This window comes from Orcinus orca, chromosome 7 (genome assembly GCF_937001465.1).
Source record: "Orcinus orca chromosome 7, mOrcOrc1.1, whole genome shotgun sequence".
In the NCBI taxonomy this organism is placed as follows: Eukaryota; Metazoa; Chordata; class Mammalia; order Artiodactyla; family Delphinidae; genus Orcinus; species Orcinus orca.
In genome coordinates, this window is record NC_064565.1 from 45,364,972 (window position 1) to 45,509,150 (window position 144,179).

Here is a 144,179-nt window from a genome sequence, read left to right on the forward strand (position 1 = left end):
CCTCTCTTGCTAGTTGTTTGGCAAAGGATGTCCAGCACTGTAGCTTGCTGGTCGTTGAGTGAAGCTGGGTGCTGGTGTTGAGATGGAGATCTCTGGGAGATTTTCGCCATTTGATATTATGTGGAGCTGGGAGATCTGTTATGGACCAGTGTCCTGAAGTTGGCTCTCCCACCTCAGAGGCACAGCACTGACTCCTGGCTGCAGCACCAAGAGCCCTTTGTCCACACGGCTCAGAATAAAAGGGAGAAAAAGTAGAAAGAAAGAATTAGTAGAAGTAGAAAGAAAGAAAGAAAGAAGGGAGGGAGGGAGGGAGGAAGGAAGGAAGGAGGGAAGGAAGGAAAAAAGAAAGAAAGAAGATAAAGTAAAATAAAGTAAGATAAAATATAATAAAGTTATTAAAATAAAAAAATAATTATTAAGAGAAAAAAAGAAAAAAAAAACCAAAAACGGATGGATAGAACCCTAAGACAAATGGTGGAAGCAAAGCTATATAGACAAAATCTCACACAGAAGCATACACATACACACTCACAAAAAGAGGAAAAGGGGAAAAAATCATAAATCTTGCTCTCAAGCTCCACTTCCTTAATTTGGGATGATTCATTGTCTATTCATGTATTCCACAGATGCAGGGTACATCAAGTTGATTGTGGAGCTTTAATCCACTGCTTCCGAGGCTGCTGGGAGAGATTTCCCTTTCTCTTCTTTGTTCTCACAGCTCCCAGGGGCTCAGCTTTGGATCTGGCCCCACCTCTGCGTGTAGGTCGCCGGAGGGCGTCTGTTCTTTGCTCAGACAGTGCGGGGTTAAAGGAGCCGCTGATACAGGGCCTCTGGCTCACTCAGGCTGGGAGGAGGGAGGGGCACGGAGTGCGGGGCGGGCCTGCGGCGGCAGACGCAGGCGTGACGTTGCACCAGCCTGAGGCGCGCCGTGCGTTCTCCCGGGGAAGTTGTTCCTGGATCCCGGGACCCTGGCAGTGGCGGGCTGCACAGGCTCCCCGGAAGGGGTGTGTGGAGAGTGACCTGTGCCCGCACAGAGGCTTCTTGGTGGCGGCAGCAGCAGCCTTAGCGTCTCATGCCCGTCTCTGGGGTCCGCGTTTTTAGCCGCAGCTGCGCCCGTCTCTGGAGCTCCTTTAAGCAGCGCTCTTAATCCCCTCTCCTCGCGCACCAGGAAACAAAGAGGTAAGAAAAAGTCTCTTGCCTCTTTGGCAGGTCCAGACTTTTCCTGGACTCCCTCCCGGCTAGCTGTGGCACACTAGCCCCCGTCAGGCTGTGTTCACGCCGCTAACCCCAGTCCTCTCCCTGCCTCCGACCGAAGCCCAAGCCTCAGCTCCCAGCCCCGCCCGCCACGGCGGGTGAGCAGACAAGCCTCTCAGGCAGGTGAGTGCCGGTCGGCACCGATCCTCTGTGCGGGAATCTCTCTGCTTTGCCCTCCGCACCCCTGTGGCTGTGCTCTCCTCCGCGGCTCCGAAGCTTCCCCCTCCGCCACCCGCAGCCTCCGCCCGCGAAGGGGCTCCTAGTGTGTGAAAACCTTTCCTCCTTCACAGCTCCCTCCCACTGGTGCAGGTCCCGTCCCTATCCTTTTATCTCTCTTCATTCTTTTGCTCTACCCACGTACGTGGGGGGTTTCTTGCCTTTTGGGAGGTCTGAGGTCTTCTGCCAGCGTTCAGTAGGTGTTCTGTAGGAGTTGTTCCACGTGTAGATGTATTTCTGGTGTATCTGTGGGGAGGAAGGTGATCTCTGCGTCTTACTCTTCCGCCATCTTCCCAGAAGCCTCCGCAAATATTTTTGACTATAAAGTTTACACATTCATAATCAAACACTTCCCTAAGAGTGCTTAAATAGGCAACTTTTATCTAGAGTTTACTCATATCTTGTCACCCATACCTCAGTTTTCTGGATAACTTACAAAGGCTTACATTTTAGTTTCAAATGACTGTTTACCTCTCCCTCCACTTTTTAAATAGAATATAGAACACAGGCTTATCCCATAATATAAAGTGTAACTCTAAGGCTATTGATGTTTCACAGCCAGAAAGAGTTAACCATTAATTACACTTATATAATATAGTATAAAAAAGGTTGGCTAAACTCTAATTTATCCAACTCCCCTATTACATGTACTCATAAAGAGCTCGTGCTTTCATACACACTTTGCAACTTTTCTCTTTTGCCTGTAGTTTTCATGGTCTTTCTCTGCTTCTAGTTCCCCATTCTTAAAAATTAATTAATTTGTATCTAATTAACATATGTATAATTTCAGTATTAGAAATGGTAGCTTCAAGGCATCAGAAGGAATGTCATGATAAGTACCTCTCAAAGTCCTCTCCCATAAGAGCAATGAGAACACTGGCAGAAATCAGCTTTTACCAAACTCTGGAAATTAAGCAGACTTACAACAACCCAAGGTGTATTTGCTTTAGAAAAATGGCAGGATCACAGTAAGAAAGTATCATCAATTTTCAAATCATGTGCCTTCCAAGTCCCTGACTGTATAGCCAAACCATTGGCCACAGCCCAGAAAGAAGGACATAGCTAAAACTCCATTGATTGCCTGACCTCTGAAACTCCATTGATTGTCTGACCTCTGTAAGCCCCAACTCTGAATGGAGGCTCACAGTGATGTTTTGGTTTTCCAGGAATTAGTGTCATTTCAGAGCAGTGTTTGATAGTCTCTTAAAGTTCTGATTATTTCCCTTCCGCAGTGTACAGTCACCCTGGCATAAGGTAGGTGTTCTCTTTGGGAAAGTCTGGGAGAAAGGTTAACCGCATAAATTTTCGATACTATACTGGGGTCCTTCATCAAGGGAAGGCCTCCCCTTCACCCGAAGAGTTCTGTAAACTGGCTGAAGTCTGAGAATTGAAGAAGGACCATGGCTTTGTTTTTATGATTCAGGTTAGAATACAAAGCTATATTAATACTAGCATGAGGATCAATTTATAGATCAATGGAACTGAAATGAGAGTCCAGAAAGAAACCCACTATACTGGTTAATCTATTTTCAACAAGGATAACAAGATAATTCAATGGAGAAAGAATAATATTTTCTTTATGATATTCATAAAAGAAAGAATGAAGTCAGACAAAGATCTCACACCATATACAAAAATTAACTCAAAATGTGTCAAAGATCTCAATGTAGGAGCTAAAATATAAAACTTTTTTTGGTTTCACTTTTTAAAAAATGTATTTGATTGAAATATAGTTTTATAAATGTTAGATTACAAATAGTAACTAATTACAAATAGATTTACGATGTGTTAATAAATGCTGTACAGCAAAGTGATTCAATTATACATACATATATGTGTGTATATATATATATTCTTTTTCATATTATTTTCCATTATGGTTTATTACAGGATATTGAATATAGTTCCTTGTGCTATACAGTAGGACCTTGCTATCCATTCTATATATACTAGTTTGTATCTGCTAATCTCAAACGTCCAATCCATCCCTCCCCCATGCCTCCCTCCCCCTTGCCAACCACAAAGTCTGTTCTCTGTGTCTGGGAGTTTGTTTCTGTTTCATAGATAAGTTAATTTGTGTCATATTTTAGATTCCACATATAAGTGATATCATATGGCATTTGCCGTTCTCTTTTTGACTTCAGAAAATAAATGATTTAATTTGCACTTTTAATGTAGAAATACTTTTAACAAACAATAATGGTGAGAGGAGTAAAAAAAGTAGGATCAATGTGTGCTAAGTCACAGAGGAGAGAAAGTACAAGATACAGAAGTTAGACCAAGTAAACAGAAGTAGAGGATGCCATAAAGTAATTAGAGATTAAGTCTGGGGAGAGAGATTTGAGTTATACTGTAGAGCATCTTATTTATTTTTTAAAAACTTTCTTAATAAATTTATTTATTTATTTATGCTGCGCTGGTCTTCACTGCTGTGCACAGGCTTTAGCGGCGGCGAGTGGGGGCTGCTTTCCGTTGCAGTGCGCAGGCTTCTCATTGCAGTGGCTACTCTCTTCGAGAAGCATGGGCTCTAGGCACGTGAGCTTCAGTAGTTGTGGCACACAGGCTCAGTAGCTGTGGCTTGCATGCTTAGTTGCTCCGCAGCACGTGGGATCTTCCTGGACTAGGGCTCGAACCGGTGTCCCTTGCATGGGCAGGCGGATTCTTAACTACTGCGCCACCAAGGAAGTCCAGGAGCTCAGTTATTAAGCTAAGCTCTTTGGTATTATTATTATTAGCAATGAAGAGCTACTGCCAGCTTTGATCAGCGGACTAAACAGTTTGTTGAGAATATTAATGCATTATTATGTGTAGAAATATTTGATAGAGGAAATATTAGAGGGAGGGATACTAATGAGGGGCCTATTCTAACAGGCCAGGTGAAAGATGATAAGGCCCTAGTAATTAGTAAGAAGGGATCATTACTTAGGTAAAGTTAACAAATCATGACAATGTATTTTAAATAGTAGGTGTGAGAGTGAGGGAAGATTCAACGATAATGCTTATATTACTCTGAGAAGATAACTATTATTCAGAACAAGGAGGTCGGCGTGTGTACCTTCTGACTTGTGCTGGACTACAACACTCTAATGAGTGTTTGTTGTGCTAGGAGTATATATATATATATATATATATATATATATATATATATATATATATACAGGTAGACATGAAATCTAGCACTTAGCTGATGACCTGGACAATCCTATGACTTTGGTAACACATATATACACACATATAAATTGCAGCCTATGCACCAGTCATATTCCTCATTTCCCTCATCACCAACTGCCTGCCTGAGTTCCTTTTCCTCAGTTTTCTGCTCTCTGCTTTCCAAAATCTCAAAAGCCATTGGCCAAATAGCCAGTGGCAGTAACTGATAATATAATACTTGCCCTACCCCACTAAAAACGGTTGCTTTTCAACAAAGGATTTCTGCATACACTGTTGTTGTGCCCTAAAACACTGATGCCTCAGGGTTGAATTTAGATAACTAGAAATGGTCAACAAGGAAAGTATTGTGGAGGCAAGGATATTACAGCTGTCTCTCAATGCCCCGTTGTCCTATGTAAGGTAAGCAACTGCTTGATCTACCTAGGTGTGATCCTTGCCATTGTAAGGTTGCCTATAAGCAACACACCAAAGGAAACATATTTTACAGACTGTTTTTGTCAAAAGCCTGATGAATGTTTTTGTAATAAATTAACTTATTCTTATTTATTTCAGAATTTTAAAAGAATGTCACTGATTCCTGTTTTTATACGAATCAGTTCATTACTTAAGTCCTAGTCTTAAGTGTGTAAAGGAATAATTTTAAAAATTATGTATAAAACATTAATTCAATTTTTAAAACATATATGCATGTATATTTGAAAAGACATCCAAAGAAATATTAAAAGTGGTTGCCTCAGAGTGGTGAGATTAAATGCGATTTCAAATTTATTCTTTATCCTTTGCTGTATTGTTCAGATTACCCATAAAGATCATATATTACTTTTATAATCTGAAAAAAATAAATTTAGAGAAAGTAAAAGGGTTATTCATCACACAATACATTTGTGGAGTAGAATTAACTTGGCCTTAAAGGCATAAAAAATTCCTACCCCAAAGACAGCCTTGAAGGAGATGTTTCAGTGCCAACACAGCAACCCCTAGACTTCTGTGTAGATTGGTGCCATTGTGAGGTAACATTACCCTCACAACGACCTGCTCAGTCTCTCGTGGCAACTATTGAATTCTGACTGAGGCCACTCCTGTTCATTCTTTTGCCTACTAGCGTAAGTCACTTGGTCGGGCACAGCTTAATTCTTGACTGTGGATTTTGTGAACTCTTCTTATAAAATAGTACAATTACTGCAGGTCATGAACATCAAATGCCACTAACACTTCCAGCTGTGACCACGGAATAGCCTCCCAACGGAAGTATTGCAACATGGTAATAATAACATCCCAGCTGTAGCCACAATCACCGAAATCACTGACAGTGTCAATAATGTATAAAACCCCTTGGAAACTCAACTGTACTTGCCAAAAGGCATTCATCAATTTCACTGCCTTTTATCTACCATTTAAAATGGTCTGGTTTTAGTGTTAGGGTTTTAAAATAAATGACTAGGGTAAATAGGGCCTGGCTGAATTGCTCACTATCTGCTTTGAATTGCTTCTCTAAATGTTGGGACGTGAAGTTCAGCCTTAACCACTCAAGTACAATCTGTAACCACTACATGTTAGGTGATGGGATGTGAGCAAAGAGAGTTGAGTGTCTAGAGAGGTGAAATTTACTAAGCCCCTTTACAGCTTAAGTCCATTTAAAACATTGCAAAGGACATCGTGAGAATACAGGAGACGGAGCAGCTTTGACTTCTCAGAAGCCATTCAGCTTTTAGGAAGATCGAAGGGAGTGAAAATGCAGGAAGGCCAAAGAGAAAAGGTCTATTTTAATAAATGTTAGGAATAATAAACTGTAACTATCACTACACCTCACTATAGTGTTTTCCTGCATTTGCTCGAATACATTATAGAGGAGATAGAACAATTGCTTGGAATGTTTGAGCAAACTTAAATTACTGCTACTGAAGATAGAAAAAACTAAAAAATCAAAGAAATGATGGCTTGTTATATAAAAAAAAAACTATTGAGTATCATACACTTTCAACATACTGGTCATTACTATTACTGTAACTTTAATTTGTATAATTATTTAACTTATCATAGCTCTTTCAAATATGTTAGCTCAATTGATTCTTCACCATAATTCTGTCATATTAGAGACAGACAATTCTGTCTCTAATATGATAGAATTATCCCCACATATTACATGTAATAATATAGATTTCAGAGAGGCTGGAATGATATGCCCAATATTACACAGCTAGTTAGAAAGCAAACTGAGCACAAGAACATTGATACTCAGTCACACCAGCCACTTGCACCTATGAAATCCTATCTCTCCTTGACTATGTGCTTCTTGTTGTAGATAAATACCTATCAAGCTTCAGAAAACCTGTGCTTTGTAATCCAAGAGTTTAGAATATGGGAGCCTTCAAATTGTTTTCTCTGTTCTGGGTAGAACAGTGAACTTTTGCCTACCAGGTCAAATCTCCCAAGTAAAGAGCCAGGAAAAGGAACTTACAGAGTAGTAGCAAACAAGAAATAAAGAATATGTAGAAAGAAACAATAGTGAATCTATAGATGTTTGAACAACCTTTTTTGTACATTCATTATTTATTAATTCTTTCAGTAAAAATTTACTGAGCAGCTTAAATGACAAGGATTTTATCGATGCTAAGGATTGAAACAGGAATAATATTTTTGTCCCTGCCCTAGGTTTATTATTTGGAAGGGGTGATAGAAATAAAAATAAAGAGACATGTATGTACATTAAGAAATTTCAAAATTTGACAAGTGCTTTGAAGGCAACTGAGCTTGGCAATAAAGAATAAAAAAGGTAAAGAGCATAGTTTTGATAGGATAGTCCAAGAATGCATTTATAGGAAGGTGCATTTAAGCCAAAAAGAAAGATATTTACCCGAGTAATAACATACTGTTTACAATTGAGAAAATGAATTTTCAACGCAGTTGTAAATGATTTTCAAAAATTGAAAATCATCTAGATATGATACAGAGTTTTGAGAAGTCTACTGTGGAAGCTAAAATCACTTGATCAAAATGATCAACTAGGACCTTAAGAATGAAACTGTGAATTCTGTTAAATGTAAAGTTGCCTAAATGTGAGGAAGTGGAAAACAAAATTCATGGGTGTTGGTAGCCCTCCAAAAACTAAGTCTTCACTGCCAATGAATGGGATTAAAACTGTGTTTGAATTGAAAGCTTTAGATGTTACTTTCCTTCTGGAGGTATCATTTCACATGCCCCAGCACAGCTTTTCAAATGTGGTGCTTCTGGTGGATCGTGTCTTATAAACTGTCAAGTTGATTATGCAATGTATTCCAATAGGAAAGAGAATTATGACTCCCTCCCTCATTGAGTGTGATACTTGTCCCTGCATTGTTAAATTTCAAAGACACAAAATTATTATTATTTTTTAAACATCTTTATTGGAGTATAATTGCTTTACAATATTGTGTTAGTTTTGGCTGTATAACAAAGTGAATCAGCTATATGTATAAATATATACCCATATCCACTCCTTCTTGCGTCTTCCTCCCACCCTCCCTGTCCCACCCCTCTAGGTGGTCACAAAGCACTGAGCTGATCTCCCTGTGCTATGCGGCTGCATCCCACTAGCTATCTATTTTACATTTGGTAGTATACATAACTCCATGCCACTCTTTCACTTTGTCCCAGCTTACCCTTCCCCCTCCCTGTGTCCTAAATCCATTCTCTACATCTGCATTTTTATTCCTCTCCTGCCCGTAGGTTCATCAGAACCATTTTTTGTTTTGTTTTGTTTTGTTTTAGATTCCACATATATGTGTTAGCATATGGCATTTGTTTTTCTCTTTCTGACTTACTTCACTCTGTATGACAGACTCTAGGTCCATCCACCTCACTACAAATAACTCAATTTCGTTTCTTTTTATGCCTCAGTAATACTCCATTTTGTATATGTGCCACTTCTTCTTTGTCCATTAATCTGCCAATGGACACTTAGGTTGCTTCCATATCCTGGCTGTTGTAAATAGTGCTGCAATGAACATTGTGGTACATGACTGTTTTTGAATTATGGTTTTCTCAGGGTATATGCCCAATAGTGGGATTGCTGGGTTGTATGGTAGTTCTATTTTTAGATTTTAAGGAGCCTCCATACTGTTCTCCACAGTGGCTGTATCAATTAACATTCCACCAACAGTGCAACGGGGTTTCCTTTTCTCCACACCCTCTCCAACATTCAGTGTTTCTAGATATTTTGATGATGGCCATTCTGACTGGTGTGAGATGATACCTCATTGTAGTTTTGATTTATATTTTTCTAATGATTAGTGATGTTGAGCATTCTTTCATATGTTTGTTGGCAACCTGTATATCTTCTTTGGAGAAATGTCTATTTAGGTCTTCTGCCCTTTTTGGGATTGGTTGTTTGTTTTTTTGATATTGAGCTGCACGAGCTGCTTGTATATTTCGGAGATTAATCCTTTGTCAGTTGCTTCGTTTGCAAATATTTTCTCCAATTCTGAGAGTTGTCTTTTCATCTTGCTTATGGTTTCCTTTGCTGTGCAAAACCTTTTAAGTTTCATTAGGTCCCATTTGTTTACTTTTGTTTTCATTTCCATTTCTCTAGGAGGTGGGTCAAAAAGGATCTTGCTGTGATTTATGTCATAGAGTGTTCTGCCTATGTTTTCCTCTAAGACTTTTATAGTGTCTGGCCTTACGGTTAAGTCTTTAATTCATTTTGGGTTTATTTTTGTGTATGGTGTTAGGGAGTGTTCCAATTTCATTCTTTTACATGTAGCTGTCCAGTTTTCCCAACACCACTTATTGAAGAGGCTGTCTTTTCTCCACTGTATATTCTTGCCTCCTTTATCAAAAATAAGGTAACCACATGTGCGTGGGTTTATCTCTGGGCTTCTATCCAGTTCCATTGATCTATATGTCTGTTCTTGGGCCAGTACCATACTGTCTTCGTTACTGTAGCTTTGTAGTATTGTCTGAAGTCTGGGAGCCTGATTCCTCCAGCTCTGTTTTTCTTTCTTGAGATTGCTTTGGTTATTCAGGGTCTTTTGTGTGTCCATACAAATTGTGAAATTTTTTGTTCTAGTTCTGTGAAAAATGCCATTGGTAGTTTGGTAGGGATTGCATTGAATCTGTACATTGCTTTGGGTAGTATAGTCATTTTCACAATGTTGATTCTTCCGATGTAAGCACAAGGTATATCTCTCCATCTTTTGTATCATCTTCAATTTCTTTCATCAGTGTCTTATAGTTTTCTGCATATAGGTCTTTTGTGTCCTTAAGTAGGTTTATTCCTAGGTATTTCATTCTTTTTGTTGCAGTGGTAAATGGGAGTGTTTCCTTAATTTCTCTTTCAGATTTTTCATCATTAGTGTATAGGAATGCAAGAGATTTCTGTGTATCAATTTTGTATCCTGCTACTTTACCAAATTCATTGATTAGTAGTTTTCTGGTAGCATCTTTAGGATTCTCTATAGTATAGTATCATGTCATCTGCAAACAGTGACAGCTTTACATCTTCTTTTCTGATTTGGATTCCTTTTATTTCTTTTTCTTCTCTGATTGCTGTGGTTAAAACTTCCAAAAATATGTTGAATAATAGTGGTGAGAGTGGGCAACCTTGACTTGTTTCTGATCTTAGAGGAAATGGTTTCAGTTTTCACCATTGAGAATGATGTTTGCTGTGGGTTTGTCATATATGGCCTTTATTATGTTGAGGTAAGTTCCCTCTATGCTTACCTTCTGGAGGGTTTTTATCATAAATGGGTGTTGAATTTTGTCAAAAGCTTTCTCTGCATCTATTGAGATGATCATATGGTTTTTCTCCTTCAATTTGTTAATATGGTTTATCACATTGATAGATTTGTGTATATTGAAGAATCCTTGCATTCCTGGAATAAACCCCACTTGATCATGGTGTATGATCCTTTTAATGTGCTGTTGGACTCTGTTTGCTAGTATTTTGTTGAGGATTTTTGCATCTATGTTCATCAGTGATATTGGCCTGTGGTTTCCTTTTTTTGTGACATCTTTGTCTGGTTTTGGTATCAGTGTGATGGTAGCCTCGTAGAATGAGTTTGGGAGTGTTCCTCCCTCTGCTATATTTTGGAAGAGTTTGAGAAGGATAGGTGTTAGCTCTTCTCTAAATGTTTGATAGAATTCGCCTGTGAAGCCATCTGCTCCTAGGCTTTTTTTGTTGTAAAATTTTAAATCACAGTTTCAATTTCAGTGCTTGTGATTGGTCTGTTTATATTTTCTATTTTTTCCTGATTCAGTCTCGGAAGGTTGTGCTTTTCTAAGAACTTGTCCATTTCTTCTAGGTTGTCCATTTTATTGGCATATAGTTGCTTGTAGTAATCTCTCATGATCATTTTTATTTCTGCAGTGTCAGTTGTTACTTCTCCTTCATATCTAATTCTATTGATTTGAGTCTTCTCCCTTTTTTTCTTGATGAGTCTGGCTAACGGTTTATCAGTTTTGTTTATCTTCTCAAAGAACCAGCTTTTGGTTTTATTGATTTTTGGTCTTGTTTCCTTCATTTCATTTTCATTTATTTCTGATCTGATATTTATGATTTCTTTCCTGCTGCTAAATTTGGGATTTTTTTGTTCTTCTTTCTCTAATTGCTTTAGGTGTAAGTTTAGGTTGTTTATTTGAGATGTTTCTTGTTTCTTGAGGTAGGATTGTATTGCTATAAACCTCCCTCTTAGAACTGTTTTTGCTGCATCCCTTAGGTTTTGGGTCATCATGTTTTCATTGTCATTTGTTTCTAGGTATTTTTTCATTCCCTCTTTGATTTCTTCAGTGATCTCTTGGTTATTTAGTACTGTATTGTTTAGCCTCCATGTGCTTGTATTTTTACAGTTTTTTTTTTTTTTCCTCTAATTGATATCGTGTCTCATAGCATTGTGGTCGGAAAAGATACTTGATATGAGTTCAGTTTTCTTAAATTTACCAAAGCTTGATTTGTGACCCAAGATATGATCTATCCTGGAGAATGTTCCATGAGCACTTGAGAAGAAAGTGAATTCTGTTGTTTTTGGATGGAATGTCCTATAAATATCAATCAAGTCCATCTTGTTTAATGTGTTATTTAAAGCTTGTGTTTCCTTATTTATTTTCGTTTTGGATGATCTGTCCATTGGTGAAAGTGGGGTGTTAAAGTCCCCTACTATGATTGTGTTACTGTCAATTTCCCCTTTTATGGCTGTTAGCATTTGCCTTATGTATTGAGGTGCTTTATGTTGGGTGCATATTTACAATTGTTATATCTTCTTCTTGGATTGATCCCTTGATCATTATACAGTGTCCTTCTTTGTCTCTTGTGATACTCTTTATTTTAAAGTCTATTTTGTCTGATATGAGAATGGCTACTACAGCTTTCTTTTGATTTCCATTTGCATGGAATATCTTTTTCCATCCCCTCCCTTTCAGCCTGTATGTGTCCCTAGGTCTGAAGTGGGTCTCTTGTAGACAGCACATATACGGGTCTTGTTTTTGTATCCATTCAGTCAATCTGTGCCTTTTGGTGGGAGCATTTAATCCATTTACATTTAAGGTAATTATCAATATGTATGTTCCTATTCCCATTTTCTTAATTGTTTTGGGTTTGTTTTGTAGGTCTTTTCCTTCTCTTGTGTTTCCTGCCTAGAGAAGTTCCTTTAGCATTTGTTGTAAAGCTGGTTTGGTGTTGTGGAATTCTCTTAGCATTTGCTTGTCTGTAAAGGTTTTAATTTCTCTGTCAAATCTGAATGAGATCCTTGCTGGGTAGAGTAATCTTGGTTGTAGGTTTTTCCCTTTCATCACTTTAAATATGTCCTGCCATTCCCTTCTGGATTGCAGAGTTTCTGCTGAAAGATCAGCTGTTACCCTTATGGGAATTCCCTTGTATGTTATTTGTTGTTTTTCCCTTGCTGCTTTTAGTATTTTTTCTTTGTATTTAATTTTTGATAGTTTGATTAATATGTGTCTTGGCGTGTTCCTCCTTGGATTTACCCTGTATGGCACTCTCTGTGCTTCCTGGACTTGATTAACTATTTCCTTTCCCATATTAGGAAGTTTTCAACTATAATCTCTTCAAATATTTTCTCAGTCCCTTTCTTTTTCTCTTCTTCTTCTGGGACCCCTATAATTTGAATGTTGGTGCATTTAATTTTGTCTCTGAGGTCTCTTGAGACCTTCCTCAATTCTTTTCATTCTTTTTTTTTATTCTGCTCTGTGTAGTTATTTCCACTATTTTATCTTCCAGGTCACTTATCCTTTCTTCTGCTTCAGTTATTCTGCTATTGATTCCTTCTTGAGAATTTTTAATTTCATTTATTGTGTTGTTCATCATTGTTTGCTCTGTAGTTCTTCTAGGTCCTTGTTAAACATTTTTTGTATTTTCTCCATTCTATTTGCAAGATTTTGGATCATCTTTACTATCATCATTCTAATTCTTTTTCAGGTAGACTGCCTATTTCCTCTTCATTTGTTTGCTCTAGTGGGATTTTGCCTTACTCCTTCATCTGCTGTGTGTTTCTCTGTCTTCTCATTTTGCTTAACTTACTGTGTTTGGGGTTTCCTTTTTGCAGGCTGCAGATTTGTAGTTCCTTGTTTTTGGTGTCTACCCCAGGTGGGTAAGGTTGGTTCAGTGGGTTGTGTAGGATTCCTGGTGGAGGGGGCTGGTGCCTGTGTTCTGGTGGATGAGGCTGTATCTTGTCTTTCTGGTGGGCAGGACCACATCCAGTGGTGTGTTTTGAGGGTTTCTGTGAACTTATTATGACTTTAGGCAGCCTCTTTGCTAATGGGTGGTGTTGTGTTCCTCTCTTGCTAGTTGTTTGGCATAGGGTGTCCAGCACTGGAGCTTGCTGGTCGTTGAGTGGAGCTGGGTCTTAGCGTTGAGATGGACATCTCTGAGAGAGCACTCACCGATTGATATTATATGCGGGCCTGAGGTCTCTGCTGGTCCGATGTCCTGAACTCTTGTCTCCTACCTCAGAGGCTCAGGCCTGACCCCTGGACAGAGCACCAAGACCCTGTCAGCCACACGGCTCAGAAGAAAAGAGAGGAAAAAAAAGAAAAAAATAAAATTATTATAATAAAAAATAAAAATATGTTATTAAAATAAAAAAGTAATTTAAAAAAATAAGAAAGCAACCAAACCAATAAACAAATTCACCAATGAAAACTATACTAAGTAAAATATAAAAATTAGAAACTAGTCAGTCGCGTACAGTAAACCCGAAGTCTACAGTTGCTCCCAAAGTCCACAGCCTCAGTTTTTGGATGATTCATTGTCTCTGTTCAGGTGGACCCTGGCAGTGGCAGGCTGCACAGGCTCTGGGAGGGCAGGTGTGTATAGTGATGTGTGCTTGCACACAGGCTTCCTGGTGGCTGCAGCAGTAGCCTTAGCATTTCATGCCCATCTCTGGTGTCCGCGCTGATAGCCGTGGCTCGTGCCCATCTCTGGAGCTTGTTTAGGCCATGCTCTGAATCCCCTCTCCTCATGCACCCTGAAACAACAGTCTTTTGCCTCTTAGGCAGGTCCAGACATTTTCCTGGACTCCCTCCCAGCTAGCTCTGGCGCACTAGCCCCCTTCAGGCTGTGTTTACGCAGCCAACCCCAGTCCTCTCCCTGGGATCTGACCTCCGAAGCCTGAGCCTCAGCTCCCAGCCCCCGCCCCTGCCCCAGTGGGTGAGCAGACAAGCCTCTCAGGCCGGTGAGTGCTGGTTGGCACTGATCCTCTGTGCGGGGATCTCTCCGCTTCGCCCTCTGCACCCCTGTTGCTGTGCTCTCCTTCGCGGCTCCGAAGCTTCCCCCCTCCATCACCCACAGTCTCTGCCCGCGAAGGGGCTTCCTAGTGTGTGGAAACCTTTCCTCCTTCACAGCTCCCTCCCAGAGTTGCAGGTCCCGTCCCTATTCTTTTGTCTCTGTTTTTTCTTTTTTCTTTTGCCCTACCCAGGTACGTGGAGAGTTTCTTGTCCTGTGGGAAGTTTGAGGTCTTCTGCCAGCATTCAGTAGGTGTTCTGTAGGAGTTGTTCCACATGTAGATGTACTTGTGATGTATTTGTAGGGAGGAAGGTGATCTCCACGTCTTACTCCTCTGCTATCGTGAAGGTCCAAAGACATAAAATTCTTATTGAGTTCATTATTCTAGACCTCAACAATGTTTACAGTGTACATGAATAATCTAATATTTGATATGATTTAATTATACAACTTCTATTATAGTTTTAAACATAGCATGTTCTAAAACTGCCCCAAATATAAAGCTGAAATGAGCTAAGCTAATTTTCCCCACCTTCCATAATATTTTCATGCTATTTGGTTTCAAACAAGTTTTAGTTGTTTCAAATTTGCAGCAGATTTCATGATACTACACAACGTTGAGCTCTGGCAACTTTCTAAACCAATATGGCAAGTTCCAAGAGCTGAAATAAGTTAGCAAATTGTTTATTGGAGTTTTGTGAAAATGAAAATTTATCGTGCAAATTTGTTAAATTTTGGGTTTATTTATTTATTTACCTGGATGCTTTCAGGTACAATGGAATGCTCATCTATTAGAGAATGAAAGTTATATTCTCCATGCTCTGTAGTTCTTTCTATAGTTCTATGACATGAGTCTATTTGAAATTATGATACCAGTTGAATAGACAAAAAATGAACCATTCAGAGAAATATATTTGAACCACTTTGAGCACCATGTCGGTATAAGTTATTATCTACAAAATTCAATCAAGTGAAAAATCTGATATAATTATTTTAATAATATGGTCATATTTTAATTAATACAGAAAACAATAATAGACCATTACTTATTTGTAATACCTGGTATAAGCATTTCTTTCTGAGATAAGGTATGCCTGCAGTCAGGAGCAAAGAAGCATGGTATTCTGGAAAGCAAAAAGGCTGGCAGTAGGAAGCTTAGTTTTATTTTTAGTTCTACCACTGCTTAATTCTTCGATATTGTGCACTTCCTTAACTTCTCTGGGCCTCTTTTTTTTGTACCTAGACAGGAGTTGGAGGATATCTGAATTTCTTCCAGCAATATGATTCTCAGAGAGGGCATAGATTTTTAATGATAAGCAAGGAAAGAATTGATGTGTATATGTCACTTTCTCTTTGATTTGATTTCTCTGCTTATAATTGGTAATAATTCTATTTGTCAGTATGGTATGTTAGTTAATGATATGGGTTATGGAAACAGATCACCTGTGTTTGAATTTTTGCTCTCTCTCTCTAAATGATTACTAAGTGTAATCTTGTGTAAATTTCTTAATTTCTCTGCACCTCAGTCTTTTGATCTGTACAGTGGTGATTATGCTGGTACTGAATGCATAGATTATCATAGGGACTAAGTGAGTTTGCACATGTAAAAGCGTTTAAATGGTTTCTGACACATAGTAAACATCATTCAATAAATGTTCACTGTTTGTGTCTTTTTCAATCTTTTATTCTTTTTACTTTTTATCTCATTTGGGAATAAAGATGATATAAAAATGGAGCCATGGCTCTATGAAAAACACTGTGCTATGTAAGTGTGACTGGGCATAAGAGATGATGATTCATATAAAGGAACTTTTAGGCTACTGTTCAAACTAAGTATTTCTAGAGGAAGAATTTTTAAAAGTTGTCTGTGCTTCACTTTGTAATTAATTTTATATAAATATTAAAATTTCAGCTTTTTTTCTTTGCTCCATATAATTGACTTTCGTAATTTTGAAAATATACCCAGAAATGAACTTACGCATTTTATGCAAAGTACATATAAAATGTATCATAAAAATATTGCCTAGTAATGTTTCCACTACATATTTATCTAAATTCAAATCACTTATTATTTCAGGCTTTATACTCTCTAATGAAAAAGAAGCTTTTTCCCAAACCCACAACAACTTTAAATTGTTGTCTCTGGTCACATGCCATATTTTCCACAAACATGATTAAATCCTTTAAATAACTCAGCACTTTTGTGGGTACCTAAAATAGATGCTTAAAAGTGACAACTTTGTCCAAACACTTTAAATCCGTCTTCTTTTATTCTTACTTTCTTTTGTGACCTGGATCTGGCTGCCAGTGCACATGAAAGAAATTACAAAAGCTTCTCAGTCACTGGAACTCTGGTTCCTTTTGTACTACAGCATTTGTCATTGCCAAAACAGCAGAGTTTAATTAAGTGTTGTGAGCAGCCTAGTGAGAAACACACTTTAAATTAAACCTCTGTACATGCTGCTATTGGTTCTTTACCTCCTGAACAATCAGCAGGGTGTTAGGCATAAATTCCGTCTCTCAAGGGAAACGCAGCTCCATGCACCTCTAGCAATTCATAAATGATCCTGCTTTCTCAAAACCATATCTTATTAAAGCACATTTAATTATTTCTAAGTTTTAAACACCGATAGATGAAGGCAATAATTAATGTGCCTACCACTAAACATTTTATTTACTCTTGATATATTAATGGTATTATCAAGAAAATATGCTACAGTTTCAGGTTTAACAAAATTACATGGCAAATTATCTTTTGATGCATCAACCAATTGTTAATATAATGGAATAAATTATTTTAACACCTCAGTAGTAATGGATGGGTAAAAGAATATAAGCATTTTAATTTTCAGAATGTTTTTGCAATTACACATTTCAGGTGACACTTAAATCAATGATGCAAGTGTTTGGAATTTTAGAAACTGAAACAAAAGAACAATTTAGAAGTATGACTTGTGGGTTTCTTAAATGCAAAGGATATAAGCAGTGTACCTTGTCTTCTCCTAACATCAAAGTTCTGGCACAATGTTTGTGTGAAAAGCAAAATAATTGCTTCTTAAAATTAAATTTATATGTGCTCAGTCCCACTTAAAATTTCACATTTAGATTTTTGCTTAAAATGAAAAGAAGAGTGACATGTAAGTTTTAAATCTATTTGGTTAAATACAGTCTCATATAAAATAATGGTGATGATTTTTCTCAACTGAGCAGAGTTTATCAGAGCACATGAAGAGTCAGGATAGATGACCATATCCATAAAATATCCTTGACTTGTTCCACAGCACCATGGGGTAATTTCACACTCTGGAGGCCATTCTCAAGATAGACCTGCTCTACAAAGATGCAGAAAAGATGATCTATTATTCAGCAGAATTAGGCACAAGTATTTACCTGTTCTCCATTAGTCTGGGTCTTATATCTTATCTTTCATATTTGGCAAATTTCAATAACGTCGATGCTGCTAAAAGTTTTCCATTGATTAGGAAGTTCTTGCCTGGAACTTTAGAAGACAAGGAAAGAATGGATCATTGTCTGTCATAAAATCATTTAACTATAGTTTAACGAGAAGATGCCTCTCTAAAATATCTATTGACGCTGATTTAGTCTTTCCATTCCACGCTTATTACAAGTAGGTGAAGTAGATTTCAGTGATTATACTGAAATATGCAAAAGGAGGTACACATGCAGCAACACCCACTTGAAATTAGGCAGGACTCTAAAATATTTCAGGATTAAAGTATTGGTTTATCTTGTAGTGATATTGATTGGCCTAATTTGATATAATTTATCAGAGTCATAAACATTCCATGGCGAAACCCTGCCCTGCCCCTGCTGGTTCAGCAACTCCACATTCTGTCTCAATTCTTTCATTTGTTATCTTTCCCTTAGTCTTAGCTACATCTCTTACCTCAACCTCGGGTTAGCCTTTTTATGATATGTACCTTAAGGGGTTTCTCTTTCAACCATTAGACACTGACAGTAGGGTTTAGAAAACTGCAGGGAGAGCGGAGAGACTAGCTAGGTTCAGAATTGAAAAACATTAGGTTAGAAAAATTCTGGGCTTGAAATAAACATTTTCAAGGCCCAAGAACTATATCAGCTCTGTATCTCCAAGATCACATGAAAATAGAACCAAATGGATAAATGTGAGTCAAGCATAGGATCCAATCCAAGCTTTGAAAAAAGTACAATGGTTCAAAACAACTAGTTTGCTAGTGAAGTTTTCGTATACAATCTATTTATTTCTCAGAAGTGCTTGAATTTAAAGGACAAGACCCCAAATAACAACTTTGGAAAAATCCATTTAACAGTATATATAATATACAACAAAAAAGAACAGCAATAAACTAGGGAAATAAGACGATGAGGAAATCAACTAGTAAGCCTTTACAAGTTGCCATTTTTTAAAAAGTCAGTCTAATAAATCAGATACTATACTGTAACATTTTATTATATGTCATAATTCTTCTATAGTTTCAACTCTAGTCAATCATTATAGGAGATCTTCTAACAAAAGCCACTCCAAGATATAATTTTTATTCCTTCCCCCCCAATATATTACTTATTATTCTTATTTTTAACTAAAAAGATATTTAACACCACTGAAATAAGTTAACTAACATAGAAGTTTAAGAAAGGAAAGTAAATAATAATGACCATGACTCTATATTACTATGTGATCCCCATTCCCTGAAGTATACAATGATAAGAGATCAATGAAATCTATTCACACACAGCACTATGGTTATAAAACCTGTGTAAACAAAAATACATATTTAAAATATTTTAACAAAAATTATGCTTTGATATATTTTTACTCTGCAACTTGCTTTATAAAGTTAATATGTCATAGGCATTACTCCAGATCAGTGCATATAGCTTTATTTAAGTTGTATGGCTATAACAAAGTATATTCAAATACTTTCCTTTTTGAAAAACATTCCAGATGATTCCAGCTTGGGCCTGCAAAAAAAAAAAAAAAAAAATCTTTTATTTTCTGTAGGAGAGATGTCATAAAGGGATTTTTTTAAATGGGCATTTGCAGCTAGGATAGATACTGTCACATTTTCTAAATGTGATCTAAAATTTTCTAAAAGTTTGCAGCAATTCATACTCCCACCGTAATATGGAGAGTTCCTAATTGTGCACACCCTTCTAAAGGCTGGCTTTGAACAAGTGGTCAAGGCACTTTATTAAGTGATAGTGATCTAAATATATCTAAAGAAATATCAGGCAATCCTATTGAATTCCATAGCCAAAGCAATCCCTGACTTTGCTTGAAATTATGAACACATTTCTGAAGTATTTCCATTTATCTAATTCTGAAGAGAATTAGAGAACAAAAGAGAACAAAAACACTCATCTATGGAAGCTTCTGGAATGGGGTGACTAGTGAGACAAAAAGGAATCAGGGCAAAAGGTGAGGTATTCTAATATTTTTTCATAGTGTGTGCCCTTTTAATAACTCAAACCACATGCAACATTAACTTAAATTCCTTCAACAGTGACTTACTTTATTCTGTTAATTCACTTTTAAATTAAAATGAAATGTTGAAATTTATATCTATTATTTATACCATCCAAGTGTCTTATTGTATAAAACAAAGCTGAGAAAATGTTCTAGAATACAACTACCCACTACTATTTTTTGATCGCTGAGGGACAAAATGGTAAGAATAGTTTATGTTCTATATACTCTGATCATCAAAACTAAAATTTTATTTCTGTAAAATGGGAATGTTAACATTGACTTACACTTTTTATGCATATAATGAACTAATTAATGATCACTGAAAGCACAAAGTGTCATATGTAGACTAATTAATTATAATAAAGGATTGCAACTAATAAAAATGCAATGAAAATATATAAACAAATTATGTTTTTCAGTAGTATTAACCTTAGAGAACACAAATTTATAACTGTAGTGTTCTATTAAAACAAACAAAAAATTATATCCATCTCTTTAGGTGGTATGAACTTTTGCCATATGTTACTTAATTGCTATGATGCAGTACACTTAATGCTTATGTTAATAATTGCTTTATAAAAATGCTTTCTTTCACTCTTCAGATATTGAAGAATTTTTTGTAAAATATAAAATTACATTTTAACAAATTAGAAAAACATTCACATATTTTAAAAAGATATATATGTATATGTTTTTATTAACCATACATTTATAATATATAACATATGTTTGATTACATTAATGTATATTCATTTTCATTAAATTATGATTTGTTATTCAATAAATACCTATTGAGAATCAGTAAGTATGTCACAAAGTAGAGAGCTGAATAAGACATGGCCCTTATGTTAAAGAACACAATAAGAATCATGTAAAAAAATAATTTTAATAAAATATGAAAATACTCTAAAAAGCTATGACAATACCATATGGCTTATTGATGGACAGGTAAATAGTTTCTTTATGCAGGAGTTGGAGGTGGACTCTAGATTTATCGAAAAGGAAAAATCACAGAATTTTGGATTATTACTCAACCATGTGATAATAATGACAAATGTTTAAGCATGAGAGAAACATGGCCAGATTTTTATTTTTAAAAACATCAAGTTTTTATTGGATGAAATACAATTTAAAGTAAGTGAGGCCAGAGTCAGGGGAATCTGCTTAAATATTTTCTTTCAAAAATCACTGCTATCCTTTCTTGTTAGGACAAGAGCTTGAAACTGTGAAGTAGAATAAAGTTACCTGAAAACAACCCAAGGCTCCAAATGTATTGACTTCCTTCCATATGAGATAAATTCTTAAGAGCTTAATGTAAAGCACCTCTTCTTCGTCTTAGCGCCAAAATTCACTCTCAGAGTTTCTTTTTAGTAGTTTGGTACGTTTATCCCACAATACCAAAAAATGTCTAAGAAAACATTACAATTTTTAAAAATATATATTTTCCATACCATGTCAGATTTTCTTTCCCATGTATTAGGATTCAACCACTAGGCTCAATTTTTAAAAAGACTATAGTCTAGGTGTTCTCAGGACCACTGGAGAATGCACCAAAGGAAAAGGTACCAAAGGAGCACTGCCAGAATATAAAAATTCTGTCTGTACACATTTGTAGAAAGAACAGAGGGAGCAACCGAGCTGCGCAGTTTGCCTATGCTTTTTTTTTTTTTTTTTTTTTTTGCGGTACGCGGGCTTCTCACTGTTGTGGCCTCTCCCGTTGCGGAGCACAGGCTCCGGACGCGCAGGCTCAGCGGCCATGGCTCACGGGCCCAGCCGCTCTGCGGCACGTGGGATCCTCCCGTACCGGGACACGAACCCGTGTCCCCTGAATCGGCAGGCGGACTCTCAACCACTGGGCCACCAGGGAAGCCCTGCCTATACTTTTTTAAAGGGAGTTTTACTTCTTGTATTAATATTGGCTTTCTAGTAGGTCAGTTGTTCTCAATAGGGTGAAATTGTAGAGAAAACTTGTAATTTGTCTTATTGAAGGAAAGGCAGTGTTGTCATTTGTGGGTGAGGACCAGGGATGCTGAATATGCTATAATATTCTGTGTAGCTCAGGGGTGTCACAATCTCCACAGACATTACGCAGGTGAAAAATACTTATAATATTTGTAATGGGAAGAATTGTACATTAGCACTGTATTGCAGTTGATAAAATTGTTTCCCACAGTGGTATGGGTTAACAATTATAATACTTCACATATACTGGTTTCTTGTTTTGTCATTTGCAGTACCTAGAAGCAATGATACCTCAGTGTCACAGCTAGTGCACTAATCTTGGTTTCTAATACCATCCTCTACATAAAAGGAACCAGGGCTCCTTGGAGAAGTGGCTGAGTCTAGGACTGGGCAGGACATCTACAAGATGAGCCTGGCGCACTTTGTAGTGCCAGAAACAAGGAAGTGATAGTTTGAATGTACAACAAAAATAATCAAATTTGGTGTGGTAATTATAATACAGTGTGGGTTGGCATCTACTGTGTTCCTCTGAGAACAATCATTTACATCATGACAACTTGGAGACAGTTTTTAAAGGACTTTATTATTGGGAGGAACTCTGCTGTGAGGTCATTAGTGCAGTGTTTCTCGAACTTGAATGTGCATATGCATCCTCTGGGGATCACGTTAAATGCAGAATCAGATTAAACAAATCTGGGATGGAGCCCATTAATCTGCATTTCTAAGCTACTGGGTGATTGCAGTGCTGCTGAAGCTGCAGGTCTGTTATCACACTTTGAATGGCAAGTTCTTTAGTGTGTAGGACATGAGGAGCAGTCAGCAGTCAATGAAGAGACTTCACTGGATCACCCTCAATCCTGGGAAAGAACCAGCACTGCTCTAGCATCCAGCAGAGTTAACATTTTCACCAATAATTTTATGTGACAGAAGAAAGAGCCCAACAATGACAGCCGTTTACAGAGCAAGGACCCAGAACCTTTAAGAACAGGGCTGGAATTCAAACTATCATTTACCAATAGGAGTAACAAGTAGAAAGTGAACAAAGAGAGATCAGTGAGGGAATTTCTACAATAATGTGTCTGAAGGGGAAAGACAAAATGCACAAATTGAGGTGGAAAATTTCAGATTGGCAGAATGAGATCTCAGGATGTCCGAAGTGCACTGTGAAAAAGCAGTCAAGCCAGTAGGGTGCTTTGCATTGATATCTGGATGAAACGACTTAACTGTCCTTACCACTGGCCTCCTGGGCCCCCGAGGGTAGGCCATTGACAGTGAAGAGCTAAGTTTTGAAGTTCATGACTCCAGAAGCAGGTGGAACACGAGGGAGTGATTGAGAAGAGAATACTACGTGGAATAAGACTGACTGAAGCGAGGCTGCAGAAGAAAAATGCCAATATATTGAATTAAAATACAAATGGAAATTTGCTTGAAAGCAACCAGGAAAATTTAACATGCGTGCAATTATGTTGGCTTTACCTGCCTGCCCTCCTCCTTATTCCTGGACACTTCCTCGAAGTTCTCCCTTCACAGCCTCTGTCTGGAATGCCACTTTTCCTGATATTTGTTTGCCTCATTTATTCATTTCATTCAGGTCTGTGGGAAAATATCATACTCTCAGAGAGATCTTCTCAGACTGTGCTATCGAAAATAATGCCCCTTTTCACTCATTCTTTTTTTTAATCATAATTATTCATTTGTGCCTCTTTTTACATGTGTGTGAGCGTGTATACGCCCAGACTTATTTAGGTATTTTTTTAGGTATTCAGTATGACTGTTCCCCCTTTTGAATGCAAGCTCCAGGAGAGCAGGAGAACATTGTTTTGTTTACTACTCTCTCCTTAGCTTAGAAGAGAGTCTGTCACATAGTAGTTGCTCCATAAACTTGTTGACCAAGTAAATAAGTGAATGTATCTATGTTTTAATATCAACCAGATGATACTACAAATGAATCAAAATATATGAGTTACAGAAAAAATATGTGAAAGGGTCATGTGATCTACTACCAGTGTATCCATAGTAGGAGGATAAAATTTTAGTGAAAATAAATAATTGTTTAGATGTCTTAAAATAATTATGTCATTCATATTATTTTCTTTTATTGTCTAGAGCAGAAACTTAGGTCTCAGCAAATCTGGGTGTGGGAAGAGCCCTCAAGGTTATATATGATAATATTCTCTGAGAGGTCAAATTTCAGACACCACACAAATATATTACAAGCCCTTTTCTGAATACGTGTTTCATATTTGAACAATTCTTAGCAGCCCCTAGGCTCAAAAGCTTGATTCTAAATGTACTACTGAACTTGAGCTTCCTGCTGGGAACACAGCAAGTGTCTTCTGAGCATAAGGAGGCTGAGAATTGCATACCAACAGGAACAAGTGCCTTGAAGTTAAAAGGTGTTTGGAAATTGATCTGGTAGGTAATAATCTTCTATATCTAACTTGTGATTTACTCTAATTTTAAATTTTTTAACACATACTCTCTGAAACACAGGTGACTTCTGCATTTGTGTAATACTGGCAACCAAAGACTTTCTAGTTTTCTCCCTCAGAAATTGATATAGTATTTTGTATGTTAACCATGCAAAGTCCTATGGCATGTTTTGTATTTAATATTTACTAAGTATTAAAGATACATAACTTATAAATTCTCCAATTACATCAATAAATCCAGATATAATAGTTATGCTGCAATTATAATTTTAGGTAAATCTGGGCTATTGCAAATATCATTAATGATAAATAAATATTTTTTAAATGAAAGATGGAATCTAAAAAATCCAAATAAAGATGGAGTCTAAAAAATTCAAATAAAAGAAAATAACTGTTGAAAAATGGCTAACTCTCTATGCTTAGTGCTCTTCCAGAAATCTGTTTTGTTTACTTGTTAAAATCAGTTGGAAGATAGCCACAAGTTTTCAAGATAATTTATTGTTGTGTTTTGGTATTGTTTACCTGCTTGTTTTCTAAACCTGCCTTTTTGCTTATTTTGTGAGAAATGGCTTTACATCAAGTATTGTCCATCAAGCTATGGGTTCCAAAATATGAACTTGGCTTCTCACACAAGAATGTAGGGCTCTTGGGCAGAATGTTGCTAACATTTCCCACTGGAATAAAGTTCTGGCAATGACTCCAGCTTAGATTCTGAAAGGAGGACCTCCCCATTTATTGTTCCGCCTTCAGAAGAAGTGATGGCTGAAGGAAGGAAACAAACTCATAAATGTCCCATGTGTCTGTCTCAAAAGAAAGACAGAAATGTCTTATATTTTTAGACTATAACCTACTCCTACTGCTCAGAAATGCAACCAGGCTTGAATAGATGAAATATATCTATAAAAATCACTGTCAAAATCTATATATTTAGCACCAAATGGCATGTTCTAGCAAATAATTCATTAACTAGCTTCAGGGTCAGTCAAACCATGTCACTCAAATAGTTTTTAAATAAGAGTAAATATTTAAAATGCTATCTTTTCCTTAAGGGCTGGCTCTGACTAGCTCTAACATATCCAAGAAATATGGACTTGGTAGGAACTATCATCAAGGTGAGACAATGAACGACCCTATTTTAAGAGAAGGATGAATTTTCTTTCTCCAAGTAACCAAACATAGTCAAAGTATTAAAAAAGTCAATTCATATAAGAAAAAAGCAAATTTATTTTCATTTAGACAAGACAAAAACAAGTTTTTTTTTCCAATACAGTCAATGGAATAAAATTTTCACTATTCAGATCACTTATTTTATAACAAGGGGCAAATATTTGGAAATCTGTGTCTTCAGCCACAAATATGTATATGCTGTGCTTCGGTTGTTGCATTTAGAATGAGAGTTGTTGAAATACAAGTTAATATCTTGAGATAGAAACTGCTATTATCATTATTATTATGGTGCGATTTATACAAAAATATTTCTCAAAGAAATCATCAGAATAAGCACCATCTGTTTCAGTTATCTATTATTTTGTAACAAACCACACCAAACATTAATGGATTAAAATAATAATCATTTATTTATTCATGACTGCCTTTTGGGCTGGCTCACTCAGATGGACAGTTTTCCTGCCCTTGCTTGGTGTCACTTATACAGAAACAGTCACCTGGAGATTTGAACAGATATCGATATTTCAAGATGGCCTCACTCATGAGTCTGGTGGTTAACTTGGTCAGTCAGGTATAATGCCTGGAATCTTCGCCATATAGCCTCTCTAGCAGGATAGCCCGGGTTCCATACAAAATGGCAACGGTGTTCCAAGAGATCAATCATGGAAATTCAAGGCTTTTTGAGGCTTGGGCTCAAAAGTCACATAAAGTCACTTCTGCCTCATACCATTGATCAAAGCTATTTCAAACACCAGTCTAGATTCAAGGGGTTGAAAAACAAATTCATTTCCTGAAGGGAGGAATGAAAAATAATTTGTGGCCACGTTAAATCTTCCTCATTTCCATTTGTCTTAATACAGAATGTTCAAATATTTTTATTTTGGAAATTTTAAACTCATACCATTAAAAATGGGGACAGAAAATATATCATTCGCATATTGTCCAGCCACTCTTGTGCTTTACAGTCCTTCTAGAATAAGCAAAGATAGTATTTGAAGAGTTTATTATTGAGAAAACATAAGGTCATAACTTCATAAAGACATCAATTGGCTTGTGATTAATTAGGTGTGAGTTGATCATTTTGGGGTGACCTTAATGACAAAATATAATTTTTCAGAAATGATCATCAAAGAAAACTCAATTTTATTCGATCTATAAATATTTTTCACAAGTTCATAATATTTTAAAATATATAAGGGATATGATTTTCATGTGTATAAGGGGGACCTTGATAAACAAGGTAGCTTATTAAGCTTAAATGTTTGCAACTTTGTATCAGAAGACTAATGCAGTTGGTACCTGGACTATACTTTGAGGAACAGTGATTTTAACAAATATGCTTATCAGAAGACAACCCCCAGAAAATATAAGTAATAAAAGTAGGAGTTAAAACAAACATATTTTAAATGGTAGATAGTATATTATTTAAAATATTTCTCAGATAGTTGAACCCATCACTATTACTATAGAAAGAATCAGTCGTAAGTTTAAATGTGATTCATGCTTCTTGTAAGAGTTTGAGCTAAAAGACATTTGACTTTAAGAATATGAGATTTGGGGAAATGACTAAAAGAATTTTCTCTTTTTCAAAATATATTACTAACATTTAAATATTCCTGATCAAGTGATGTTTGAAGATAAACTCTAAATACATATTAGTAAAATCTAGTTACTTAGAATCTTAAATTAGCTCAGGTTGTGAAAACTCAGTTTCCTATTATGTGGGCCACTTAAAGAAAACTAGGACTTTATTTTATTTTTTATTTATGTCATTTGCTGATAAACCAGTTATTATTTACGGAAGCTAAGTAGACAAAATGGTGAGTTTGAAGGTATAAATTACTAGATACGAAAAAACTCTCCAAGTTAAGATGTTATATCCATAAATCCTCTCAGCCAGCATGGGAATCAAAGCATTCCTACTTCAAGCCATATTTGTGACATGCTGTATGGGCTGTGACAACCAAGTCCAGAAACACAAGTTAGGGAACAACAACAAAAAATAAATAAAAGCTTTAAGTTGGAAATCCTATAACTTTATTTGTTTTCACCCTCACTGGGCTTCATGAATATTATTTTAACATGTTAGTTATCCTAATTGTTGTGTCTATGCTTAAATGGCAAATAATGGTTTTCTTCCCACTTTTTAATTTCATTATAATTAATAATCACCCAAAATGCCTAAACTGCCATTCTGATTATTTTTGGAAAATAACATGAAATGCCATCATTACTCAAAAGTTGTCAATAATTATCTTTTCTAGTATTGCTTTATTTATACACTGGACATGTAAGTTGTTTTTCAAAAAGGATTTATTTTCCATGAAACAGAAATGCTCATCTCTGTAACCGAAAGCACTAAGACAGGGCTTTCATACACACCAGCATATTTAAATGCAGCCTTAATAGGTCATCATCTCCAGATCTTGCATTGCAGTGTGAGACATCGAACGTTGCCGTCAAGCTCTTAGCCGACTTGGGGTTAAAAAATACACATAGTCGTTTACATGAACCTTAAACAAACTTGCAGCAGCATTTCTCTTTCAGTCGACTGACATTTTTCTTTATGTTTCGTCAGTTATATCTGAGTGATCAGACAGCCACTACACTTGGTACACCCACCAGGATTATTATCTAGACCAAAGGCCCAAAGCTCATTGTAGTAGGCATGTAATTCTTTACAATGTATGCCACGTTAACTGTGTTGGGTTATCTATTCAACAGCTGACTGAGCTGGGCTCTCAAGCTCTTCTCAACAACCATGTAAGAAGCGATGACAATTGTACTACTTCATAACAGCTGCATGGAACTCTGACACACACTTCACAGCAACCAGTCATCTATATAAACCAATTTCAAGAGCAAAATTGCATGGTGCCTCCACTCTGTTATAAACACAATGATATCCACTCAAAGCTGATAAATGCACTACATTTCTCTGGAGCTTAAAAGAATAAGTTCTTTGCATCTGAGATTTCTTTCCTACAAATTAAGCTTCTTTTTGTCCTAGCAGTTAATTTAGAACTTTACAAAGAACCAGACAATTTAGATTTTGAATATCTGTAAAATAAAGAAACTTCGGTATTAATATTTTGGTTCTTCAACTAAATGCTCTTTTACTATTTTTTTAAGTGTATGTGCCAGACTTTCCTACCTGATGATCTGAAGCAGAATGCAAAAGGAAGAAGTAATTAAGGTTTAAAATACTTACCAATGCTGTAGCAATTTGCCAGTTAATTACAGTATCTTTTCATAGGATTAAACAATACAATCCTTATTATTGAATAAAACATCTACAAGCAACTTGGAGACCACTGTTAAAAGGCTTAAATGTTAACTACTCTATGTTTGGTGAATAATGAAGCTTTGGTGAATCCGTTAATAATTGCAAGAGATTCAAGTAACATAAAGGGTTTGCTAATATTTTTAAATACGTACTTGTATTACCAACATATTTTTAAATGAAGCTTGAAAGGACATGGGTAAACATTATGCATGGTTCCAGAAAATAGACAGAAACTAATTTTTTTCATGTTTATATCAGTGACAAATATATACATATAAATGTGTATATATGTACAATATTTTAATATTTCAGAGCTTAGAAAATATATACACATGTATTTTCATTTTCTTCAACCCAACAATTCTAAAGGGAGTCAGAAGAATGGAATATGTAGACTAAGAGAAGAGTGAACATACTTCATTTCATAAGAAACATAATTCACTAAATCATAATTTATTAATATATTGGAACTTTATTACAGAGAAGAATTCAGTTTATGCTTCATGGAGTTTACTGCTCAAAGAATTAGAGATAGCATATTATTGTACTATTTGAAACAAAACCATCTTATGGAATAATAGTAGCATTGCCAATTTGTTAATGTATACTACAGGCTGACATAATTTCTGGCATCATTTAATAACACTTATAAGTTATGTCACTATCCTATAATGATAAATATTAATTTTAGAAATGGGGTCCTATACCAAGTTTCATCTAAAGGGCTTCTCTGCCCTGAAAAAAAGAAAAGTGAGCACAAATTATCCAACGCATAGGACAAATGAGGGTAAATGATTTTCTACAACCATGTGCCAAAATTCTGACTATCAATTATTTTCATTTATTTATTTTTATTATTGAATTTCTTTGACTACTTTGGTAATCTCCAATGGGAGGAAATTAAGACTCTCTGAGGTTAACTGTCTTTCCTAAAATGAAACAGATTAACAAGGAAAAAGAATCTGGTTACTGGCCGTTAATTCAGGGTTCTATCCACTGCACCACAGTTTTTAAAGGGGTTGTTGATGAAAAACGGAGACCTAAAGACACAAGGAAACTTGAATAATACGATTCAAGTACAAATATTAGGACAAACAGTTATTTTGCCTCCCAAGTAGCCAGTGTGTTTTTCCCTATGGCAAGTACTTTTCCCACAAGAACTAAAAATAATTACCTGTAAGGAATATAATACTTTCTCGTGGAATCCAGGCACTGGCAAGATAACTGGACCTCTCAAGGAGTTCAACCCAAGAGCTATAAAATCAGGAATGGAGATTGCTCTCGCTGCCTTCTCTCTTTCTCTGGGGATGGGTGTTTTTGTGTTAGTGGACTAGTCCAGGTCAGCTAGGTTGGGAGAAAGAGTACAAGTGGGGAAAGAGATGGTACAGCTTGATGACTTGAAGCTCAAAAGAAGAAGGTGGGCTTTACACATGGGACAAAGCAATGGTCTAGATGTCTCCCTCCACAAAAGGAGCAATGAGGAAGATGAAACAGATATTTTGTGTCAAATGGCTACCCGGTTGTACAATTGCACTTCCCTCCAGGTGGTACCTATGCAAGAAGAGCAGCATCTGCATAGGTAGGCTGCTGAGGAAGTGCAGTACTTAAAAAAGAGTAGGGTTCCTATTAAGTTTATGGATGTGGAGGGAATGCTTCTTGAAAAGATTGAGGATGAAAGGGAGTTTTTATATACATAGACTGAGACAAGAGGAATTCAGATGAAAGGGTTGGGAGAAATGTAGACAGTGGGTAGAAGTAAGGAAGAAACAATGCAGAGAAGTATAGGAAAGATTATTACTGATTAGAAGGGTCAGAAGTTTTGGGCAGTGGCCACAGATGACAGGGATATGAGGTATGTTTGAATTTATTGTCCTTGAGATTATGGCCCCATGTAGGCTGAAGCCTAGCAGTTGTCAAAGACTTGATGAAGTAAGCAGACTGTCAAGCATTCAAACAGGACTTTGTTCAGATGATGTTCTGCTTGTTACTGAATATAACACCCCATATTCTTTCCCACCATAATTTTGCAAAGACGAGAGAATTGTGGAACAGCTTGGGGGAAATGGTGTTTTGCAGATGATTTTTGCTGTATCTCTTTGGCTGACAGTTATGCTTCAATTATTCCTTTCACTCATTGCATTTGTTTTGTGGTTGCTGTTTTCAATTGTTTTTTGTTTGTTTTTGAATAAGTATTATGTGAGCATATATATTGTGATACCAACACAAAATTGAAAAGATACAGAAGGACTTGGAATGAAAAGAAAATCTCCCTCTCCCTACTATCTGCCAGTGTAGTAGTTGTGATGTGTTGGATCTCACCCTCCACCGCCTTCCCTTTGCTGGAACTAAGACATTCATGCTCAAAGCTTCTGGGAATGTTGGCAGCTGAAAGCTCTCTCCACTGAGTTTTTCTCATGGGCTTGTCCTCAGCTAAAGAGAGCCACCCAGCTCAAAGTCACATCTCCCAAAGGCAGACTGCATCTTATCACTGGTTGAGGCCAGGGCTATACAGACCCAGCCCAGCCCCTATGTGTCGAGTTGAGACAATCTGAAGAGCCATCTTAGTTCCAGAGCTTCCTGTACAATTAGGTAAAGCCTCTGTAATTTCTGTGACTAGACTGCAATTCCTGCCTCTGCCCGATTCTGTTTTCTTTACTCCCTTCCTGATATTCACCCCCAAGAACACTTCTTGCTCTTTCTGTCTCAGTGTCTGTTTCTTGGAGAACTCGATTACAGCTACTCGGTATGACACTTTCCTTTCACAAACCACCATTACTAGTCAGTTTTTGAGAATAATATGAAAAAGAGGAGAACAAAGTTCCTTTCAAGGGATCTTTCCTGAGCAGCTACAAACAACATTGCATGAATCTCAAAGGAGGAGATTGCTTTATAAACGTGTAACTATAACGTTAGGGTAAGTTCCTACTAGTAGAATTACTTGGGCAAAGGGTGTGTCCATTTTAAATTTGAAATACAGTACTCTTTAAAGAACTGTAACTTCTCACAGCAGAACTCTGAGTTGGCCAAACTGTATGTGAAGAATGGTTCTCACAATTTTATATTTATTTTTCTCATGGGAAGTGGTTTTGAAACAACTTTTTACATGATAATTTTTTAAAATTAACTAGGTACAAAATATTTTATTGTGTTGTTGACCTTTTTATTGATAGTCTGCACTTGATTTTCATATTATGGAAATCAAAACTTTTGTGTGTTACAATGTTTTTCTTTGATTTCATTTATTATGAATCTTGCCATGCAGAATATTCCTATTGCTTATGTATTTATAGTTTCGATATTTTCTTTTTTGTCTTCTGAGTTCTGTTACATAAATAGAAATGATTTTACTGCTATGAGATTATTTTTAAAATCTAGTATATCTTCTCATAGTCCTTTTACAGATAGATCTTTTGTTTGTTTGATAGAATGTGGTCCATCTTGAGGTACATCTTGAGGTAGTAATCTAACTGTACAATTAAATTCTATTTGTTAATACTTTATTTGGGATTTTTATACCAATATTCATCTTATATGATTGTTTTGTACACTCTTTTGTGTGTTATTTATGTCAGTTATATAGATGTATGTCACTTATGACAATATGGATTTTTTTTCTGTATATCCTGGAACAGCTGGTTCATTTGAGTTTTGACTTCTTAAGGTTTGGTATAATTTCTCTGTGAAACTAACTTAGCCTGGTACTCATCTGAGGATAGCTCTTTGGCCACAATCTCTGTATTTTATGTTATTTGTCTACTTAGATATACTTTTTTTCTGAGTTCACATTTAAATATTACTTATTTATATTAATTTCCTCTATCACTTTTGTTTGAATGTCATCTCTCATTTCATGTATATCTATGTTTTGTCAGTTTATTTTTAATTAGGTTGGCTAAATGTTTATATTTTGTTGGTTCTTTTTGAAAGAAAAGAACTATTAGATTCATTATTGAATTATTTTCCTATATTATAATGTTAATCTCTGCTCTCTTCTTTATTGATTCCTTCCTCATGACTCTTAAGGTTTACTTTGGTTTCATTCTTCTAACTTCTTTAGTTGAGCCTTACTTTACTTTTTATTCTTACTTGTATTTTAATATAAATATTTAAGGCATACAGTTTTTTGAGCGTCACTTTAATTGACCATAGAGTTTAGATGTGTAAGTTTACGTTGTCATTATTTACTAGATATTTTAAAGTTATTGATTTGATTTTCTCATTGGCCCAAAAGATGTTTAAGAGATGGTCATTGTTTTTCATTTTTATGTTGCATGCCAGAGATTGATATTGTTGTTGTTTTCACTAATTAATTTTTTCCTAGGCTGTGTCTGGGTATTGATTGTTTTGCATCATTTTTTTATTTACAATAAGATATGCCATTTTAATTTATAGATTCAGATTTTCTGGAATTTTTTAAAGCGTGTCTTTTTCTGTTTTTGTTTGTCATCTTCATGAATATCAAATATGAGTTAGCCATTTCTTATGACTGTATACATTTTTTCTAATCTTCTAAAACCCTTGTTTATTTGCATTTTATTTCAAAACTCTTTTAACTCTGCCTTTCCTGTTATCGTGGGGTTTTTTTTTAGTGGGGGGGGGGCTTTTTTTTCAGAGATGAAAATCTCCTTTGAATTGCTTTCACTATGGACTTCAATTATACATCACACTTTTTATAATCTTTCTCTGCTCTCCTGATTACTACCAGCTCATGGTTAGCTTTAATTTTTAATTACATCTTTCCTAAGCTTTTGTACATCTATTTTGGACTCTTAGTTTATAAAGGCAAATACTTCATAAAAGTTTAAATTTATTTATGTAACTCAGAGCAATGTTTTTGTTGCAATTTTTGTCTGCTCTATAAAAATGGTTTCCCAGCATGTGTCTTCCATGTGCCATTGTCTTTTGTTCTTTCTCCTATTTTTTCTTTGCACTTTTTATAAATATTTTATAAATATTATTTTATAAATATTATTACTCTACAGTCTGTGCTCATTTGTTTTTTATATTTATTTTTGAATGAATTGTTCCTGGAGAGGCTGTTTGGAGGGAGTCTATGTAGAGAAGGAGCCATGTTCCAGAATAGCAGGAATTTTCCTTATGACACAAGCTTTTTACTTTTACTTTTTTCTAGCCACGTATACTGACAGTTATAACCTTCTTTCCAATGCAGTGTTTCTCTTTTTCTGCTTCACTGTCACAGTGCTTTTGAAACTACAGGTCTCTGTGAGACTCATCCCTTATGTCTGTGCTTCCTTTTCATGCCCCAGCATAGGTGCTGACTACCACTTGCAGCACACACCCATTCCATCATTCCATTACTCCAAGCTGCAGTTTGTTTGATTTGCTCTTCGGTGTAAACCTCTCTCTTTTTTTAGAGAACCCTGCTCTGCCACTTTGAGACCTCTTCTGACAGCACCGTCACATAATTGTTTGATTTTTCTTCTATTTAGCAGTGCTTCTTCACAAATTGTAGTTTGAGGTTGTAGTCGACTCCTAGTTTTGTCAAGGAAGAATATATGTTTCTGTTTCTTGCTCTCCTTGTTGTTTTGATGTTATTTCTAAGAAAAGAGGGGCATTTTATTTTTCTTCTGTCTTAAAAGAGGAAGTCTCCTTTATTTGATTTTGAAATGCACTGTTGGAATTTGTTTTATTTTCAGAAAAATATAATACTTAGGCCCTAAATATGGTCAGATATTCATTATTATTATATAATTTAAATAATTTTAAGACAACTCTACTTCAGTAGAAATTGAAACTTAACATATTGTGAAGACTCTAAATTCTGTAATGTATCATACATACACATTAAAACATAGGCATTTGCAAATGTCCTTCAGTTCCTTTAAACCCTAATTTATTTCATAGCAAATATTTAGTTGATTAATGGAAAAGTAATCTCAACTAATTGTTAGGTTGGTGTTCTACAGAGAATCTGCAAGACTCTTTCTACCCCATGGTAAGAAATGGTCAATGTTTGTCTTTTCTGGGCTTATTTGCAATGGAAATGGCTCATCTTTGATGCACAACTTTTACTCTGCTTTAACTATTAATTCTATTTATTACATCTGGAATTGAGGCATATATGCCATACACTTTGTGGGGGAGGAGGTATGAAAAAGGGTATTCTTTTTTCTCTTTTGTGATAGCCTGTGTTATAGCAGTAGCTTTCATTATCAGTTTGACAGGAGGGAAATGACTTACCTGTCCACTTCTTCATCTAGATTGAGATACTTTCAAAGTTCCCTGAAAACTAAATGGATAATGTCGCAGTGATTCAGAATAAATCCAATTATTTCCACTAAAAAAGAAATACTCCAATTTGGATTAGAACCATATGGTTTGGATATTAGAGTTTTGGCCCATATATAACTCATAATCCATTCCTCTCCTACCAATGTGTGCTAATTTACATTTCAAAACAGGGTGATATTTTAAAATCCTAAGATATTGCAAAAATAGGACTCAACTGAACCAAATTCTTTCTAAATTGAAAAAAGATGGATAATTTTAAATGAGAAATGCTTTATAGTTTGGATGCAACCAAAGTAATGTATTTTTTCTTCCTTAGAATAATATATTCTTTCACACCAAAATCATTACTATGTATCAAAATGCTAGAAACTATAATTCTGATGTGCTGCAGTATTCCCAAGCTGGCTAATATTTTACTTGGCTATAGTATTAATGGAATTTTGGCCTCAACATATATTTTAGTGAAGGCATTGTCTTTCTATTTAGAAAAATAAAGGACCTCGGATGACAAGTTATTTCTTTTTTAATATAAGGGGAAAATCTTACTAGAGAGTAAAGTCTTGAAGAAAAACATTCTAAGAACTGTACATTTATAATTAATGTCTCGACCCAGTCCCTCATGCTTTTATTCTGAAGCTCACTTTTTTTCTAAGCAGCAGCCCGAATAAACACTGGCTTTGTCATGGGGCAGGCTAATATAAAGAGCCATATGTGCTCAATGACACAGCACAAGGAGACAGACACAGGCCTTTGCTATAAATTCTCCCTTTTAAAATTTAGATTGCCACATTTTTTTCCTTCTCTAGTTAATTTAAATCAGTTCTGCCTGTCAGCCTGTACCTGCCAAATAAAACATCCTAATCAAGTGTCTGGTGTGCAAAGCAGAAAGGTTTGGTCTGATGCTGGCAGACTTTTGTTTATTCCATCTCTATAACCATAACACCTCATGAAAGTCTTCGAAATTTTTACTAAGACAAACTAGATCAGATATATAAAAGGAGGAAGAAAAGAGAGTCGGTCAATTATTATTATCAAATTGCTGTCAATGGCACAAATCCTCATCAACCTGTTTTTTTTCTGCCACTGTCAGGTCCTTCCAGACCTTTAACATCTGATACCATCAGGTCAGCTGCTGGTTCTCCTTTTCCAAGGTCATAAGGTTTAACTGTACAATGAACTTACTGTGGCTTCCAGGGTCTTTCCACTGTAACATATTTAGTCAATGAACTTAAACTCTTAGGGGAAAAAACTGTGATGAAAGTAAATAAAGTGCCTTAATAAATGATTAAATTATTTTCCAGGCACATTTTTTCATACGAATAATAAAGTTATAATTAATAGGTTATCTAGAACATTAACAAAGATGCAAGCAAAGATTGGCCAGTAATATTGGATTTGTAAGATGCTTTGGTATTGTGGCCTCTTCAGCCTTGCACAACTTTGCTTATCAAGTTCATGTCTGAGTGAAAAGTACATGCCTTCTTTCTTGTGCTTAAATGTTCTCAAAAATGTTGTAGTAAGTTTTGATTTTTTTCTAAATATACAGAAAGCCTGTACAACCCACACTCCTCCATGAAATAATAGTTACAATGAATGCTAGTGAAATTCTTGAAACACAATCTGAACACAATCTTTGCCTCACTTTACTTTGAGTCTGTTATTCTCTAAGTGCTTGTGAGCTGGCTCATTTTAGTGTCTCAATGAATAAGGAGAAGTAGATGGTTTTCTTCCTCTAAAGTCTATTAGGAATTGTAGTTGCTAAAATGCTGATGTATAACCAGGAAATTTTATGAGTGACCTGGTCAATGGCAAAATATTTCTTTAGGAAGGTGGTTCAAAGTAACAGATTGCACAGTAATTAATCTTATTTTATAAATTGTTTGTAATGGCTTCTTCTATAGCTATTCTCGTATTTATATAGATGATAACCACAAATTTAGCAAAGCTGTACTTGGTTTTGCAGTTGCAAATATGGCCACAACTTTTAGGGATATTGGAAATATTCCTGTAGGTAAACAGAGGCAAAGTAGAGAGACATAAAGCTGGGCAAGCGTTCCATTTCCAGGTCTACTGAGAATAGCAAGTCTCCACTACATGTATTCCTACTTTAACACCATTAATCAGTACAAAATGGTCACTGATATTGCAGACACTAGAAAAACTCACCCACTAATAGTGGATGAATAAAAGTCACACTTTTACCCTGAATAAATCATCAAAGATCTATAAAACATAATGGATTTTATTTATATTCAATTCTCTGTTCAATCGAGATACAGGTATAATGTATAGGACTTTAAAACTTGGAATAAAGATTGTGTTCTTCATGAAAAAGCACTGTGGCTCTCACAATGAATGAGTCAAGAAGATAGTAGAAAAGAAAAATGTTGTAAACCTTAGGAAGGAAAAACACATTCTCATAAACAATGTAAACGTTTTTTCTGAATATATCCAAGCCTTCTTGTGTAATCTAAAGCTTAGCTTTAGAAACATTTCATTAGGTACTTGGGAGAAATGTATGCAAAGACAGATGGTTCAGCTCTGCAGTGGCTCCACTTACCTCAGCATTTATAATAGCCTTCTGAAATCCAAGATAAATAGATGACCTTGAACCTCTCCCTCCTCAAATGTGCTCTGTATTTATCATTTTGATTATTTTTTCCGTTATGAGGATTTCCAAACTCACATTCCACTTTTCTCTCAATGTAGAATGAACTTTCATGACTCCATGGCTTTATTGACACTACCCTTGCTTAAACTCCATTCATTCCCTAGTCTATGATGCAAAATCCCCCTTCAAGAACTCAACCCAAACGTTACCGCCTATAATGAGAACCTCCTCCAATCAGAGTGTTTTCATATCACCTCATTTACATTCCAATTCTGACTCTTTATCCCAGCTTCTACATCTCATCTCAATTGTGTACATTCTCAGTCCCCTTCTGGTTTTAGTCAGTTGGACCTGTACATGAATTCCAGCATTCCCATGTTTCAGCTTTGTGCCTTCAGGAAAATAAACTAATCTTTCAGAGCCTCAATTTCTTCATATTTAAAATAGGAATAACAATCCTAACTCAACATATTTTTAAAGCGATTAGATGAAATCAAATATGTAAATATGTATTATACAATTATATATACAAATATGTATAATACAAATATGTATTATACAATTTAACTAGATTATGATTATTCTAATGTCAGGCTCTATGTCTCAAATGCCTAGACCAATATCTTGCATATAGGTCTGACTCATTTAACTTCTTATAAGCCTCAAATCCCCTGGAGAAGATAAAAAGAATTCTAACCCATGATCATGAATAACACTATAACCCAAAAAAAGAAGAAACATGATGATCTAAGCCACTAGATGTTTTTCTTTTTTTTTTTCAGAGGAAACAATAAAGACTAAACTACATGCACCCACATCCTCAAATGCCTCATTCTACTCCGGGGTTATATAACCCAATCAATCAGTCAATGTGAATAATACTGAACACAGTACAGGAAACCCATGCTTTATGCCTGGCTCTGCCATTTCATGGTCATGTGAAATGCTGCAATTCTCAGTCCCTCTCAAAAGTTCTGTTGTTTTGATCTATAAAATGGGTATTATCACCTATGCATTCACTTCCAAGTATTGTTTTTTTTCTTTATAAGTTTATTTATTTTATTTATTTATTTTTTGGCTGCATTGGGTCTTCGTTGCTGCACACGGGCTTTCTCTAGTTGCGTCGAACGTGGGCTACTCTTGCGGTGCGCGTGCTTCTTATTGCAGTGGCTTCTCTTGTTGCGGAGCACGGGTTCTAGGTGCACGGGCTTAGCTGCTCCGCGGCATGTGGGATCTTCCTGGACTAGGGATTGAGCCCATGTCCCCTGCATTGGCAGGCGGATTCTTCACCACTGCGCCACCAGGGACCCTCAAGTATTGCTGATGGGATCAAATGAGATGATACAAATACATTTGGCAAACTGAAAAGAAAAAAAAAAAAAGATGTTTGAAGCCAAACTCACCTAGTCTTATAAACAAGTTTTACAAAACTTATTGCCAAGTAATGTAGAATGTTTCTACATCTGCAAATACAGATAATAGTATCTACCTTGTAAAAAAAAACTTGGGAGCATTAAAGTTAATATAACACACATTTCATGTTACATAGCAGTTGCTCAGATGTGGTAATATGTATTATAAGACATTATTTTATTATAAAAAAGAGTGCAGACACAAAAATAACAACTTTGATATTTTAAAAGTTTTCATTAATATGTCTTTAGCATGGGTTTAGTTCTTAAGACAAGTAAATCTATGACCATTTTAACTTTTGAAACTTTGCTTTTCTCATTTATTCTACCAACAGCAATTCATGTAAATCTTTAAATCATCCTCAACGATTCAACCAAGATACTTCACTCTGTCTAGTTAAAAGAGATAGTGTTTAGGTTACCTTTATTTTAGCACCTAAAATGTACCACCTTGCCCAAAGAAATTGGTTCCCATTAGGAACTAAACCTAAGAGGGGGGTCACTGCAGGCAAAGCCTTAGCACCATAATGGATGTGAGCATTTCATATTTTAATGTGGTCAGGTAGGCCATACCCTGCCAGGAGTACTTTATAACCACTTAATATTTCCCAGTCATTTGAATGTAAATAAGCTTGTCAAGAGAATTTGGATAATTTATTTTTAGTTTTATTTTTTTAAGCAACCATGTTTGGCAGGCACACTTTCCCAAGATCACCCAGCTTCAATTTTAAATTTCAAAAGCCTCAAATTTAATCCCTTGACCTGGCCTGGTACCTTGCACCATCTGTTCCCATGGTTTTGTTATAACAGCGAGCACCTGCAGAGTTTTGCAACATTTCAAGCTGATTGTGGACAAAAATCAAAATAATTATAATTTTCATAAAGCAAAGACTTCCATTCAGACACCACAATCCCATCTACATGAATTTTGGGAAACCAATCTTGCTCATAATGTGTTTCGTATGGATAAGGGTAATTTATTTCTATTTTGTTTTTGTAGAAGATCAATCCTTTAAAACACATGTACAATCAATGTGGAATTCTCACACTCCAGTCACATCCATAAAACTCTTGTGTAATCCTAGTCAGTTCTTAGATCAGGGTTTCTTACTGTATTTTGATCAGACAAGGCCATCAGCCAACAGCAATGATAAAGTTAGTCTTCTTTTTGATTGTTTGCACTTTCTGTTGGTTTTTTTGTTCCCTTTATATTAGTAACAGTAAGATAACATGTTGGCTTCAAATATTTTCCACTGTCAATGGAATACAAAAATTCAGGTATTATCCATTAAAGACAAAAAGGCGAAAGATAAAATGAATGCTCCTTCTCTCTGCAATTTTGGGATAGAGAAGTAATTCATGTAAGCTCAAACTTTTGTATTAGAAAGCCTGAACTTTTGGCAGAATCAATGTCCTCCAGTAGCTAAATATCCCACCAATATGTAGACCATCTAGAAGTCACTAGAGAATTACTCATGCAGGATAAAGAAATATAAGATGGATACCCGAGTATTGACCTTTGCTCTTTGTCTTGGTATTTAGAAAGAAATCTTAATGAGTTGGCAATGATGCTTAGCCTTTCATTTTCTGTTTAAAAACATTATCCTTTATTCACATTGCGTTTCTAAGATTCTTTAAAACCTTAATTTTAGTTTCGTTTGAGTCCATTGATAAGGAGCTAAGTATAAGTTTGACCTAATTTACCTAGATGTTCAAAAAGGAGTAATAATTTTGTAGTATAAGTATTAACTCATTAAGACATGATCATATACATGGTAGAGTGCTGATAAGTAAATTAAGAGTTGTAGCTCTATAATACTGGAGTCCAATCAGTACTACTCAAGGACACCCCCTAAAAGAATATTAACACCTAAGAGAATATACCATTTGTCCACTGGTACCAAATCACTTTTGGCATTGAAAGAGAACAGTAAAACGACCAAATGTGAGCTGTCATTCCTAGAGGAACAGTAGGAATGAACGTGGCACTCAGTTGAGAAGATTAAACAGCAAGGATCTTGTAGAGATGGCTGTGCTGCTGGTGAGTTGGTGATAACTGCAATGCCCAATACAGTGGAGGCAAGTACAGCAAGAACTGACGTGACTGGAGGAGCTGCAATGCCCAATACAGTGGAGGCAAGTACGGCAAGAACTGACGTGACTGGAGACAAGATACTGCTCAACAGATTAAACAAGAGTTGGTGGTTGCAGAATTGGAGCAGAGTCTGTGAGAGAAACACTGGCAACATTTGGAAATATTTTGTAGACAAAAGTATTTTATAGGGGGCTGAATATACAATATCAAGTAACAGGACGAAATAACGTACTAAATTTGAATACTAATTTTAATGCCACCTCATTTGCTCTCAAAGCTTGGAGAAATTTGTATTACAGTAATGAGAACATTTTTTAAAATTTGAATTAGAAGTTTTATTTGGAAAGTTGTCATAGACCAACTTAGTTCGATTACTCTGCATATAACTTAACCTGAATAACAGCTTTGTTTCATTGTTCTGTGGGACATCATTAGACCATGGGAGTTCTCTTTTAAGTCTATGTTTCTTGCCTTCCTCATATGAAAACTTAAAAGGTGTTGTTAGTATCTGAGAACTGCATTCCCATTAAAAGACAGAAAGAAGATAAACACTACTGGTCTGAATAATTATTTTTTTAGATGTAAGCTAATGAATATATCATATACAAAGGTCGTTTCTAAAGTATTTCTAAAGTATTTGTCAGTGAATAGAAAACTGAAATAATCCTTCTGACTCCCAGGACTGGAGTACTAGAAATATTAATAAAGCAGAAGCCTGAAGACTTGAACTCTTGTTCCAATTTTCCATTTTTAGCTCAGGGAAATGGAGAGGGTTAGAAAAGTCACTTTTATTGGATTTGTCTTTTTAAATCAAATGACAAGCTTCATGTGGGTAGGGATTATATTTGTTATGTTTATTATATTCCTAGAAAAGTGTGTGATAAGTGAGGATTTGGAAAGATGATCTCTTCAATCTTTCTTAACTCCAATAGCCACAACAATAATAAGTAATCAGATGTGATAATATACTGCACCACAATATGCTATACTATATCTGAGAAGAGAGTGTTAGAAATGACGGAGTATCTGTTGTCTTTTGTTCTAGAAAAAATTTGCTTAGTGCAGTGAGTCCTTTTACTCAAGACTTTGATTTTTTTTTCCCCCAGTCTGATTGGGTTCCCAAACCATAAACTTATTTTTCATTTTTAATTAGAACCCTGGTTATATGTAGAGCTGTTGTAGATAGTAGGATGTATCAAATGCCAACATCTTAATCATAATATAACAAATGACTCTGTGATACTGTTGTTAGAGTTCAAATCTCCAGTTGTGGCTTGATTTGATAACTGGCTGGAATTAGCTGCGAATCTTCTCATAAGTGACACACTTTCATGTGTCAAGGCTGGTGACATTCACCTCTGAAAATCCCACTCAAATTTTCCCAAATTTTTTAAGTCACAGATAATCCTATATTATGTAATAAAGGATAATTATATAAGGAAGAATTAACACAACATGTTAATAAACACACAAAAAGCCTGTTTAAAAATACCAGGTAAATTGTCATAGTGAGTGAAGTAAATCAGAGAGAGAAAGACAAATATCATATGATATTGCTTATATGTGGAATCTAAAAAAAATGGTACAAATGAACTTATATACAAAACAGAAATAGAGTCACAGATGTAGAAAACAAATCTACGGTTACCAGGGGGGAAGAGGGGGATAAATTGGGAGATTGGGATTGACATATACCTCCTACTATATATAAAATAGATAAGTAGTAAGGACCTACTGTATAGCACAGGGAACTCTACTCAATACTCTGTAATGACCTATATGGGAAAAGAATCTAAAAAAAAAGTGGATATATGTATATGTATAAGATTAACTTTTCTGTACACCTGAAACTAACACAACATTGTAAATCAACTATATTCCAATTAAAAAAAATAAAAATACCAGGCAAAATTTAAATATATGGTCTGACTGAATTCTGAATTTTATAAATTCTGAATATTTTATGAAAATTAGAAAAATACCTTGTTTTCATTTTTGCCATCATTATAAAATATAGTTGTCCAACATTTTAAATAAGTGATATTAATTTCATATTTTATCCCCCCTATAACCAGTTCTCCCTGTCCCTCTTAAAAAGATTCTTCTGATGGGGCTCTCACTACTCTTGGCCAATGGGAATGCTTAATTAATATAAAAATGAGAATTAATAAATATCAGTAGGGATAATGTGGAATTCTGTGCTTAGTAATTTTGAAACTTTACATTCAAAAGACATGGTAAAGAGATGTCACATTAATTGAGCCATTACAAGTTGTCAAACACTGTGTTAGGTACTTTCTTATTGATCTTTCTTATTGAACCTATCCCTATACCGGAGTTAAAACAACTGAGGCTCCCAGAAGTTAAGTAGCATACAACTGGATATCATCCAAACAGATTATGGTCTAAATGCCACATTTGTCCCAGCCCTTGCCTGTCTCCCTGACCCAATCTTGGATCAGCCTTCTCATCACTCTAGTTATTTTGAAATACCATGCTTATTTTTTCCATAGCAGGAACTGGGATTAACTGATCTAGAATAATCTAGCCCCTGTTTTCATATCGTACCTGTTCATTATTTGTCTCAGCACCGTATCACCCACACAGGAAGGCTTCTCTTGACCAGTCTAAATAAGGCCCTTAAGACGTGCTTACCCCAGTCTCTCTCTAGCACATCACCTTACTTTATTTTCTTCAATGCACATATTGCTGTCTGTGGTTGCCTTATTTATTAAAAAAAAAAAAAAATTGTTGTCTGTCTTCCCTGGTAGAATCTAAGCTTCATACAAACAAGAGCCAGGTCTCTCCATTTCCTAGTGGCCAATAAATATTTATTGGGTAAATCAATGAATAGAAGCTCCGAACTTTTGATTATAGCATTCCTGATCACATGGCAATTACTAGCTATCAGTTTGACTTCTTTTACTTATGACAGCATACTGAGACTTTGACCACATACTTTAAGTGCAGACAAGTTTATAGTCTTTCATTCCCCCTGATATTAATACTTAGAGAAACAATTCAACAGTAAAATCAACAAATGATAAGAATCCAAATTTAGGATACTGAAAAGAAAAACACCAAGGTAAATGTTTAGAAAGACACAAGTCTATTAAACCACACAGTTCATCTCTAAAAGTTATACATTTATTATAGGTTGAATATGTACATGATACCTAAATTAAAAAAAAAAAATCTGGGATTCGAAGCTTTCATACTATGTGAGAAAACTTGCACAAATAAAAGTTTTTGAATTACTATTGATCGCAACATTAAAATTAAAATCTAAAGCAACTCTGATTATTTAAGGCAGTATATAGTCCCTTAATTGATATTTTGAATTTGTATAATGGACCTATCAATGATTAGGGTATAGCACAATTTTAAAAAATTTGTATTATTACAAATAATTTGTAATTATTTGTTTTAGTGACTATTTAGTGCTGGTCCATCTGACAAAACTGATTTTGAATCAATTTGGAAAATGAATCAAAGTATTATATTATTTCTTGTATAGTATACTCCCAATATTAAGCATTATGTTTTTTAAATATATGCTTTTACTGCTTTTTTGTGCATTAGATATTTGGAAGTGAATTGTAAATTTTGTTATTATGGAGGCATTAAATAAACATAATATTTTATTTTGAAATAAGTGTAGAATTCAGATAAACTTTCATCTGTCTCACTACAGCATGACTGCTTCTTATACTGAAAGTCTTAATGATGTCTTAATACCAAAGAGTGGTTTCAGGTTAAAGTGTGCTACAAGTGCTTCTGCTTTATCAGAATTTCCTTTTAGGATTTATTGAGAGGGAGACATTCAGAGTGTCGTAAAAAAATAAAACTGATGCTTTGTTGTTGTTGGGCTATAAACACTGTATTTTGGTTGGTTATAATGCTACCAAAATCCACACAGTACTTAATTTATCTAACCTTCTGATAGTGAATGAACAAAGGTAAAAATAACAGGCTAGTTATAAACTAGTACTATGGTGATGACACTGTGAATTATTTAAAAAGGGCATATTCAGTGTGACCATAGAGCCATCAATCATAATAGACATTGATGAGAAAAAGAGGTTTCAGTCACTTCCTATCTGCAAGGAGAACAATTCTATCTCACAGGTAGCTATGAAGTGCTGGGTGACCTGATGTCACTTGCATTGTTGCTCTACCCTTTGAACGGAGTGAGTAGATTCTCTCAATATTAGAATCGAATGAGTAAATAAATTCGCAGTTCACTGCCACTCTCCTTCTGAGTGCACACTTCAATTTGTCTAACAATAGAGAGGACAGAAAAGCAGAAATCTCTTAAAGCGCAGATGAATTTTTTATGGAATGTTCAAATCCAGCTGCAAAGGATAGGGTTTTAAATGGTAGCAGACACTCTTTTAGAGGGAGCCCCAAGAGACAAAATCTTTTGGAAGTGTTTTGTACTGAATTCATTCCTTTCCACGTACACATATGTAGCTTTTCTTCTTCTGAAGCCCTGCTTTTACTAAATTGTTACACCTTCGAGTTCACATTGATCACTGATATGCCAGATAAAAACACTTCCTTTATCTTTAATACACAGAATTTCAATTTTAAGTAAGAACAGTTTTTAAAGTGCATGTGTGTAATACTGCTGTATTTGCCTCCTTCGATAGGGAAATTAAGTTTGCAGGGGAAGAAAGAGGTAGCTGGTTAAGAAATTTTTTTAAAACATATTAATAATTTTAACATTTTTTTCCATTCAGGTGATCAGAATAATTTTGATTACCACAATTTCTCACGTCAGGTTTTACTTGAATGTTAATATTGTGTGCATTAATTTATATTATTTAAATTTTTGAATATCACTTCTCCCCAGTCACAGAATCCTACAAAATCCTTTGGCATTTACAAACCACAGAGCTACAAAAATGTGCATTTTTTGGGCTTCCCTGGTGGCGCAGTGGTTGAGAGTCCTACTGCCGATGCAGGGGACACCGGTTCGTGCCCCGGTGCGGGAGGATCCCACATGCCGTGGAGCGGCTGGGCCCGTGAGCCATGGCCGCTGAGCCTGCGAGTCCGGAGCCTGTGCTCCGCAATGGGAGAAGCCACAACAGTGAGAGGCCCGCGTACCGCAAAAAAAAAAAAAAAAAGTGCATTTTTTTTTTCTGTATGGCTATATGGTAAAATCCACTACTTCACTCTAGCATATTCACATTTTATGGCATAAACCCATGAATGATATGAATGTTTCTTTGCAAAGATTCTCTTAAAAATTAGTGAATGTAGCTAAATAAGCTTTCCTCCTCTACCTGTATCCTCCCTCGGCCCTCCTCCACCCACCATTCATTACCCCTCCCTATTAGAGTGGAAATATGAAACGTGTTTGCATTGCATTCGGCATTGCAGTGTAGTCTCTTGAAGCCTGTACACTACTCATTTTTATTCACTTTTCCTCTGTAATATATTCTGGAAGCATCTTCATCTCAGCCTAACCTCCAGAACTACTTTAAAAACGTGTACCACCACTTAATTGTTAATAACAGGTAAATCAAAGGTAAAAGATAACTAATTAATTTTCTAGCTCAGTTTTATTTTACTGTTACTGTTTTGAGAAAATATAACAAAACCCCATTAGTGTTAAGGTAAGCCCATGAAACAACATAATATAATGCAAGAAAGACATTTAATAGTGTAGAGGAATGTTAAATTACTAATTAACTCCAAGTTACTATATAAGAAAGCATAGTAATTTACAGGATTATTGCAATATGCAGCTTGGATTGCCATGAGGGTCAGCTAAGGAGCATTTCTTTCTCTTTCTCCCCTTAGTGTGGTGGTTACTGTAAAAATCTTCTCACATTAAAACGCACTGTCCTACCCACAGTTCATTGCTGCTAATTAGCAGCAGTTGAGATTTTGCTAGCAGTGATTTTTTTTTTTTTCTATGTTAAGCTGCCAACTGTTACCAACTGCTCGAGATTCTCCATGCACAGTGTCCAGCTGCCCGGCTCGCACCACAAGGCTGTGTCTTTCAGCTGCTTCCTGTCAACTTTAACACCTGTGCGAAGAAAACAAATCCGATTGTCTGTCCTGCCTTTTGTGATGGGAAGGTTATCAAAAGTGCTCTGGGTATTTCGGCTCATGCTTATCATCTACTTCTAGAAAATTGCATTGAACACACACACACACACACACACACACACACACACACACACACACCTTTTTATTTAAGCACCCAGTTGAGACCAGTGGCTCTCTGAAACTTAAATCACTGCCATATCTGCCATGTCAAAGTCCAGTGTTTTCACAGTCTATTTAAACTTTTATTTAAGCAATAAGGCTTGGGAAAGTCATCTTTTAGTTTTACCTAAATATATAAGAAGAATGCCATAACTTTGATTAATAATTGATTAAATCAACCATTCCTACATCAAAGACAGGAAGAAGAGCTCTTTGCTGAAAGGCTAGACTATCAAATGGGACTTTGTTGTCTTCAACATCGCTTTAGAACTGCAGCATTACAGAGTAAGATGAACATTAATTTTTGAGGTCTTATATAATCATATAAAATAAAATTGACTCCTTTTTCTCCTTAATTAAACACTAGTAGTGTTAAAACACTATAAATTTAGAAATAATCATACAGCCTAATCATTTCCTGTCAGTTCCATTGGCTTTATGACTAATTTATATTTAACCTTCTTGGGAACCTACCATCAGAATGTACTTTTTTAAAAAATTCAAAGCAACTGTCACTGGTATCTTATACCTGTGCAAAGGGGAATCAGGACTTAACAATGTTTTAAAACTCAAAGATGATATATAATGGACTGTACTGTTTATATGATTTAGTAGCAAAATAGCCCCTGCTTTCTTATGATTACAGAGCAAGTGATAAATTCCTAGCTCATTTGTTCCTATTTTCTATTTATAGTGATAAATTTAATGTTAAAAATAATTGTAATTGTATAAATGTGCATGTATTTACATTAATATTAGCATTACAATATATTTAATTAGGCAATCAGAATTGAAAGGGGACTGATTTTGGTCTATATGTTATATCTGTTTGATACTATTATTTTCTTTACTTTTCGATTGAAATATTTTAACTGAATTTGTTCTTCCTTCATTTGTACTTTAAAAAGGCAAAAGGATTGTAAAATTTACCTATAACATGAGTATAAAATTCATTGTCCCGACAGGAATGAATCTCCACAGACTGTGATCAAAACTGTAGCCCTAGGGTAACACAGAACGAGTGTCAACTACATTTTGCTGTTAAGTTTCACAAAAATGCCCTCTGGGAATTTCAATCACAATATTCTGAATCTATATTTATGTAACGGTTACAAAAAATAATAGGGCACATCAAAATTATACATACTTGAATTTCAGAACCATAATTTTGTAATTTAAGAACAAAATATTCTTTGAATTTTCCTTTTTTATGAAAAAGGAATGATAAAGATATTATTCAGTTTTCAAGACTATATTACCAGAGATTTAATGTCAAATTCCTGTTAATATAACTTTCTTCTCCCTGAACTATTAGAAATTTATTCAGTCAAAATTATCAAATAAGCACATAGGTAGGTCAGTATCACTATGATTACTGATCAAATACTTTTTTTTTCTTCCTTTCTTCACCCTCTGCATGTCTGCACTTGGAGAAAGAGACACCTGGTAGAGAGATGTGAAAACTTGCTCTTTAATTCGTACCACCACAGATGATTTTACAGGCACCGGTAAGAAAATGTACAAAAAGAAATTATTTAAAGCCAATAATTGATTCTAACTTGTTCAAGTGCCTGATTTTTCATAACTGAATAAAGGCCTTCAGATTATGAGCAGGACTTTGAAAAGTGGGTTAACCTCATTGAACCTCAGTAGTTCAGTCTGCATATGGGGATAATGACACCTATTTTGTGTCATTGTTGATGAATAGTCTGTTTTAACTAGGCGTATAGAAAGGTTTTGTAAGTTTCTGGTGCGTTGAAGATCTTCTGGATACAGAAGCAATCAAACTCCATGAGCCAGGGCTGGCCATGCTCTCCCTGATTTTTCTTAATCAAATCTTGCATAGGAAAGGTTGAATAGAATGAACTCTTTCAAGCTGTGGTATGACTGACTGAGGAAGATGAAAACTTACTCTTCCAAAAGACATAATAGTGTATGAGGTAAGACTAATTGATCAGTTGAGTGGCTACAAAATTATCCTGTGCAGGTGGATAGGTTGGGAGTGGGGTTAGATGTTTGGAACTGATTTCTCATAGCACCATTAAAATGTCACTGTAGAATCCTACCAATAACATCACCCCTTCTCACATACATGCCTGTAAATTTGACTTTTTAAAAAAACTCTCCTGTGTTAGTCAGAAATTATTTTCTCTGAGGTGTTATTAAAATGTGACAAATTATTATTTTATGGGCTTTGTAGGGGAATAGAAAACAATTAAAAATAACTGCTAAAAAAGTAAATATGTGTGGCATGAAGAGCCCATGGGCAGATGATAATCTCTGCTTGGATTATTTGCTGTAAGATGTGAATATGTTGTCTTTAGAGGAGAAAAATGCCACTGAATAAGCTTTGATTCTATTCTCAAACACTCATGTCCCCAAATAATCGATCTATGTAATCCTGCATAGTATTAGCTATGGTATATTTCTGCATAGGCCCAAGTACCAACTAGTTACTAAGGACCTATAAAGGAGAAATAATATAATCCTGACTTCACATAAAAAATAAATAGCAATGCCAAGCAACATTAAAAAGATGCTGTAATAACAAATGATGATGATGATGGCCACCATTCATGAAGCACTTACTAGGTGCCTAACCATTTATTCCTTCAATAAACGGTATGAATTTCCGACTCTGTGCCAGACGTTGGTCTAGATGCAGGAGTAAAAAAAGCAACTAACAAAACAGACAACATGTCTGGCTTCTTAAACTTATAATGGAGGGAGAGGAGCAATGAATAAAAATAAACACACAGAGATAAATACTGCAACTAAGATAAACATTTTAATCCACACTCTGCGGATGAGAAAACACAGGCAGAGTGGTGACGTCATCTGTCCACACTCCAACAGCTGGTGTAATGGCAGAGCTGAGAGTCAATGTATATCTTTGTGCTACATTACACTGTATCTCAGAAAAGACCCACCACAGGTAAAGTGGTGAAAAAGGTGGCTTTATGTTGGAATTTGACCATGATTTCTTTTTTATTTTTATCTTTATTGGAGTGTAATTGCTTTACAATGTTGTGTTAGTTTCTGCTGTATAACAAAGTGAATCAGCTATATGTATACATATTTCCCCATATTCCCTCCCTCTTGCATCTCCCTCCCACCCTCCCATGATTTCTTGAACAAGGAAATCTCTGGCTCTATTCTTGAAGGAGGCAAAGCATTGAGATAGAATTCACATTGTGCATAATCAAATGTATAGCCAAGACATAGACTAGTTTGTGTTTGGAAGACAGGAGATTAATTTGGGACAATGGAAAGGAGAAGGATAAAAGGAGAAGGCAGGTAAAGTTCTGGTTGGAAGAACCTGTGTGACCAAGATTCTTGTTGGAAGAATCTTGACTATCCTGCCTGTAATCCTTAGACACATGAAATGTTTTAAATCAAGGGGAATCCTGATAGTTGTATTATAGGATGAGTAACCTGGTCACTGTGAATGTAAAAAAGGCTGAAGGAGTGAGAGTTTACATGTTAGGGTGTCTAGTTAAAAGGCTATTGTAATAGTGTGAAAATGAGTTAAGGTGATTGCAGTAGAATAAAACAATGCAGAAAATTTACCAATAACAACTAGAAAAAATGATGAACAGATAGGATTTGGGGTAGGGGGAGCAAATGAGAAGGAATAAAGCAAAAGATGGAGAGATCCTACAGCTGGAGAAGAGTGGAGCTACCTAAAAAATTAGAAGCCAGGAGTGAGGCCAATTTACAGAGGAGATATTAGGTTTTAGAGGTACTGAAACTGAAATGATCAGGTCAGACTAAGTCAGCAGCCTATATTCTTTACCCTTCCTCCCTGCCATCAACTGTACCTGATCTTTCCCAGGCCACCTCAAAGTTCTTCCCAAGAAAGAGAGGCCCTTTTGTTAACACACTGAAAACCAGAAGAGGCTCATCTGATTCTTGAGAAATTCTTCCTATAGCAAGTCAACTTTGATCAAACCCACCCCACTTGAATCATTTTTTATTTGTATACCAAAATCTCATCAGAGATACTGGTAGACATAATTTTCTATTGTGGTCTTATTTTATTGCACAAAACATGTAAGACACAAGAAATAAAAAAGATAGAAAGATACATTTCACAATATCAATACCAAAACACATGAATTGTGTTTCTTTGTATCTTTGTTCACATTTTGTTATGATAGCAATGTTTTACAGTTGTATCCAGTGTAGATGGAATTTTGCATTCTGATCCTGAAAAGGAAGCGGTCATTTAGGATCAGGTAGGCTGGGGAAGGTGAGAGCTGAGAGTAACCAGTTCCTGTCTTCACTCCCACTTCAGGAGGAAGCCAACAGCTGGAATTTTGAGATGCAGCCTCATCAAAATTTTGACTGCTCAGTCAATAGTAGAGAAAATCTCAAAGGAAATACTTCTAATGGACATCACCTAGTTTCCTGAGCAAAAGCGACAGTCTAGGGGAAAAATAAAAAGACTTTTCCAACTCCACTTGCTGAGAAGTTGCAAACTATTGTGAAGTATCTCAAATGACTATTAAGACATCCCTCTTCTCTTCTGGTATAACACAAACACATTGACATGTTGATATTTTTTTCAAGTCTCTATAAGATAAGTATCTTCCAAAAAAATTATCGAGTACTACCCTATCTTAAGTAAATGTTACTGAGTATAATTCAACTTTTTATCATTAGTTTAAAATCTCAAAACATCCTTTACTGTTCTGAATTGTTATTTAGCTCTTTGTTCAATTTTTCGAGTTTTTTTTTTCATTTCCTTTGTGGACATAATTTCCATTTTAATGTTCTACTTCCTTTACTTCTAAAGCCTACAAAATTGCTTCAAGTCTAATCTGCTAAGATATGGTTAAACTCTCACCACCACCCTAAATTGGATTTAAATGGAAAGATGGATGGTATATCAATTAGAGCTCTCTGGGAGGTAAGGGGAAGAGGGGGAGTGGGGGCTTGGGGGGGATCTGTATGGTGTAGCCTGCAGGCTGAAAACTCAGGCAAGGGTTAATGCTGCGAACTTGGGGCAGAATTTCTTCTCTGAGAAATCTTAGTTTTCCTTTCAAGGTTTTCTAGCTGGTAAGATGAGCCCCACCCACATTATAGAGAGCAATCTCCTTTACTTAAAGTCAACTGATTATAGATATTAACCACACCTACCAAACAGCTTCACAGCCACACTGAGATTAGTGTTTGATTAAATAATAGGGCGCTATAGCTTAGTCAGCTTTACACATAAAACTATTATAGATGGGTTTTACAAACTGCTTTTATGACAGTTCATGGGTTTTCAGAGAGTAATTCATTGAAAAAATATTCATTGAGGGACTTATATGTGCCAGGAACTAGTATGGATACGACTTTACAGATATGAAGAAGACTAAGATAAAATCCTGGCCTTCAAGGAACTTACAATTTTCTTAAAAAGATAGCTATATGAATAAATTAATATAATGCAACTTGACAAATGTTAGTTTTATGTACAAGCTATGTAATGTTGGTGCTTAGAGGAGGGAAAACTTCTCCCAGGCAGTTCGTTCAAGGAAGGCTTCCTGGAGAGCCTGACGTTTGAACAAATCTTTAAGAATCTCTAATTTACTGAGCAATACTCATTGAAACCTGTTATGCCAGGTGCAATTCTAGGGGCTGGGAGTTGATAGAAAAGATCTCAACTTTATTTATAAAGCTAATGTTCCATGGGGAGATTGGTGAGACAGATAATAAAATAAGCAACGAATAATTAAAATCCCTCTTAATGATTAGAGCTAAAATTTATCAAGATTATGTGATACAGCCTCCTATATGCTGCTTTAATATTTGAGTTGAGACATAAAAGGCAAGAAGAAAAGAAAAGTGAAAAGGCATTTCCAAGCATAGAGGCAGCAGGTGCAAAAGCATGCAACAGTCACAGCCAGAGCAATAGAAAAGGACTTTGATTAAAATTTGGTTTGAAAAAGACTTGATGTAGTCTAACTGTCATATTATATTTACATTAAATTTAAATATTAAATACTACCTTTTAATTAGTTTAAAACATTTCCTTGGTCTTAAATAGTAGCTGGGTTTTATCTCTTGTTTTTCATCTTCTTTCCACTATTCTTAAAATGTTGCACTAATGTGTGAATTTTCTACACCTGGATTACAAACTCTTAAGCCATTAGAAGTCATTTTATGTGGTGCACGGTTGAAGCATTCATTGCACACTAACTACACATTGTTGAATGATGAGAGGATGGATGGAGGAGGCAGAGAATGGCTCCAAAGATAAAGCCCTGTCCTAATCCCTGGTACCTATGACTATTACCTTATATAGTAAAGTTTTGGCAGATGAGATTAAATTAAAGATCTTGAAATAAAGAGACTGCCCTGGATTATCCGGCTGGGTCCTAAATGCCATCACAAATGCCCTTACAAGAGAGATTCAGAAGCACATGGGGCTTCCCTGGTGGTGCAGTGGTTGAGAGTCCACCTGCTGATGCAGGGGACACGGGTTCGTGCCCCGGTCCGGGAGGATCCCACCTGCTGCGGAGCGGCTGGGCCTGTGAGCCATGGCTGCTGAGCCTGCGCGTCCGGAGCCTTGCTCTGCAACGGGAGAGGCCACAACAGTGAGAGGCCCGTGTACCGCAAAAAAAAAAAAGAAGCACATAAGGTGCAGAAGAGGAGACCATGTGACCATGGTGGCAGAGATAGGAGTGATGTGGCCGCAAGTCAAGAAATGCCAGCAGCCACAAAAAATTGGGAGTCAAGGAGCAGAATCTCCCCTAGAGCCTGCAGGGGGCTTGTGGCCCTGCCAGCACCTGGCTTTTGACCAAGTGAAAGTGATTTCAGACTTCTGGCCTCCAGAACTGAGAGAGAACAAATTGCTGTTGTTTTTAGACACCAAATTTGTTAGTCATTTGTCCCAGCATCCACAGGAAACGAATACAATGGATTTTCAGCATATTAAACAACAGTAGAAATGTGGTTTTATCAACACCTACTGGCCAGAGTCTTCCTCTGAAGCAGAAGACAATACAATGTTGCCTGGGTAGCACTGCCTGCCTCAACTCCTGCCATGCTTTCAGCAATGTCAACAGATTCTGGGAATGTACGTACACATAAAATGCCATTGACATTTTGAATATTCTGATCTGGAACTATTAGCCATTCTACTCTAGATATATGTATGACAAACTAAATATATCTTCATGTTAACCCTATGCTAGAGATTTTTAAACATTCCAGCAAAGACAAACAGAAATTATTCCCCATTATTGATGTCCGAGTGTGCTACCCACACTGACCTTAAAAATTAAAACCTGTAACACATTTCAAATCATATTAAATTGTATGTTACATATGATCTTAAAAACATTTAGGAGGAGTTTATTTTCTAGGGGTTCATAGTATTACATATGTACATAAGAGTATATACATACATACATATATGTGTGTGTGTATATATATATATATGTGCAGTTGCTGATGAATCTTGGTATTATTAAACATACTACTATGTTAAAAAATGTAACTAACGAAAATGAGTCCACATATTCTGAAGAATGAAATTTAGCTTATGGCCTCAAGGTTTTATCTTATAATCTCTTAGTTTCAATGTCTATACCTCAACCAAATCAGGGAACCAGTTGAACTAACATGCTTAACTAAGTACATTTACCACTGAGTAACTACATTAAGCACAAATTCATCTTAAAAGATCTGTAAATTGTTTTCACTGTTTTTCTCTGAAAGACCTAGTTACTTTGATGGCATGTTAATGAAGCCTGAGAAATTGTGACTGTATGTTCATGAAGGTATATATGTATAATAATTGTTGAATTGGTCTTTCATATTTGGATTTTTTACATACGTTATCTGCTTTAAGAAATACAATAACATAAGATCTTAATTTAATAAAGCCAATATACAGGAGAGATACATTATAAACCATCGACCTTTATGTTGATCAAAGGGACTTGTTGATCATCTGGTCTAACACCTTTTTTTTTTTTTTTTGCTGTACGCGGGCCTCTCACCATTGTGGCCCCTCCCATTGCAGAGCACAGCCTCCGGACGCGCAAGCCCAGCGGCCATGGCTCACGGGCCCAGCCGCTTCGCGGCATGTGGGATCCTCCCGGACCGGGGCACGAATCCGTGTCCCCCTGCATCGCAGGACTCTTAACCACTGCGCCACCAGGGAAGCCCCTAACACCTTCTTTTAATAAAAGACGGGACTAAGACTCAGAAATGTAAGTGATCAGACCAAAGGCACATTGCAAACCATTGGACAAGATGGGAACAGAACCCAAGTTTTCTGACTCCTGATTCAAGACACTTCACAAGCCCCAGGACTGGTTATTTCCATTGTCCAATATAACTGGTATTGGTTAACAATATGTTGGTATAAGTTAACTCTTTAAGTGGCTTAAGGAGGAAAAGCAAAGAAGCAAAATAGAGTGAAAGTGATGGAAACCAACTGGAGATCAGTCTAAATTAAAAATAGATACCGTGATTATAAATAAAATATATTCTCTGAACATATATGACTAAAATCAATTTTGAAATATGGAAAATCTATTTGATCTTTCAAAGCAGATTCAGAATTTAAAATATTAGATTTTAAAACATCAAAAATTAGTCAAGGTTTAGATTTTCTAATAGTATCAGTCCTTATTAATGAGAAGTATGTAGAAATTATTTTAATCCTCCTTTATGTTGATCCTAAAAAATTACAGTATACTCTGAAATAATCTCATTTACCTTATTAATCCATTAAAGATGTATGGTCCATTATGTGTATGTATATTGAAAGGGAACATATTTCGAAAATAAACGACTTAGTTTCCACCTTTACTTTGAAAAATCACAACTCCCTGACTCTATTTTCTCATCTATAAAATGGGCTTTTGAGAGCATCCAAGTAACTAATTTGCAATTATAGCAAGAATTCATATACAAAAGTGCTCTGAAATCTGTCAAGAGCTCCATGTGTGATGTGTGTGTGTATGTATGATTGTGTGTATGTACTTGTGGTAATGATTTTTATTCATTTGGCTGACAGGATATAGTGGGGCAAAAAGAAAGGACATAATTATTAAAAAGCAAGAATGCTTCCTTCAGTGAAAAGTAGATTTAAAGTGAGAAATGACTGTATTATTCAAAACTACAGCTACTGCTTTGCACTGTCAGGGAAATTAATATCTCCAAGAGTTACATGTGGAAAAAATGCTTAAATAAATGATTGGGGGTAGATAGCTATGTACTCTGACTTATGAGAGATGGGGTGACCTTTAAAATGACTCAGATTCCAAAAACAACTGACTCCATTTCTGCAATCTGTGTTTCATTTTGTACAAAACAAAACAATTAATATAGTCAAGAGCAAAATTGCAAACCTAACAGGGCATAGGACTGGGAGCCAGGGGACCCAGGTTCTACTCCTTGGGCCTTTCTTGCTCTAGATGTGACCTTGAACAAATCGCTTAATCCTCCTGGGCTTCAGCCCCATCACTTCCAACATGAAGGGGGTCTAAGGTCCCTTCCAGCTTTAACACTTCATGACACTACGATTCCAGTTCTTAGCTTCTCTCTCACCATATTTGACACTTTGTTGACATACTGTCAGAACACTTCACACATTTCCCGAAAGCCATAACAAAGCATTATCAGGTCATTAACACAGATTTTTAAGAGAAACTTTAAAATATCTTTCACTGGATATTTGTTATAGCACTTATGTTTATGCTATTAGATTCCTTAGTGAAGATATAAAGGTGTAGATATACATCTAAAAAAGTCAACCTTGTTAAATTCATACACTATGAAGAATAAAGTTGTAATACAGTTATGCGTGACAAAAATAGCCATCTACTTTTCCACAATGAGCAAATAGTTACTTAATTAAAAACTAAGAGAAGAAAAAAGAAAAATATTTTTAGCCTTACGAAAGTTGTACCCATTTCTTTCATAGCCCTATTTCTTTTACCATTCCTTCCATAAACAGTTGACATATACCCATACGTCTCATGGCGTGTGTGTGTGTGTGTGTGTGTGTGTGTGTCTGTATGTGTGTACCTCAATTACATCTAATGTTTATGGAGCATTAACTGTCCCAGACATCAGTCTACCCACCTTTCTTATGCCCCTCAGTACCCCTGACACCCCTGTGTGCATTCTCATCGCTACCAGATACTGAAGGAGCTGTGTTCCTGAAGGCATTTTCTGAGTCCTTTTTTTGTAACCAGGAAAACCACCTGTGCCTACATTGGTGGGTTATTATAGTCAGCAGTTTACCTGGCCTCAGGCAGGTCTAAAGATCTCTTTCTCTAGGCCATTGAAAAAGTCTTTCCTTCTCCCTCTCCTGCCCCCTCCAGCTTGATCCAGATCTTCTCCACCCTTCCCACAAGACATAACTTTACTCATCCTAACATACTTGACAATATCTCAGAGATTGTGCCTGCGTGTTAGTACACTATTCTCAATCATAATGCTTTCCAAATTGGTGCTGAAGAGTGGTTTTGCCATTCTCTCTACAGTATTTAGTTTTAAAAAACGAACACATCATTAGTATATATCACTTTTAGAAATAAGAGCTAATGCTAAACCCAGGTGGAAGAGAATCAGAATATTAATTATTTATTTATGCTTTTCATACAAGTAACACAAGTGAGTGATGAAGTATTTCTCTGTGAGCACATGCTAGAATCCCTGTGCAGGCTGTTTAGCCTGTATCCTGGGTCTGGGCAGAACTGAACTTAAACCTCAGAATGATAGCAATCTGCCGTTTCCTTAAAAATATCTCAAGAAAGGGGTTGCCTTACTCTCACAGATGAATTACCTTAGAGCACTTCAGTGAAGAAAGGAAGATGTATTATTTAGCAACTCTCTAAATTATAGTAAATGGGCTTAAATTTATTAATTGATTTTATCCATTTTACTTTGAAAAAGTAAATAAAGTAGAATAAATGAGCCATATAGTTCCAGCCCACTAGCTATTTTAAGCCAAACTACAAATTAATGAGGTGATTAAGGAAAAAACAGTGAAAGGAGGAAAAAAGAGGCCTTAAATACTTCATCTGGATGAACACAATTGTAAACACTTTTTATTCTCTTACATGAAAATAAGAGTACTTATTCCAACGTACACTCTGCCCCCTGTGCACTGCCATCTAGTAGGGACTCTTTGAGTGACAGCCTTGGTCCCCAGAGTCAACCTTTCCCTGACACCCCAGCAGGCCTCCGCCCACCAGTGGGCCTGCAGGACCTGCTCCAGCTGAGGAGGCCTCCCTCACAGTTTCTCCCCTTATCCCACTGCGTGCACTTTGAGGCGGCATGAAGGGAAACAAGCTATAATAGCAGAGACACATCTTATAGAAAGTACTAGGCCACAATCGAAGTGGCAGAGGCTTCATCGTCAATCAACACCATTTCCTCTTCTTTGGAGCAAACGTAACACAGTTAACTTGGGCAATCATCCCCCTACTGGTACAAGTCAAGTAGGTCCAGAGATTCAAATCTGCAGTTTGTAAATAATCCCAAGTATAGGCAGAAGGCTAGCATAGTTACCTCTCCCTTTACATTCAAAGGGATCTTCACATTCAAAAGCTCCCGTATGGACAAATGATAATGCACATTGGGAAGACCAGGGCAGCTGCATTTTTCTAATTAATGTTATTACTAATAAGGCTAATCATTAATTCTATCTTAAAAAAATAAAACAAATTAAAAAGAAACGCAAACTTCTGCCTAAAAGTAGCGCCAGCTGCGTGTTGTATTAGGAATCATTCCAGCCTTCCTCACGCTGCAAGTTTCTCCACAGGATAAAACATTTGCGGGCTAACGTGGACCTGATGTTGCTGTTCTAGTCAGAAGGTCAAACATACCGAACTTACTGCCCGAGCCAAGTTTGAAGGAAATATTAGAAAACACAGAAAGTAAAACTTTACGGTGAGCTATAAGTACTCATAAATACACTAAAATTTACAGTTCATTATGCTCCTGTTTTGTCCTTCTTGCCAAAGTCAAAAAGCACACACACCTTCATTTTAAAAGACATTTACTGTACATTAGGAAACAAGCCACATAGTGGTTCAAAACACTGCCAATTCTCAGCAGGTCAACTAGGTGCTGATTGCAGATTTAAACTAGGTTCATCCTTCTCAGTTTTACATGTAAACATTGGATTTTGAATGCAGGATGTAGGGGGTGTGTGTGTGTGTGTGTGTGTGTGTACTTTTAAATCACACTCTAAAATCACTATTGCCAGAAGCTATCTCATCATTCAAATAAATGACAGAGAAATTGCTAGTAAGAATTTTCGGTTTTCTAGTCTCATAAACTATGTAAAAATATCCCCTAAAAACGGAACTAGAGCATCTATGACAATGATACTAACCATAGATCCTTTATACAGCTCTGGATTCATCACATAAAATCAATTTTTAAAAGGTTCTAACATAAAACATTTTTATTTTTAGCATGATGTTTTAATATTACTTCAGATATAAACTGTTATTTCTTTCATATAGAGATATTTAATGAATTTGTTTTTAGTTCAATTCTGTCTAATGAATGTACTCTATAAAAATAAGACTCATATGAAATTGAAAATATTTTAATTGCCTAATATATTGAAGAAACACAATAAGCATATGACAGAGCTTTGCTTAATGTTTGATCCAGAGACCAGCAATATTGGCCTCTCCTGAGAGCTTGTTTAAAAAAGTCCCCCTCCAGAACTACTGAATCAGAATTTGCATTTTAACATGGTTCCTCTGTGATTCTTGTGGATACTAAAGTTTGGAAGACACGGATATAAAACAATAGCTTGATTAACAAGATATAGAATATGACAAGTAGTTTCTTAGCAAAAAACCAAAACTATGCTTAAAGTCTAGCTGATTACATTGGAACACTTTAATTTCTAACCGTAAATGAATAAGGTACGTATTACTCAAAATTATTTTGCAGGGCACTGATCAAAAAGTTTTTCAAATGATAGCCCACAGGTTTTACTCCTCCCCCCACAAACATAGTCTTATGTATTTTCAAGAAAGGTGAGTTTTGTCTTAACAACGATGTAAATTAAACTCAGGCAGAAATAATCAGGTCCTTGATAAGTCCCACCAACTAGGATATTTGCCGATTTTCTCTCCAGTATTATTTAATCACACCAATTTATCAACAGTTTTATTTTGCTTCAATCTTGGTTTCTTTATAAATGCAATATAACCACATTAAAAAATAGAATACTATTCTACAATGAAACATTTTCTTTCAAAAAGGAACTAATATCTACAGTGTTCTATTCCAATCAGACAGAGCCAAAGCTGAACTGTACCTGCCACCTGGAGTTTACGTCCCTCCACTCATGAATATCCCACTTGGAAGTTCCAGTATCTCCTTCAAAAACCCTAATTTTAAAAACAAAGACTATCAGTTTCTGAATATATCACACATCACATTTATCCACCCAAGCCATTTAATCTTTTGGGAAGTGTATTTTGTGGACCACTTTGAAAATCTGACAAATCTGAGGGTTTTTTTTAGACAAATGCACATGTACATTTATCGTGAAAACTATGTATTTGATTTCAAGTATTTCACTGGTCTCCAAATGTCTAATCAATGGAATTCAGTAGAAGAACTTCAGCTGCGTATGGTTGACCGAATTCTGTGCAAAGTTATCTAGCCCTAATATGCTCTGAAATAGATACTTAACTTGCAAAATATCTCCAGCAGGTACATACACCTTTTTCTCCTTTCTCCCATAAAGCTGGTGGAGGAATGACATAGACTGGAATTATGGCAAGCTCTCTTATAAGTGTACTAATTCTAGATCTATTTTAAAATCAACCTTGATTTTATCTAGGTTAGCACATATTAGTGTCCTTTGAAAAAGCAGAAGTTTTAGTCCTGTGAAAACTGAGCATATCACGTGAAGCAAAGGATGTTCTGGTGGGTAAAATATATCACTTATTGTATAAAGTTTATTCTGACCTAAATATTCACCATGTTTTCTCTGTCTATACCTCAGCTTGAAATGAACCATGAGCATAAAGCAATTTTACACCAATGAGACTATTAAATCCACGACTATATGCCAGAAGTCCATTTCAAGAAGGAGTTTCTGACATATTTTAACTAGTAGGGGAATGATATGGGTTTGAGGAGGGAACTTTGTAAAGGATTTGTCATAAACATACATTTTAAAACAACTATTTATTCCATGCTTTCCAGAACTTTTAATATTATATTTTATTTTTTAAATTCAACTTTTCAGGAAGTAGGCAATAGAGCTATTTCAATCTTAGGCTGCTTTATTAGAACCACTGTAACCAGTAAGCCTGGTGGTCATGATTCTGACCAACTTCTGGGCTTCAACTCACACAATGGAAGGACTCAAGACATTGTCATTAACAAACTGGAATGCACCTAAGTGACAGCCAGAATAGTGAAGGAACTTAAAACGTTGAGGATAGAATGGAACATAAAACTGTCTTCAATTATTTGAAGAACTACTCGGTAGTCTAGAGATAGATTCTTTGTGCGAGGCTCTGGAAAGAACAAGAACCAAAAGGTAGAAATTATGACTATATTATAAAAATGGAATGGACCACTTCATAGAGATAATTTCCCATCAGTGAATTTATGCAAGACAAAGGTAGGATAGAGACCTGGATAAGAAACTGTGAATACCCACATGTTATTTGTATCAGGTTTTTGTTTATCAGGCAATTTTTCGCTTTATATTTGCCAAGTAATAATTTAGTAGACTACCTGTTTTGTCCCTAATGACACTATTAATTAGACAATGTAATAGATCCCTGTTTACTATTCCATCTCTGTAGTTTATAGGGTCATTGTATATGCTTTTTCTTTAACAGTTGAGAGCCATGATTTGGCCTCTCCCACTCAGTGATCCCATTACTTCCACAGAAATCACAGAATCCCATTTCATTGTGGTGCCTTCCGCAATTATCCCCTGTCTACAGAGGACAGCAAGGATGCCAGAAGAGTTCTCTTGGTCTCATCGGAGAAATGCTTAAGGGGAGGCTGAGTGGGTCATCATAAATTCACTCCAGTATTCCCTTCTTCCCGAGCCTAAAACATGCCAGGAACACGCCAGAATTGCAACCTCATTGATTTTAGACCATTGTTAAATCCAGGCTTTAATTAAGCAATATAAAAGACTGTTAAGGCCAATGCCAGATGCTCAAGTCAAATCAACATAATAAATTCCAAATCCCAGGAGAGCACATCTATATCAATGTATTCTTCCCACTCTAATCTAATATTTATCTCTTTTTTCTTACATGCTTAAAATTAACTCCCTAACAAGTACTCCAGACTCATGCTGATTTTTATTTTAATATCTTGCAACTTCCTGTGATGAGAACTCTTACGATTTACTATCTTAGTAACTTTCATATATAACATAAAGCAGTGTTAATTATATTTATCATGTTGTACATTACATCACACGTACTTATTTATCTTATTACTGGAAGTTGGTACCTTTTGACGGCCTTCCTCCACTTCCCCCTCCCTTCACCCTGCACCTCTGGTAGCCACAAATTTGATCTCTTTTTCCATGAATATGCTGTTTTGTTTGATTGTGAAGCATAACTGACCTACAACACCATTCTAGTTCCTGTTTACACAACATAGTGATCTGGTATTTCTATATATATTTTTAGTGATAACCACAATAAGTCTAGTTACAATATGTCACCATACAAAGATATTACATAGTTATTGACTATATTCCCCACACTGTACTTTTTTTTTTTTTTTGCGGTACACGGGCCTCTCATTGCTGTGGCCTCTCCCGTTGCGGAGCACAGGCTCCAGACGCACAGGCTCAGCGGCCATGGCTCACGGGCCCAGCCGCTCCGCGGCATGTGGAATCCTCCCGGACCGGGGCATGAACCCATGTCCTCTGCATCGGCAGGCGGACTCTCAACCACTGCGCCACCAGGGAAGCCACCTCCCCCAGACACACACACTGTACATTTTAAACCCCTGATTCATTTATTTGCAACTGGAAGTTAGTATTCTTAATAATAATATTAAGTAAAAATACTAAAATTATCTCCCTTATTGAGACTAAGAAGTATTTTCTCCCCTTAAGTTACAATGTTTAGCATGGCAAACATCAGCCAACTCTTTAAAAATTTGCCATTTTTGATAATTGTCTACCCAGTTTATTAAAACAGTAAGAATTTTCCAAAGATTTCTGGACAGTTAAATGTCTTGGGTTAGCCATCTTGTACTTCAGTGTTGTGAGTTTTCTCATTTCTCTTATATTGACACCCAGTATTTAATATACCATATTACAGTTTTTCTGAGGCATTAAGGGTGCTACAGTTGACCATTGAACGGCGCAGGTTTGAACTGTGTGGGTCCACTTGTATATGAATTTTTTTTTCAATTAATACTACATGACCCCATGGTTGGTTGAATCCGAGGATGCAGAACCACAGATATGGAGGGCCGACCGTAAAGTTATAACCAGATTTTCTACTGCACAGGGGTTAGCGGTTCACCTCATGCTGTTCAAGGGTCAACTGTATTTAAATCTGTAGCATTATAATAACTTCAGCTCTCTTCTTTGTTTTAATTCACCTGGTATCTACACAGAGATTCAGATTCAGTATTGTTCTCTGTCTTGTTGACATACTAGATATGCCTTGGGATTATAGTTTTAGTTTATTACATTTTCAGTTTGCCTGCTACCTTGAGAAATGTAGTTTGTCATGTTGTTGGTACAGTTTTTAGACTGATGATATCTAACTCTACTTCTTTATCATGAACACTTCTTATATACTTACTGTAGGGGAATCCTTTGCCAGTATATTTAATTTCACCAAGATTTCCCTATTAATATCTATGCATAGAAAACAACATGATTACATAAAATGAGAGGGAGGAAAGAAGGTGTGGGCTAGGTTTAAAAACTAGCCTTCTCTGAAGGTACTTTGTTTTAAATTTGGAACCATAATATATTTAACATAATTTTTAAAAATCCAAAAAGAAAATAGAACACCATCCCTAACATTGGAAAGCAAACTGAAAAATGTAAATCTAACTATACATAAATTGGTTGCATAAACATCAGAGGGAAAGCAAATTTTCAGACTACTTTTAAATGAAGTATTTTGACTATAAACACCTAGTGAGATAATATTTAAAGTCAAAATCAAAGCAAAAATGACTTCAAAAAAATTTTAACTGCAATCAGTAATCTTAATATTAGCAGCTATATTAGCACTGTTAAAATGAAAATATTATATATATATGGATTAAATAATTAAAATTTATTTAATTATTTAATAATAAATATTTATTTAAATGATTAAATATTTAATTATTTAATTAGTAAATAATAAATAAAATTTAAATAATTAGTAAATACCAAGGTGTTCAATATAAGGAACAAGAAATATAAGTATAATATCAAAGCAGATAACTAAAACTCTACCATCTTGAATTTGATTAGAAAATATAAGAACTCATAATTTATATTTTTATTTCAAACTCTACATAAAAGCTAGCTTTATCTATTGAAAAGGTCTAGAAGGTATGAACCTAACAGAAATGAGCAATGAGAAAATCCCCAGAGCTCAGACAATGGCCTCTAAATATTTTGCTTACATAGAGAATGATAGTTCCTTATAGAAATGACTTTTTCAGGCCTGGGGCAGGAAAAGTTCAAGATGAGCCAGAGACAACTTGGAATTACAAGTAAGGGAGAAAATGGGGTCATATTAAAAGAATCCAAAGTCAAATCAAAGGGGCTTGCTCTGAATTAAGATGATAATTTGCTCATCAAAAATAATAGTGACTAGCATTTGGTTTAAACATAAAGCACATAAAAATCAAAGAATTTACAATGATATTTACCCTAGTTATTTGTTACAAATGGAGACTGCTAGGTCATCAAACTGCTACTCTAAAAAGTACTAAATAAAGGTTAAAAAAAATTAAGCATTTTTCCTGCCTTTTCTGTACACACTCTGTTTCAGGGTAACTAGATATTTATTGAGGTAAATTTCATTTTATCAATAAATTGTAGCCAGTAAATGGAAATGGAATGACAGAATTAGAAAAAAAAAATCACCATTTTGCAACCTAATAAGTAATGGATCTTGTCAATGATTATCAATTGATACTAAATGCATTAACATAATTACTAATGTTCATTAACATAATTAACATAAATCCTAGAGGTGTAGTGGGGGGGGTTGAGCTGATAACACCTGAACACAGATCAACATTCTTTTCAATCTTTATAAGGAAATTTTCAAATAGATAAAAAGATAATGAGTATGGTATAATAAACTCAACATACTTACTACTCAGCTTCAACAATTATTACTATATGGACAATCTTATTTCACCTGTACTCTGACCTACTTCCCTCCCCATTCCAGTTCAATTTAAAGAAATACCAGACATGCTATCATTTTATCTACAAATTTTCAGTATCTCCTCTAAAAAATGAGTTCTTTTTTTTTTAATGGCAAAAGTAAGTCTTTATCAGTAATTCCCTTAAATGTTAATGTATTAAACTTTCCAATCAAAAGGCAGAGATTTGGTAAAATACTTTTAAAATATGACCCAGCTATATGGTGTCTACAAAAGACCCACTGTAGACCCAAAGAAACAAATATGTTTAAAGGGAAAAGAATGATATTGCAAAGATATTCCATGCAAATAGCAACCAAAATAGAGAAGGGTCACTACCTACACTGATATCTTTTAAAATAGATTCTAAGTTAAAAAATACTATAACAGACAAAGGAGGGCACTGTACATTGATAAAAGGGTCAATTCATCAAGATATACTAATTATAAACATACAAACAACAAATAGCAGAGCCCCTAAATATATGAAACAATGATGGACAGAATTGAAACTTCAACACCTCACGTTCAGTAATGGACAGAACATCTAGACAGAAGAGCAATAAAGATATAGAGGGCTTGAACAACACTATAAACCAACTAGAGATAACAGGCATTTATAGAACAGTCCACCAAATAACAGCAAAATACACATTCCTCTCCAGTGCACACAGAATGTTCCCCAAGATAGACTGTATATTGGCCAAAAAACAAGGTTAATAAGTTTTAAAAGGTTAAAATAATACAAAGTATCTTCTCTGACCATAATGGAATAAAGCTAAAAAATCTATAACAGAAGGAAAATTGAATAATTCACAAATATGTGGGAATTAAATAACACATACTTAAACAACCAATGAATCAGAGAAAAATCAAAGAGAAATTAGAAAATACAGACAAATGAAAATGAAAACACAACATAGCAAAACACATGGGACGCAGTAAAAGCAGCGCTCACTAAAAAAAATTTATACCTGTAAATGCATACACTAAAAAAGATGAAAAAGACTTCTTGTTCCTTCTTGTAAGGAACTTTGAAATCATCACTCTCATTCTTACAATAAGACAAAACTGAATAAATTGAAAAAAATCAATATCTCTTTTTAGATCTATCAGAGATGAGGTAATATGGAAACCTGCTTCCCTCCAAATTTTAGTGACACACAGGAAGATACAGAGAGCTGGCAGAAATCCAAGAGCACAAACAACCACTGCAGGAACTTTCAGTTCCTTTTACCCGGTACATAATGGTTGGCTTTCAACAGAATAATTATAAGCCATACTAAAAGACAAAAAACATGACTTGAGGAGACAGAGAAAGTATGAGAATCAGATTTAGAATGGCAAAGATTGTGGTAGTATCACACCAAGAATTTTAAACAAATATGATTACAGATGGGTACTGTAAGCAAAGAGATGGAAATTCCAATAAAAAATCAAAAGAAAATGCTAGAAATAAAAAACACTATATAGTAAATGAAGAATGCCTTTGATGGGCTCAGCTATAAACTAGACATGTAGGAGGAATGAATGAGTAAGCTTTAAGATACGTCAAAAGAAACTTTCAGGACTTCCCTGGTGGCGCAGTGGCCAAGAATCCTCCTGCCAATGCAGGCGACGTGGGCCCAAACCCTGGCCAGGGAAGATCCCACATGCCGCAGAGCAGCCAAGCCCATGCACCACAACCACCACCGAGCCTGCACTCCAGAGCCAGCAAGCCACAACCACTGAAGCCCATGCACCCAGAGCCCATGCTCCACAACAAGAGAAGCCACCACAATGAGAAGCCCGTGCACCGCAACGAAGAGCAGCCCCCACCCGCCCCAACCAGAGAAAAGCCCGCATGCAGAAATGAAGACCCAACGCAGCAAAAAATAAACAAATAAATAAATTCAAAAAAAGAAGAAACTTCCAGAACTGAAATGCAAAGAGAAAAAAGAATGTAAAGACAAAATGAGATATTCAAGAACTGTAAGACAATTACAAAAGGTGTAACATAATTACAAAAGGTGTAACGTACATATAATGAGAATAACAGAAGAAGAAAAAAGAAAGGAACAGAAGAGATATTTGAAGTAATAATGACTAAGGATTTTCAAATATTAACAACAGACACTAAACCACAGATGGAGGAAGCTGAGAAAATACCAATCAAGATAAATACCAAAAAGTCTACTACTAAGCATGGCATATTCAAACTGCAGAAAATCAAAAACAAAGAGTAAATATTGAAAGAACCTAGAATGGGGGAAAACACTTTACCGAAGAGGAGCAAGGATAAGAATTACACTGATCTTCTGTTTAGAAACCATGGCAACAAGAAGAAAGCGGAGTAAAGTATTTACAGTGCTGAAAGAAACAAAAACCTATCAACCTAGAATTCTGTCCCCAGAGAAATTATCCTTCAAAAGTGAAGGAGAAATAAAGACTTTCTCAGACAAACAAAAATTGAGGTAATGTGTAGTCAGTACATCTACCTTGCAAGAAATGTTACAAGAAGTCCTTCAGAGAGAAGGAAAATTATATAGGTAAGAAACCCAGATCTATATAAAGAAAGGAAGGTTGTTAGAGAAGGAGTAATCACTTTAGACACCATGTTCTAAATACACCAATAAAAAGAAAGAGACTGGAAGAGTGGATAAAGAAGACCCAACTATATATCCTCTACAAAATCCCATTTTAAATATGAAAATACAGATTGATTAAAAATAAAGAGATAGATATAGATATTCCACGCAAAAACTAATAAAAAGAAAGCTGGAATAGGTATATTAATTTCTGACGAAGCAGGCATAAGAGCAAGGAAGGTTATCAGGGATAAAGAGAGGCATTAAATAATGATAAAGGGGTCAATTGTCCAAGAAGACATTACAACCCTTAATATGTAACATTAACTACCTACAGAGCATCAAACTACATAAGCCATAAACTGATAGAACTTCAAGGAGAGATAGTCGAATCCACTCTTATAGTTGGAGACTTCAACACCCCTCTGTCAGTAATTAACAAATTCAACAGGTAGAAAATCTGTAAAGACAGAATTCAACTGAACAGTACCAATCAACTGGATCTAACTGACCTTTATATAATATCTCACCCAACAACAGCAGAATACACATTTTCATCATGTTGACACTGAACATTAACAAAGATAGACCACATTCTGGACTACAAAGCACAACTTAACGAATTTAAAAGAATTAAAGTAATATGTATTGTGCTCTCAGATCACAATAGAATTAAGGTGGAAACCAATAACAGAAAGTTAGCTGGAAAAATCCCAAAATATTTGGAGTTTAAACAACATGCTTCTAGATAACACACAGGTCAAATAACAAGTCTCAAGAGGAATTAAAAAGTATTTTGAACTTAGAAATATTTGAAATGGAAATGAAAACATAACATAAAAATTGTGAGATACGGCAAAAGCAGTACGTAGAGGGAAAACCATAGCATTGAATGTATCTATTAGGAAAGAAAATCTAAAATGAATAATATAAGCTTCTACCTTATAAAACTAGAAAAATAAGAATAAATTAAATCTAACATAACTAGAAGAAAATAAGTAGTAAAAATTAGCAGAAATCAATGAAATTGAAAGCAGGGTATCAACAGAAAACAAAACTAAAAGATGGTTCTTTGAAAAGGTTAATAAAACTTACAAACCTCTAGATTGACTAAGTAAGAAAAAGAAAGAAGACAGAAATCACGAATATCAGAAATTTTTATTTCTGACATTAGTGATTCATTTATTTCTGATATTTCAGGAGCCAATTACTACTGATTCCATAGATATTAAGAGGATACTGAAGGATTATGAGGAACACCTCTATGCCAACAAATTTGATAACCTAAATGAAAAGGACCAATTCCTTCAAAGACACAATCTGCCAAAACTTACACAAGAAGAAATAGATCATCTAAATTAATAACAACAAGAAGAGACTTGGAACTAATAATAAGCAATTATAGAAGATTTGCAGAATACAGTGTTAATACACAAAAGTCAATTGCTTTCTTACATAATACCAATGGACAATTGGAATCTGAAATAAAAACATAATACTATTAACATTATCACCAAAAATATTAAATACTTAAGTATAAATCTAACAAAATATGTCCAAGATCTATATGAGGAAAACGATAAAACTCTGATGCAAGAAATAAAAAGAAATTAATGGAGACATATTCCATGTACATGAATAGGAAGATTCAATTTTATTAAGATGTCAGTTCTGGGACTTCCCTGGTGATGCAGTGGCCAAGAATCCGCCTGCCAATGCAGGAGACACGGGCCTGACGCCTGGTCCCGGAAGATCTCACATGCCATGAAGGTACCAAGTCCGTGCACCACAACCACCAAGCCTGCGCTCCAGAGCCCGTGAGCCACAACTACTGAGCCCATGTGCCATAACTACTGAAGCCTGCGCACCTAGAGCCCATGCTCCTCAACAAGAGAAGCCGCCGCCATGAGAAACCTGCACACCGCAATGAAGAGTAGCCCCTGCTGGCCGCAGCTAGAGAAAGCCTGCGTGCAGCAACAAAGACCCAACGCAGCCAATAAATAAATAAATAATGTCAGTTCTTCCCAACTTGATCTAGAAACTCAATGCAAACTCAACCAATAACCCAACAAGTTATTTTGTGGACATTGTCAAAACTGATTCTTAAGTTAATATAGAGAGGCAAAAGACCCATCATAGCCAACCATAACATTGAAGAAGAACACAGAATAGTGACACTACTCAACTTTAGGACTTACTGTAAAGCTACAGTTATCAAGACAGTGTGGTGTTGGGGAAAGAATAGAGGAGATAAAAGGAACAGAAAGGAGAGTTCATAATAGACCCACACAAAGTCAACTTATCTTTGATAAAGGAGCAAAGGTTATTCAATAGAGAAATAATAATCTTTTAACAAATGGTGCAGGAACAATTGGACATCTATGCAAAGAAATGAATCTAGACATAGATATTATATCCTTCACAATATTTAACTCAAAATGGATCAAAGAGCTAAATGCAAAACACAAAAATATAAACCCCTAGAAGATAACACGGGAGCATCTAGATAATTTTGGTATTGTTGATGACTTTCTAGATACAACACCAAAAGATGAGCTTTGAAAGAAAAAATTGGTAAGTTGGACTTCATTTAAATTAAAAACTTCTGCTCTGCAAAAGACACTATTAAGAGAATGAAAAGAAGCCACCAGCTGGGAGACAATCTGCAAAACACATATCTGATAAAGGATTGTTATCCAAAACATACAAAGAACTCTTAAAACTCAAGATTAAGAAAACAAACAACTCAATTAAAAATGAGTAAAAGATATAAACAGGCACCTTACCAAAAAAGATACGCTGGTGGCTAATAAACATATTAAACATGCTCAACATCATATGTCATTATGAAATTGCAAATACAAACAACAAGATCCACTACACTCCTATTAGAATGGCTAAAATCCAAACCACTGACATCTCCAAATGCTGGGAAGGATGTAGAACAAGAGGAACCTTCGCTCATGCTGGTGGGAGTGCAAAATGGTACAGCCACTTTGGAAGACAGTTTGGCAGTTTCTTACAAAACTAAACATGCTCTTACCATACAATTCAGCAATTGCACTCCTTGGTATTTACTCAAATAATTTGAAAACTTATGTCCACACAAATATGTAGAGCTTTAGCTTTATTCACAACTGCTAAAACTTGAAAGCAACTGAAATGTCCTTTAAATGAGTTCTTTTTTAAAACATATATTTGCAATATAATCAGCACACCTAAAATAATAATAATGCACCTTAATGTCATCAAAATCAAGTGTGTCCATCTTTCCCTGATTCTTTGGGAATATTTTTTGAAGTGTTTGTCTAAATTTGGATCAACTAAGATTCATACAGTCAATTTGTGGATCCTTTTTTTCCTTTGGGATTATTCTAAAATATTCCATTTTAGATCCTTCCTCTATATATCTGCCTCTTTATTCTGTCTTTTCCCTTGTAGTTTTCCATAGTCTGAATGTTGTATATTTTATCCAATTTGTGAGTTTGACATGGCCTTCCATCCTCACAATTTATTAAAATTTATAGTCCGATCTAGAGTGTTGTTCAGTTTTGTTTGGATTTTTGTTCAAGATTGCTTCGTAGGTAGTTTTGTGTACGTTCATTATGAAGTATATAATGTCTGATTGTTTCCCTTTTTGTGAGGGAAGATCATTGATAATCATAACCTAGATCCATTAATTCCTTAGGCATAAAAATATTGATATTTTACTTCCAACATTCCTCTTCATTGATTACCTGGAATACTTTCATAAAGACAAACTTTTGGTCATTGACTATTTGTTTATGCTGATGTTCATATTATATAGGATTGTAGGGTAAATGCTGGCTTAATTTCCTTTATTTGCCAATATTTCCTAAATATTTGCCCAACTTTCTCCAAAGGTGACTAAGTATATTAATGTAATTATGAACTGATGTACTTAAACATATTTGATGAGTTACAATCCATTGTACTCTAATCCTTATTGATGCTTAAATCATTTCATCTTTGCTTCTTGGGAGCTTATTTAGGTTGACTCTAATTTTATGAATATGATCCTAGGTTTCTTGAATAAATTATTTGCTTTCTGATGTAACATATTTTCCAGGCTCATATTGAACATTACATGGTCCAGATTTAGAACATAGAATCAGCTTTTTCTGCAAGGGCTACTGTCCTTCCAGTGAAAATAGATTTTAGAAACTGCACTCTGAGTGCTAGGAATGTTCACTTAAACTAGGTTGGTCTTATTTCCTGGCCTTTTGAGTGGAGAGCCATAGAAATTCTGTGTGTGTCCACTTTTTTTTTAAGGCATGGTATATGGTCTGTTTTTATCGATGATTTTCAATTCAAATACAGGATTTTAACATAATCTCATTTTTAATTTGTTTCTCCTTTAATCACAATGGACATTCTCAATCTTTGGATTTATCCCACAATACACACACAGCCAATTCAGAATAACTTCAACCTTACAGTCAACAGCATGGTATGGAAGACAAGTTAGAGTTATTTGAAGGCTTGTTTTTTGTCTTAGGTCTATGTTACCCTACAGATATAAAGGATTATTTTGTTTTATAATTCATAAAATATTTATATTGCTCCAAAGTTAAATCTACAAATCTATTATTTATCTACAGAGAAGTCCAGCTTCTATCACTATCCCATCGACTCTATTCCTTCCCATCCATTCTAGGTGATACCTACACTTACTTAAATTTCATGATTTATATGCCTATTTTAATATAACTATTATATACATATATTTACACACATTTCCTAATTTTTAAATGGTGGCATACTATATACATAAAATAATATTAGCATACACATATATGTTATGTGTATACCATGCCACATTTCTCTGAAATGCTTTTTCATTGAACAGCACATCCTAGAGATTATGTTCTATTTTTTTATTCAGCTGTATAGTATTCCCTTGTTTATTTAACCAATCCCATATTGATGGACATATGCATTCTTTCTTATTGTTTGCTGTTAAAAATAGTAAGGCATATTTTCATATTTCTGTCAGTTTATTACTGATATGTTTTATCATCACTAAATGTGTAGCAGCTAGATATATGTCTTCTGATGCGAGAAAATACAAAGTAAAGAGTCAATTAAACTTTAATCTAATCAAACTCTAAATGTGACTGTAAGTTTATAGTAAACACAGGGGAATCAACCAAATCCAGAATGTGGAAAATTCTTCAGGGAAAATACCCAGAATTTTAAATAAATAAATGTCAAAAAAAGGATGAACTGTAATATACTTTAAACTGTTTAAAAGGATTAATTGACCAGATGCAATGTATAAACTGTATTTATATCCTTATTTAAAAACTATTTGCGGGCTTCCCTGGTGGTGCAGTGGTTGAGAGTCTGCCTGCCGATGCAGGGGACATGGGTTTGTGCCCCGGTCCGGGAAGATCCCACGTGCTGTGGAGCGGCTAGGCCCGTGAGCCATGGCTGCTGAGCCTGCGCGTCCGGAGCCTGTGCTCCGCAACGGGAGAGGCCACAACAGTGAGAGGCCCGCGTACTGCAAAAAAAAAAAAAAAAAAAACTATTTGCAAAAATTGAGCTCATCTGAAAAATGGAAATATTTTAACATGGACCAGGTAATTAGATGATATTAAGGAAATATATATATATATATATATATATATATAAAATTTTTTTTTTTTTTTTTTTGCAACACGCGGGCCTCTCACTATTGTGGCCTCTCCCGTTGCGGAGCACAGGCTCCGGATGCGCAGGCTCAGCGGCCATGGTTCACAGGCCCAGCCACTCCACGGCATGTGGGATCTTCCTGGACCGGGGCACGAACCCGTGTCCCCTGCATCGGCAGGCGGACTCTCAACCACTGCGCCACCAGGGAAGCCCAGGAATTATATTTTTAATTTTATTGGTTTAAACAAACTTTAATTGTTAGAAATACATACTAAAGAATTTAGGGCGGAATGGAACTTTTTGGTGTTAGCCTTTAAAATACTTCAGCAAATAAGACATACAGATGACCAACAGGCACATGAAAAGATGCTCATCATCGCTAATTATTAGAGAAATGCAAGTCAAAACTACAATGAGGTATCACCTCACACCAGTCAGAATGGCCATCATTAAAAAGTCTACAAACAATAAATGCTGGAGAGGGTGTGAAGAAAAGGGAACCCTCCTACACTGTTGGTGAGAATGTAAATTGGTGCAGCCACTATGGAAAACAGCATGGAGGTTCCTTAGAAAACTAAAAATAGAATTACCATATGATCTTGCAATCTCATTCCTGGACATATACCCAGGGAAAACTATAATTTGAAAGGTACATTCACCCCAATGTTCATAGAAGCACTATTTACAATAGCCAAGACATGGAAGCAACTTAAATGTCCATTGACAGATGAATGGATACAAAAGATGTGGTATACATACACAGTAAAATATCAGCCATAAAAAAGAAGGAAATATTGCCATTTGCAACAACATGAATGGACCTAGAGATTATCATACTAAGTGAATTAAGTCAGATAAAGATAAATGCTCTATCACTTATAAGTGGAATCTAAAAAAATGATACAAATGAACTTATTTACGAAATAGAAATAGGCTCACAGACATAGAAAACAAACTTATGTTACCAGAGGAGATAGCGGGGGCAAGGGGAGAGAGATAAATTAGGAATTTGGGATTAACATATATATACTACTCTACATAAAACAGATAAACAACAAGAACCTACTGTATAGCACAGGGAACGATATTCACTATCTTGTAATAACCTGTAATAGAAAAAAATCTGGAAAAGAATATAACTGAATCACTTTGCTTTACACCTGAAACTAACAAAACATTGTAAATTAACTATGCTTCAATTTAAAAAATGGCTAAAATGTTTAAAAAAAACTACAACAAAAATATTGGGGTATTCTTTGTTAATAACAGATATTTGAGTATTTGTGGGTGAAATGATAGCTGTTTGGGATGTGCTTTAAAGTATTCAAACAAAAAATGGAGGATACACAAAATAAAATTGGTAAAATAGTTATAATGGTTAGAGTTAGATTTTATAGAACTATTATAAGTTCCTCTTCAAAAAAATACTAAATCATGATAGTTTGGAGCAACAGAAGAGGTCATAAGCTCATAGATCTCATCAGTCTTCCGTTTACTAAATATTTTATATTTATTGAATTTGTTCTAATCTTCATTTCTAATGTTATCAAAGAGGGTCACTGGAAATTTTTCCTTCAGTTATTGTTTCTTTATTGGTCACAGTTTGATCTCTAATGAAAATAGTTGACAAACTTGCATTTGATTTTTTTAAAACCAGCAGATTACTTCATAATCCACATATTTCTAAGAATAAGCTGGAATTCATTTGTCCATCACCCAAGCAGCTCTGAAGATTTTCAAAGAGAAGGGAAGAAGAGAGGGACGGTCTAGTTCAGAACATCAGTGAAGTTCTGTTTCACAGCAAAGCACCACTGGCGCCATACTTGCAAAGTTAGATTCTCCAAGTACTCACCAGTCACTGGTCACACTTCTTTCCGAAATATTGATACATGCTTCCTTTTGGTTATTGTGTTGGTTTTTTTTTTCCCCCCAGGTTAATAGCTACCAAAATTGCCTATAACAGTGTATAGCACTAATTTTTAGATACCTAACAGGTCAAATGAATTCATATTTCCTCTGTTAAGTCTTTTAATAGGAACTAGTTAACGTACCAGTGGGTAAGCTGTTACTACTTCACCCCAAAATATATAATTTTTTTGTTTTTGTCTTAATAATACGATGAATAGATAAAATTTCCCCTTGTTTTTATCACATTGAACAGCAGTTATTATTGTGTTGTGTTATATAATATACAAGTACTGCCAAGATAAAGTCCACGTACTGTCAGTTTAGCCAAAATATTGATAAGCAAACCCTTAAAAACCTGAGCCTGTTGCTTCAAACAAATGTGTTAATAAATGAAATATCAATTTTAAGAGACGTGTTTTCTCTTTCCAAAAATAATTGTGGGGGGTTCAGAATTAACAAAGTTCTTATTTAAATATTAGTAGTTTATCATAAATTCAATTGAGAAATGGGAAAAAAAGTGTTGTGATATAGGAAGAGCACTGGCACTTTATGACTATCATTGATTATTTTAAAAATACTACACTCTCTCAAATTGATATACTTTTCCATTTCATCCTTTTGCCTGGAGAGTGAGGTGGTAGAGATATGTTAAATGTTAAAGAAATATTTCAAGGTCATAACATTCCTTTTGGTCTCATGTGTGGAGTTCAAATTGTCCTCCAGTATAAATAAACAGTACACTCAAGACACAGTTCTTAGATAGATGCACAAATGTTACCTTAATCACACACTTCTATTTTTGAAACTGGCTCCATATGTAAGTACTCAGGCATACATTCATGAGTAACAGTGACCATTTTCTGAAATCAGACTATAGTATATTTTGAACATGCTTGATAGGTTTTCCTTATTTTTTCTTGCATTTGCATACTCATATTATATAAGAGGTCATCCACATTTGGCAGGGTCACTTAAGATAACCCCTTCAGAATATAAATGATATGAAGATAGTAATGATTCAGATCCTTTTATAGCTATAGATTTTGAGATACATAGTTGTTCTTACTTCACACTTTATTTGACATTGTAAACACTATTTCTGTTATAAATCAGTGTCTCAGCTGCACTTTGCAACTTGGAGTAGACCATTGAGCCGTCCTCTTAAATATTATGACATGGAGAAAATCACATTGTGCTTTAACCTATCAACAAAGGAGCAAAGCAATTACAGAGCTAAACAGAGTCTAGGAAGACCCAATAAAGAAAAATCCAAGAAAATTTGGTGAAAATTCTTAAGGGGCCTTCCAATGTTTAATTTAGGCCTGAGGCATGATTAATATTCTGATTCTAATTCAAAAGACTGAACCACAAAGGTACATCTTTTGGGTATTTTTAATAAGCATAGTACAACACTCTGTGAATTAACAGCTGGTCTGACTGGTATTTTACTTCTTCTTTGCTTACTCAAGTGAAGCAGTTAATATTAGTATAATCATCAAACTAACAGTAGTCCGGCGGAGGGACAGATATTTTTTTTTCCTAGTGTTGTGATGGAGAATATAAATTTTGAAATACACACAAAAAAATCCATGACTGTATTAATATTAATCAAACCATTGTTTTAGATCCAATACACAATAAAAGTGCTTTTTTTAAAAAAAGGAAAATACAAATTTAAAGCTCTATTCCATTGGAAAAAAATAAAATGGCATATTTGTATATTTCACACTTTGAAAGGATAAGCAAACTATCAAATATTAAAATAATTAAATAAAATTAGATGGATGTTGACAAATATTGAGAATAATATTATGAAAAGTGATAAACCACTAATTGTCAATATGATTACTAAAATTATCTAATAACTTTAAAATGGAAAAGTCTTTCTTCATAAAACTGTATGAACAATTATAATATATTTTATATAAACCCAAAACAAAGGTTATATTTTCCTAGTCAGTGAAGAATAATATTTAGACCATGCAGCATTGATTTTCATAATTTTGACTGTTTGCAAATAAGATTCCAATTTGTCATGCTCATTCAGATTCAGATTAATCATTAGTTGTTAATGTTGGTTGAAAAGAAAAATTTTAATTTATTTGATTTTGATTTCTAATACATTTGCAGAGGAAGCATATTTGAAGCAAGATTTGCAAAATAATTTTTTTACTCTTTTATTCAGGCCATATTTAATTTTCATGCCAAATTTCTCATAAGAAAGCTTATATTAAGTATTATTTGTAAGTCTAAGTCTTTTAACCATTGTGGTCAAATATAATCATTCTCCAAAAGTAAGTGAAACTACAATTTATATATATTTTATAGCCCTCATTAATGACATTTAATTAGCTTGTAAAATCTTTACCATTTGCTGTTTGTCATTGCATTTATGGGAAAAGACAATGCAATATTTTTATTGATATCATGAAATACTAACCAAAATATTACTACTGTGTTTCTAATTAAAATCATTATTACAAAAAGTTAATTCTAATACTCAAAGATGTATACTAAAATACTAATTAACTGTCTTAATGTTTTGGGGTTTTTTTTAAAATTCTATAATCAACCATTTTTAAAAGATATGTAAAAGCAGCTTTAAGTAAGACTGTATTTAGAAACTGACCCATTTAATCACATTAATAGATATTACGCCACTTTCTATTTAGCAAGGTAGGGATATGAAATGTGTCACAATATTATGTACAGTTAACAATGTTTTATGGTCTTTAAGATTTCCTGAATCAAGTGTGAAGATTTTGTCTTTGAAGCATCAGTGGCACTATTAGTCTGATGACTGTCTTCATCCTTCCCAAACATTACTGTTATGAGAAGAAAACATCCATGCACCCTCCTCTCCAATAACAAAATGAAACAACCACAAAGCAATATTCATGCTGGTTTCAGTTCCATAACCATAACATAAACTGAACATCAAATGTCACACACAGAAGTAACAGGGTATGTAGAAACTGTGACACACTGGTAAGTCTGCCCTAAATAGAGCATTCAAATTCAATTTTTAAAAACTCTATGCAATCAAAGAAATATACACTGGCAGCAAGATTCAGTTTCAAAGTCATTGATTTGGGATTCTGGCTAGTAAATTGTGTATGTCAAAAGCTACCCAGGTTTGTAACCCCTGCTTGTCAAATATTAGCTGCTGAACTTGACTGATAAAAGGGTGAATTAAATTACCAACTACTACAAAGGGCATTTGTGACTGGCTGTTGAGGAAGTCCTGACATCAAATGTAGCTTTACTGAAGATAGATAATTTGTTTTTTGGAGACATGTAGAAGAAAGATTGATTATGAAGTCTAGAAAAAGAGAAGGATAAAGAAGAGAGAAAAATAATAATTTCATTTTCCTTCAAAAATGCTCCAACCAGGACTGTAACACAAGTGTTTCAACTTCTTGCAATTATTAGAAGACTCCAGTATTGCAAGGAAACCCAGATTCTAGTACTACTTTGGTGAGTGCCCTAGAAATTCATCATAATTTTAGAACTCATTTAGAATTAATAAAACACCAAGGTTGTATTAAAGTATATGGTTTCTACTATTTTTTCCAGCTCTAAATCCTATAAATGCTATTTTTCTGGCATAATATTAATGGTTGAAACTGAAGCTTAAATCTCCACACAAAAATATTTAAGAAAAAATTTCAGTATTTAAAGGAAGAGAAGGAGGGAGGGTGCACGGGACCTAAAGGATGTATCTTCTTATATGATTCTGGCCTCCAAGGATAAAAAGTTTCTGGAAAAAATTTTCAGACTTGGAAAATTATTTGTAGTTTGAGATTTCTTAGAGTATTTATATATTATGGGTTATTTCAATATTAAGTATTCAGACAGAGAAGTTTATTGTCACATTTAATACAAATTTTATTTAATCTTTAGAGTGAAATTTTATTACAAAAGTATAATCTCTTATTTTACTAGTAAGAACAGAGGATTCTGTTAAAGGAAATTTACAGGGAATTTCACAAGGACACATCTCTTCTAAACCACAGATTGTATTCCTATTGGCAGAAACATAGCTGGGAAAGACTCATATAATTTTACCTATAGAAATATTTTCAAAGATCATATTCAAGATTTAGTATGCTGTTCTTATAAAACTGTCTCCTCATTTTTTTTTTTTTTTTTTTTTTTCCGGTACACCGGCCTCTCACTGTTGTGGCCTCTTCCAACGCGGAGCACAGGCTCCGGATGCGCAGGCTCAGCGGCCATGGCTCACGGGCCCAGCCGCTCCGCGGCATGTGGGATCTTCCCGGACCGGGGCACGAACCCGTGTCCCCTGCATGGGCAGGCAGACTCCCAACCACTGCGCCACCAGGGAAGCCCTGTCTTCTCATTTTAATACAGGACCCTCTATAGTCCATTCCTTTGTTTATTTACTGAAACCACACTAGTAGTACTTTTGGGTTACACTAAGATAATCAGTAAACAAGTAAACCATCACTTATTGTATAACATTGGCTCACTCTTTATATAGTAATCAGTTTTGCTTCTATTCTGACTGAATTTTTTAGCTACCATTTGAATTTTGTAAGCACATTTATTTATTACATAAATTTAAATTCAGTAAACTTCTATATTTCATAATAATTGTAAACCCTTATGTAATATCTTTTTAAAATAAAGATGCTAAATTAAAACAATTTCTATTGCCTTCCACAACTTATTTGTTAATGAAAAGCGTATTTGTGAAAACCCTCCATTTTATTTACCCCCATTAATTAAAGTGCGTGGCTTTGCATACATGAGATGTTTCTCAAGTTCAAAGGCTGTTTGCCAACTTTAGTATTATGGGAAGAAGTGGCCCAACAGTTGATTTGGGAAGTAACTAACTTGGGTGTTAAGAATGCCTGGATGGCGGACTGGTAATTCAATCACAGGAATCAAAATCGCTGGAGAAAACACGCTGACAAAGAGACAATATTTTTCCTAATGTTTTGACTGTTTTTTAATTCTGTTTCAGGATGTAAAGAGGAAGAGTTGATGAGAAATTGGCATTACTTTGGGACAATGGCTGGAGCCACGAGAGAATATGTGCAAAAATATGACAGTGGTGGCAGGTACTGGAGGAAGCCTGGCAGGTAAGGCCACCAGGGCTCAAATGGAGGTTAGGACTGTGTGTCCATAAACATTTAATTCTTGGTGTGTGTGTGAGGGGGCTGAAAATGCAAAAATTCAAATCAACGTCATGCATTAAGCTGTTTATATTTGTCATTTAGTTCATTGAGAAAGAAAATTATATTGAATAGTGAATAATCAAAAAACATTCTTTTAGGCAAGCAAGTGTTGATAGAAATGAATACAACACAATCCTTGCCCTCGAGGAATGAAAAAGAAACATCACCCCTGCCCTTTAGAAGTTTACAGTTTAACTGGGAAGATAGAAATAGGAATGTTGTTTTGGAGATAAGGGCAAAATTATACAGTAGTTCAGGAATGAGTGAAATAAACTCTGGCTAACGGTGTTCCGATTGAGCAGAGTATTATAAAACGGAGTATAAATTTTTCAGAAAAAGGAGATGGAGGAAAGGAATAGGATAGGCACCAAAATCCATGGCACATTTGGAAATCATGATCAGCCAGTACGGTGTGGTGAAAGCAGAACATATAGAGTAGAGAAGTTGCAAAGGCTGATGTAGGAATGGAAAACTGATGGGAGGCACTGAAGCCCACAGATTACATGGTTATCAGCCCATAGAGTGGTGATCTCAACTCTGTCTGCCCCAAAGATCCATTTTTATAAAAAATATATATTTATTATATATGAGTAGTATATGCACACACATATGCATATATATGAAATAGTATAAAGATATAATCTTCACTTCACTATTTAAAAATAAAATTTATAGATAATATAACTTATCCATATACTTAACTACAAAAAACAACTTTAATATAAAGAAGAAAATTTCAAGACAGAAATGCCCAGACGTGAGTGCATTAGAAGACATAATAAAGAATTCAGATGCTTGGACCTGAATCACTAAAGATAGAAGCACGTATAAAGGCAGGCTGATTCAGGTGTGTTGAATTGGCAACATATATACCACCAACATGGTTGTTACAAGTGATGTAATTTTCCTAAATGAAGTTTTTAAAATTTTCCCTCAATTTGCATAGGGCTACATTTCTGAAAAATGTCAGCAACAACAAAACTGTAAAAGAAAAAGACCTTTTACTTACTTGGGAAATGAAATTCAGTTGTCGTCTTTTCACCCAGCTACTATCCAGTGATTCTTTTGAAAATGATACAGAACTCAGGAAAAACCTTATTGATTGGGACTGTGCCATACAGGACATCTAACATCCCTCCCTGCTCCCCTTCCTCATCCACTAATTTCTAGTATCCCCCAATATAATAGGTACATTATAAAACATAGGTAAACAGATATTTAAAAGAATGAGATTGTAAGCGGTATTGGGAAAGTTGGATAGCCAAATGCAAATCAATGAAGTTAGAACACACCCTAACATCATACATCATATGAAAATAAACTCAAAATGGCTTAAAAACTTAAATATAAGACATGACAACATAAAACTTCTATAAGAGAACATAGGCAAAATATTCTCTGACATAAATCGTCCCAATGTTTTCTTAGTTCAGTGTCCCAAGGCAAGAGAAATAAAAGCAAAAATAAACAAATGGGACCAAACTTATAAGATTTTGCACAGCAAAGGAAACCACAAACAAAATGAAAAGACAACCTATGGACCAGGAGAAAATATTAGTAAATGATGCAACCAACAAGGGCTTAATTTCCAAAATATGTAAACAGCTCATACAATTCAATAACAAACAAACAAACAAAACCTATCCAATCGAAAAATGGGCAGAAGACCTAAAGAGACATTTCTCCAAAGAAGACATACAGATGGCCAATAGGCACATGAAAAAATGCTCATCATCACTAACTATTAGAGAAATACAAATCGAAACTACAATGAGGTACCACCTCACACCAGTCAGAATGGCCATCATTAAAAAGTATACAAATAATAAATGCTGGAGAGAGTATGGAGAAAAGGGAACATACTCTGTTGGTGGGAATGTAAATTGGTGCAGCCACTATGGAAAACAGTATTCAGGTTCCTCAAAAACTAAAAATAGAGTTGCCCTATGATCCAGCAATCCCACTCCTGGGCATATACCCAGACAAAACTATAATTTGAAAAGATACATGCACCCCTATGTTCATAGCAGCACTATTTACAATAGCCAGGTCATGGAAACAAACTTAAATATCCATCGACAGATAAATGGATAAAGATGATGTGGTGTATGTATACAATGGAAAAAGATTGAAAATAAAGTAAATAAGAATGAAATAATACCATTTGCAGCAACATGGATGGATCAAGAGATGATCACACTAAGTGAGAAAGTCAGAAAGGGAAAGACAAATACGATATGATATCACATATCTGGAATCTAAAATGCAGCACAAATGAACTTTTCTATGAAACAGAAACAGACTCACAGACATAGAGAACAGACTAGTGGTTGTCAAGGTGGGATGGGATGGGAAGAGGGAAGGACTGGGAGTATGGGATTAGCAGATGCAAACTATTATATATAGGATGGATAAACAACAAGCTCCTACTGTATAGCACAGGAGACTATATTTAATATCCTACGATACACCATAATGGAAAATAATATGATAAAGAATATATATATGTATAACTGAATCACTCCGCTGTAGGACAGAAATTAACACATTGTAAATCAACTATATTTCAGTAAAATTTAAAAAATAATAAAGGTATAAAAAAAGAATGAGATTACAAAGCAAAATAAATGTAAGTCTAATATTTTTTAAATACTCAAATGGGTCACTTGTGCAACTCAATGTTATATGAATTTCAGTTTGTAAACTATTGCTCTATGACAACAGAGAGCCAATGAGGGTGGGTGAGACAAGGCATAGCATCAGGAGGTTAATGTCTTCATAAAAGATATGTCTATATTTTAACACTGTACTAGGTAGAACACAGGGAGGGCAGGTCAACTGTTACAAGTCTGTTACATTTTGTTTGAATAAAATTTTAAAAGAATGATGGTTCAAACTGAAAATATTATAAGAATGACAAATGTGAGGAAAATTTTGATAGTATTTGAGTAGGCTTCCTATTAAAAAATAGAGTATTAAAATTTTTATTAAATTTTAATTAAAAATTTTAGATTAAATGTCTTTTCAGAAAAATAAGGTTTATTCAATATTCTTTAGTCCTGGCTGATGGAAAAATATATACAAGCCTTCTAAATCCTAATTTGGCCACTAATCTACTCCTTCCTTCACCATTAACAACATACAAGCTATCATTCTGAGATTTTAAGGACAAATATGATTTTTAAAAATAGATAAGACTTTGACCATGTACTCTGTTAACTGGGGCTAAATGTGTAAGCTTCTTTTCTTTTTTTAGGTTAAGAGCCAATCTACAGACTGAATCTAAATGACCTACCCAAATCCTCTCTTAAATGGGTCACCTTTATTTATTTATTTTTGGCTTTATTAGAGTTAACTTATCTTCTCAGTAGCATGATTTAGGAGAGAATTTTCTTTAAAAGCTCAGCTGCTATAGCAAAATACCAAAACTATATTCCTTATCAAAACCAGAAATTTATTTCTCACAGTTCTGCCAGCATTGTTGGGTTCTGGTGAGAACCCTCTTCTGGGATGCAGACAGCTGACTTCCTGTATCCTCAATGAGTAAGCTTTTACACTCACAGGTGGGCTAGTTCTCTGGCATTTTCTAAGAGCACTAATCCCTTTCATGAGACCTCCACCCTCATTATCTAATTACTTCTCAAAGGCCCCATCGCTAAATATTATCATATTGGGCATTATATTTTAGCACATTATTGAGCAGGGGCAAACATTTGTTCCATATCACACAAATATAAGCAAAATTTTTTAACCACTTTGTCCTTCCTTCTAAAATCTCCAATTCTATTATTATAATTTGTTTTTTAAGCATGTTTTTGAGATATAATTCATATACAATTCACCCACTTAACATTGCACAATTCAATATTCAAAGTTGTACAACAATCATCACAGCAATTTTATATCATATTAATCACACAAGAAAGAAACCCCACACCCATTAGTAGTCACTTCACATCACCCCACCTCCAACCTTCCCAGACCAAAGCAACCATTAATCTACTTTCTGTCTCTACAGATTTGCTTATTTTAGACATTTCATATAAATGGAATTATACAATATGTGGTCTTATGTAACTGACTTCTTTTACTTAGCACAAAGTTTTCAAGGTTTATTAATGTTGCAGAATGTACTTTATTCTCTTTATTGTCAAATAAAATTCTATTGTATGGATATACCACATTTACTTATCAGTTATTGGACACGAGTTGTTTCCCTTTTTTGTCTATTATAAGTAGTGCTGCTATGAACATTCCCATGAGGACACTTCTTACCTCTTTCTCTGTGAAACTTCTAACTGGTCTACTGTTTGCCTTGTTGCTTTCATAAATCTACCAGCCTCCTCTTACTGCTTTTCACCAAAACCTTCCTTGTTTTTGACACAGTGTTCTTAGGCTTGAACTTCCTCACACTCTATTCCAAGTAGAGTCAGTTCCCTTAGGGAGAGTCATGGAACTCTCTGTTCTTGCATCCTGCCTCTTCCCCTGGACAGTTCCTCTGCATCATTGCTCCACAATTGGTATGGGGACGGCAGCCTGTTTTTCTCAGAGTGAAAACCCTACTCTATCAGTGAGGCATTGGGTGGAGGTAGCAGCCTCTGGTCTTCTGAGCTTACCTTTCCCAGGTGAGATCCATTGCCCTATGAGTGAGCTGTAGTGATAACAATGAGGGTTCTGTATTCTCAGCCTGTCACACCTGGAGTGGAGCTTCTGCCCTACAAGTGCCTTACAAGGTGGGTAGGGTGGTTAGAAATGCTGTTGGTCTGGCACTCCTGGGAGAAATCGTAGCCCTGGACTGAATGCTGGGGTAAGAGGGAGCTTTATCTTGGCTGCATCCACGTGGAGTAGAGCTTCCATCTTGCTCACCTGGTGGGGAGGAGTGTGATCTGGAAGATGACCTTTTAGTTTTATAATTTTGAAGAGACCAATTCCTCCCTGCCCTGACATAGACTTTTTTCTTTTTTGCAGTTGTGGTAGAGTGCTTTGAGATCCTTCAAGTTTAAAGTTGGGGATAAACAAATATCGAAAAGGAAAGAACTAGAAAGAGCTCTCTATAATTGAACGAAGGATCTAAAGAAACAACTCTAAAGAAAATACATATATATATAAAGTTTTCAGGTTGAAAGAAACAGTTGCAAAAATTATTAGTTCAAGGACAGGGTGACTTGATACTGTTAAGATATCAATCTTTCTGATAGTGATCTCTAGATTCATTGCAATCACAACTAAAATTCCAAAAGATTTTTTTTTGTAAAATTGATTAAGCTGATTTTAAAGTTTATGTAGAAATGCAAATAACCTAGAATAACCAAAAACAGGTGTTTTTTTTTGCGTTTTGCGGGCCTGTCACTGTTGTGGCCTCTCCTGTTGCGGAGCACAGGCTCCGGACACACAGGCTCAGCGGCCACAGCTCACGGGCCTAGCCGCTCCGCGACATGGGGGATCTTCCCGGACTGGGGCACAAACCCGTGTCCCCCGCACTGGCAGGCGGACTCTCAACCACTGTGCCACCAGGGAAGCCCCAAAAACAGTTTTAAAAAATAATTTTGGGGACTTCCCCAGTGGCGCAGTGGTTAAGAATCTGCCTGCCAATGCAGGGGACATGGGTTCAAGCCCTAGTCTGGGAAGATCCCACATGTCCCAGAGCAACTAAGCCAGTGTGCCACAAGTACTGACCCTGTGCTCTAAAGCCTGTAAGCCACAACTACTGAGCCCAAGTGCCACAACTACTGAAGCCCACATGCCTAGAACCAGCTTTCCACAAGAGGAGAAGCCACCACAATGAGAAGCCCGCACACTGCAACAAAGAGTAGCCCCTGCTCGCCGCAAGTAGAGAAAGTCCACGTGCAGCAGTGAAGACCCAACACAGCCAAAAATAAATAAATAAATTTATATATAAAAAAAGAATTTTGGAAGACATATGACAATGCTATAGTAATCAAGATAGTGTGTTATTGTTAGAATAGATATATTAGTCAACGGAATAGAATAGATTATAGAAAAAGACTCACAGTTATTACACTTTTGACAAAAGCAAAAGGCAATTCAATGAAGAAAGTGCAGTCTTTTCAACAGTCTTGGAGCAACTGGATATGCATATGAATCTCAATATTTAATTCACACAACACACATTTAATCTTAAGAACATAGACCTAAACATTACTAAGTCACAAGTAGAAAAGTTATAGAAGAAAGCAGTAGAAAATCTTTGCAAACTTGGATTAGGCAATGATTTCTTAGATAGACTACAAAAAGTAGGAACTATAAAAGAAAAATATTGATAAACTGTGAATCATCAAAATTAAAATATTATGTTCTTAGAAGACATGATTAAATAAATGAAAAGGGTAGCCACAGAGCAAAATAAAATATTCACAACATATAAATTGTCAAAGAGCATGTATCTAAAATATAAAATGTATCAGTCATAAAATGGTAAATAATCTAATTAAAAGTGTTGAAATGACTTGAACAGTAGCTTCACAAAGGATTATATACAAATGGATGATGAATACAAGAAACAATGCTCAACATCATTAGTAATCAGGGAAATTTATATTAAAACCACAGTGAGATTCCATGACAAACATACAAGAAAAACTAAAATTATAAAGACTGAAAACACCAAGTGTTGATGAGGACATGGAGTCACTGGAACTCTCATGCAGTTCTGTGGGAAATGTAAAATAATACAAACATCATGTAATAGAGTCTAGCAGCTTCTTGTAAAATGAAATTAAAACACTCCCTAACACCATATTCAAAAATAAACTCAAAATGGATTAAAGACCTAAATGTAAGGCCAGACACTATAAAACTCTTAGAGGAAAACATAGGCAGAACACTCTATGACATAAATCACAGCAAGATCCTTTTTGACCCACCTCCTAGAGAAATGGAAATAAAAACAAAAATAAACAAATGGGACCTAATGAAACTTAAACGCTTTTGCACAGCCAAGGAAACCATAAACAAGATGAAAAGACAACCCTCAGAATGGGAGAAAATATTTGCAAATGAAGCAACTGACAAAGGATTAATCTCCAAAATATACAAGCAGCTCATGCAGCTAAATATCAAAAAAACAAACAACCCAATCCAAAAATGGGCAGAAGACCTAAATAGACATTTCTCCAAAGAAGATATACAGATTGCCAACAAACACATGAAAGGATGCTCAACATCACTTATCGTTAGAGAAATGCAAATCAAAACTACAATGTGGTATCACCTCACACAGGTCAGCATGGCCATCATCAAAAAATCTACAAACAATAAATGCTGGAGAGGGTGTGGAGAAAAGGGAACCCTCTTGCACTGTTGGTGGGAATGTAAATTGATACAGCCACTATGGAGAACAGTACGGAGGTTGCTTAAAAAACTAAAAACAGAAGTACCATACAACCCAGCAATCCCACTACTTGGGCATATACCCTGAGAAAACCATAATTCAAAAAGAGTCATGTACCACAATGTTCATTGCAGCTTTATTTACAATAGACAGGACATGGAAGCAACTTAAGTGTCCACTGCCAGATGAATGGATAAAGACGATGTGGCACATATATACAATGGAATATTACTCAGCCATAAAAATAAATGATATTGAGTTATTTGTAGTGAGCTGGATGGACCTAGAGTCTGTCATACAGAGTGAAGTAAGTCAGAAAGAGAAAAACAAATACTGTATGCTAACCCATATATATGGATTCTAAAAAAAGAAAAGTGGTTCTGAAGAACCTACAGGCAGGACAGAAATAAAGACGCAGTCGTAGAGAATGGACTTGAGGACACGGGAGGGGGAAGGGTAAGCTGGGACGAAGTGAGAGAATGACATGGACATATATACACTACCAAATATAAAATAGATAGCTGGTGGGAAGCAGCCACAAAGCACAGGGAGATCAGCTTGGTGCTTTGTGACCACCTAGAGGGGTGGGATATGGAGGGTGGGAGGGAGATGCAAGACAGAGGGGATATGGGGATATATGTATACATATAGCTGATTCACTTTGTTATACAGCAGAAACTAACACAACATTGTAAAGCAATTATACTCCAGTAAATATGTTAAAAAAATTATTGGAAGTCTATCAATTAGAAAGAAACATAATTTCCTGAATTGGTTTTCTCTCCTAATTACCCCTGTAATTGCCCTTTCCTATTATTTTGTACCCTTGCAATACAACACTCTCTTAACTGGTGTCTCTAACTTTGTGTCTCCCTTCCCCAGTGTTTATTCCACATAGCAAATAAAAAATTATGTTTGTGAAGCACAAAAAAACCACAAAAAACAATACACTTACCATACAAATACATTTATTTTTAAGTGAAAATGATGGCTAAATGGAATTAAAACAGTTAATCCAGATGACTGTATGCCAAAATTTAGAACAGATTTGACAGATTCATATTAAGAGAATTTGAAATAGTCATTCGTATTTGACATGAATAAATTTGAAAAATAGTATTGTAACTGGGCTTGATACTGCATAATGAGTCAAAATCACATAGATGTAACACTCTCTTACACATGATTTTAAAAATCACTGTTTAGGATCCTAGTGACATTTAATCTAAACCTTTATACACTTCTGCTGTTATTGCTCTTATTAAAAGTCAGAGATCACTTCATTTCTACCTTTTGCTTGTTAAAGTGTTACTTTTAGATTTCTTTTACTTTCAGAGTACAAAATATCTGACTAATGGTTCCTAAATGTTTGGAGGGTCATACATATACAGCTTAAAGTTCTGAAGAAGCAATGTTCTCACTTACCAGAAAAATATAGCAAACTGCAGGTACAGGAAATTTAAGATATAATTTTATAGGGTCATTGGTTCCCTAAGGCACGTCCATATACTTCCTAGGGATCTATGGACTCTAAAAAAAAAGTCCATGATTCAAATACAATTTAGAAATGTTGACAATATGAGACAGGCAGATAATGTATCAAAATTTCTTTCAGCTTGTCATAGATCTAACTTAACGTAATGGTAAACAAAACTCTTTACCACATAACATTAAGCATTACTTGAGGAACCAAAATTTACATCATTATTGGAAGGAAATATTGGATGGTGGTTTTAAGTATCATATCTTAAATCATTTGAGTTGAGTTGAAATTCTGGATCAGGAAGTATGACTGTGGCTAAAATTTTAACATATCAAAGCCTCAGTTCTTTCATCTAGGAACTGTGAATAATAATGAAACCAATCTTTTCAGTAGATATAAGGAGTAGGTGAAATAATCCATAAAAATTACTTAGTACAATGACTGGCACGTATAGTGCACTTAACACATACTAGCTATTATTGATGTTCTTATCGGCGCTATAAGACATCATTTGAAGATAACCTTCCAAAGATGTTGAGTTTCTGTAATTCTAGTATTTGTTTTAAGTGGTTGCTTCTCACTATCACTTTTACATATATGTAACAAGGGAATACGATCTTTACTTTGTACCCTAGTGTTTAGAACTGCACACATTCTTTTCCTTACATTATTATAGAACAAGAGAACTCTGATGATACACTGCCCCACACAAAGCTTCCTTGTGTAATATTAAGATAGATCATTTGCCAAAAGAACAACCTCACTAAGAAGCCAAAGGCATGGGGCAACAAAAACGTCTTTATGTAATGACTGGTTCACAGGCATCCTTTGCCTTGAAGCATGATTCAAATTTCCTCATTGGATTAATTCTGTACAGCTCTCACGCATACCCATGGCCCTCACAAATCAACTTTCCTAGCTTCTAGATTTCATTAGGGATCTCAGCTTCTCTTTAAAATAATTACAATCTAACTTTCCCCCAGTTTTGTTTTTAGCATAGAACAAAGAAGAGCTGAATATTTAACTCCCTAGTTAACAGTAAACATATTAGTAATAAAAGATAAAAGAAAAATTGGACAGAAAACTTGCATACCCAATACACCATGCTTTTTTGTTGAAATAAAGTTGCTCAAGTCATAAATTTACACAATTGAACTTCTAAACAGAAGAATAATTAGGGTTAAAGAAAATATGCAGGCCTAGAAAAGAGAAATCTGGAAATTATTCCATTAAAACTTAATCATATTATAAGCTCAATTTTAAGCTTAATCACATTCAGAATTTGAGGTTAGAATAATGAAGAATGCTTCCTTTTAAAATTAGTTTGAAGGTTTAAATCAAGCTCAGCAAATTTAACGGAGTAGATTCTCAGGTCACTTATCGCTTTTTTTTCCCCTTTATGTTCTATCTTTTTAACATTGCTTCGCCTTCATTGACTCTTTTCTGTCCATAAATAATAGACAGGGGTAGGAGTAGTGGTGAATACTGAAAACCTAAGGGTATTTAGAACCAATATCCATAACTTAGGATACAGCTTCCCAACTTCAAAGGACTATTATAGTCATATACAGAAAAAATAAACAACTTATATACTGTATAGCTCCTTGTGCCTCAAATCAGAAAAAGTGTGTTGTTTACACTGAAATTTCTGAAAACTGAATGTTGTATCTCCATGTTAGTTTTTGTTGTTGTTGTTGTTTGTATACACGTGACTGAGAGAACTACTTTTTTTACATCCTAACCACATTAAATGGATTTAATCCACCCAAATAAGCATTTAATGACAGCATATAAGTGTATAGTTGGTCTTGGTCCTTCATTTGTGCAATTTACCTAGAACGATTCTGTTTACACCATTGCAAAGAAATCAATTTTCTTTCATTTTTCTAGTTCTGCTGTACTAGAACGGAATGTATTTTCCATTCATTTAACTTCCTTGATCAAATATCAAATATTATCAATTCTATCACTTAAATATCTCCAAATACATGCTCTTTTCTCCCTTCCATCAGGCTCTTTATATGTCTTGTTTGGATTATAGCAGTAGCTTCCAAATCAGTGTGCTTTCTGCATGATTTAGTTCCCTTTTATCTTGTGCCTAGATTGGAAGACTCTTTCTAAATGCAGAGCTAATCAAGTCACCCCTGTTTATCATACATTTAAAGTGGTGTTAATATGGTGCTGTTAATTTGTACTTTACATATACTTTTAAAATTTTTTGTATTTATCCACCCCAACCTCAGAAAAGTAAACATATACTAAAAGCATCCCACTACCTGAATAACAAAGTTCAATCGTTGTACAATGAGAATCAAGGACCTTTATGTTTCAGCCTCTGCTTCTCTTGTCTGCATTGTGTAGCCTGTGTCTGCTAACTGTGTAGCCTAAATTTTTTATAGTTTTTAGAATCTAGTATGATCTTGTTAGTCTCTGTACCTTTGACACAATGTTTCTTCTGATTAAGAACGCTTTCTTCTTTACTTATTTAAAATAACACCTCATTCATTGTCTTTCAAGATTCTGCCCAGGTGCCACCTCCTAACCTGTTCAGAAATAGATTTGCAGTTTAAATAGGAGACCAGCAACGACTCAAGGACAAAGACCCTGTCTTATCAGTCTTTATGTCCTCAGCACCTATTACCTACTTAATGCTTATAAATATGTGCCAATAAATCTAGCATGTTTGAGTCTCTTCCTAAATTTTCACTTCACTCCTCAGATCAATTCACCCTACACATTATTTTGAATAGACCCCCCTGGTCCTACTGACACTCTATCAAACACATTTCTGAGAGTTTGTTAAAGTTGGGAGATAAACATGTGTAGTACAGCAGCAAACAATGAGCTTAGATTTATAATCTAGGCATTAGGAAACAAATGAGAAAATTTAAGTGTTATACAGCCAGATTTGCATTTTAGCATTATCACTTTGATGACAATCTGAAAAACTAATTTGATATGGAAGAGAATGGTGTCCGGTGATCAATTCAGAGGCTATTTTAATAGCCGGGAGAGAGATACTGAGTACATGGATGACAGTGGGGCAGGAAAGAGATACTTAGGAGGTAAAATCAACAACTTTTCATTAAGAGATGTAAGACTGAGTCAGAGTCAAGGAAAATTCCTAAGTTTCAGGCTTTCCCACGCTGCCAAATCAGAAAAAGACGAAGAAATTTGGGGGTTGGCATATGGGTCAGTGAGGGTGCAGACGAGATAATCAATTCAATTCAAAATATGTTAAGCTTAAGGAATATACTGGACTTTGAGCAGGAAGTTTAGAGCAGGTTTAAATGTATAAATGTACAAATCTTGGGATGGCCAGACCTATGGATAGATATTCGATAATATGAAGCTTAAAAATACTATTTGAAATCATGAGAGTGTGAGAAATTTTCAAAGGAGACAATAGATTTTTCTCCAAGAAGTCTAGACCATATTTTTTTTCTATACTATATAGCTAATAAAATTGAAAACTGACTTACACAGAAGCTCAGAGAAAACTTAGCATGTTTACCATTTACAAAATAATAATAAAATTAAGCTGATTCATTCCACTGGGGGATCCACAGAGTTTCATTTTCTTACTTAACTCTGTCACTCTGTTCCATGCACCCTAATATGGTGCATCGTTTTGCTTTGCATGTCATATAGTACATTTATATAGCACTCAAAATAATTCCTTCGTCTTTGTCTTTAATCCAGTATAATTTTTCATGGTTGGCACTTCTTTATTTTATCCAAGTTCTGTCTTTTGGGATTGTGTGTAAAAGCTGAGAAGGGTCAAATGATGTGTGGGTTGAAAGTAGTTTCATGATTCATGGGAACTATCAACTATGCAAAATTATCACTCTGGCACAATGAGTTTCTTATGCAAGGCTTCTTAATGCAAAAAGGAAAATGGAGCATTCCATGGATTTTCCATCTCAAAAATATGCTAAGAAGTACATGGAAAATAGTCACATAACAGTTTCCAAATAATGGCCATATAGCTCTGTTATCATGCAAACATTTTTTCTACTGTTGCCTAGATGCAAGTGCTATATATTAACTAGTTCTCTTGTAATTCTGATAATCTACTGCCTGACTCCAAGCTTATTCAAATATGATTTTTTTAAAGTTTGTGGTCAATTTTGAATAATTAGAACAATAATATCTTGGGCATTTGTTCAAGGCTTTGCTATTTATTAAATTATTTCATGTAGATTATCTCATTAAACATACAAACTATAGGTCACCCGATAGCAAATTTTTTTAAAATTATATTTCCATTAGACGTTCATTGTTCACTCTTCTGACCACACAAACATGTAGTCATTTTAAAATTGTTTCTCATTCTAGCCAATATTTAGGAACAAGTTTTATAAATTAAATACATTAACTTTTACAAGTGCTTAAAACAGTCTCTGATAGAAAATAAGTACTTATTGAGTCTGTTAAATAAAATTTTTAAAAATAGCTATCTTCAAGAACATTTTATGCCTCTTCATTTCACTTGATCCCCACCTACTTTTACTTCTCTACACCACAGTCTCTTCTTATCTACTAGGCTTATTTTAGCCTCTCCTTCAGATGTTCCTTGCTATAAACCACTTAAAATACTGCCCCTAAATTTAATACAATTAAATTCCAATCATGTAAACTCCTGCAAAATTAGTATTATTTCCTAACTTTCAAAATCCTTATTATATATTTCAAATGCAGTCAGCCAAACCTACCTAATTACCTATTACCTCTCCCTGAGCATTCTGCTCTCTTGACATGGAGTATTCAATACATGGAGAAAAATCATGCTAGTCTGTCTGTCTTTGTGAAAAGTCTGCCAGGTCTAACTCAAAGGCTACATTTTCCATTGAAGACTCACCTGATTATTACAGTCAGATAACAAGTTTCCTTCCTTTCCACTCTGATGGAACTCAGTGCTTAAGATTCAAAAGACATTCATCACCCAGAGTAGCAGGGTGGAAGCTGATTAAGGACAGACTTGGCAAGTTATATATTCACACTGTTTTCCTGAATGTTTTGAATTAGTTCAGAAGTAGCCTATGATAGATTAATACTTTTACTCTGACTTTGCTATAGAATTCAAACCATCCCTGGCTTCTCCCACCTTTCTGGGGCATCTTCAACTTCTGTTCACTCACCTAACTGGAGCTAGATTTTCTCCTAAGCCCAAGATCTGGCCAGTGAGTGTCCCTTTCCTTTTCTCTTCTTCTCTTCTTTTCTCTCTTCTTCACTTCTCTTCTCTCTTTCTCTCTCCTCCTTTGAAATATGAATTATAAAAGTTTTGCTGAAAGAATGAATAATGTAAAAAAATACAGGAAAAACCTATGTTTTCATTTCCTAAGGCCTCGGAAGTAAGCATGTTATTGAAATTCATTAAATGAATCATTAAAAAACTAAAATTAGGCAAGAAAAGGAAAGGAAAAAACATTAAAGTATCGAAACTACCTAAAATTTTTCATTAACAATGCACTAAATGCATTTGTGTCTGATTTCCAACAAATGAGAGAAATTTGGGAAAATAGAATTGAGAATTGACTTCAAATGTTTTCTTCATACATCTTGGTGTCAGTATGTTACTGTTTAATAGGCAAGTGGAAGGATCAGGTAGGAGAGAGCCAAAATGAAAATACCTAAGAGAAATGAGTCTATTTTACACTAACATTTTGATGTTATGATTATTAAATTGGACAATGCAGGCAACATTCTGGTATTAAATTAGTATGATTAATTCCCATGAGTATATTTTCATATAGAGATTATTGTCATATATCATAACAAATACTGTTGAAATATGATTATAAATATAAAAGTGATATGCAGCTAATCAGTTTTAATGTCCTTTTAACACATATTTTCTCATTAAGTGCAAATACCTCTCGCAAGCATTCCAATTTGAAAACTATGTATTGCTATAACTTTAACACTATGTAATAATGTAACTGTGGTTGTTTTGTAACTTTTTCAGAGGTTAAAAAAAAAAAAAGCAAATGAATGAAAAATCCAGGAGTTTCTTTTGATGATGTTGATTCTGAAACTTTCATCAATTTAATTCCAGGCAACAGACAAGGAAAATATTTAGAAATCAATAAGTATTACAAATTTAAACAGAGGTAGCAAATACACAGCTACCAAACATTCCAATTCCATGCATTGTGTGCAGCACCAGAAGAATTTGCAGCTCTGTCTGCACAATTCCCAACATTATACAGTTTAGCTTACTGTTTTCCTGCTTAATTACCTACCTAAATATATATTATATATGCATGTGTCTATTTAGTCTTATGTTGACAATGTTTTCAATTCCTAAAGATGATTGTTAACATTCCTAAAATTTTCAGAAACATAAAAGATTTAATCACACCAGTTATCTCTAAATTTAGGAAAAGAACAAGGACATCTCTGACAGTAAAAATAAAACTAGAAATTAGCCAAAGTTAGTGAAAATAATACCAAACATATGGACTATTTTAACAGTTCAAGCTGTTAAGCTAAAACTATTGGACTGACAGTCAATGTTGTTTTTAAATTTGCTAAATAGAATACATTTAGTAAAAATTATGGAGCATTCATGATATGTTAGACACAAAGGTGACCTCCTATAAAGATCATAGACTTTCAGGATAAACAGTTACATTCATAAAATTAATATACAATTTGATTAAAAATTATATAAAGTTTTGAGGGTAGTTATATTGCAAATTCAAGAGAAGGGTGATGAACACTTCTGACAGAGTTAGAAAAGCCTTCAGAGAGGAAGTGATATTTGGGTTAAAACTAATAAGATGGGAGACAAACATTCCAGGACAAAGAATAATGCACGGCTTATTGCATGCAAGAGTATAATTATTAAACGGCATAGGGTATGCTCAGGTATTTGCAAACTTGGGAAACAGTAAGTAAGTTTACAGAGTAAAAAAGGAACCACATCATTAAAAGCCTTCATCACATATTTTTATTAATAAGCAATAGAAAAAATGAAATTTTATAAATAGAGATATAGAATTACTAGTATTTTCATTAATTCAACAATCCTTCTAAATGGCAAACACTTTCCTAGGTCTGAAGATACAAGAATGAATTAGACGTGGTCTTGTTCTTCAAAAGTGGGAAAGTCATTGGGAGAAACAGATTGTTTGAAATGATCTATTATTTATGTTGCTCTGATCTACAATTTTTTCAGATAATATTTAAGATAACTTGTGAAATTATATGACAACAGTGTATTTTAAAATATGGGAAAATATACAAAAGACTATTAAGGAAAAATACTGGCAACGAGGCCAGAATTTTATGGTATAAAGACATACACACACACCTAGTACTTGGCCATAATTGATGGCCCCAAGGTTTTTTGCAGCCAAAATAAAAAAATAAGACTTGGCAATTACACAGGTCACAATGTTAATAAGATTTTTTTTTAGACTCAAAACCACCATTCTTCTTTGGAATGAAGTTCAAACAGGAATTTCTCAGCACAGACCTCATAAAGAGCCCCTTGTATGATGTAATGTATATCTTAAGCAATATGAAATATGAAATAAGGAGTTTCAAAATAATAATATTTTGTATAAGAACACTCAACAAATAAGCATATAGATCCCAATAAAATGTGATGAAACAAAAATCACAGAAACTAACAGTTCCAACAACTGCTTCTCTGCTTACCTCAGATGAAAGTTTCTTTTGTGACACTATGATAATCAGTTGAAGAGCAGTCTAAGACTCAAGGCCACCTATTGAAAAATAAATAAAACATGTTATACTTTATCTGGGTGGATTTTCTTGAAATGTCATCTGTAACACCCAATTTTATATTTCTTTTTTCAGTGAAATACCCTTATTGTTCTCACTGACTTCTAAAATATCAGTTTCATCTGTTTTACAAATGAGATTCTATGCAAGATCTAATTTGAAGAAAGTTTACTATCGTTGATTTAAATTTGTCAAAAGTATGGAAATCACTGCTGTATTCCTTGGAGTCCTCTCAGTAAAACATCGTGACAGTGTTGAGATTTCCTTTCCCTGACAGTCCCCACTTTATTTTTATTTTTTTAAAATTTTATTTATTTATTTTTGGCTGCATTGGGTCTTCGTTGCTGCACGCGGGCTTTCTCGAGTTGCGGCAAGCAGGGGCTACTTTTCGTTGTGGTGCACGTGTTCTCATTGTGGTTGCTTCTCTTGTTGCGGAGCACAGGCTCTAGGCATGCAGGCTTCAGTAGTTGTGGCATGCAGGCTCAGTAGTTGTGGCTCGTGAGCTCTAGAGCGCAGGCTCAGTAGTTGTGGTGCATGGGTTTAGTTGCTCCGTGGCATGTGGGATCTTCCTGGACTAGGGCTCGAACCTGTGTCCCCTGCATTGGCAGGCGGATTCTCAACCACTGCACCACCAGGGAAGTCCAGACCCCACTTTTGCCAGCCTTCCTACTCAGGAGCCAACCTTTATCTGTGTCCTTAACGAGTGTTTATTCAATAGAGCCAAATTTGAATTAGTATCAAATCAACACTGCTTTACATCTAATTAGGGAGTCTGAATACTGGGAAGATGTCTGCTCAAAATGTTGGTGATGGTAGCTTTGAAAAACACATTAAATGGTGAGTGTGGTGTCTGGGAAGAATGCTGTTTTGATTTTGAACATTGTGGAAGGGTGTCATTAGAACAAATATTAGAAACTTTCCCTGTATGACTTTAGAGACAGATGCTCAATAGCATTCTTTACTTACTTTTAACCATTGTAGCATCTTAGAATGTCAAAGTTCAAGACTGATTCATATATAACGGGTTAATTTAATAACATCAGAATTTTATTGGATGAAATCATATTTCTGGTCATTCTCTTGGGCTACATTCTGAGAAAAGTTTCTGCAGTTGGATTATATAAGCTTTCCTCAGTAGTAGACAGTAAAGATATTTTTAAACCTGGACTCGGAACATTGTAGTAAAGTCTAGAGAGCAAGTAGTATGATTTCTGATGTGTAATTTATCATCTTATTCTTCATCACTAAATTCCAGTTAGGAGAGATGACCAATTATCTGATTCCATTCATGTTCCCATTCAATAAAGAAACATCCATTTCAAAATTTTGCTTCAAAGGCAAACTGTATTCCTTGTATATTCCTGTAGAACTTCTCAGAGTTTAACCCCATGTTAGACATTAAATGACAATAGCAGATTCATTCAGAGGTAGAAAGAAAGAGTTAAAACAGAAGGCTTTGGTCTAGCATCAAAATTAAATAACCAAAAATTTAAATTAACCTCAGCAGAAGACAAAAACTCAACAATAAAAAGGGAAAACACAAAAACAAACTGAACAATTCTAAACAATTCATGGCACGATACCCAGAACTCACTGAATGAAAGAATATTAGAAAACTCTTAATGGAATAGCTACTGTTATTTGTAAGGATGATATATTCACGAAAAAAAATGTTCTTTAAAATTAAATTCCCATTTTGTTTAGGACACAGCACTTAATGGGTTAAAACAAGCTCACCTTTTCAACAAGGACAGCTAAATATTTTAGCAGCACCAAGCAATCCCTTCACCCTCCTGAGTAAAAAAACATTGCTTGAACTGCTTTTCTTCCCAATAAATTACTTTTAAAATGATCAAACTGTGTCATATTATTTGTAATGCTATTAAGAATAATATCTAAAGTACTTAAACTAATTATGCCTATTTTGTAAGATTAATTACCATTAATAATTTAACATATTTTATCATTTACGTCAGTATCCGTTCTGATCTTTAACTTTAGAGAGTGCACTGTATATGTACCACATAATTAGGGCTTATGTATCACATAATTAAGGCTAAATACTAGGAAATCAGACTAATGAGACCAAATCAAACTGAATTATTTAAGCTTTTTTTCTTTAATTTTAGAGGTAGAATATTTAGTAATTAAACACTGATTTCATTTTCTTGAACTTGCATATGTCTCCTTTGTTTTTGAGGTCGTTGCTATAGAAGCCCTCAAAAATGTTGCTCTGAGAAGTACTGTAACGAATAGAGGCAGGTGGTTTTAGTCTTTTTCTGTCTTGCCCTCCTTCCTCCTCCACTCTTTTGTTTCCTGGGGTCTTCATTGTTTTGTTGTTGTTGTTGTTTTTCCAGGGTCCCAAGGATCTGCTGTCAGATGGGAACTTGCTCAGCTTCCTGTCATTTTATAGTCCATGCTGTGTGGGGAATTAATAGCTATTCAACAAAAAAATATGATTCAGGATTTCAAATTTTATGAAGAAATACTTTAGACAGAAAGACTTTTGTGTTCTTCTCAACACTTTACTCATTTATTCATTCACTTGTTTAATCATTCTTTGAACAGATGTTTGTGAATGGCTACTGTGGTTAGACTGTTGTTATATAGCACAACTGGTGAGACTTTGGATATGTGACTCTGATAAGTAACGAATAAGTAACGAATCACATTGGAGGATGTCATCCCACAAATTTTCACTGAGGGTCTCCTGTGTTCCCAGGAGCTGGGATAGGTGCTAAGGATAGTGTGTTGAGTGAGAGCAGCACGATCTTTGCTCTCAGAGATGATGGTCTTGTTGGGAAGACATAAACACATCATTCAATAAGATGCCTTATGATGGAAGATGTGTAGGGTCATACACGGGATCTAATTTCAAGTAGGGGTCAAAGAAGGACTCCTGGAGGAGGTGTCATTTAAGGTAAGTCCTGAAGGATGGTGAGAAATCAGGTACACGAGTGTGTATGTGTGTGGGGATGGGAAATAGCTGATTAAAGTTAAATTACCGAAGAATATTCCAGATAGAGGTAACAACACATGTGAACGCTGGAGGGATGAGAGGACCATAACTTGATTCAGAAACAGTAACACATTCAGTATAACTGAAATGTAGCATTAAATGAGTCTGGAAAGGTCAGTAAAACACAGAGCAGAAACTGAGGTCCTGTAGTTAGTTAAGTGCTTTAAGTGGACAAATTTTAAACCTAATTGCTGATTCTAAAATCTCCATTATATCTGCTGATCCTCTGCACCAAGAAAACATAAAGAAGTTACTTAATTTGAAAATAATCTTTATTTTATTAAAAAAATGATTTCTTAGAAAATGTCTCCTTTCAATAAATTTAAAAACGTCCATTTTCAGAAAAGCTACTGATGTATCTGCACACTTGTTTAGCTATGATTACAAGACATTATGTGTTTCAAGGAGATGGAAGGGAAGACTGACCCTCTTACTTCACCTCCAACTTGACTCCTCCTTGATAACCTATTTTTTTCTGTGCTAAAGTATCAATTGGATCCACACAATTAAATAGAGCAACTGGGTCACTTCTCATGTAGACAAACTACCTGCAGACAAGTTGTTTTTATCAGTCAATCTGGAAACCTCAACAGGTAGACCTATTGAACGATGCTTGACATATGCCCCGTGGTTATCTGGCATTATTCTCTGCTGGGAGAAGAGTGATTGGCAGTGTAGCCCTTATCCCTGGTCCACTCAGGTAGTTCCTTGTCAGCAGTTCAGCCCCTCTGAGATCTGTCTGCCTCACTCTGCTGTTCTCATTATCACTCAGTGATAGCAAGGCTTTGAGGAAATTAGAAGTAATTTTTCCTTTCAGAAGAGTCAGTAACCCTTATTTGGGACAAGACACATACACTACTCCAACGGCAAGTTCTGAATCAGAACATGCTACTGGTTGATAGTGAAAATGTTGGCAAGGGTAAAGAATGACTTGAATACAAATTGGCATACTTTTTTTTTACCCTATCCATTTACCACTGAAGAAATTTTAAGTAATTTTTACCAACATATTTTTGACATGTACTGGCTATTTCTCATGGCCTCAAAACTTACCATTACCTGGAATTATTTTTCTTTTTTTTACTGGGGAAAGAAAATAAGACCATCATCACCACAATATTCATCTTGAGTAGCACAAAATAGCATACACAATTTGGACCAGGAGACAAAATAGAATAATACCTTACAGATGAATTTCTTTTTTTTCCAAAGTAGATTTGGGAGAAATTATGAATAGAAAAGATCTTAAACCTGAGTCAAGGAAATAAAGTTCTTCATTCATCACAGAAACAAACAGTATAGAAATGACATAATTTCCCATAATCTCCCTTGATCGAGTCAACCTATTTCACTCATTTTATTATACAGGCTCTTCAAATGTTTTAAATCTAGCCCATCACCTGTCAATTCATGCTTCATTATCCTGGTTCTCAGTGTCATTCAAGGTTGACTTCCTTTCCGATAGTCATTCATGTCCAAACAGGAGTCACGCATGCCATTTTCATCCCCACTGTCATTTCAAAACATGGCTTCCTATAATTGTATATTTTAGAACTCATAGTGAGCTCAATTCTCTCTGCCAAAGAGAGGAAAGAACTAAAACTCTCTAGGAAAAGTGAACCTTCAGCCATTTTACATTTGCTGGGAGATTATGAATTAAGATACAGTGTTTGCGCCACCTTATAATCCCACAGAGGGCCACAAAAAGGGCCTTTAACGAATAGCAATCGGCGAACCTTGTCATGCAGTCCTTTTTAAGAGCATGGTTGTGGACAGAACAACAAAAATATCTATGAATTTCCCAGAGTAGAGCCACTGCTTTAGCCTGCTGCAGTTTCTCTGTGAACTTAAGTCTCTTTGACACAGAGGACTTCAAATTAAGCATTTCAGGTTCAGGATGGCATGGTCAATTCACTTTGCTACACGTGGGACAAAGGCTACTGTGAGAGTCCTGTAAGGAGGAGCTACTCCAAACCCATACATTTTTCTAATCACTTTATCACTGGCTACTGATATGGTTTCTGTCCCTTCTGTCACATTCGTAGTCAAGGAAAGTAGTAGTCATAATGAAACAAAATGAACAAACATTTAAGTACCTACTATGAGCTATTACTATGAGCTATTACCCTTTACTCTTGACTTTAGCTCTGTCTGATCAGTTTAATTATCTCCAATGTACTCAAAAGAAAAGTGAGGATGGGAGAGGTTGTTCTGGAAAAATTGTCACATCAATAATACATGGTAGAGTCTAAATAGAAACCAGGTCTTGGGGACTCCAAAGCTCATATTTTGTCCCTTTCGCATTGTATTAACCTCCACATTTACAGAGGCAGAAACTGTGGCACATATTGGGTAAATGATTTAATCAAAGTCACATAACCTTCTGTGAGTTAGAGCTAGCACCAACACCTAAACTTGTGATTCCCAGCTCAGCTCTCTTCTGCACCAAATTCAACTAAAATGATGATAATAGATATTACAATAACAATCATCAATATTATTATCACCATTACTAATTGAAAGCATACTTCTAATTAACATCAGAACTTCTGTGGGAGTACATTATTCCCTGTGGCCGCATTGTCTCATGCTTCCTTGAGTAACAGCATATTCAGCATGGACCATGTACCGGTTCAGTGAGAGAGAGGTATCACTAGAGTCAGAGCTCTGGAAGTCTTTACTTTCAGTATGCTAAGACTTAACGTTTTCAAATATAATTGTGTGTCTAAGGATGGACAAGTAGCCTATTTGATCTTTTCACTTCTCTGAGTTTTGCTAGGACTAGGTTCATTTCTAACCAGAAAGAAATAGAATACTTTCATTTGACTGACTGTCTTGATGAAACGTTGATGCCTTCTTTGTGCATTTTTTTTCTCTTTTTTTTTTAATGAGGAACTATATCATTGATCAGATTTTCAAAAGGTTAGATTTTGTACTGCTTTGGACAATGACTTAGTTTAAGTTACATGATTTTACCAACCCACAATATGTGGAACATATAGAAACTATATGGAAATAGGGGCAGTCTGCATATGTTTGCTCACTTGGCACGGTAGGTATAGTGCATATTCACCTAACCTTCTTCACATGGTGCTGTGCAAACTTTTCACTGAACTGATTTAAAAAAAAAACAAACAGGCACTATTCCAACATTGAAGCACCATAAGAATATGGAAATGCCAGTGCAAATTCCTATTTTTAACTATCCACTGATCCAAATTCAAACTGGAAAGAAAAAAACAGGATATTACCATGTAATGGCAATTCTCATGATGCTTGTTGCTTCATAACATCATTTGCAGATCAGGCACAAAGATTAATTTAGGACCCATTAATAGGAGAATTTTCAGAGGAACTTGAGCTCAAATTATACCAATCTGTTACTGTTCCAAAATAAACGCATCAGGTGGCATTTAAATGCAGGTGGTTAACCGTTTTATCAGTGCAGATATTTAAGCTATTAGAAATATAATTAGAAAAATTAAATTAAACACACTTAATGTAGATTCTAATTCTACATTAAGAATTAGAATGTAGAATTATGTCCTTAGCATTATGCTATTTCTATTGTAAATTATAAAATGTGCCTAAATTGCACAGGTTTGTTTCTAAGTGATAGCTGAACTCAGATAATTAAGTTGTTAACCATGAACTTCAGTGGTCAACATGGTTATATATCTTTGTCTTATGTCTACTCCTCCTTCTTGTTTCCACAAATCTCAGGGGAGGCAGATGAATGGCACTTGGCTCTACCCAGCTACACAGTCGACTGATTAGACATAGCCCCGTACCACAGGTACACTCAATTATATGCCTTTCAGAGAGTCAAGCATTTCCTGAAGCTAAAAGTGTTGAATCTGTTGATTTCACACATTTTACACTAGGAGAAAACTGTGATCAAACATATTTAAACCTTCAATTTTATTTCATAACATACATTCTCCTTCTACTTAACACAGGAGGTAAGGAATTTATTGAGATTAAAAAGGGTAAATCAATTTGCTTCCAAACAATTAAGTCATTAAGAACCGGACAATGACTTCAATTTTAGTAATTAAGTCATCTGTGTGTGGGAAAATGTGACGTTAGATTTAAGGCCCAACTAAGTGTCCATCATAATACAACCTTATACGTAAATTTTAAGGTGTCACATAGAACAAATTCAGTGAAAGGGTAATGCCCAAACAATCATATTGGCTGTCATTATCCTCATAATAGAAAAGCACTTAGGAAGCACTGTTCTTAATGCTGTTTGTATGGTAAGAAAAATGCTCAGTGCTGAAGACAAGCCTGAAAGCGTTAACTGTAACTAGTAAATACACACTATATATAAAATAGCCCTTTCAATGGATTGAGCCCCAACATATGTTTATTGCTAACATTTTCTTTTATAATATGTATAATGAGCTGCATATCCTTTATATTCCGTTATCCACTCTGTTTCTAAGTGATCATGGACAAAGGGATATTCAGTTACCTAAATTTATGCCTAGTGTAAGGCAGGCATGCATAGTCACTTAAATGCACAGTTATTTGACGGAACAAGACATAAATTACTCCCTTTTTAAAACATAAAAATAATGATATATTCTACAGTTAGAAATCCAGTAGATCACCCATACACACTAATCTTAATACCCTTGGTTTTAGCCAATACTTCAAGAAGCTCTTAAACATGCTAAAATCTCTAACTTGGCATAGTATTTGAAATGGCAAAATAATATCTTTTAACAAGATAAATGAAGAAGCCTGGCAAGAATTGAGAAATCTTAGAAATCAAGGGATCTTTTCCATGATCTATTTCCTGACCAACACAATTGGCAAGTCCTTTTATTCCTAAACTTTATCATAAGCTAACCACTAAACATTTTCTGCCTATTTTGGCTTTAATTAAGGTAGATATAATTTCTGAACAAGTTCAGGAAAGTACTTCTTTCAAGCAGGGAAACTGCTTAAATTAATTAAGCTAATTAGGTTGATGAATAATTAAGGTAATTCTTTCACTCTTCCCACAATTCAATCTCATCACCTCTTAGTCATAAGTCTTAAATGGTGGTATTAGAACTCCTAAATACAATCACACATTATACTTCTGTTTAATATTCTATATCACAATTAAGACTAAATTTTTTTTCTCTTAGTTTATAGCTTAAATAAGAATGGGTCATCTCTCAAATATTGAGTATCTCTCTAATTAGGAAATGTAAATATCATAAATTAGAAATTAGTCTAGACAACAGAAGATTTTTAGATATTACAAATACTTTTAATAAGAACTCGTTTCAAATAGAATGATAGGTCCATAAGCATGTATCTGTCATACTACAGGCTCTGCAAAATAGTATTTCATGTGATCCTTGAGCTACCCAAGGAGGTGTTTATATTATCATATTTTCATAGTTGAATAACTGAAGGCTCAAAGTTGTGAAAAGACTTACTCAAAATCATACAGCCTGAACATAGCTGAACTTGGATTTACCTGTTTCAAAGGAATTATTAAATCCTTTTAGCATTTAGCTTATTTTTGGAATGTGAACATGATATTACTTCTCTAAATGTATAGAGTATATTTCTATAATCTGCATATTTCCAATGAGTTAACCAATTGGTAAGAAATGAAAAATTGGTGAAAATACGATAGCAAAGAAAGATTAAACCGAATCAGTCAAGTGGTAATTTGTGTCTTTTGTATCCTAGACCCCTATCCTCCTGAACACATTGTCAGTAGTTACCCATGTTGCATTTTAATTTAGGTGTAAAGTCATAAAATTGGATTTTAGAGAATAGAGATATTTTGCTATTTACATCTATGATCACAGACATAATTCTGTCAGTCAGTCATCTAACTTCAACTAACCTTTGTCATCCCCCTCACCACTAAGGGGCAATACAGCAGCACACATGTCACTATAATTAGCGTGCAGCAGCAATTTTCATTAGACCGATGATCTCCAATAAGATTTTCCCAAGGGCTGCATTCAGTTATATGTAATAGTTAGGCGGGCCACACATGTATTAGCATATAATTTGCACATGATTTGCATATGCATTTAAAGATTGCATCATATTTCTCTATTTCAAGTAAAAATGTAATTACTACAACACCGAAGGTTATGATTTCTATTTTTCTGTACTACCCCACCACATCTGACCCAGATGGCTTATGACAGAATAGCTCAGCAGAAAACTAGGAAAAGCTGGTGTGGGAGGGGGTGGGTGGGCAAGGGAGCGGGCGGGGGATGAATAGTCAGTAGAGATGGTTAGGGTCAATAGAAATCTTTCTGGGGAGCACCAGTGATAACTACTGAGAGTACATTGCATTAGACAATTTGTCTCTTTTATAAGGATAAAGGAATAACTGCACACTGGGTGGACCTTCTAAGAAATGCCTTTCTAGTTACTGCTGATATCTTGTTGAGCATCTTTTTTTCAAACCTCATTACAGGCTAAATGGCAAATTATCTGTTATCACTTGGGAAATCTCAGTTACCTCTTAATTCTAATAGTGTCGTCACATAACAACTTTAACTGAGTTTCCTTCTAAACCTAATTACTCTCTGTTTTGAACACTAATTTTAAGCGAAGAGCTCTCTATTTCCCTTTAGTTTTTTATACATATGGACCAATCCTACACAACTGGAGAGCATACCCTCTTCCACTTAAAGAGCTTTCTGATGCATTCGTATTTGGTTAGGTAGAGGAAAAGTTAAGAAAGGGAACAAGGTTTGTACAGGGAAACAATTGGAAAAGACTGGAACTAGGTACACACATAAACATATGGACACGTATTTACTTACACATATTTTAATACATACTTGCTCTTGCATTTATGAAAAGAATAATTTCCTCCTCTCCATCTCTGTCTATCTGTAATGAATTTAAAATCTACACTCATTTATGTAGAAAAAGGATCTTACTGCTGATTAGGCTGGTGCTAGACGATAGAGAGAGAGATAATGCTAGATAGATAGATAGATAGAGGATAGATGATAGGTAGATAGTTGGATGGACAGGTGGATAAATGGATGACAGACAAACGATTATAAAACTATTGTGCTGAAAACATATACTTTAGTAAGAAATAGTTCTCTGTATGTTCAACCAGCATTTAATTTATGCTTTCCTGTTTCAGATGATCAGAATCATGTGGCTACAGAAAAGCAGAATTTTCTTTACCTACCTTTTGAACTTCTAGGGCCAGGCCAGTAATCAGTGGAAAGTCTTCAACCAATTCTCAGTAACTGACTTGCCCAAGGTCACACAGGTTTTGGGTGATGGAGCCAGGACTTGTACCCCATTCTACTTTTAAAGTTATTATTGTTGTTATTGTATAATGTCATCTTTATCTGTAATAAATAGACATCATCTCTGTTTTGTAAGCAGAACAGACTTAAGTAATTCTCAGTACCTTGGTCTTGTAGTTCATTGAACATGTATGTTATCCAAATACTTAGCTAACATCCTCAACCACGACTAAGTAGAGAGGAGATAAAAAATCTGTTTTTCCCTTGTCTTCTTGTATTCAACTTGTTCTTTTGCATCAAATTCTCCTATGATTTGATACCATCAGTAACACATGCCTTTGATATATACCACTGTATCCCTGGACAGTGACTATGCCAAGAATATAGTGAATTCTCAGTGAGTATTTTTTTATTAGATGAATAAACAAATGATAAATATTCAAGTACTATATAAGGTAATTTATTACCATAGGAAGCAGTCCATGATATATTAAGTTAAAATGTAGATTAGAAAACAGTTCTTTTAGAATGATCCCATTTTGATGGAAAAAATATATATGTCTTCATGGAAGAACAAGTATTAATGTATTTACGTTTATCTATAGTGTGAAATTTTTTTCTTAACTTTGTTTTATTTGGGGAAAAGAATGTATTTTTATAATAAAATAAGTGTTTATGGGCTTCCCTGGTGGTGCAGTGGTTGAGAGTCCGCCTGCCTATGCAGGGGACACGGGTTTGTGCCCCAGTCTGGGAAGATCCCACATGCCATGGAGCAGCTGGGTCCGTGAGCCATGGCTGCTGGGCCTGCGCGTCCGGAGCCTGTGCTCCGCAACGGGAGAGGCCACAACAGTGAGAGGCCCCTGTACCACCAAAAAAAATAATAATAATAAAATAAAATAAAATAAGTGTTTTATGTTTGTTTTGTTTATTTTAAAAGTCTTCCCTTATACTACATTTCCATAGTACTTTCTAGAAAACATTTGGAATGCCTACATTACAATTAGTTTTCCAGTGTTCCAATTTGAAATGTGGCCTTAACCTTCTTATTCAAGAGCTTCAGCTTATTTCATTTACTGTCCACTGTTATTTGTATAAAAACTGTCTCTTCCTTTAAACTGAAAGTATTTTAAAGACCAGAAACTGTATTTTATATATTTCTGAGCTATCGCACCCTTACAGCAATCCTAGAAATAAGCTTGCACACAGCCAATGCCAAAAAATATGTAATAAATATTTGGTAAGTCATTCATCAAGTCCGAAGAACTTACATAGTTTTCATTTTAGGTTAAGTAATATCTCCACTGATTTATTTTTTCATAAAGAATGAATACTTGGGCTCAATGGCAAAAAATTAGATTCATAATAACATTTTATATCAGAGCTAAACCCTGCATTGTTTATGCCACCCAAAGTTACCCTTTCCGGGATAATCCATGAAGTGGGGGTTTTTCTATTCCAATATACTAATTTTTTTTTAATTTCATAATACCGTGCAAGCTACACATCTGACAAGATCATACGTGTTCGTAGGCCAATGTGCAGTAACAGTTTAATCTTCCAGGTAACAACTGTGATAATGCCTGAACCCAGAGGAATATCTCTAATTCTAGATACTTCAGGCACCATAGCAGAGGTGGAAAAAATATTCTAAGCCAGTTGGATCTATAAGTACTTTGCGCTATATTTACCAAATAGATGCTTTGGGGTAGCAAAAGCTCAATTAATAGTCAATCTCAATTAATAGTCTTCATGATTCAGTGTTTGCTTCAGCTCTTGTGGCTTAGCAACTTTGCTGCTAAACAAATGTGTAATCACAGCAGTTAGTCTCAATTTTCCTTTAGCAGCAGAGCTAGTTTAATATTCTAAATTCTTGAAATTATAGAGTAGTACAAAAAGGAGTAGAAGGCTACGTAAACTGGAACTACAGAATAACTCTTTCAACAAGGTCAAAGCATATCACCATTATTCTATTTCAATCATTCATGTGGTATTTATTATTGTACTTAACTTACCAAGAATATATAATATAGTACAAATTTCAGTAAACAACAAGCATTAGTTGCTTGTGAGACTGTTTTGAGAAATAGCTTTTCAGTAAATTCACATGGAAAAAAATAAATTTTAAAATACAAACTTTGAAGTACCATTTCTACTTTTGGCAGACTCTGTTTCAATTACCTATAAGTCTAGGTAATTCATATAAATTTCTCTCCTTCATTAATATTGAGCACCTGAGAAAAATCATATAAGGCTTTCAGAAACCAGATTTTCACTAGATAAATAGCAAAATGAAATGATTATTATTCATGATACCAGCTGGCCTCTTTAGATACATACCTAAGAATGTGGGTGTGTAAATCCACCATGTTTAATGGAGTACATCAGCACTGAAGATTGAATACCCACAACCCCGGGATAGAAATAATTATATTATAGCTCATTTCAGACCATGTAGTTCTCTATTAGTAGTTGTATTGGGCTACTGAGGCACAATCATTAGAGACATAAAATAGTCATTTTGTATATTAGTAGTAAAAGAAAAAACCGTAAACCTTTAAGGAGAATTCATAACACACGTACTTTTGACTCACAGTTAAAACATTGATTAAATTGCACACTACAAAAGAAGGCATTAAAAAATAAGAGCCATCACCCTGGAGGCCTACTACCAACAACCACCTTAACTTTTTACAAGTATCCAGTCACCAATAATGTAACATGCAAAGGACTTAGAAACACATATTTTATTAAATGCACCTAGAAAATGGAGACGTTCTCCATCAAACTGCTAAATGTTCTGACTGAAGAACAACCTGACAGCCAAGGAGCAACCCTGAGCTGGTAGAGATGGAGGGTGTTTCTAGTAGTCTATGGCTCAATTTTTTCTTAAAAAAACTTCAGAGACTTCTAAATAACATTACCATGTTATGGACTTTGTATAATAAATATCCTTATTATAATTATTCAAAGAAAAACTTATCTAATTGGACAACAATTTTAAAGCCTGCGTATTGTTTTGTGTTACTGTAACTGTCTCTAAACCTTGGATTTACATTGTATTATTTTGTTTCCCTGTAAACCTACAAATATAGGTAGATGCTTCACATGTGTTAACTTGCTTACTCCTCACAACACAGTGTTGTGAGATCTGTAATTCGTCCCATTTAAAGTAGAGAAAACTAAAGCACAAAAAGGCATAGACATTTGCCTAATGTCACACAGCTTGGAAGTAGCAAATCTGGGATTCATAACCAGATATTCTGGCTCCAGGGCCCATATGTTTACTTTTATCAGTTCCAAAGTTCACTTTGAACATTGTTAAAGAAATCACTTCTTACTTTTACTTATGAAAGTTTAAATATTAAAACGTTTAATGTGTTCTTTTGTCCTCAAAAGAAAACTGAGACAATGTAAGAAGGCCGGTGAATCGTGGCTTTATCAATCACCCTCCAAAACCCTCACCCTTTCCTCATCCAACATTTTGAGTGGTGACTATGTTGAAGTGAGTTAATAAAATTGGTCACTTCTTTTTTAAGCTAAAAGAAATAAAAACGATGTGTGGTCCGTTGAATAACCTTTTTTTTTTTTTTTTTGAAGATGCTCTCCCAACACACATTGAAAGTTAAATATGAACTCTATAAAAATTCGCAGTGGCAATGCCACTAAACAGAAAAAAGAGGCAAAATTAATTATACCACCTATCCTTTAGGCAAGCAAATTGGTTCTTAACATTGAAATATTAATCATGTGAGCTACCTCCACAAACTGTAAACACATCTTGAAATCACAGTAAGATTTAGGCAGTACTTGCACTGTAGGAATGGTATCTTTGAAAAATCGAAGTATGAACCAATATGAACATGAACGTGGCAACTGACTCATAGAAAACATGGTACAGGAGCTGAGCCCTGGCCACATGTCAATTTCCTACAGTGAGTTCCAGAGTTCTCTACTGTGAAAATATACAGAACAATCACATATGTCATATAAGTCCAGAAATACAGAAAAGAGTTTCATGGCCCCTTTTGGTTCCTCTTAAATAAAGTCATTGATGTTACTTTCAGGTTGACCTATCCAATTCCTGCTCTTATCCTGACCAGATGTAGACTCAGTTAACTTTTTTTTTTTTTTTTTTTTTTGCGGTACGCGGGCCTCTCACTGTTGCGGCCTCTCCCGCTGCGGAGCACAGGCTCCGGACGCGCAGGCTCAGCGGCCATGGCTCAGGGGCCCAGCCGCTCCGCGGCATGTGGGATCTTCCCGGACCGGGGCACGAACCCGCGTCCCTTGCATCGGCAGGCGGACTCTCAACCACTGCGCCACCAGGGAAGCCCTCAGTTAACTTTTAATAAGTACTGCTCTTTTAGTCTGAACGCAGTCCCCCACTACCACAAATTATGCAGTCGAGTCTCCCACATTTGGGGAAATTGTAGGGGTCAGCACATCTGGAGTGCAATGGATAAGCTTTGCCCTGGGAAAACTATCTTCATGATCATGGTATCTCCCCTGCCAGGTAAGTATAAATACCTACTATTTTTAATAATAGACATTAGATCAGGAGTTTTAGCAATATTATTTCACGATTATCCCCAGTTTTACAAGAGAGGAAACTGAGGCTCAGAGAAATTGAAGAACCTGGCTCTGGAATGGCCAGACGAGGCAGCCAGTAAATGGCAATGCTAGTACACAAACTCACATCTGCAGACTTTGTAATATAAAAGAATTTTAAAAGAGACATCATCTGAAATTAGCTCTGCTTTCAAAGGGCCACCATATTCTGGACTGACCCTAACTCTAGCAAAGAGGGCCTTATTTTTACAGTAGTGCTTGAGTCTGAGTTTTTCTGCCAAGAATCCCTTGCTCTGAGCCTCAGGCCACTTAGCTAGGGCCCTAATCCCTGTTTAGCTTCATCCAGCCTTCTTTTCAAGAGGGCACATTTCTGTTGTCTCTTCCTAGACACTACCCAGGTCCTGTTAAGTTCCTCCTGATTTCAGCAACTGCCTGTCCCTTGGACTAATCCTCTCTAACCTTATTCCCAGAAGAAGGGGCAGTGGGAGCAACGTTTAGGAGTAGAATGAGAAGGGAGGAACAGATTTTAACTATTTCATAGTTAAATCAGACTAAATCTAAATAAGGAAATAACCATGCTTGTTATTTGGGTAGAGCTTGGTAGAGTACAAACTACATTCTTTGTAAGAGTTTAGCTTTAAAATTATCTCCATTTGATAGATAAGGAAACAGCCTCATGGAGAATTAAATGGCTTAATGTAAGATTGTTTAGCTTATAAAGGCAGAAATTCTGGACTATTCTTAGCCATTGCCATCCAATCTGAAATCTTAAATCATAAATCTACTTTTAAAAATATATTAGGTTAACTTTAGTTTATATATAAATATTCGTGGTGGTGCTTTCAATCAGACTAAATAAATAACATTGCAATATTTTAAAATGATACCTAAAAAAGCAGTCAGGTTATGTTCTCAGTGTCTAGCACTTGCGGAAGAACTCTTCAAATGCAAAAATACTCCTATTGGCTTTTTATTTTCAGAGAATATGTGAATCTCAAATAGGCTACATTTGCATTCTGGAGAAAGTTTTTAGAGTCAATTTCTAACGCGTTTAACAAAGCTGATCTTGTGCTCTCTTAGTCATCACTACAGAGGGCAGCAACAGACAGCAGAGCTCCTTAGCATCACAGAGGAAACGGTAAGACGGGAATAAAGACACAGACCTACTAGAGAATGGACCTGAGGATATGGGGAGGGGGAAGGGTAAGCTGTGACAAAGTGAGAGAGTTGCATGGACATATATACACTACCAAACGTAAAATAGCTAGTGGGAAGCAGCCGCATAGCACAGGGAGATCAGCTCAGTGCTTTGTGACCACCTAGAGGGGTGGGATAGGGAGGGTGGGAGGGAGACACAAGAGGGAGGGGATATGGGCATATATGTATACATATAGCTGATTCACTTTGTTATACAGCAGAAACTAACACACCGTTGTAAAGCAATTATACTCCAATAAAGATGTTAAAAAAAAAAAAAAAGTTCCTAGTAAACAAGAGGGTTAAAGACAAAGTCATGCTTAAATCACTCCAAATTTTCTTTTGCCTTTATGCTATTTAAAATTAATCACATCTATAAACTCTCATATAAGTTAGCAGGCAAATGGATATGGAAAGTACCAGGAAAGACTACATTTTTTCAAAAGTTGAATCTAAGACATTTTGTAATTCTGTCCAAACCAGCGTTAAAAAATAAACATAGACTGTGTGTCATGTAATACTGCAACAAGTGAAATTTAGTCTGCTTTTCTACTGGTTATTTTTTTACTCATTTTTTTCTTTAAATCTCTGTCTTAGCAAGTGAAAGTATTTTGCATAAAATATTTACTATCTTTATAAAAGATATTTTTTAAAATGTATCCAAATGTGTTTTCAGTATGTAAGAAATTTAGAAGCCATGGTTTTACAATAGAAAGATTTACCTACAAAGTGCCTTCCGTACAGAAATGATTGGGAATAGCAGTCTGCAAGGATGAGGACTTAGTACTTACTTCTTAGCTTGGTTGCATAGACCTACAACTGACTGTACATGCAAAGGAGGGCAGCAAAGGTCTTATGATCAAAAGGGAAGAAATGACTGACAACACAGAGCTAGTTCAAAGGAACTAATGGAATAATTAGTCCCAAAAAGACCAAAAAGACTGAAGAATTCATGATGTCATAAAAAGCAGAGCTACTTAAATTGGATTAGAAAATAAAAATGACATGAACATTGTAAATATTCACAGATCACATCATTGACGTGTAATGTGCCGTTAAATGATGTCAAATTAAAGGGGAAATTACATGTGTTAGAACTAGGACGAATAAAGAGAAGACATTTAAAGATACATGGTCCTTCAAGTGAAAATTCCTAACATATATTACACAGGTGATCATCACCAGACAGTGAAACTGGGTGAATGAAATGTAAAATAAAATATGAGGGAAAAGATACTGGCTAAAAACAACTCATTTTCCAATATTATAAATGATAGTGAACTTTAGATTTCAGAGGAGCTATTTTGGGAATTTGTTTTATACAAAGCAAACCCAAATATGGTTATAGTAAATAACTGATAATGCCATTAAGCTCTTAAAATTTTAGCATCAGCCCTAAGTATTGAATTAGTAGTATGTAAATTTGTCAGAAAAGGAAAGAGTCTCTAGGTCTATTTTAATTTTCATATGCTCAGTTTTCTCTATGTTGTTTGAATCATTTCAGTGATTCTGCACTTGTTTTGAAACTTATATAAGTGATAAAAAGAGAAACAACAAAAACACTGCACAAGGTAAGTGTAACATTTGCCTTCTTCCTGGGTCTTGCTAATATCTCTTGTTGACACTTACATTATTAACACATAACTAACCTGAATTTGACATACAATTCAAATACTTCCAAAATGTATACAGACACTTGAATAACTTCGTGGCAATATACAAATGTTTAGCAAAGCAACATTTCCATTCCAGACACATTTCATTTTTGACAAATACTTTAGAAAGTATTAAAAATCATTCACCTTTTAACTGACTTATTCTTTCCATTTGTCTATTCTTACTGTCAGTAAGTTCAGCTTTACTGGAATCTTCTGTCATATTAATGAGATACCAAGCAACCATTTTTTACTGAGGCTTACTGTTAGTAATAGTCAGCATATTGTACTGTAGCCTTAGTACCTCAAATTAACACAAGAAGCAAAGCCCAGATTAACAGCAGATATTATACTCCTTCAAACTGGCCACATATATTAATACTCAAAATGTACTGTCAGTGATCAACAGGACTTTTCTCCATTTTCAAAAGTTCCATAGGTTTCCTTATGGTATGTCTGAAAAGGCAAATGAGTTAAGAAAAAAAAGGTAATCCAGGTTTCAATGAAATATTCACGGGAGTGCTTTATCAACAGACATAATCCCCAGTTTTAAAAGAGTTTATTTAAGCATTTCACCAAACACATGGAACTTGAACCGGCTACTTATATTCCCCACAAAGGAAGAACAAACTTTCCAAAAATATGGCAAGCAGTGGTTGTTTGTGAAATGGTGGAGAGTGTTTTTCTCCCTCTCTCATCTGTGGTTCTACTGATATCTGTAAAATAAATTTTCATTCCTCAGAAGGCAAAATAAAACTCTGGAGCAGAGGGGGAGAGTGCTTCTATTGTGACACGGCTAATTAATTCATAGATGGAAAAATAGGAAGCGTAAATCCTTAAATATTGCACATCAGTACATAAAATGCCCAGCTTTTTTTTCAGCCTTAGACCAAGGATATCAATTACTTCTACACCTATATGAAATAACAGAGAAAAAGGAAAATACATTATTTCCTCCTTGTTGTAGGAAAAAGGGAGAAAATCTACTGTGAACCAGGTTTTGTGCTGGTCACTTTTTATATGTCACTATTTTAGTCCTCATAATAGTGAAGAAATAGGGTCAGAGAAATTAAGAATGTTCAAGATCAGTCATACAATAAGCTAATTATAAAAATGAGACTTCGAGCCCATTTTACCTGATTTCAAAGTTGATAATCTTTCCCTAATAGACTTATAAAAATCTCATATTCTATAACCATTATGCATAAAAGTGAATTTTACAAAAAAAAGAATAACTGACCTGATTTGGGAATAAAATTTTGGCCCTGACCCCCAAAACTACTACTTTATGGAAATCTAGCAGTGTCTATGGTTAAGAGTACAGAAATTGGGAGCTACACTACTTAAAATTTCTCTCTTTACTGTCAACCAGCTCTTTGACCTTGAGTAAGTTACTCTGCCACAATTTCCATCTGTAAAATTGTAATAATAATAACAATACTGCACAGGGTTGTTCTGAGAATTAAAGCAACTACTTATACAAAGAATTTAGAGCAATCCTTAGCACAAAGTAAGAGAATCGTAGGTCATTTTAAGCAATATCAATCTACAATTGAAAGAATTAATGACATTTCATTAACACTTCTCACAAATAGAAGAGAAACTAAAGTTGCAACTGCTGTGTGGAATTTAAGAATCTTAATTTGGGGTGGGATATATTCAAAAAGACCATTGATAAGAAAAGTGGGGAAGAAATACAGAAGCAAAGCCGAAAATGCCAGAGAATGTAAATCAAATGAATGATTGGATTTGAAATAACACATTATTTAGAATTAATCATAGACAATTAAATATGCATTAACTTCTCAGTACTCTAAAGAAGAGAAAAATTCAGACTAGGTTTGAATTTCTGAAACAGTAAATTACAACCCTAATTTTGCTTTCCTGGAACCAGCTTAAATTATCTCAATATACTAGTTTGATTTTATTTTGAAAGGGGGAAGCTTAGAAGATTGGATTCTCCATTCAATCCCGCTTCTAGGTTGGAAAGGGGAAAGAAAGGAGGGGAAATTCACTCTGGTAATGGTTAATTTTTTCAAAGTGTTCTGAACATTTTAGATAATCAGTGTAGACTATGCCAGTGTGGAAGCTTTTGAAGGATTAATAAATCTGTTCTGAAGATTCCTACTGCAAATGTGGCAGGTGGGAAGGGTATATATGGCCTAAGGTAAAACCCTTGACAAGACAGAGGGTTTCGGGATTCTGAATTGGCCTAGGCTATGACAAGTGATTGTAAATTTCCTTTTGCAGTCTATAATCTTGTCAGAAACTAATGCAATTCTCTCTGTTGCAATTTTCATTAATATTTAGACTAGCTTTAATGTAGAAAATGGACTGAATACTGGGTATACACTATTTTATTGACTCAACAAGTAGATAGCTTTGTAGTTCTACCAACATTTCTAAGCCAGCTGCAATGATTTCAAAGCTAATAGTATACAAATAATTTTTATATGCATACTCTTATTTGCATTCTCTGAAGGTTGTTTTCTGATTTACATTAAATTTCAAAGAAAAACAGTCCTATACCATATGAGAATGTTCCCATATTTTAACATGTATGTCAATAACTAATGAATCTAAATGGTGGTCAATAAAGAAATCAATCTATGAAGAATAATATTATCATATTGTATAAGTGAATTAATCTTATCTAGACATAATGTGAGGAGTATAATTTAATGAATATTTTCTTTTTAATGAATATAGGCACTCACAGTAGAGGAAATGTTCATAAACATGTGAACTTACTCTATAACATTGGAAAAAGCTAATAAAGCTAGGATATCAACCATAAAAAGTAATTTTCCAATCATTTTCTTATCATCTGGAAAAATGCAATGAGAATAAGAAATACACACATTTGTTCTAAAGTATGCCAACCCCACTCCAGGAATAAATTTACTCATAGGAGATTAATATATAGTCCATTTTCTCCTAATATCAAGAATAAAATTCCAAATAATAAAAATATTTGAATATTTTTCTCAAGGTCTTTTATAAATCTTATTACTGATTCCTTGCCTCCATATTATCCTCATGACACTCTATCTTTGGAAATGTTAGCATGGATTTATGTAAATTGATTGAATAGAGTTCTAGCCAAATAGAACAATTTTTATATAAACATACACAAAACAGAAAGTAAATCAAGCAATAGGTCTTTATTTGTAATAATTTACATTATTTGAGCTAACAGCTATTTCTAAATGTATGTTCAGTTCTCAGGCAAAATAATGTGTAATTTTTTCTCATTGAAGATGAAAGAAATTCAATGATATCAGAAATTATTTAACAAAAGAAAGTGTTTAGTCTAGAGTTTTGAAAGCAAAGAAGGATGCAATAGCATTTGACAAGGACTCCTAATGAGGGAGTAGGTTTTTTTCCTGACAGATTAACTCCAGAGCTACAGAGAGGAAAGTTTCAGTTCACCATAAGGAAAAATTTTACAAAGTTGGCACATAATGGCCTCAAACACATTAAATCTGACACAGTGTTTAAAATTTTATTATAAGAATCAAAATCCTGAAATGGAGAAAACAATTAGAAATTGAAACCCCATTCTAATAGGGTATTTTGGAAGAATAAATGTAGAATAACTCTACTAAACCATAGCCAGGCTCTCACTACTTCTCAGGATTCTTTTTACATTGTGTGTGTGTGTGTGTGTGTGTGAGAGAGAGAGAGAGAGAGAGAGAGAGAGAGAGAGAGAGAGGAACTCTGAAACAATCTCCACCTTGCTCAAAAGAATAGCCCACTTTTGCAAATTGCCTTGGCTACTATTTCATGAGAAGATGGAGTTTATCTGCTGTGAGCACCCCCTTCTACTTCAGAACCTCAACTTTTTCCCCTTGCCTTTAGTCTCTGTCTTTGTTCAAGAAAGTGATGCTTCTTTTATTTGAACTTGCTTGCGCTTCACTTTTCTAGAGTGTTTCAACCCAGGCATGATTTCTCTGCCCTAGAAAAAATTTTCCCTTTTCATTTTCAAGACATCATCTTATCTTCGGTTTTACCTTTGCTGCCAAGTATTTAAAATTGTCCTCTATCATTTCTACTGCACATCTCATCATCCACCAACTTCTACTCTCCTGAAATGTGGATTGCTTCTCACAACTGGGCCAAAACCACTCTCATGAAGGTTAGCAAACCATCAAGCCATAAATTTCAAAGTAAAATAGAATCTTGCTTTATTATTTACCACTTTCTTCAAGCATGCTTTCTTCCTAATTTTCTAATTTTATTAATAGCACCTCATCTTCCCCATCACTCAGAATTGTCTGGAACTCCTCATTCTTCCTTACTCCTTATTCCTTGCCCAGTTTCCATGACCAACCTATGACCAAAATCAGTAGATTCCACCTCCTTTCATTGTGGGATGAGGTTATTGCCCTAAGGAAAGCACAGAAAATCTAGGAGCGAAACTTCAAGAATTTTGAGGTAACCAAGGAATGAAATTGAAAACTGCCAAGAGACACTGAGACTTTACTGAAATGAGAAGGAACTTCAGACTACGAATGCAGTCCTTTGTGTTCCAGTGGAAGTGTTGCTGTACTAGACTTAAAGGATATACTGACACATTTTGCTCTGTACAATGAAGGCTTTTTAAGAAAAATGAGGAGTGGGCTCTAAAGTAATGAACTTATATGCTTGTTTATGTGACATCTTTCTTAGGGCAAACTCCATTTTGAAATACGGCCCTTACCTTTGGTGTCGATTCCAGTCCCCAAAACTCTTTCTACAGGAGGGCACATGCTATGTTCCGTAACTTTATATCACAAAGCGAAATATTGATATATGGAACTGAATTTGAACTTTCAGCTTTGCCTGGAGGGATTTGGGTTAGATGATAAGACTTTGCTGATCAAGTAGGTTCTGTGATATTAGAAAGGCTGATTGATTAAGGCAATAGAGAATTTTTTTTAATTCCATTTTTGATTTTTATAAAAAGAATAGCCAATTAAACTTCTAGAATATAGTCAGAGTCAAGTTTTTAGATAAAGCAATGTACTAAAATGTCTTGCCAACCTCATCCTGGTTGTACACAACATAGATAAAACATTCTTCTAAACATTCTAAAATTTCTAAATATTTTGAGCATTAAAAAACTTGGTTTAGCCCATCATGAGTCAGATCACCCATTTTGCTGCTGTTAGTATTTCTACAATTTTAGCCTTCATTAGAATTTAGTCAAATTCAAAGTTAATTTGCCAATAAGTATTTAGAAATAGGAGATAAATCAACATTGTTGGTAAAGTATATATTTTTGTTTTATTTCTCTCATTTTTTCATTTACACTAGCTCCTGGAAATACATCTTCCCAGTATTGTTCTCTTGCAGATTTCCCAAGGAAGGGATGAAACATTTTTTTTTACGCAGCATTGAGTAATACAGAATAAAAAATAGCTGAAACATAATATTTCCCAATATGATTGTTCTAGAGTAACTGCTTTATGTAGTTAATGATTAAGATATTTCTCATAGGTTTTCTAAGTAATATGAAGACATTGCTTTAAATTAGAAATATTTACATCTGGTATAAACATGAAGTATATTTAGAGAGGATATGATTCTTTAAAATATTTTTTAAATTTTGGCACAATTTTATTGATTTTAGTTTCTAAGTAAAAGCTTATTTGCAAGAGAAAGAAAAAAGTCAAACCAAAAAAAAATAGTTTTTTTAAAGAATATAAAATTGAATAAAATTAATTTTATTTGCTGTGGTTTCTCCTTACTGACATGCAGAATTTGATACAGCCAGGAAATAGATCGAGCCAAAGAGTGGCAGACCTACTAGAGAAAGGACTTGAGGACACATGGAGAGGGAAGGGTAAGCTGGGACAAAGTGAGAGAGTGGCATATACATATATATGGGAAGCAGCCACATAGCACAGGGAGATCTGCTTGGTGCTTTGTGACCACCTAGAGGGGTGGGATAAGGAGGGTGGGAGGGAGGGAGATGCAAGAGGGAGGAGATATGGGGATATATGTATAGCTGATTCACTTTGTTATAAAGCAGAAACTAACACACCATTGTAAAGCAGTTATACTTCAAGAAAGAAATAAAGATGTTAAAAAAAAAAAGCTCTTAAAAAAGAAGTTACTTCCTACTCAATAAAGTTTTGTTTACGAAATAAAGCAGAATGGAGGCAGAACAATAACCTGGGCCTTTAATTTACCCTAAAATTAATTTCCATAATTTGGGAATAGAAAGGTGTTGATTTTCTTAGCTACAAGGACTATCGTCTAAATTTCTCACTTAAGATCTCTACTTTGTAGTACTGTCTCATTAATTGGAAACAAAGTAAAGAATGCAATGGAAATTGTTAAGCACAAACGTTGTCAGGGGCATAATATCATTCAGAAGTTAAGATTGCACTCAGCCTATTTCCAGCAGTTGACTTTGCCTCAATCTGAAGTGAAATTTCTCCATTTCTCTTTCTTCCCATTCTAACTGAGCTCTTGCAAAACTGTCAAGGGTATCTTCCTGGAAGAGAGAGAAAAAATAAAGGAGGGAAAAAAGGTGAAAAGAAAAAGGAGAAAAGAAATCAGGACAGATGTCACTTGGCTGGTCAGACATACAAGATGCTTCAAGCTCAGCTTCCATTCTTATTTCACCAGCTATCACAGTGCTGCAGTTTCCCATGATTCAGCCACACTGGCAAGTCTTCTCTTTTCAGAAGATACATGCCCCTTCACACCCTAATATTTTCTCTTTTCTTATGCTTCTTATGCTTTTCATTCATCCCAGAATGCTTCCTCCTCCCCCTCTTTATCTCATTTAATTAAGATCTTGGTCAAATGTGACTTCTTTCTCAAGGCTTTTCCTAACAGCTCACATAGAATTTGTTGTCCCTTCCAATGTGTCCTTATTGCAACTAGATTATAAGCTCCCTCCGAGCAGAGATCATATCATAGTTGATGATAATAAATGCTTCCTGGGTTTAATTGAATTGAACTTCAGCCTCATCTAAAATAAAACTTTCTCCATGAAGCATTTTCTGATCCTCTATTAAATATGACTTCTTTCCTTAAGAGCTGAGGTTTTCATTCTTTTATGCCGCTGACTTTATTCTTATAATTAATATGTAAAAATGTTACTTCTGATATACATCATAAAATACTTGGTGGCAAGATTGTGTTTTCTAACATGTACTCTAGAGTGAATTGCACATGATAGGTTCTCAAATACTTATTAAATAGATTTTATATTTTTCAGAAATCTTCATAAATGTATGTATCAATATTAAAGTAAAACCCACCCTCAAATCCATATGGTCAAATTAAGCATCAGATTTGCAACACATGATATTTATAGGATCTGAAACATCAAAAAATATAACAACAAAAAATATATGTATAACAAAAGTTTGAGAGTGAGTGTATTTAGATGTCACTATGAAAATTATTTTATTTTCTATTTTTTCTGTTATGCTTGACTGTGAATTTTTGAATTATGTATCACTTCACTTCATAATTAAAAATATAGACATTTTGAAAATCAGATATATGATCTTTACAACAGGATTGCTATCAGGTCATTTGCGTGTCATAAAACCTCTCCCCTAAACTTAGCATATTAATGATATGAGTAGATCCCCCCAAAATGACTAATTTATGATCAAGAAAGACAAATTTTACCTACCTATGAACAATTTAAATGGTCTTTCCCTCTCAATGTAATGCTATTCTCATTATTAAAGAATTAAATCTTTCCTGAATAATTTTGAGGGAAAAAATAGTGAAGCAATTCTGTTTTACTCAACAGAGAAATAGTACAATGTGTTATTGTAATCTGACTTGTATCTTACTTGTAAGGTCCTGGAAATTATTATTTTAAATTATGATGTTAGATTAGATTTTCTGCAGCTTAGTATATTGTAAATGTAACATAATTGCTAAATGCAAATGAGATGCTGTACAGCTTTTCCATAGAGTTGTTCATGAAAGCCAAGCATTTTACATATTACAGTCAAGTGCATGTTATTATCAAGAAACACATTATAATGAAGCTCAATTTAGTATAAAGACAAGATACTGTAGCTTTATAATGGGTGACAGTACAGTAGTGTATGTATGTACACAGCAAATCTGCCACCTTCAACTATCAAGAGCATTAAATATGCCAGGAGTGACAGCACCGCACTTTAAAAATTTCCACTTGCTCCTATTACTTCATGTCAAAGTTACACTTGAAAGTTATTTTATCTCCCAAACACTGACCAATGTTTTATTGCCAAATAAAGCCTGGGATTCATCCAGTAACATTCCAAGGAGTGTGAAGGAGGTAAAATTCCTCTTCTTAACATTAAGGGTAAGTCTATGAAATATGACCTAATAATTGTTCCAAAAAATAACTGTGATCTGATTAAATTGAGCAACAAAACTGTTAGAAAGCAAAGCTCTATGGAGGAAGTACATAAGTGCACAAACCATGGTATCACAAACAATGGCACTATTTAACATCATAGTATTCTGTGAACTCTCAAAACCACTCTTACAGTTGGTGAGGATAAACCACACAGCTGCCATCCAATCATACTGAAGTATATGGCCCTGCCTAACACATCCCATCTTCATACAGATCGTGGGGAGACAGTCTTTGGGAGAAGAGGGAGGTCAAAGCACAGCAATTAGTACTACTAGTAAAATGGCCTACAAATTATAAAAGAAAATTTCTCAAAGATATATTTCTTACTGTTTCTAATCACAGTGTTCATTAAATAAAGCACAATTTTCAAAAGAAAAAAGAAAAGATCAGGGACACCAATGGGCTTGTTGCATGCAGAAGAAACCAGCTCAAAAGCAATTCATTATTAATGCCTGAATATTCTTGCTAAACAGTTCTGATTATTTCACAAGAAAGAGGTCAAGGTAGTGGAGAAAGGAATTTAATCAAATAAACTCTCAATCTCTCTCCAAATAGCATTTTCATCCAGCTGCATGTAAATTCATCAGATGACTAGCCTCCAAAAGCACAGGCAAGGTTAATCTGCTATGACTGTTAAAACTTCTATGATATGCCTATTGAATAAAGATTCAAAATGGGATGAACCGTGCAAGTTACCCCAAATTAGAGTTTTTTTTTTGCTCATAACATACATGAAATTTCCACTGTTAAAAACAAACAAATAAACTAAATATCTTCCATCTAAATTAGAGATTTAAATCTTCCATCTACATTATTAATTTCTTAAAAAAGGTTCTTTATGATGTTGTGTAGGTTTCATTTACTGGAATTTTTAGGACTTCCCACCCTCAGGGTCCAGGAACCCAAAGTATTTCTACTCTGGATGAAATTAGCTTAAAAACCTTAAGACCTACGAAATCATATAAAAGAAGAAGTTTATAATAAGTTTTACAATATTTTTTAAATCATGTTGATTTACTTTTACTTATATGCAATATTATAAAATTCATCATATTTTTATCCAAAGGCAATATCACTGGCAAACATTACCAAGTGTGTTGATGATTTATTACTTAAAAGATAAATGTAATTTCAATTTCCAATTATCAAAATGTAAAAATATATGAAGATAATATCAGTAAAAGGGTATATTAGTATGCATTTTCACAGACAAGGAAAATGCATATGAAGATAAAATAACTGCACAGACACAATTTTACTGATATATTTTTATCTACTTCATTCTCCATGAAACTTTACCACTGTATATAAATATATTATAAAAATTAAAATCATGTTTTAAGATATTGCAAGGTATTCAATACATTTTACTTTGAGAATGAAGAACTCTGAATTTATTTTCTAAAAATCTATAGAATTATGCTATATATAGATGTTTCTAGAATTTTTAAAATGTTAAACATAAATAATATTTGACCAAAATATGTAATTTACCTTCAGTAATAGATAATTGAAATGGAATTTTTAAAATAAAGCCAGTATCACAATTGTGAACCTATATAAAGATTTTTAAGGCATCCATGATCTCTTCACTAATTGAATGCTCATTTTGTAGATTTTTTAATTTATAGTTCTAAAATCCATATGAAAACATATCATACCATGGTAATGTTTAATTCAGCCTATTGCTATTTCAATAACCCTTAACATTGCCTTTCTTTCCTGCTACGTTTATACAATTTCTTTTATGTTGCATATTTCATTTCTATATTTAAGAAATCATGCAGCAGTTAATAAATCTTCTACCAAAAAAATCAAAGTGTTTTTCTGCTGGCATTTTTGGCATTCTTAGCTCTCAGCACCTTTCTTGAGTCTTAGACACCATTTTACATGAGGATAATTTCTAAAAAGCAAAATAGAACTGTCTAATTAAGGGCTGTACGATTGGCTAGTCCGTGGTCTCTGTGACAGTTGTGACAAATACACATATTGGCACAGACCTAACCTCACTTCACAGTTGGCAACACAAAGATGGTATTTTCAGAAATGTGGAGAACACTCTGATACAAAGCTTCACCTTGTCTAGTGCTATTCCATTTAATTTTTTATTAACTGCCTGAACATATGCCATTCTAGAAGAGGGTAATAGTTACAAAATGTCAGCAGAAACATTTAAACTGCTAAAATGTAAATGATTTTATAAATTTGTAATGAAAGGTAATTGGCATGTGGGAAAAGTAACAGAAAAACAGATATGTGTAAATGCAAAACTGGTACAAAATACATCTTATGAGTTGAAGGTAGGAAAACCTAAGTATATTTTAATGAGTACTGTAAGTAGTATTTAAATAAAATTAGATTCATAAGCAGAAAATGTGAATTCTATAATATTTTATTTTGTAACATTAGGAAAGTTCATAATAATGACAAGAACTCATAGAACTTTAATGTGCTAAATTCAATAAACAGTAAGACTTTAAGATGCTTCACCTCATTTAAAAAAAAACAAATAAATCAAAGTAGGATAATATAAATAAAAAGTATCCTTGGTATCAGCACTATAACTCTAAAAGCACAATATTCAAACATGATTAGCTTGTTTCTTTACTTTCCACTACAATGAAAAACTATTTAGTGATTAAGCCCTTCAGCAACATAATGCTGGGTCAGTACTTTCAGATATGTCAAGAAGACGACTCCAGCAAGGAACTGAGTATTTCCTCAGCCACCACACAGAGAAACCACCTTCCAGTTAGGTTTGCGGGCAACCATCTTTAAATGCTTGAGCTGTTCAGCGTGGCCATGACAAGATTTGCAATTCTCTACGTTTATTTACACACCATCACCCCAACTAGACATCACATAGAAGTGGCATGGTCACAGCTGACCCCAGGGTAGTCCCTGTCTCTGCCGATCCAATTTCATCGTGCTCTGCAATTGAACTGCAGTCATACAGTAGAGGATGTATGCACAGGACTCCGTGCCACAATAAAATTAGCAGAAGCTTGTCAGGGGGCATTTTCCTGTTTTACCGTGACAGACCCTGGACAAATAAGTCTGCTTTCCAGAAATCCATAGAGGTCTGGCTCTCTTGAAATGTATATGAGCCCAGCATATTTGTGTCACAGTGTTCTATATGGTAAGCATGTTACGTGATAGTTTCAGAACAATGTTAAGCCTTTGCTGTGTTTTTTCGTTTTGTCTTCACAGTTTTCAGGGCACTTAAATTGCCTATGAAGAGACAACTATTTTTGATTTGTAGAAAAACAGCTTCTGTTTATTAGTAGTAACTAAGAAAAAATTTATTCCTTCAGAGAAAGGATACAGCACAGATCTATTCTATTTTGAAAGAAAAAGTTCAAAGGAAAAATTTTTTTTTGCAGTTTGATAAATCAAGCTTCAAAAGTCTCTTTCTTGACCCCTCATTTTACCTGTAAGAATCAGTTATACCACAAGGAAAATCTAAGAATACACACATTTAAAATATGCTTGTAAATAAATTTAAACGATTTTTTTTTTTTTGGTTTCAGATGAAATGTTAAAAGAATAATGTGGTAAATAGATACATTTTACCATTATGGGGCAAAACATTTTAAAACATAATATGTTTTTTAATCCAGCCTAAAGTAATTTTATTAGATATTCTGTGCAGTTCTTATATCAAACATTCCCAGAAGCCCTGGGATCATTTTATATTCAATGGAAGACAGAAAGAAATCCAAAACCTAGTTAAATAAATTGTTCATTTATTCCTTCCCTTTTATGCACCAAGATCTACATGTGATCATTAATTATAAAGAGACTATTATAGCACCATATTTTCATTCAATACGATGTCCTGGTATATATCAAAGAAGTCCCATAATTAAAACAGAAGGGCCACAATGACAATTAAAATTACAATCTATATGGGGAAAGAAAGTACAGTTCTGCAATTTTTCACCCTGTCACTGTCAGCTGCATGGAATATTCTGGTCACGTCTCTTGTAAAGCAGCCTAAATTCTTCTTCACCAATGCAACCTCAAAAGCATTATCAGCACCTAAGCAAAAGCCTATGCAAGTATAATTTAATACGAAGCCACAGTTTGCAAGTAATAGCGTATAAAGTGATATTTAAGTGGTGTTTTAAGCACACTTCTGATGGCTACAGCCGCTTTTCCCTGGTAAATGCGTTTTCCTTTGAGTAGTGATTATGAGTCCTAGGTGAAGAGGTCCTGTGTGCAGGTCTGTCTGTAAGCCTTACTTCCAGCTGCCAATCTTTACTTCACAGTGAAGAAAAAGCCACATAGCACCTTGTTCTTACTCTTGTATGCTGTCATCCCCTGAGCCTGATAACACAAAATCATTTCCACATAACACTTTCCTGCTTCTGCCTCTTAAACCTTGAGACCTACACATTGTGCATGCACTTGCACCCTTGGCAATCGGCTCCCTGGAAACCCCTTCCTTTGAACCATCAGAGTCTTCTAGCGGACTATTTTTAACACTCATCTTGGTAAATATCTGCATTAACGGAGTACAAAGCTTTTTGGTAGCAATATGTATTTGCTACAATTTATTGTCTATAAAAGTCACGAACAGTGAATTATTACTCTTAAAATTGTGTTTTTCTTTATAATAACTTTAAACTGAGCACTCATATATGAAGCATGCAATGGAGACTGAGAAGGTTTTGTATAATAAAACTGTGACATGGTCATTTTTTCCAGTTTTGCATTACAGAGACACACTCATGCATGGTGCTTTTTAAATTCTTATTATGTGGGAGGTCAGGGGGTCGAATGTCAGAAAGCACTGTTAATTTCACGGGGTTAGGGGAAAGTAAATTCAGAGGGAATACAGATCACTTAGCACAGAAAACCAGCTCCTCTGAAGTTTGGTTTCACATTTGTTAACCATATCCTTCAGCTGACGAACCATTGAGACCACGGTGACATTCTGGTCCCAGATATAATGGCTTGACATGCTGCAGTGAGACTGTGATTCCGTCGCCCTGCTCCCTGTGCCAGCCTCAGCCTTCCTCTGAATCAATGAAGCACTAAAACTCCACACAACTGGAACTGAACAAAGCATGTTGCCATTTTGGCTGTGATGTTTAAATTATAGAGAAAGCAGTCAGGATGTCTTAAAGTTCAATCTGACAAGAAATGTAAAATATATTTCTGTCTTCATTCTCTGGGAAGGTAGCATCTTACACTGCGCCGTATCACTACCCAGAGTCCTTTTAAAGTGGTTCATAATAGAACATCAAAGACCAAATTCTTGCATTTCAGGGATTTTTAAGTAATCAGAAAGACATCTTACTAGCACTGGCCAAAGTTTCGTGGGGAAGAGAATGACCTAGATAATATGGTTTTATTCAGTTGGTGGTGGAGGGATATAGTTCCTTTATTTTACTATTTGTTCTGAGAGACAAAGTTAACATGCTGACAGGGACGTACAAGGCACAGGTTATACAACTCACCACCAACGACGAGGTAAAACAATGGCCCGTTTTACCGTTGGGATAGATGAGTAATAACCCAAATATGTTTTAATGTGAACTTTGGTAAAAACCTGAAACTTTATTTAAATATAGTTCACTGGGCCAGTACAGACAGATGCTGATAGGTTTGGTTGGGTAGTTTATTAGATTTTTTTTTTTTTAGATAAGATTTTTCAGACGCAAAACTCAAACTGGGCTCAGCTGCCCCCTTATAATTAAATTTTAATGACTTAGGCTGAGTGTTTGTGTTTTGGCAGCATGCTTAATAGTGTTAGCATTTAAATGGTTACAACTAGACTCTGAAGGGAGGCAAACCCATAGCAAGTCATAGGTGAAGCTTCTCCAAAGAAGCTCTGGTTTACTGGGATGCTGTGGGATTTAGTGGGACAGCCAGCCACAGGTCATTCGGTCACAGTAAGTCATTAAAAATGAATTAGAATAAAATGCTACATACTCTAAATTCCACAGTAGCCTGAGGGCCAATGCTTTTCAGTCTTAACACTTTTTCATTATAAGGAACAGTTTTATATGTTTTCGTATGCCAAAGGGTCTACTGGTAAATAAAAGCAGTATGTGGCTCTGCTCATAAAATCACCCTTTCTCCCAAAATGCCAGGAACAATCCAGGGTATCCATTTTAATCAGTTCTTTTTTTAAGAATTATTATTAACTTTGCAGTGGTATATTTCACAGGTTTCCTTTTTATAATTAAAATCTTGTTTTCCTCTCAAATCCTCTTTCCAGCAAGCAGCCTGTTGCCTGAAGTTTTAATCCTTCATTACTAGTTAAAACAAAATCACCAATTAGGCACATGAACACGTCTGTATTAATCTCATTAAGGTGATGGCACCAAATAAATTGGAACTATTTTTGTGCTTTTACTGTGTTCCTATGGCTTTATCAGGCCCTGTGGTCATATACAAAGACCTCGAAGCTTAGTCATTTAGAGTCATTCGGTTGTGGACTGAATGTGGCATTACCATCTATGGCTGAAAATTGCTTTCAGCTTTTAAACTGCACTGACTAGTCTGTAGTTAATCTTAGATCATTCACTCGCAAAATTAAATGAGCCAGAACGGTGGTCTTTTTTTTTTTTTTTTAATAAAATAATACATCACAAAACACTTATTTGCCCTGCCCAAAAGAGAGATCAAATTCATTTAAAATCCCATAAACCAGAGTTGTGAATTTTTAATTTTATTTAGTAGCAGAGAAATAGAGGGTAAGCTATCTTTCTATAGCCCATCATTGCTATAAATTTACATATGGAACATGGTTTGATGCTTAACCAACCTTTAATCTACCTTTGATGTATACTTCTACTTCAATGTGGTCATGTGACATCCTTATTAATGCAAATGTAAAAAAGACTGTTTTGGATCTCTGATATAATTAGCCATAAACCATGTTAAAAAAAGAGAGAGAGAGTGTGCCTACTTGAGTCACTGGAGTTGCATATAAAGTTCACAGTTATCATCACAGAAGAATAACCTTAAGAAACTAAGTTTAAAATTTTTACTTCATTCATTCTTATATTTTCTGCCCAAGTAACTATTGAAGACCATTTTTCTATACGAGTGATAGTCAACTAAGATTTGATTGCTAAATAATTCATTTTATAGGAGTAAAACACTTTAATATTTGTAGGATTTTTATCCTGCTTCTTGTAAAAGTAAAATCACATTGAGAGAAAAGTGCTAACTGAGGCAAAAGGGGAAATGTAATACTTCTTATCCTGATTAGCATATATTTCAATCATTTCAAATACATTGTCTTTTAAATGAATGTGCATTTTCTTGTGGTTGGTTCCCTCCTTTCTTACTGCCCTACCCCACATTGTGTGTCGAATGTCTATGTTTTTATTTTGGCGGCCACTAATGTTAGGGTCCAAAAAACTTGAGCCACTGCAAATGAGGTGAAGGTCACCTCATAATGCCAGATGGAGGGAAAAAGTTTGGATATTTGAGGGGCTGACCCAGTGAGTACCCTGGTGGATGACAGAATGCTAAGGTTAGATATTGGAAAATAAGGTTCATGCTACTCTGTCACTGGGGCCGGTGCCGGCTGCTTGCTTGACAGAGAAGGTGGTATGTGGTCTGGACCTCAAGAAAAAGGAAGTCAGCCACCCAGATCAAAAATTACCCTGTTGACCATCCAAAAAAATGATTCTGACATCAGCTTAGTGAGACAAGAAGAAAATGATTTTTTTAAAAAAGTTAAGATTGTACTTTATTCTAGGATAGTCTAGGGAAATTCACAGATCGATCACAATATGATGAACGGAAGTTCCTGAACTACGAATACAATTGCCAAAACCACATTGGCGACATCTCTTCATTTTTACTACGTGTTGCAAGTGCACATGACTCAAGTTGTGCAATTCTGGAAGCTAATCACTCATTGTTTTTAAAAATATAGTGTTATAAGAATAAGTACAATAAAATAAAATGCATTTCTATTGACTGTTCTCTTTAAACAAAAGCAAATTGACTGAAATTGACAGAAGCCATTCATTGGTTATGCAATTATTTTCCCAGCTATGAACATATCTTTCTGTTTAACTTGTAATAACGTAGAAAAAAGGTTTCAGTGACCAAAACAGCATACTCATTTTTATTGAGACTGCCCTTCCTGTCTTAAAAACTTTCTTGAGACTCCTTGACCTGATTCTAATATAACTGCGTTCCTTAAATCTTATTATATTGCTACTTTAAAACAGATATTGGGTTTATATTTTTCAATAAATTTTAATGATTTAAAAGGATCCCAATCTATTCAAGATTTGTCCCTTTTCTGAGACTATAGATGAAGCAAAAGATACATACATATATATATATATGTATATATATATATATATTATCAAATATCAGGTGACCATTCTAAATACTGCACAGTATTACTTTTTCCATCTCAAGAAAAATATCTGCATATTGTTGTTTATTCTGTAAAATATTCCTTTTTTTAATAGCCTGAACCAAATAATTTCTCATTTTTACAGGCTTCACTTCACTTTTCTCACAGTGAATAAATTGCAACTTATTTCCATGAAATTCACAGATGACACAGATCTTTATTTTGCATAAAGGCATAAAGAAGTGTCTAATATCTTCAATATTCATCTGCTAAGTGGACATTTGCATTGGGTTAGAACGGAAAAAGAGCCCCAACCCTCCCGCAGTGACAGCTGTACAAAGGGATGACATCTGACAGCTGTGACAGTGCTGAAGGGAAACTCAGATGACTTGCAGCATCCATGATCCAATTACAGCACACATCCCTCTGACAGACCCAGCAGCTTGACTCCAGCGTTTGGAAGGACAGTATTGATCTCTTGTCAGAAACCAGTTGCCTGCCTGCAATTGTGCGCTGCTGAACTTTGAAAAGCTATAGTACCCTCTTAAATGATAGGGGCAGTCAGGTTATAGTATTCAGGTACAAAGAGAGGTGCAAAGGGTATCTGCTAAATGCTCTAAACTTGAACAAATCATAACAATATGACACTCCAATCATACTGAAGGAGCCCAGCTGATCTAGCTGGCTACTGTCTGTGCTAATGGAAAGACAGCTCTTTGTGTTTAGTGGGATGATCTTACTTGATGAAAAGGCCACTGCAATTAGTGCATGCTGGTTGGCTGTGCTGGGTGACAGCAGCATGGATGGTATAATGGCAGCTGCCAATAACCCTAACTTCAAGAAAACAGACAATTAGGACTTTGATCCTAACGCTGTTAGTCCTTTACTCCAGACCTCTGCTCCGCTTTTACTGTAAACCTCACAAGGGCAATGTGGTACAACCTCACCAAACAGAACAACTTGGTCAAGGGGTCAGTTGCCTTTCTCCTCTTGACTTGTGTACCTGCCTTCCTTTAGGAAAGAGAAGGGGGGGGGGGGAGAGACTTACGCAAAATGTAACAAACATAAATATCTCCTTTCAACTATAGTTTCAAAGAAGCTAATATATGAGCATAAATGCTTTAAGATGCAAAAATTTTAAATACATTTTAAAAATAGGGTGGTAAAAACAGGATGCTAAACTTTAAAAAAAGAGCTTTCTAATGGCAAGTGAGCTCATGTTTTAAGACACATGTAGGACTGACTATTAAGAAATTAGTATAAAATAAATAGGATACAAGGATGTAATGTATAGCACAGGGAATATCACCAATATTTTATAATAACTTTATATGGAGTATAATCTACAAAAATATTAAATCACTATGTTGTACACCTGAAACTAATATTTAACTATTGTAAGTCAACTATACTTCAATAAAAAAAGAAATTACTAAAATAATTAAAAGTTATCTCCAGTTTTTATTATTTTAGGATTGGATGAAGATAGATGAAATATTCTGAAGACTCAGCATACACAAAACTTATAATGCAGATTATTTTAGTGTTTTTCATCAAGTGCAGCTCCAGAACACTTAGTAAAGCACTTAGGTAGCAGTGAAACAAGTTAAATTAAATACTGGAGCACACACACACACACATTATACCAGTATAGGCAAATCTATAATTAGAAAACTTAAGTTTAGTGCTCACTTCAGCAGCACATATGCTAAACTTGGACATATACAGAGAAGATTAGCATGGCCCCTGTGCAAAGATGACACCCAAATTTGGGAAGGATTCCATATTTTTAAATGAATATTCTTTCTTTCTTTCTTTCTTTTTTAACTTATGTATTTATTTATTTATTTTTGGCTCTGTTGGGTCTGTTGCTGTGCGAGGCTTTCTCTAGTTGTGGCGAGCGGGGGCTACTCTTCGTTGCAGTGTGCAGGCTTCTAGTTGTGGTGGCTTCTCTTGTTGCGGAGCACAGGCTCTAGGTGCACGGGCTTCAGTAGTTGTGGCTCGCGGGCTCTAGAGCGCAGGCTCAGTAGCTGTGGCATATGGGCTTAGTTGCTCTGTGGCATGTGGGATCTTCCTGGACCAGGGCTTGAACCCGTGTCCCCTGCATTGGCAGGCGGATTCTTAACCACTGCGCCAGCAGGGAAGCCCTGAATATTCTTTTTATACCTCAAATTTAGACTGTTTCTTAACTTTGAAAGTTTTTTCTGTAATTGTGGATCAGGTAGTATTATTAATTCTAGGTAAGTAGGTACTGTAAATCAAAACCCAGAGGAAATATTACTGTTCAAATTTCATTAAATTCCAAGGATTTAAAAAAATGAAAAAAAATTAAGTCTGTATCAGTCTCAGATTCTTTCTAATGGAACAAATATAATGGCAAAACTGGAAAACTAACCTTATATAAAACATTTTATATTTCAAATAGGGTATGGAAACTAGAGTTTTGAAAATGAACAGAGAATTAGAGAACAAAAGATGAAAAAACAAACTTTGGGAGAGCTTTAAAGCAGAGAACAACTGAGATATAATAGTATCTAAGATAAATGAAGACAAAGAACCAATGTGCTTCAGCAGTACAAATCCTTAATTATATCCAAAATACTCCTGTTCACTCGTATGTACATTAATGCTAATTAAAACACATGAGATCACCCTAATATAAACTGAATAACACAAAATTAGTGAGTATGGAGAAACATTCTCTTCTTGATAGAAGTATAAATTGTAGCAGTCTTTCTTAAGATTAATTCAGAAATATGTATCCAAATTCCATATTACTTTAATTAGAAACATTCTTCATGAAGAATTGTATGAAAGAACATTCATTGAAGTATTACTTATAATGGGAAAAAAATTAAAACAACCTAACTACCCAGTAGGAGGGGATTAACTATATCATGATAAAATAGAATAATATACAGCCAATTAAAAGAATGAAGTGGATTTATGTAAGTTAATATGAATTTTTCCAAGATGTAAACATAGTATTATCTTGCATGTATAAAAGTATACACAAAACAAACATATATGTATGTGTGTCTGTGTATTTGTACTTATTTGAATATGTATAAGATATTTATATCTACCTATATATGCTTCATGTATATTAACATTTCTAGAAGTACAAACAAGAAACTGTTAATAATGGTTATCTATCATGAACTAGAGACAGTAAGAAGGCTCACTTTTAATTTACATTTCCTTACACTATCTGCATATATATTACTTTATAATTTTTTTTAAACTAGTTAATTAAATTTTTTGTGTTAATAACCTCTTGCTACTTATATAAAACCAGCCATGACAGTTCTTCATGTAGATGGGAGACACAACAAGAAGAAAAAAAGGCACATTTCCTAAAAGATATGCATGTTTAGAGATTTAAAATTATAAAGATAGAACCTAAACAATTTGTACTCTTCATTCCTTTAGTAAACATTATTAGACATCCACTGTTAGATTTAGGCTAGTTGGGGAACATGAAGAGTAATAAATAGTGTGCCTGCCCATAAGAATCTATGGTCTAGTTGAGAAGATTTAAAAAATAATAGTACAGTGAAAAATGCTGACCATTAATGGTAGGCAAAAGTGGTTTAGAGTACAACAGGTGGAGACATCTCGGCCGTAGGATGTCAAGGGGCCATTCCTAGAGGAGACTAGATTTAAGTCTCAGATGATGAATGTGGTCAGCCAAGTGAAGGAAACTCATGGGCAGCAGGATTCGAAGTGCAAGAACTGCATGGGCAAAAGAAAAAGGGAACGTGTAGGCAGTCCATCATGATGATTTCTTAAAAACAAAAAGATTAATGGTGAGAGATAAATCTGGAAAGGAAAGTAGATATCTCAAAGGAAAAAAAGGGTACTTTCTGATCAAAAAGACCTGAAAATTTTCCAAATTTTTTCATTCATTAAAATAGTATAGAGATGCAGTTGTCCAAATACACTGAAAAATAAGAATTACCTGGACTTCAGGTTAAAAAAAAGATTCTTGGGGTCCAACACAAATTCATCAAATTTAACTGATAACCTACAGGTATAATAAGTATCCTGGTGATTGTTATTATCTGACAAGTTTATAAAATTTCGGTAGGTTAGAATATCCATGATGCTGTTATCTTTAGCCAAAACTTGACCCACTGAGAAAAAGCAAACAGATCAAATCAAAAACTTCATCTTTGAATTTATTTCTACAGTGACAAATGTTAAATGAAATATATGACAATCTTAATTCCACCAAGAGCCTATTGTGAGATAATTATTTACTTCCTTGGCAAGTCAAACAATTATATTTCCTTGGAAGCATCTAGTAGAACAGAGAAGGTCCACATCCTCTATTTATCTGACTTTTCAGTACAATTTATTACTAATTCAAAGTGTAAGATAATATGAACTAATATTAGTTTTACCTCCTTAACTAAACAGATGAATGACTTCACCAACAATAACTGACTATATTTTAATGGTATGTGTTTCCTGTAAGTCTGGAAATATAGACCTCTTAAGGCTAAACCACAGCAAAGAAAAGAAAATATATTTCTAGTATCTTTACAGTCCTCAAGATGGTGAGCTTATTGGTTTGAGTATTATACGTCTATGGTCTAATTCTAGGCATTGGTCTCCTTGTTGATCATTTAACATTGTTCTGCTCCATTTCAAAAGAATGTGCCCTTAAACCTGTCTACCTCTCAAATACCTGTCATTGGTTAGAAGAAAGTGAGGGAAGAGTATGGACAGTTTCATAGAAAAATATACAACTATTCAATTTAATTAAATTCAACTCAATTCAATTTAACAGAAACTTAAAGAACTCTATGCCAGGGATGCAAAACCATGAACCATGAACTGGAGTTCAAAGGTGTTAGAGCTTGTTAGCAGAGATAAATATGTAAAGAGAAATAATAATTTAATGTTGTGAACACAACAGAAATATATCCAAGGCACAGGACAGTGAGGATCACTGATGGGAAAGTAGGAAGGAAGAGCATATTTATGAACTTAAGATAATTCTAAATAATAAATAAGAGTTCATCAGATTTAGAGGGTATTGGCAGAGGTGAATTCTGAGCAGAGAGTAGCATGACCAAAAGTGCATGGAAGTGTGCATGTCAGAAAACTATAGCATTTAGTATTGATGGAATGTATGTTTTGAGGAGGAGAAGGAGAGACTCAGTCCTACTGAGTCTTTTTTCAAATTTGGAGGTACAAGCACAGCAACATTATGGTGACAGTGCCGTGTCTGTAACAATGGATACTGAACTTGGGAAGCTCTTAAGGAGGTTGAAATAGGTCAATAACATCCCCCAGCTTTTGGTTCTCTTCTTAATCTAAATGGTTTTGTAGGGATACAAATCTGCTATGGTAACCTGAAGACAGTGCATGTAACCACATAGATCAATAGGCAATGCTTGACCAAGTTTTGGTGAAATGCTTGACCAAGTCTTGGTGATATGCCCTGCAAATAATGATACATGGCTATTGCATGCAGTTTCTTATCTATATTTTTATGGGAGAGTCTCATCCTTATTCCTCATTGTAGTATCATGCAGGTCTACCTTGCCCCATTTTAAGGTATAGCTCCAGGTTTCTCTGTGAGTCTATAAAATTGCTATGTAATATACTTTGTGGATTCATTTGGGCTCCTTGTTTTCTCATTGGCTGAATCTATGTAAGTGTGGCAAGGAAACATGGCAGCTGCCACCATGGTATAGTTTATGGACTGCTTGATCACTTTACAGATTTAATAGTCCTAAACTCCATGGGAAATACTGCTCCCCCTTGAGGGAGAAATTATGCTTGGAGACACAACTAATAGTAATCTTCAACTAATGTGTATAAAATAGTTTCTATACAGTGAGCATATAAACATTCTATTTTATAGTATGTTAAATCTTACCATAGAAACCATACTATAGAGTAGTGTGAGATTTAAATAACATTTAATATATTAACATCTATTGGACACTTATATGTGCCAGCCACTATTCTGAGAGTTTTATACACACAATCTATTTTACTCCTCACACCAATTGCTTTATTAGTTCTAATTTATAATACATATAAGGAACTTGGGGTTTGGAGAATTTAAATAACTTCCCCACAGTTAGTGCAGAGCTAGATTGAGCCAGAGCCAAAGTTGAAATAGAGGCAGCCCAATTCCAACGCTCTCATTTTTTTTTTTTTTTTGCGGTACGCAGGCCTCTCACTGTTGGGGCCTCTCCCGTTGCGGAGCATAGGCTCTGGACGTGCAGGCTCAGCAGCCATGGCTCACGGGCCCAGCCGCTCCGTGGCATGTGGGATCTTCCCAGACCGGGGCACGAACCCGTGTCCCCTGCATCGGCAGGCGGACTCTCAACCACCGCGCCACCAGGGAAGCCCCAATGCTCTCATTTTTAACTACAGTTTTATTCAGCCTCCCCACTAACAGTGGTCACACCGAGTCTGATTTGTGCACACATCAGCCTTTCTTATTGGGATTCTTATGCCAAACAAAATTGGTCACTCTGTGTGATCAACTATTTTCTCAGAAACACCACTTTCCCTAGTAACAGTCACTTAACCATTAGAGTAATCTTTCCTACCAAGTTTAGTTTATGTGCTAATATAAAAGGCATCAACACCCTACCCCTAATCCCATGCTCATCTTCTACGTGACATTTAAACATTTTAATAGGAACGTATTCTAAATTGAATTATTTAGGAAAAGATTCTGGTCATTTAAACATATCACACTATTTAAAACAGATATAGACCTATCCTTAAAGGGAACATGGTAATGAGTGATCCCTAGTAATGGATATCCGACCTGTCCAAAATTCAAGATCAAATATTCACTTATGTTGCCACATATGTACTTCTTGAAGATTGTTTACTATTTGCTGTGCTCTGTTACCTGCTTTCAGCTTTTCAAGAACAAAATTCCAAGGAAAGCTTTCCTTACAATGTCCTCTGCATAGTAAAGCCTTGGTAGAAATGGCTACACTTCTCATCTCGCCTTTTTTTAAGTTCTCAATTTGATTAGATTTGCGTTATGCAATCATCCTTGTTTGAAATGACCTTGTATTTCCCATCCACACAGAATTCCATGAAAATCAAGCAAAAGAAAATACAAATGAAAGGAAAACATTTTCAGAATTAATTTAATGTCTTATAATATCTACTGGCATTTTGATTTAATAATTAATGCTTATTCTTTTTGTTTGTTTGCTTTTTAAAGCTTATTCTTACTGTTGTTTTTTAGTAAAATATTCTTTTAACCTATGGCTATATACTATGTTTTCCAAGCTATTAAGAATTTTCCTAACTAAATATAAGACAAAATTTTCTGAGAAAACTTCAGTATAGAATTGTGTTTTTCAATAAAGCAGAATAGAACATTTGGCCCCAAAAAAGTATTGGCAGAATTTACCAATAAAGAGATTTGAAAAATAGTGAGAGATGAATACTTATCAATGACAAGTCTAAAAAGGAATATATATATTTTAGATGGAACATTTTATTATGTATATGAAAGACATGAAATAATTGTTTAAATTCTTGACTATCAAGAAATAAAAGGAATAACAATGAAGAATTGTGAGTCAGAGTCACATGAAAAGCATCACTTTATATTTTCTGTTGACTTTTGCAATTCTTTGTCTATGTCATTTTTATAAATACTCATATCTGAAAATTCATAAAGGAGCACACACAGGATGATATTTTGCTACTGTCCACCTCAGCTTTAGAGTTAATGCATAAAGTCATACTAATTTAAATGAATATAACAAATATCTTAGTGCTTTGAAAACTGACAGAATTAGTTTTACATATTTTTACTCATTTGTTTCAATTTATGAACTGCAACCCATGGCCTCTGAGTACATGTGCATGATAAAATTATCAGAAAACAAATTATAAATAGCAATCAGTGACCTCTTTCTTAGCCACTGAACTTTATCAATGGCCTGACCCAAGATCCCAGGCCTGAAGGTCAATCAACTTGTACTCTATCAGTTCACAAGGCAAAGAAATTTCTAAATACAATCCCCTACATGAAGAAGTGCCAACCTCTAGTTTGATGAAGCTGAGATTCACTGATTGTTGTCTGTAGTAGTCATATAGCAAATTTTAATTGTGAAAATATAACAGCAAAATTTACTACAGTGATCTTATGGAAACTAGTTTACGCACTTAATTCATTTTTTTCTAAATCAATTTATACCAATAAATACAATTTGATAATTTAGAATTTCCAGTCTGAAAATGTTTGTTTCAAGAAATATAGTTTCATTTTAATAAGGGTCCATGTTGACAGAATTAATGTGATAGCAATTGACCTGAAAACTATAACAAATGATGAATTTTTCAGAAAAATTACATTTTCCACATTTCAATATAGAGACTAGAATTCTGAGAAAACACTAAACAGTTACTTAAAATTTTGTAATAAAAGGAAATACTTGCTTTTTATCTGTAATGTTTAATTGCATCTATTTTTTAATTATTTTCTTCCATGTGTTTATGATCTTCACAACACTTTGATGCTATTTAAAAAGTGTGAAGCACTTGTTAATCCAAGGCCTCACTCTCAAAGAACATTGAGAAAAAAAGAGGATAAGAAACCAGGGGCTGTGAGGGGAAGAAAGAACAGGAAGAGAGAATGAGAGAGTCAGAAAAAATTTCAAGTCCTTTATAAACTTATTCAGGTGAAAGTGGAACACCTGAACTAGACCAAAGCAAATGAGGAAATTATGAAGAACTGAGAAAAAACTGAAGGTTTAAAAAGAGTACTACAAGTATTCAGAATGTGTACTATATGTAAAGAAAAATTTTGACACATTAAAGTCATTTCTTTTGGAATGGGCAATGAAAGAGAATCTATCCTACTGTATATAAAATAGATAAATAATAAGGACCTAATGTATAGCACAGGGAACTATACTCAATACTCTGTAATGGCCTATACGGGAAAGGAATCTAAAAAAGAGTGGATATATGTATATGTATAACTGATTCACTTTGCTGTACACCTGAAACTAACACAACATTGTAAATCAACTATACTCCAATTTAAAAAAAAGAAAAAAAAGATAAACCATGTTTGTACATGGGGAGACAAAACACCCCAAAAGCCAATACAATACTGAAGGAGAAGAGCAATGCTGGAAGACTGATGCTACCCAACTTCAAGACTTACTATAACTCTACAGTAAGCAAAACAGTGTGGTATTGGCTAAGGAAGAGACAAATAGACCAATGAAACAGAATAGAGAGCCCAGAAATAGACTCAAATAAATACACTCAAATGATCTTTGAAAAAGGAGCAAAGGCAATACTGTCGTTGAACCCAAGTTCATGTACCTTATGCACAGTGAGGTCAAATAAACTGAAAAGTTGGAGTTTGGAGCAGAGAAAGGTTTATTGCAAGGGCCATGCAAGGAGAACAGGTGGCTCATGCTGAAAAGACCCAAGCTCCCTGATGGTTTATGGGGAAGAGGTTTTATAGGCAAAGCATGAGGGGAGGTCTGCAGGGTGTGTGACCTTCCTCTGATTGGTTGGTGATAAGGTAACAGGATGGTGTTCCAGGTATTTCAATCATCAGCCTTTTGTTCTAAACAGTCTGAGTTCCACATGCTTGTGCTCAGCCTGAAGCTACTATCCTCCACCTGGGTAGGGGCCTTAGTTCCTGTAGAAGAATGCAGAGATATGTATCAAATTGTTATGTATATCCCTTGAGGAGGAACCAGGACCCTGACCCATCACCACTGCCCTATTGTTTCCTGATGGCCTTTCCTTTGTTTCTGTATTCCCTCACTCCTCTAGCAACTGTTTCAATCTGCCCTTTGGAACTCAGGAAAGGTCTAGGAGGCTGAAACCTTTTCCTACAAACAATAAATGGGGGACATGAAAGGGTTTTTGTGCCCGGGAACGCCTCACAGGGTCCTGCTTGGTTTCAATGCAATAGAGCAAAGGTAGTCTTTCAATAAATGGTGCTGGAACAACAAAACATTCACATGCAAAAAAATTGAATCTAGACAGACCTTATACCTGTTTGTAAACATTAAACTCAAAATAGATCATAGACTTAAATGTCCAAAAGCAAAACTGTAAAACTCCTAGAAGATAACATAGGAGAAAACCTAGATAACTGGGTATGGTGATGATATTTTAGATATGACACCAAAAAACAATCCATCATAGAAATAATTGATAAGCTAAATTTCATTATAACTAAAAACTTCTGAGTATAACTAAAAACTCTGTGTAAGACCCTAGCAAGAGAATAAGAAACCAAACCACAGGTTGGAAATAATATTTGCAAAATATATATCTGATAAAAGACAGATATATATTTATATTTATATATATATATTTCAAAATATACAAAAAAATTCTTAAAACTCAACAATAAGAAAACAACCCAATTAAAAAACAGGTCAAAGATCTTAACAGACACCTCACCAAGATGATATGCAGAAGGCAAATAAGCATATGAAAAGATATTCCACATCACACGTCATCAGGGAATTGCAAATCAACAATGAGATACCACTAAAGCCTATTAGAGTGGCCAAAATCCAAAACACCGAAAACACCAAGTACTGGTGAGGATGTGGAACAACAGAAACTCTCACTCATTGCTAGTGGGAATGCAAATGGTACAGCCACTTTGGTAGACTGCTTGGCAGTTTGCTACAAAACTAAACATACTCTTACCATACAATCCAGCAATTTCACTCTGTGATATTTACCCAAAGGATTTGAAAACTTATGTCCACACAAAAACCTGCACATGAATGTTTATAGCAGCTTTGTTTATAATTACCAATGCTTGGAAGCAACTAATATGCCCTTCTGTAAATGCTGTAAGTGAATGGATCAATAAACTGTGGTACATCCAAACAATGGAATATTATTCAGCACTAAAAATAAAAGAGCTGTCAAGTCATGAAAAGACATAGAGAAACTTTAAAAACATATTACTAAGTGAAAGAAGCCAATCTGAAAATACTAAATACCATAAGATTCCAACAACACGATATTCTGGAAAAGGCAAAGCTAAAGAGACAGTAAAAAGATCAGTGTAGGGAAACCTATCTGCAGTGTATTTAGTAATACAATACGGTACTATGGTACAGAAATGTTCAGAAATACTCAGCTTTGAAGTGACATCAAGGCCAGGGAACAATGTTAGTATCCATTCCAACTTTTGTTAAAAATTAAGATACTTTATGAAGATTTTAGTGCAACTAACGAATCTGGAAGTGTCACATAACATTCTCTTTCCTCCTGATTTCATTATCCACTCTAGACAGTTAGATTGCTACTAATCCTTATAGTCAAGTTGTCTCTTTCATCTGGAATATATCCTATCTGCATGGAAATTTAATAGTATTTTTATCTAAGTCTGTATTTGTATAATACAGCTTTTATTTTCCAAAATTGAAAACTTTATTCCTTCAGCTTATTGTTGAAAAATTGGAGAATGGATGGTACAGAACTCAGACTCAGGCACTTACAACTTCCTTAAGTTTGGTCACATTTCATCAAGAATTAATAAGTTATGAACTAAGCCAATCTATCTTAATATGACTATTTAAAAGAAGCAATAGAGAGATATACTTTTACGTAAAAACAGTAAATCACAACATGGAAAAAAAAAAGCCTTCCAGAAGAATACATTAAGTCCCAAGATGAGGAAACTTAAGATTTTTCTCATACCACATCTCACAAACATGACTTAAACTATTGACATTATCTGATTACAATGCCCTTACGGGTAAATTCTAATTGTTGACATTAAAATTAAAGGGAAAAAAGTTCTGAGGCAAGCAAAGTATAGCATTCTTGCTCCAGTATGTACTTTTCTTCTCCAAATTTGGGCATAATTGTCAAAGTAGCATGATAACTTGTCTCAAGAATCATTGTTCAGGCCCAAGAGTCATTAGAAAGATTATGGATTTAAGTTTTGGCAAATGGACAAATTTGGAACCTTAGGATAGGATCCACAGGTAATCAATTTAATCCTTAAGGAATGAATATTTAGCAAAAAAGAAATGGATCCATTTATTCAGAAGATAATATTCCAAATATGTTTACTCCTTATTGAGGATTAGTTTCAAAACTGACCAGAGGGTTATTCCTTAAGAATGATATCCACTAACACCATTCTAAGATATTTCTGTTCAAAAAACCACACAAATATTTTCCTGTAATCTTTTCTCTTTATTATAAAATAATAGTATTATAATATCAATATTGAATCTAA

The 144,179-nt window shown here is 35.0% G+C and overlaps 1 long non-coding RNA gene, 1 other non-coding gene and 1 pseudogene across 2 annotated transcripts; 1 reads left to right on the forward strand and 2 right to left on the reverse strand.

The window, feature by feature from the left end:
- Positions 1-37,164: 37,164 nt before the first annotated feature.
- LOC117195424 (uncharacterized) lies at positions 37,165-102,869 on the reverse strand. The gene is made up of 5 exons (XR_004475136.2): positions 97,459-102,869; positions 94,932-95,049; positions 60,557-60,629; positions 46,983-47,074; positions 37,165-38,891 (listed from the first exon to the last, which is right to left on the reverse strand). It is a non-coding gene; the product is annotated as an uncharacterized LOC117195424 (long non-coding RNA).
- A 9,284-nt stretch (positions 102,870-112,153) lies between these two features.
- On the reverse strand, positions 112,154-112,326 carry LOC117195447 (uncharacterized; annotated as a pseudogene).
- A 21,290-nt stretch (positions 112,327-133,616) lies between these two features.
- On the forward strand, positions 133,617-133,723 carry LOC117195450 (U6 spliceosomal RNA). Its single transcript, XR_004475168.1, has one exon. It is a non-coding gene; the product is annotated as a U6 spliceosomal RNA (small nuclear RNA).
- The last annotated feature ends 10,456 nt before the right edge of the window (positions 133,724-144,179 follow it).